The following is a 144,179-nucleotide window of genomic DNA, read 5'->3' as shown; positions in this document are numbered from 1 at the left end:
TATTCGTGTTTAAACGTGTTTAAACTGGATGGAGAGTGCGCTTTGTTTGATATGACATGACCTTCAATGCGCAATGGCACTACTGCGCATTTTAAGAGCAGTAGTTAATCACGAAACGATTAACGATCGCACCGAAATATCTGTGTGTGAATGATGTCGTATGTACAGATGATTAGTTTAAAGCCCTTAAAACTAATCATGTTTATAGAATTTTAGCTGTGTGTGAAAAGGCTGATGGAGGGATACAGATACATTGTACATGTAGTTTTTGCCTGCAGTGTATAGGTACATTTTCAATTCAATTTCTTGTGGGCCTACATAAAGTTTTTATTCATTCTGCATACAATTGTTAACATAGAAATTAGAAAGACTTGTATAAAGGTGTACTGTACGTACATGTATACAGCTAGAACTACATGTACATTGTACATGTAGTGTATAATAGCCTACACCCACAAACAAATCATATTTAATGCTTTACTTTAAGAGGTCACACAAATGAATAACTTGCAAATTGGCCTTTTTTTTATTTTTTATTATCAACAACTTACCCGTGTACATGTGTATGCCTATAACATATTTTTGCCAAAACATGAGTACCAGGTAGCCCAAATTTAGGTATAGGTCACTTTTGGGTCAATATTCCACTCCCCCTGTCAAATGGCTGTCAAAAAATAGAGGGGGAAATGGATGGAATTCCATAACCATTGACTGGAATAGGAATTTAATAGAAAGGTCAGTCAGGGTTAAGTTGCGGAACCTTGATTCAATTTAAGCTTTATGAGTCTGCTGCTTTTCTTTCTTTCTTTCTTTTGGATTGTAGGGGGAGAAAGAGAAAGAGAGAGAGAGAGAGAACAAGAGAGGGAGATTTATGTACTTGTTTGGAGAGAAAAAAATGTAGCCACGCACATTGTACCTTTTAAGCAATATTTACACGTACAATGTATATGTACAATGTACATGTACTTGATGATCCATTGCATTTAAGGCAAGTTCTAAAAAAAGGAAATCATAATGTAGAATTATGTACTGTACATGTAAAGATTGAAATGTTTGTTTTCTTAGAACTTCATGGAGTACAATGTACATGTATGATGAATAAACAGATATTCTTCTCGGACAAAAGAGACTTGATGAACCCTGGAAGAGATAGAATGAAGCATGTCCGTTGCCAAAGCAACATTGTTATTTTAAGACTTCATGAATTTTTGGAGTTTTCTTTTTATAGAGAACCCCCCTGAATGGTGGCAGTCATTTCCCAGGTTTCCCAAGAGGAGTCCATATTGCTTTTAATCTTTAATACAACTTAATATTTTGTTGTGAGTATTGCTTCATATGCCCCTGAAAAAAGGGCTCTTCAAATGCTCCCACATTTGAAAATGAAATATGATTTTTACCACCTAAAGGTTGTGGACCACACTTTTTTGCCACATGTTTGATCCCATCCATTATCCACATTTTTATGTACATTACATCTTACTTTTAAGAAGACTGGGTCAATTTTTCATATAATTTTGATGACTCCAAAACCTAACAGTATACACTAGTTTTTTCCACATTGTAAACACATGACTAGAACTTGACTTTATCCCAAAGTCTTTAGAAATCAATTGTTCATAAAAACAGAGAGGATAATAGAGCCATTTAACTGTAGATCTCACTCTGCTGCTAAAATACTTCAAACTTGTTTCTAAAGAAGCCATCAAGTTAATCCTATTTGTCAAGTTTAATAACTTCCTGGACAATTTCCAAACGCTTCTGTTGTGCCGATTAATAACTTCCTCTACATGTACATTACATGGTAATACAATCCGGGGTTTCCCCTCTCTCTCTCTCTTTCTGTCCAACTTAAATGTCCTTACAAGAACATTGTATAGAGGTGTCTGATGTAATGTTCTGCATTTTGCTATTAATAGAAAATCCATGTTACTATGGTAACGGTGAACTGTATAAATACCAGTCAGTACCAGGTGCACAACATGTACATGTAAAATTGGTCTGTACATTATAATACGGACCTACAAGTGTTTATTTAGGATCATGAGCGGGCTTTACAGTCTCTTGCTCTCTCTCTCTCTCTCTCTCTCTATCTCTCAAACTTCCATGTCTTCATAAGTTGAATATATTGTTTTTGAGGTGTCTGATGTAATGTTTTGCCTTTTGTTATTAATAGAAAATCCATGTTTCTATGGTAACAGTGTACTGTATAAATACCAATCAGTACCAGGTGCACGTCATGTACAATTGGCCTTTACATTCAATATTGATTCAGGATCAAGAGTAGACTAGAATGGTTGTTTGTAATGTACATTTTAATGAGCTTCTTTGTTTGAACAGTTGGAATGTCTCCATGGATCTACTGTTCATGTACATGTACATTGTCATAGTACATGATTGTAGGCAAGGACTAATTTAAGTCTGGACCCTCAACATTTTGAAGTTATAACATACGCTATGAATATGACTGACAAAGAAAGCGGACAAAATATACAGTTCCTCAGGTAGACAAAGGAACATCCCTTCACTGCTATTATGTACAAATGTGTAGAACAGGTGTCACATGCATATTCACCTTTTTACGTACATGTAATAGCAGTGAAGGGATGTTCCTTTGTCTAACTGAGGAACTGTATATTTTGTCCGCTTTCTTTGTCAGTCATGTTCATAGTGATACAACTCATGTACATACAAGCTGCAAAAAGTTAAATCCAGAATCCCTTCCAAAAAAATTTGTGAGGAGCCCTGATTTATGCCTAGCAAACTGAAATTGAAATTGATTGAATACAAAGAGTTAAACAAAATAAAAATGCCATTGCTCATTAAAAATCTTTCATAATTATTTTTGTAGTAACAGTGTTGACCAATTTTTCAAAAATGTATGACAATGGTTAATACATTTTACAAAACAATAATAATGTCCTTCTTTTATCAAAAGCAATCTTCATAAAAGTTAGATTTTCATTTGTACATGTAGTAGTTGATGTGGGAAAGATTACTATGTACATGTACATGTACTTGTCATTCAAATTTTGTGAATAAAGTGTATCTGTTTTTGGGCACATAAATGTGTAATTTTGAATATACTGTATACCTGGACATTCTGCTTTGATAAATTACAAAAATGATAATTCATTTCTAACTACATGTACATGTTCCAAGATTTTTGTAAAGTAGACTTTCTGTCTCATTTTCTAATACTGTGAATTCATAAAAGCTGAGTCACTACATTAAAGTGTCTATAAGCCTCAGTGATCAGAATTTTATCAGTGCAGGAATCAGCTCTCAGACAGGTATTACCGCAATACTCTTAGTTCTGTGTATATTTGCAGATGACCTCGATATCATATTATACATTCCAGAATCCATACTCATTACAAAAACTTGGTGTGGGTTTCTCCACAAAATATAAATGGTAATCTATTCTATACACTACTGTTCATGTACATCGTTAAAGCAATAACTGCTTTTTAGATGTGCATTTAATAGGTAATTTAACTGACTTTGGGCGATTGTGCGCAAGGTGTCCTAAACAAGATACCTGTACATGTTTTTTCCCTCCATATTTCATCAAAAAATGAACAGTATTTTGATATTACAATTACATGTACTTTTAAGTATACATGTACATGTATATTGTACATACTGTAAATGTATGTTAGTACCAAAAATACCGGTAATCATCAATCAATTGTAATGTCAATTTTTTTTATTAAAAAAAAATGAGATAAAATAAAGAAATTTCATGGAATTGCCGAATTATGTTTAAAAGCAAATTATCTGTTTTACAGTAATATATCTTCTGGGTTTGTTGTACATTACAGGTAAACTGTACAGTGTATGTGTCATTGTACTTTAATGTTTTGGGAAGTGATACTGTTGACTCTGTTGAGTGTAGACTATTACATGTAAATAAAAAAAGTATAAATATTTAGATGATATTGAGCGCGTTTATCTAGGCTTGCCACTAGATATGTACATATCGTACCCCACTATCGAACCCCACTATCATACCCCACTATACGATCGTGATTTGCGGGATGTCGCGTTTATCTACCCTTCACGATTCAAAATAAAGGCCTTGTGTCTGCCCAGCTGTTTTGACCCGGGAAGCAGACAGTTTCTCGGAGGTCAAATTCACACACATGCTTGTACACAACACCTGTGTGGTCCTATTTGTATGTGACGTTCAAAACAGCTTTGCGTTTATCGACCTCTCAGAAACGTGATTCTGGCTGTATGTCACATACAAAACGCACCTTTTTGCGTCTTTTGATATGCCCATATCTAAAGACGTTTGAAAAAGGCTTTGCGTTTATCTACTTCTAAATTTGCCTCAAAGACGTTTGAGAAACCTGATTCTAGCCAAAAATTTCCTAGATAAACGCAACCATTGTCTGTCAAGAACGAGAAGGGCATTTCTGCGCTAAATGATAAAACACCCCACTGGATGTTAAAGGAGGAGATGATTATCTAGATCATCTACTTATTCTGCTATAGACTATACTAATAGATCATGCATGATGATACCTGTTTGAGTAACAGATTCCTGTTAGGATAAAATTCTGATCATCACGCCTCAGACAACATATTGGTCCAGTGAGTCAGCCAAACGGAGACAATATTACAGTGTACTTTGGTTTTAGTCCCATTTTCAACTTCTCAAAGGGCAATCCAACCTTTGTAATACAAGTTCATGAATGTTTAAAAAGTAAAAGAAACAGAATGGCAAAATTTTGAAATAATGTAGATCGGAACAGTGATGAGAGAGTTATGAATGATTTGAGATCACTAAATCAAATCTCAAATACGCAATTTGGACAAAACCGACAATGAATCGTGACATGATGTGTCTGGCACAAAAATATCATTAATTTCTGTCTTTGGGTACTACTCAAAATATATATTTAGCATATTTAAAATACATGTACAGTACATGTACATGTACGTGTAGGTCCTCTTTAAGAAAAGACTCTCCTGAGTCATACATTTTGAAAAATTGACATTTTAAAACGGTCATTTAGTGTGTTGAAACTTGAAATAAATAGGAAGTAAAGTTAAAAAAATGTTCATATTGACAATGACATTTATACCGATTTGCTGATTCAGCCAAACTTTTTGGTCAATTTTGTTCAAACTTTCCCCAGTTTGCTTCTCTGTTTTGGGGGGCTTTTTTTCCAGAGTAGTTGTCTATCAAGGTAAGTTTGGATTTTTTCTTTTAAGCGCATCAAAACATAAAATATGAAATCATTTCCTGGTCTGTTGAAACCTGGGTCAATATTTGCAAATTATTCAGTGATATTTTGTTTGCTTATGCATGACACAATGAAATGATTGTTAGTACAGAGGTACATGTATGCATACTGTGCCAAGTTCCTGACTTGGACCAAGCTTTTATTTGCTTTCATTGATGATGAAAGAAGTTGACTGAACTTTAGTCATTTGGGTGTCGATCTGTTTTTCAATATTGCTATTTAAATGGATAAGGACATATTTGTTGGGCGATTTTTATTGATTTTCTTCTTGTTTGGACTAATTTTTCAATGCCATTGCATTTAATGTATTGGTGAAAGAATGAAGCAGGATATGTATAAAGTGTATGTGTCATAAAGTTGGAATGTATTTTCTTTTACCTCTTTTCATGAAATGATTATGACGTTATAATATACAGTACATGTATTTTTGAGAGATAAAGTTACATGTATAATCTTCAGAACTTATTGGATCAATCTAAAGATTTGTAGAGATGGAACTAGAACTGACCTTTCCCAACTTACATTTACATACTGTACATGTACACATACATTTGCAATGGTCCTTTATACAACATTCTTATCCCATGTGTATGCCCCCTTTTGTAATACAATGATCTACATGTATTTATGTTTCTTTGTACATGTACATATTTTGTTAATGTTTACTTTAGTGTACAAATGAGCTGTAACTTATATTGTTCCTGTTTTCACGAAGTGACGGTAGTGAGGAAAATCCGCACGCAAATTGTATGAGATTATCATTCACTACCGTCACTTCGTGAAAATTGGGACGATATGTAGCTTCTTCAAATTACCAGAATTCATCATACAAAATTCTTTTATAATCATTTATTTTTCCCTATTCTGAATATCGTATAAAGAAATGTAAAATAACGAAACGTTGTATGTAGACTTGTTTGATAAAGATTAAAAATCAGGGTTCCATTCTAGTCTGAAGTTTGTATCATAAGAAAAGTGTATGACCCCGTTCTCACTCACTTTGAAAGTGGTCTTAGTTAGACCGCTCCAGAGGAACGGGTCTTGAGGAACGTTTTGCGAGCGTACACACTCCGAGCAGGTTTTAATGGCTCAAACCGCTCCACAAGTCAAAGTGGTCTTGTTGCTATGGCAGCTCAGGTCAGCAGATCAATTTTTTCGCGCGCGAAATACAAACCGTATGTACCGTACTACATGTTTCGCACCGAAGGTCACTAGCTCACTTCCGTTCAAAGTACGCTTTCCGTTCACATTGCATGTTAGAGCGCTCCAAAACGCTCTTAATAAGACCCGCTCCTCAAGACCACCTCGGAAGGTGGTCTTCTGGAGCGGTCCAGAAGTCCACTTCCTGGACCACTTTGACCATTCTCACTCACCTAAGAACCGCTACTGAGGAACGGGTCTTAGTTAGAGCGCTCCAGAGCGCTCCAACGAAGTGAGTGAGAACGGGGTCTATGACTGGGAGGGGCTTTCTGTAAGCATGCACAGTTGATTGGACAGCTGTCACTGTCCGTGGACCTCTTCAAATTTAATTTCTTTGAAGATGTTTCTACCAACGTTTTTTCTATTATGAATGCTCCTTTTGCTACTCTATGATTATTTTTATTATTATACTACTTTTCCTTTATAAAGAAGTCTGAACGATCCTTTTTATCTCCAGAGTTGATTGCATGGGTTCACGAACTTCAGGGGACGGTTCAGGCATGCATTTTTTCCTTGTCAGGAAAATTATCACGTTTCTCAAGATATGTAGCCTAGAGGGTTTATGGCAGATTAGGGAAGGGTCAGCACTTTGACCTTAAATGACCTCACATGCTGCAATCACTGGCATGTTCTCTATCTGAGTGAGTGAGTGTATTTGAACTCCAATCTTTCTTTCTAGAAGTAATATTTGAAGCTCATATTTGGAATATACATGTAGTTTAGCGACATGGAACCTCTTACATCAAGAGCAAAACATGATTTGGCTGATTGGTATACCTTTAAATAAGGAAACCTTACCCCAAGAATTAACTTTACTTATTCTGAGAGATTTATTATACACTGTATTCTTGACCATTAACCTGCAAGATTCCCCACCAAAGCACAAATAAGTTGGTGCTCTTCTGGGGTGAGGTTTCCCATAAATTGAAATAGATTTGTCAACTGCTATATTTTAGTATTTTAAAACGAATTACTAACAATTGTTCCCCTGTTACAGCATTTTCACCAAATAATAATCTTCTCAGCTATGATTTTTCCTTATTGGAAAGTAAAGGTTTTGTTTAATTGATTTTAAAAGTCTTCATTGACTAGTATCTCATTTGCATTTTTGTAAGGAATATTGTACATCAAAGGGCAGGAATACATTTTTCAGAATACCTACACTGATTCTTTGAGGTGAAGTTTCTGAAGGGTTAAAGAGAAAGTTGAGTTCTGGGAAGAGGTGAAAATAATTTGTGAGCGTTATCATTTTTATTATGCAAGTGTGGAAGAACATCAGATAAGACATGTTCCCTGAAAAGCATGGCTCTTCAAATGCCTTTATATTCTAAATATGTCATGTAACTCGTAAAACTCGGGGGGTAGATTTTTTACGACACGTGTTCGTGTAGTCCCATATACATCTTTATGTGTACAGTGTTTGTAACTTTACCAAGACTTGGCCAAATTTCTTATCATTTCGATGATTCCAGAACCTTGCAGTACACACAAATACTTAAATGCTAGATGATCAACCTTTTCTGGTCGATTCCACACCGTTTCTTTCACAATGCAATCGCATGACCAGAACTCAACTTCATCTTTAATAGGGACTTTTCGATTTGCACGTTCATAAGTGGACTGCGACGTATGCGGTCATTTTTAAGCAGGGTTGACGAGGCACGCTGACTGCTGTTCGTTACCTTTTCGATTTTACACAACTACGACGCTCGCTTAGTGAGCGCAAAATTCGATCAAATAGCTAAAGATCCAACACCAAATTCGGTGCATGGGACTGTTTTAACAAATTATGCTGCAACAGATTAACGATGCATAAATAAAATGTGTTCATTTTATGAATTATTCTGCTTTTTGAGCGCGAAATTCGATAGAAAGGCTAAAGATTCAACACACCAAATTCGGTGCATGGGACTGATCTTGAAAAATAAGCTGCAACAGATTGGCGATGCATTAATAAAATGTGTTCATTTCATGAATTACTCTGCAACAATTTTGATTTAAGGGAAATTACAGACACAGAAATGTGTTAAGTAAAGAGAATTCACGCTTCCACCACTCTCCGGTTCCAGAATAAGGTCAATTGTGTCCATTTTGTGACTTCAATGTGATGTTTCGTGCCTACAAAAGATTGCTTACGAACACGTACCGTCACAGTTTGCGAACGACGGCAAAACAAGGGCAAACAAGTTCGAAAATTCTGCTACGAACGATGAGCTCGTCGATGCGCATGTGCACTGCTTCAAAAGTGACCGCATACGTTGCAGTCCACAAGTGAACGTGCAAATCGAAAAGTCCCTATTTCCCTAGTACTATAGACCCAACAACTGTAAATAATGACCCCAAAACTACCAGACATTTTCAATAATTTATTTCAGTAGGCCTGTCTTCACTATCTCGAGATTGCCAAAATATCCCGGTATTTGAACTATCCCGATGAAACTATCCACCTAATTTGCGTCTTTATTAGACCGAAGTAGCAAATTAGCTGGATAGTTGGTCAGGATAATGTCCCAAGATATCTCGCTCTAGTTTGCAAAATATCCCACTACAGTGTATTTCCCAACTAGCAGGATAGTTTGCGACCCTCTTCATTAGACCGAAGTACGGAGTCAAATATCCCGATCCCATCATGCACAACGATTTCCGATTTTCCGTGTTTACTAGTTGTACTAGCGCGCTGAGTGGTATAGATCGCATGTGCGCCGGAAATCGTTTTCCCAACTAGCGGAATATTTTGCATACTAGACCGAGATATCTTGGGATATTATCCCGACCAACTATCCAGCTAATTTGCTACTTTGGTCTTATGAAGACGCAAATTAGCTGGATAGTTTGCGATCGTGATAGCTCAAATAGCTGGATATTTGGCAATCTCGAGATAGTGAAGACAGGCCTAGTGTGTCACAATCTGAAAGGAATGTCTGGATGTTTGCAAGGCCTGTGATGAAAGACTTTGTGTCAAATGGAATGAAAAGCTTTTTGACGGTGGGCAGGGAGTTATAATAACTCTGCAGTATAGTTGTGTTGTGTAGTAGTTGTGAATTACAATAGAGCAATTGTTGACAAGTTTGGCACTCAAACTGGAGGTTGAAGCTGTACTGTGTACAGACACAGCCTCTTGAATTGAACAAATGCCTTTCAGCAGAGGTCTAGACCTATAAACACCACCAAAAAAAAAATAAAATAAATAAATACCGGTAAAAAAGATATAGATTAAATGTACATCTTTAGAATGTATGGTGTTTGTTGTATGTATATCTATAGAATGTCTGCAGCTATTAAAAGGTGTTTGCAGTTTCAGGTATCATAAGTTACATACACATGTACATGTAGATCAGATAAAAAAATGCTTAAATAGCAGAGACATGTCCCTACTTTAATACAGAATGCAGTTCAAGACTGCTTAAATTTCCCAACTCTTCCTTCAACTTTACGTCCAAATGTACCTGTGTATTCGATACGAATGTTTACTAGCATAGCCTCCTACAGGCAATGCTCAAATTCCATTTTGTTTCCTCCTTATAGTCGCACCCTCTTGTAAAATGACCCCATGATTGTCACTGCATGACTGGATGCAGGGTCGTTCTCGGGGTACAAGATCAAGATGGGTTGAATTTCACCCTTCTTGGCACATTTTTTTGGCCACTTGTCTTAAATCAGGTGTCAGGTTTTGGAGGATTTGCATGGCCAAGTTTCTCTGAAATGTCTGAAATTGTCTGATTTTAAAAAAAAGTTGAATCTTTGAACTTTTTAAAGGAATTGTATGATAATAATATTAAGTTACTCCCAAATTCTTCCCACATAATATACTTGGTGCAGAGGAAATCACCATGGGGTCTGCAAAGGTCTGATAGGGGATAAACACATAGGCCACATCTATATAGTGTTAAAGATGAAGTTGAGTTATGGTCATGCAATTGCATTGTGAAAGAAACGGTGTGGAATTGACCAGAAAAGGTTGATCATCTAGCATATAAGATTTTGTGTGTATTGCAAGGTTCTGGAATCATCAAAATGATAAGAACTTTGGCCAAGTCTTGGTAAAGTTACAAACACTGTACACAGAAAGATGTATATGGGACTACACGAACACGTGGCGTAAAAATCCTACCCCCGAGTTTTACGATGTTACATGACATATTTAGAATATGAAGGCATATGAAGAGCCATGCTTTTCAGGGAACATGTCTTATCTGATGTTCTTCCACAATTGCATAATAAGAATGATAACGCTCACAAATTATTGTTCACCTTTCCCAGAACTCAACCTTCTCTTTAACTACATTGTAATCATACATGTATTTTGTAAAGAATCTAATGCCCTTCTGGCTCTCAGCAGACTATATAATGTACATTTTTGTTTACTGACAGATGGTCTTTAATAGCCCTTGAAATATATTATGGATAAAATCCACAATCATGTCTTTAAAAAAGATACCAGTATTTTGAAAAGGTAATCCCAAACCCGAATAATGTTGACATTTACATGTATGTACAGTACAGGTACATGTATTTCCACCTGTGTACGGCAAGTACCAGTACCAATGCAATATATATTCCAAATCATACAATTATTTGGCTCCATTGTATGTGCAGAATTTGCAGAATTTTAATTAAGTGGCCCATTGTGTACAAAAGTGATTCATTCATACGAAGGTCACGCCCAAAAGCCCCAAATTGTTATTTATTAATATTCAACCTGTCTGTTCGATGTTTATTGTTTGCTCTTTTGACAGTAAAATCGTATCGGAGTGTTTGTTTTTGTTAGTTGACAATTAAATTATTCATAATTAATTCATACCCTTACCAAGTTTTGTACATTTTTATCAGTAAGTATGTTAAAAATTGATTTGTCTAGATTTATGTTTGATGAGAAGGTGACAAGCTTACATCTATAAAAGTATTCAACAAAGGCCCTAATTCAACCAGTCCACCTTTCATTCTTGAGTTACAAAATTCACCAAAAAATATCAAATTTACAAGGGGTATGTACATGTATGTTTACCTCAAATATGGGCATATACATGTACATGTACACTGTACATGGCACAAAGCAGCCTATTGGCTGAATGGAATTTATGGAAAACAGAGAATAATCATTACTGTACATTCAGATTTGACAGCTAGTCATTATAAAGTACATGTATATTGATTGGTACATTACATGTAATGTACATGTACATGTACATGCTGTCTGAAACAGTTAATGAATTATGTTCATGGAGGATATACATGTACAGTACATGTACCGTTATGTACTATGTAAATATGTACATGTATGAAATAAAGACATACATTAGTATTTCCCCCACATACACCTAGGACCCGTTTCACAAAGCCTTTTTTCAAAGACAAATGAAAAAAACTTCAGTGACAAATCTGCTGATAACCAATCAGAAGCAAGCATTTCACTAGCTTATAACAAGAACTGTCATTTGTCACTGATGACAAGTTTTGTGAAATGGGGCCTTGGGCTCCACACTACTTTTTTGGGGGAAGGGGATCCGGATTTACAGTGTAGGTTTTTAGAGTCTGTATGTACTTTTTTTTGTAGATGTATGTAAACAAAAAAGTTTTAAATTATGGGGTCCAGATCAAAGTGTTGGGGCTTCGTTAGTGTCGATCCCTGCATACATGTAAAAATGTCTACTTTGAAAGTACTTTCCTAAATTTGTTGAATTTATTCACACTAGTATAAAGTGTCCACCACTACAGGGAAATGCTGTCAACCGTGGACCAAGTTTAGTACTTGTGTGTGTGTGCGTAGGTAATCACCAGCAATCGCGGACCACTCCATAGAAAACTACATCAAACCGCGGACGTACCTCCTATGGGATGATCCAGGTAGCGAGGGCCTCTCCCGCGCAGTCAAAAGGGGGCGCTGTGACATTTCGCGATACACATCGGACTGATCCAGTCGATGTTGCCTACACGCTATGACATCTAATATTCAAACGCCCCCTACGTCGTAAATTTGATACGGCGGAACCGGTATCGCAACCGTGGATGGTCCCCCATTGCAGGTACGTCCGCGGTTTGAGGTAGTTTTCTATGGAGTGGTCCGTGGTTGCTGGCATTTTCCTACGCATGCACACATAAAGTGTACAAGCCACACTTTCTCAACCTTGACAGTGGTACATTATGTCAAAGTGACAGTCAAACGAAATATAAGGATGTGTGTTTTGTTTGTACAAGGGTGCAATTTGTTATTTCAATAGCATACATGTACGCGTACATACCATCATGTTATTTTCTTTTTACTCTAGCATTTGAATATGACCATAATTCCTCTCAGGTTCCCTAAGAAAGTTCCTCTTGACTACATACATGTATGTAATGTGTACAATATGTACATGTATGTACACATGTATTTAGTTATTTGTGTAAGATGTTCATGAGTCCACTTGTCTGCTTTAGAAACGATATTTTGACTGTAAAATATTAACATATATTTTGTTTGTCTTTATTCTCATCTATACCATAGGGCTGGTGCTTCATACAGTCCTATCACAGACTGAAGGACCACAGAACCTAGTCTTCTTCAACGGCACAGCGACCGTCGAAACCAACACAATATTTTCTGCTCAAGGACAGATAACATTACAATTCAGGACTTGCACTGGCGGCGAGCTTTTCTCGCAGACTAACGGTGATCAGACGATCGCAGTGAGCATAAACGAAACGGGCTCCATCCGCATCCGCTGGAACAGTGGTTCGGGCGTGATGGAGACTGCCGTAGGTGAAGGGTTCAACGACAACCTCTGGACGATCGTTGATTTTGTGTATGTTGGGGAGTCTGTGGTGCTGAGGGTGCGGGATGAGGCCATCGAGCTGGCGACGTTCATCAAGAACCCAACGCTTCTGGATCTGGCTTTGTCTCCGGTGATGGTCCTTGGGACGGGCTTTACAGGATGCATGGAGGAGATAGTGGGGATCGATTTTGCCAACGCAGTGTCCTGGTCGAACGCGGGATGGGGAGTCTGCCCTCTTGATCAAGACATCGGATGTGGTAAGTGCCAGAGTACCAGTTTACCAGGTACTGATAGAATAAAAAACCAAATGGACAAATTCAAAATTGTACAGTAGGTTTACGGTTGCACCATGTGAGAGGGGGGGGGGGGAGGGGGGAGGGGGGAGGATTGGGAGGATTGGGGAGTCCTGAAAAGAACTGTCGGTAATCTTTCTTTCTTGAGTGTGTGTGAAGTCTGGAAAAAGACTAGGTATCTTTCGTGAGCTTACAGTTCTAAGGAGAACTATAGCTTTTGGTTAGAGAGAATGGGTAGTAGGAGTGGCTCGACAGTTCAAACAGGTTGACTATCCATCGTCAGGAGACAAAAATTGTGTTAACCATCACCAAATTTGCAGCAAGAAAATTTTACAGATTGACCCCCCAAAAAAAATATTTGGGGTTAAAACAAAAATAAGGAAGTTTTGTGCCCCCCCCCAAAAAAAAAACACCTACTATACTGTACAACACTCTCCATTGCCCTTTTTGCTGCACGCCTGGATGTCTCCCCTATTAAAGTGGGCTGGGACAATAAAACGGTACCGGTATATCAGCCTCCCCAATGAAAAAAAATGGTATTGAATGTGCAGCGTTTGACTTATACTAGAATGAAATATTTGCTTCCAATCTTTGAAGGACCTCAAGACCCTTGTGCCAGTCAGCCGTGTCTAAACAATGGATTATGTAGCAGTGATGGTATCGGATTCACCTGCCAGTGCACCTCAAGATTCAACGGCACCACATGTGAAAATGATCTAGGTAAGTCACCATGCTGTCCAAAGAGCCTCGCGTATCGAGAGGTACGTGCTGAATCCGAATGAATGACTGGTGGTGGTACAGTGCTTGCTGAGGATTAGCAGACACATACCTGACTCAGTCACTGTGTAAGGTACATTGCATGAACTGTCCGGTCTGGAGACTTCATTAACTGACATAGACACCCTGTACTATTTCTCCAGATATTCTTGACCATTGGTGTGGGCAAGTCCAAGGTATTTGGTCATGTGGTGTTCCGTGCATCACCAAGTATTGTAGAGTTCTGAACATAAATTGACTATAAGGCCTAAAACAAAAACTTGTTGTATTGCCCTTTGGGTGCCAAAACATGGGTCGGTCGGTCGGAAATACAAAAGAGATTATTGGGAGAAGAGGCCATGAAATGAAGATTAGCAAATCCTGTTTAAGGTTTCCTTTTATGAGAGGCATTGCTTTCACTCTTCTCGTAGGTGAACTTTGCAGCAACCCATCATTCGCTCTGGACTGCGTCAACGGTGCCTGCATGGGGGATGGGGAGTCCAACACCACCTTCTGCAGGTGCAACCCGGGGTACGGAGGACTGGCATGTAACACCAGCTCCACCCTGTGTGACAGTAACCCCTGTGGTGACAGCGGCGAGTGCCAGACCAACGCCGCTGTGGATGGAATCATATGCCATTGTTCAGCAGGTAGGCAATCCAACATTTCCTCAGGGGACATATCGACGGCCGGCTAGCAGAAGGGCATCAGCGCGCAAGCGACTCAAAAACTAATTTTTAAATTATTCGCATATAAAGATTTGTTTTATATTTAAACTGCTTTCTGTCCTGAAAATTGGTTTAAAACTTAAAAGACTGATAGAAATGTTATAGTAGAACACGACCACAATTTCTTTCTCGGAAATACGGGTAAGTCAGTTTTATAAAAGCTTGAGGCGATTTAGTGCTAACGCCCCTCTGCTTAACGCTTCATTTTTTACCTGAAATTTGAGCAAACGCCCTTCTGCCAGCCAGGCGACGATTTGCTCCAGGCTCTGTCTCAATGAAAGTATAGGGGTAGCAGACCTCCCAACCCTCCTGATATTGGCGGAATATTTCAATTTTCACTTTATTTCAGCCTTTCTGATTTTGCCCTTCAAATTTCTGCCAAATCGCAATTTGTATATGCCTATATTAGCAACTTGAAAAACTTGAGGGAGCACAATTTATTTGACTGACATAAAATTATCTATGGAAACTGGGTACCAAAGACATGACAAGATGAAAATTATTTACCGGTAGAGTAAAAAAATTGTCTACCAATCTTTGACAATGTTAGAACTGAAATATATGAATGTCATCTGTTGCTATTTATACTTTTATTTAAATGAACAAATGATATTAAGTATCTTTTCTTTAACATCCTTACCTCCTGTTTGTGTATTGTGATTAGGTTATGCAGGCACTCTGTGTACCTTAGAAATCAATGACTGTGAGGTGAATCCATGCTTGAACGGGGGAACCTGCCAGGACGGCATCAACTCCTTCACATGTGATTGCACCGGTACAGGTTACTCAGGAACCCGCTGCGAAACCAACGAAAACGAGTGCCAGAACAGCCCTTGCCAGAACGGAGCAGGCTGCTCCGACACCAACGGTGGGTACTACTGCACCTGCACGGCGGGGAACATCGGGCCCAACTGCGCCGACAACCTCTGCTCGTTGACTCCATGCGAGAACGGTGCCACGTGCTCTGTCAACGAAGGGAATATCACTTGCACGTGTGCTGGAGGATTTGAGGGGGATCGCTGCCAAACGGACATTAACGAATGTGATTCGGACCCATGCCAAAACACCGGCATATGCCAAGATAAGCCTAATGGGTTTGAGTGTTTCTGCCCTCAGGGCTACATTGGGACTACGTGCGAGACAGAGTTAGATGAGTGTGGTCAGCAGGATGTCAATTCATGTCTGAACGGCGCAACTTGCATGGATCTACCCGTAGGCCACAATTGCACTTGCGTTCCGGGCTTCACTGATGCCGACTGCGGGACAAATATTGACGAGTGTGCGAGTTCTCCGTGCTCCAACAACGCTACTTGTGTGGATGAGGTCAACCAATTCAGATGCGAGTGCGCACCAGGCTTCAGCGGGATCAAGTGCGAGATGAACATCGATGAGTGCGCATCAAACCCTTGCCTAAATGGTGGAGTCTGCACGGACGAAGTGAATGGGTGAGAAAACAACCTTTAAACCAACTATACAGAATTGAATAGTATATATTTACTTTGTGTGAATTAGCAATCTTCTGTACAAAACCATTCCTTAATTCTCCTTACTCGTGTTTAAAAGCAATGCATAGTTTGGGCAAAGATGTTCATAAAAAGCCTTGTAGTATTAAAGAATTTTTTACTCAAATTAGAGCATGCAGAGGCCACATGTATGTATCTGTACCAAATACTTATTACACCGAGTCATCAGTCATCCTACATGTAGAATAGGCAAACACTTTTTGTAGAAAGTTGTGTCTCTGCATATTGCTCAGACAAAAAGTTTATCATTATTGAATTAGCTTAACTTCTACAAAAAGGGGCTCCTAAGGGAACCGCAAATTAAGTTGAAATTACGCAGCAAATGTGCTCCAAATTAATTTTTTTTTTTTTTTAAATCAAACTATGCCGTGCCTTTAAGCTATATATGTTATGTATGTGGGGTTGCATGTGGGTATTTCTACTTGGTGATCTGGTAATTTCATATCTTTTCATTTACTGAGGGTTATTTCTCAAGCATTACACCAGATTCAACTTCTTCTTTTTTATACTGCACCGCCTACCCTTACTCAATAAACACTCAATAAATATACCTTCTAATCCGTATAATATAGATATCTGAATTAAATTGCAGACACGTAACTTTCACTCATTTTAAATTCTTTCATATTTTATATCAATGTTATATACATCCGATATAAGTTTTTCATAAATTACAATTTTTCAAGTTATACTTGATATGATTCTCTACAAATTTTTCCCTTTTTGACAACTCACAGTCACAAACAAGTCATTTTCTGTCATTGGCAATCATTTCCCCTAATGCGAAATAAGACCAGTCATTATCATACAATTAAAGAGTTTATCTTTAGAAAGTAATATTTATGTATTGAGACATTTCACATCATATTCATGTCATTTTTATGGGGTAATACCATTTTCCCTTTCCCCCATGTTTGCACAAAAGAAGAAGAAAAAAACGGAACAAAAAAAATAACAATTTTTTTTGCCAAGTTAAGTGATTAGTCAGAATTCATGATTTTTTTCCTCCCTAGGATCCATTTAGCACAATTGCTCCATCTCCCCTTTAAAAGTAAACTTTGTTTATTGTTTTTATCTCTTCGGATCTTAGTATTTTTTTCTTCTTCTACCCATTAGATGTATACAGATTATTTCGGTATACAATTTTCCTTATACTCTAGTCTCTAGTCAGGCACATCTCGGTCTTTACGTTCATTGGGTTCTAGCATTTTCACTACAATTTAAAAAATAAGTATCTCTTTGTGATTTAGTGTGGTGTTTTTTCTGCATTACCTACCTACCTATCTACATCTGCATCTACACTGTACATCTTTTTCATTGATCTTTCATTTTATCGCTGGTGTATGCGTTTCATTTTCTTGCCTCGATCACTTTCATGCAGCAATTTTCAACCAGGGTAAGTTCACACTTTCGAATCTCTGCGCCTCCTTTCCTGTCCCCTTCATAGTGAACCAATGATTGGCCAATCTCCAGACAATGTTTTGCTCTTGTATGTGATTGGTTCCATTCTTATTCCATCCTGTAATCAGAATGTGAGCTTCAAATATTGCTTCTATGACAAGATAATGCATACATACATGTATACATGTTCAAATACACTCCCCAAAAGCACTCCTAAAAAAAGCACTAGAGCACAAAGTAGACTAGTCAAAGCACCTGTACATGCTTGCAGAATAGTAGGGTGCGCACTGAGCCCAAGTCCGACTTGGGCTCTGTGTGTGCCCTATTTTTGTAACTACCAAAAAGTGTACATGTATTTGACCTCTGGTTCCTTAAAAATATTTTGTAACGCTTCTGTTTAGTTCCTAATTAATTCCACATGCACCTTGAGGTATCCACAGATTTACATTTATTATTAGTATCCCTAATTTCTTCATTCTTCTTAACATTAAACCATGGAATGCCAGGTTCATTTTATTTTTTGCAGTTGATTTTTACACAGTCAATGTACATTCAAGCTGTACACATTCTTGAGCAACTCATGAGCAGACTAGTTGATGAGTTTTAGGGTGGCACTTCACACTTTTGCTTGTGGCTATTGCTTTTCTCCTGTCTTCTGCGAAGTATAAAGTGCCTGGACTGCTTCCGTGTTTTGTATCCAATCAGCTGAGAAACTAACACACCCTCAACGCTAAAACAGAGATAGTCCTTTTTTACCTTACCTTTGCAAGCGATGGGTGTATTTTTGGGTATCGTGCGGTCAGTGGAGATATCGCGCTGTGTGGGATGGGTGTATAAAGGGAGAAGGATAAAGAGTACCGGTATTGAAGAATACAAAATCTTAAAATGACATAATCTGGACTAGCCATTTGGTTGAAGAGCATTGCAATCATTTTTCCTCCAGTTTGAAATTCCGGCTATGTTATAGCTTTTTGTAGCACAATACAAAGGTGAAAAAAAAAGTACTGTGTGTTGGCGGCCTTTACAGCCTACTAATTAATTATATGGATCTATTTTTGTGACCTTTATAATAAAAATAACCACTTCAAATAAAAATTGTTTTGGCTGTATGAATTTGTGAAATAACCGAAGCTTGTGGCTTTAAAGCACATTTTCGTATTTGTTTGTAATTTTAAATTGTGCTGTGTTACACGCATGTTTTTAATTCAATTTGAAATATTAACACAATTTGATGAAACTATCATGTTTGCTTACAGTAGGTGTAGTTTCGCACGATTGCATAATACAGTGTATGTCGTATTCAACATGTATTTGCATGTATTATGATCCCTTTGCTACCATTATGGATCTATGCATGTGATGCGTACCGGTATCTAGTAACGTACATTGCTTCTTTGTGAGAAAGGCTTTACAAGTTTTATTTTTTATAGCATCATGAAGACATATGTTAATAACATTGAGCTTTACTTGTAAATGTATATACACTGTACTGTTAATTCAAAGGAATGCTGTATTATCTAATATTTTGGAATGAGATAACTTTCCTTGAAAACTGCATGGTAGTCCTGTGCCCTGTTGCATACAACTTATTATTAATATCAAATGCTAAATATCTATGACAAATTTACTCTCAGCCAAAGACCCAATCATATGCCACAATTTCAGAAGCTTACATGTAGTTTATTGATAGATAGTTTTAGGAAACAGGGCCACACCTATGAAATATCCCTTGAAAGAAAGTTTCACTCCTAGAGCGTTAACACTAATATTCCACTATACATGTATTACCAGATATTGAAATGTCATACATGTACATGTATGTTCTTCACAATCAGTGCTTTGTTCCCATTTTCCATTGCTTTCATTTTACTCGATGTTATTCTGCTACTTTACCAATCCAACCCCTCATTTCAAAAGGAACTTGTCATTGACAGTGTACATTTGTTTTCTGTTCTTGTGCAGGTACGTATGTGATTGCTCTGACACTGGGTTTGATGGTCCTGAGTGCAACAACAACATTGATGACTGCGCCTCCAACCCCTGCCAAAATGAAGGGACCTGCATGGACGGTATCAAGTTCTACAACTGTTCCTGTTACATTGGCTATGAAGGCATTGATTGTAGGATTGACATCAATGAATGCTCGCCGTCCCCTTGCCAAAATGGGGCCACTTGTCTTCAGTTGTCCGATCAGACTCTTTATGAGCCAGGAAACCAGTATAGTGATTACGTTCCGGATGTCTTCAGTTACGCCAATGCCAGTGGTTATGTCTGCGTCTGTCTAGATGGGTTTGAAGGGGTGGACTGTGAGGTGGACATTGATGAATGTGCTTCAGGTCCTTGCGCCAATGGTGCAACCTGTAACGATGGGGTGAACCGCTTTGACTGTGCATGCGTGAATGGTTACGATGGAGACTTTTGTGGAAACGACATCGATGAATGTGCATCCAGCCCCTGCGCCAATGGAGCGACTTGTCAAGATTCTGTCGGTGCGTTTTTTTGTCGCTGTCCGGAAGGGTACGGGGATACAAGGTGTGATGTGGTGCTGACCGCCTGCATTGACAATACAGAGTGCCTGAATGGGGCAACGTGCAACCCGTTTTTCAGAGAAGGAGCTCATGGTTTCTCCTGCACCTGCCCACCAGGATATGCAGGACAGTTCTGCGCTGAGGACACATCAGCTAGCTTCTATGGCACTGAAGAATATCTTGAGTATGCTTTTCTATCAGATCTCCCTTTTCAGTTCTCCTTCTCATTTTCCACTACTATCCCCAGTGGGCACTTGCTGCAATCCTTCTCCCAGGGCGACTCGTTGACAGTTGAAATGGTGGACGGTTCTCTCTCTGTGACTTCCCGTGAGGGTACATCTGGGGAATCTGTTACAATAACAGGTCTTGGTTCTGATCTTGATGATGGAGAGTGGCATGACTTTGAAATAAATCTCATCAACTCTGAACCAGGCTTCATGGAGGCCAATGTAACATCAGACAGCTGTCAGAACAACATCTGCAGCGAAACAGGCACCTTTAACTCCCAACTCTCTGACTTCGGCCTTGTCTATTTTGGTCATGTGCCTACAAATTATGCAGGACCTATTACCAACAACGCCTACACTGGATGCATGAGGGACGTAAAGCAGACGTCATCAGACGATTTCATCATGGCCACAAATCCTACTGAACACGCGGAGAGTGGCTGTTCCAGGACATTACAGTGCGACCCCGACCCTTGCAATGGACAAGGAGAATGCACAGATCTCTGGTGGACTTATACTTGCCAATGTCGGCTTGGATACACTGGTCCCAGTTGTGAAACAAGTGAGTACATATCCCACATTATGATGAACATAGGAAATGGACAAGCCTATCAGATAAATGGTGAAGCATGGTAAGAATGACCTTGTGTTACTGGTAACGAGTCATTTTTAGACCTTTTTATGTTTGTGTGGCAAAATATGAACACAGGGACATATTTTCTACAGGCAGTTGCCATGTTTCATTCTGCTTGGTCATTTACTATTAAGGGTTACAGTATTTCAGCCTGTAGGATGCGTATCAATGTATAGATTAACACTTTGGGGATACCAATCTATTAGAATGGGACTCTTTGAATTTTCATGTAGGTTTTAAATGTCAATGGCTCATTTAATTTGTTGCACATTCATGCATATATATTAAACAATAAGAAATATTCCTTTATGATTGCAGTTATTTTCTAGTTTTTACAACTGACTGATCAAGAAAAAGACATTTTTGAATATTAGTTCACAAACTACATGTAACGTAGAATCTTTCTTTCTCCTTTGCTTTCATCCAGAATGTTTTGCAGAATCGTAAGACAAATATTTGTTTGTTCCCTTACCTGCAAATCATCCTGTGAAATCAATCCTTAAGTAAGATATGTTTAAGTCAACAGTGTGCAATTTCCTTGATGAATAAACAAATAACGAGCCAAACTTGTTTTTCTTCTTTTCTGCATAAAGAATAGTAGCACACCCTACCCTGTCTGTTTGGGATATGTGAAAGTATTTATCGAGAATAAGTCAAGAAGTAGCTAGTTTTTATACTGGAATGGAGGATATCATGATGGAAGGAGATAATCTTGGGTTTTATTTTGTTTTCAACCTAGGCTTTGTGCAGGGAACTTTCAGCTTTGAGGAGACTACAAGCTACGCCATGTTTGAGACCTCAGGATATCCCCTCTCCGAATCAGAGAACACCATCAGACTAATATTCCGCACCAGAGAACAGGATGGACTTCTCCTTTACACGGGTTCAGGACAGGACTTCATCGTACTTGCGATAGACAACAGCTCTGTTATTGCTGACGTGTCCTTTGGCGGTACCACTGGAAGCCTCAGGGTATCTGATTCTGTCTCTGATGGGAGGTACCATTCTCTAGAGTTCAGCCGACAATCAACCAACATGAGCCTCACTCTGGACTCATCCTTGCCTCAGACGGAAGTGCTTGCAGGCAGCAGTGAGCCCTCTTTTGACCAGATGTTTGTAGGAGGTGTAGCGGATTTCAACGCTGTTGGCCTACCTGCAGCAGTTTCGGGCTCCATGTACTTCAAGGGATGTCTCTGGGATGTCAAATACAACAACTACTCCTTGGAGTTCTTCCCCCTGGACATTGTAGACTTTCAGATCGACTCCATTCCTGTTGCCACCAACTCCAATGTGATCAGTATGTGCAACAGTGACAATACTTGTGATCCTGAACCCTGCGAAAGTGAAGGGATCTGCAGCATCACCTGGAATGACTTTGAATGTGATTGCCCCAACGGTTATGGAGGGAAGAACTGCTCGGAGGAAACTATCTGCTCCGTGAACCCATGTCCAGGGGGTGCAGACTGTCTTGACAGAGATGAAGGATATGAATGTAAGTTCTATGACCTTAGATGATATTTTATACTGTAATTTGATTTGATCTTCATTTTGGTTCTTTCCCTTAAAGTAGATGAGTTTACTTCAGTTCCTGCTGCCTATTCATACTGAGATAGAAGTCATTATCCAAGATGACAATGAAGCTACTGAGTTCATCAGATTTAAAAAAACAAAAAAACAAGTAAGGTTCTGTTGTTTGAAAACACAAAGAAAAACAATGTATACATGTATATGAACAAAACCCATAAAAGTGACCCCCGAGAAATAACATATAAAGTGTACCAATCGCCAAAATATGTTTTGATCTTGATGTAAAGGCTTCCATGTCACTAAATTGTATTCAAAATATGAGCTTCAAATATTACTTCTACAAAGAGATATTTCACTTTAAATATATTCTCAATGGTATTCTAGTTAAGGCATGCATACGCTCTTGTATAGGATAGGGCTCACACAGAACCCCAGTTCTACTTAGGTTTTGTGTGGGCCCTATATGCGGGGTTCAATGTTATCTTTTATTTTTCTTCATACTCTTCAACCCTTTACCCTTTACCTTTGCCAGGTAAAGTTTTTTTTAGATTGATTTTATGCATTTCTAGCTATACACAAATTATTTGTCAGGTAATTGGTACACTTTAAGATGTTGAAGAAAAAGTTATATTCTTTATACCATTTAGGAAAGTATTCTCTGCATTGCAGTAATATTCATTGTCTTTTCTCACTTCTTAAAGGCCTTACACCAGCTACATTCAGTGGTTCTGGAAGCATGATAAAGTACAACAATAGCCTTAACACTACCAGGGAACTCAGCACCATCACCTTCCGACTACAGACACGTAGAGATGTGGGCTTAATACTGCATTCCTCCAACGACGTCCTAGGGTACTTCATCACCATAGACATCCAGGATTCCAAACTATCCATCAGGTTCTTCTTTGGTACACAAGCTCGCAGTCTGGGCACCGTCTATGAAATCGTGCCTGATTATTCCGTCTCGGATGGTGTTTATCATGACGTGAGGATTACCTTTGCATCTCCGGAGGTCACAGTTGCGATTGATAACTTCAATGTCACGGAACAAATCACCTTCCAGGGTGGACTGAGCGACGTGGTTAATGATGGCAGCAGTGGGATAGTATACCTTGGAGGCACAGATATCGCCAACAACGATTACTTTGACGTCTACACTTCATACGAAGGGAATCTAGAGGATGTGCGCATCGGAACCTTCTTGTTGCCGTTCTTTAACCAGTCCGTCTACAACGCGACCAACGAGGAACAGTTCTATGCCATTGACATCACCGATGTCACTATTGGTGATGCCGGTCGCGACGTTTGCGCATCATCCCCTTGTCAGAATGGCGGCAATTGCACTGATCAATGGAACGCTTTTATTTGCATCTGCCTTCCAGGATTTACCGGGGACTACTGCGAGACGAACATCGACGAGTGTGACCCTGATCCATGTCAGTTCAGTTCAACATGTTTTGATTTGGTGAACGGATACAACTGTTCCTGTGCACCTGGTTATGAAGGCACCAACTGCGGCGTGGATATCGATGAGTGCGCGTCGGATCCCTGCCAGAATGAAGGGGCGTGCACAAATGGCACTGCTGAATTTACTTGCGATTGTCCTGCAGAGTTCACAGGGAGAATGTGTGAATTTAATGTAAGTTCAGGCAGTGTATCGATCAGCTCTTCTCTTGAATCTCTACCTCAATGCCATGAATAGAAATATCACAATTAAGGAGAAGTTACCTTTGCTTCAATTTTTATTTTATCTTCCTATGAATCTCTACCTCAATTCCGTGAAGAGAAAAATACACTTAACAAAAATTTACTTGTTGATGCAAATTTTGGAAAGATTTTGGATGATTGCTTTCCATGTCTCTTCAGTACCAAACCCAGTTAAAAAAATTATGTTTTATATTGGAAACACTGTTTTCTGCTACAAGTTTAGAAACAAATAAGATGTATCTTCATTTTTTTTCTTGCAGATATCTGCAACGTGCGACAACGACCCATGCTTAAACGGTGGGACATGTTCTGATGTTCCCAATCCTCCTGCTGGCTCTGACAGCTTCACGTGTGCCTGCGTCCCAGGCTACGAGGGTGCACGTTGCGCATATGAGACTGACTACTGCGCTTCCGTCCCGTGCCAGAACGGAGCTACGTGTGTTTCGGACAGAACGTTGTTGGCCTATGATTGTCAGTGCGTAACTGGCTACACTGGTAACGATTGTCAAACAAATATTGATGACTGCCAGCCTGATTCTTGTCTCAATGGAGCACCATGCGTGGATGGTGTGAATGAGTTCATGTGTGATTGCTTAGCAGGTAAACATTTTTTAACGTTCCTCTCTCTGCCTCTCTCTGTCATTCTCTCTTTCATTCTCACTCTTTCTCACTTTCTCCATCCCCTATCTTTCTCAAAGATAGATAGATAGAATGATAGATAGATAGATGCGTAATGTACATACATACATACATAGAAATACAGTGCAATGCAAAACCAAAAACTTTCATGTGGATGAAACAATTGTGAAAAATGGCGAGTGGTGTTGAAGTCCAGTGGATAAGTTTCAAGACTGTGAACCGCATAGTACGGGGTTCAAATCCCTGCCGTGGTACAACCATACTTGCTGAGACATTTATCTGAATCTTCCATACAAGAAGCAGGTACCTTGTAGTAAGATTTACCCTTGAAAGCTGGGGAGGTCCTCTGGAAGCACATAGAGATGTGATATCAAATGTGATATGTGCTATACAACTACAAATTACTAGTATGTTATTGTCATCAAATAAAGTAAATTTCTAATTCAATGACTACACATCGAGGGTTCAGTGACACCAAGACGTACATATATGTCCATATTTTGCTAAAATGAGTATTTAATTTCAAAATGTTCAGAAAAATGTGGTCTTTCCAGGAAACACAAAGACTTAACTCCACCCAATACCTCATTAAAGTCAATGGCTAGTGAAACATAAGACTCGTTAAGGCCAAAGTGCTCAGTTTAATACACATAAACCACTTTTTCTCAAAATGGCCAAGATAGAGTTACGTCTTTGTGTCACTGACCCCTCGACATGTTCTGGTTTATTTCACCCACATATTTTTCTCTCCTTTATATTTATCTAGGCTACACAGGTCAATCTTGTGATATCAATATCGACGAATGCTTATCGAACCCATGCTATGCTGGGACGTGTGATGATCTGATTGACAGTTACACATGCGCCTGTCCCGACAATTACGAAGGTAAGTTTAAGATTCCATATCTTCGAATGACTTTTTTTTTTCTTTCTCCATATAATCTTCAGTTCTTGTTATGAAATTACAAGTCTAGACTAAATGTCTAGATCCTGAATTGTTAATCAGGGGGTGCATTGGTTGTTCAGACAAGCAAATTTAAATAAAAATTACTCTGGCCCACTAAAAGTTATGTGAGTTTCAAAAGACCAACATAAATTTACATATATGGGAATGCATATTGATTGACAGCTCAACCAATAAAATGCCTTCTTCTTTTGCTTGTTGTAATTTTTCTCTCCAATTTGTTTGATGGGATTTATTTCATAATCTTTGACAATTTTCATTATCCTCTTAAATTATTTATGAATATTTTTTCATCATGAGAACTCAAAATAAACTTACATTTAATAGCAAGTTTTTCTGACTAACTTTGAGCCAATTCTTGAGCCTGTAATAGCAAGCCCTAGCCCAGTGACATTTTATCTTCAATGCATAGACGTAAGGTTATATTCCATCGCCTCTTTTAAGTGGATATCATTGTTTTATTCTATAATCAAAAAGTCAGTTGAAAGGAAATATTACTTGAAGAAAATGTTCGGCCTACTTAAAACCACAATTACCTTATGTGTGTTTTAATAATTTCTTTATATTATACCTTAATTGTATATTCTATTTTACATTGAAACTGATTAATCCTGATTTACATTTTGTTTAATTCTATTGCTGGTAATTAATTGAATGTACATATTAATAATAAACTAAACAGAAATTTGTGGTCTTATGTACGTGTAGGCTTTAATACTTCCAACGTACAGTTCCAATTACATCAGAACTTTAATTACAAGTGCTGAATTTGTCATGAAGTTTTATGTTTTGCACGATATGATGCCTCCACATAGAATGATAATTAATATGCATGCAAAAAGAATGACCCAATTAACAATAACTCTCACTGCATGAAGGTGGCCGCCAGCGAAACGCTTAATTTGACTAATTTTGCACGTTCTTTTTAATAAAAATCAATGTCGTGTTTGACATCGTAACTATAACTGGAGAGATATTGCCGTGTTTGTAGTGACAATCTACCTTGATATTATTAAGTTGGTTTTTAATAATAGCAGACAAATTGGAGAAACAGATCAGTGACAATTTGAATGAAAATCTTATAACAGATAAGAAACTACATGTAGTTATGAAATTTCAAAGGGTAATCTATTAATGCTAGTTGGCAACTTTGTGATGCCTTTCGAGCACCGCTCCAAATTTAATTTTGTACAAGAGTCTTCATAAATTTCCATTTCTCTGTAATAGGAGAGGTTGTTTAAAAATTAGCAATCATTGTATTAAGGATGCATGTGAATGTCTGGAATATTTTCCATTTTGTGCATAGGACTAGGAGTTACTTACTGATTATGCTGCTGATGAGAGATCATTATTGTTTCTGTTTTTGTTTTTGTGTTTGTGTCTTTGTTGTTGTGCTTCTTCAATAACTGTCTTTTCCTCTCTCTACTTGATAATTTCTTTATACTCAATCTACTAATCAGTAAGCCGAAATAACAAAATAAATTACATCCATCACCTTAACCTTAAAACATTGCTTCTTTTCTAATCCTATAATCATATATTTACATTCTTCTAAGTCATTATTTCATATTTTTGTGAATGCGTGTGAACACAGAATTTGTGTTCGCTGCAGAATTTGCCATACATATTTACACCAGTTTAAACCATTTAATATCATTCCTTTCAAACACTGAAGATATTCCATGAACATATCAACTATAATCAACTATATCAATTTTGTAATCGATGGCATATTCATTATTATAATCATCATCACTGTCATCATTTTTGTCATCACATCATTATGGTCATTATTATCATCATCATCATCACCATCATCATCATCATTATTACACATCACTTTTATCAGGAAAACAATAGTAATTTGTTTTTGCTGTTTATTAGTCTGATATTAAATTTAAATAAAAAAAGGTTCTCCACATTTTTCTTCATTTTAAAATTCATAACAATCACACCCTTCTAACCAAATATTAAGGCCAACGCACTGCGCATTGCTCTCTCATGTTCTATAAAGCCTCGCTTTTAGCTAACCCTGCGATGTTCCCTACTCCGAGACCACTAACACACTCATACATGTACATGTAAGTGTACACGTACATGAAGGAAAGGCATGCCCCATGTGAATGTGAGCCTCCCCCCCCCCCGATCTGTTGGTCAAAAACTAACCCCAGTTGTTGTTTTCATTCAATTTTTGCATGGATTTGGATCGAAAATGAAAATATTTCATTAAACAGAAATCAAACATTGATTCTATTCAATTGAAATTGCATAAAGCATATTTGAATATTTTTTCCTTTTAAATTCTTCCTCCCCTCTCCCCTTTATCTCGCTGCCCTTGGTTTATATTTCAAATGGAACCTTCATTTTTAACTTCAAAATTACCTTATTTATTTGAGAAACATATTACCCCTACCCCTCCAAAATATCAAATTTGTGATTCTCATTCAATTCATACAAAATTAAATTTGTGAATACTGCCCTCTCATGTTTTCTGGCCCTTTGCACCAAAACGTGCATTAATGATGTATACCAAATAATCAAATGTATTCCACAGGCGTGCATTGTGACGTAGATGTCAATGAATGCATGACCCTTGACCCTTGCCAAAATGGAGGCAACTGTTCTAACACTGAGGGCAACTATACCTGCACTTGCCCCGAGGGTGTCTTTGGTCGAAACTGCGAAATTGCCCCGTGCAGTCCCAATCCCTGCCAGCACGACGGTCAATGCTCCGTTGAGTCCCCCGATAGTGTCCTTTGCAATTGCACCCTGGGATATGTAGGGGACGTGTGCGAAGTGGCCGATTGTTCGGCTGTCGTCTGCCAGAACGGCGGGCTTTGTAGTGTGGACTGGGGAACAAGCTCCTGGTGGTGCATCTGTATAGAGTTTAACGAAGGTACTATCTTTCTCCTGGAAATTTCTCTGGGCTTTTCCACTTTCGTTGGCTGCATGGGAGAAGGGCGTATGGACCTGGGAAAGTTTTTTAAAAATCCTTATATATATATTGAATTAAATGCTACTTAAAGCTATGTGATGCTTTTTAGCATTAATGCTGCTGAAACAGCATGCCTGATTGCAATTATTAGTTTATATTGTAACCTGCTTTATAATATCTACAGGGGCTGCGAGCAGTATGCATTAAGCTTAACCATAAAAGGGGAACCAACTTTTTTGAAAGGTTATATTACTTCAAGGCTTTATGATTTTAAATCCATCTTCTGACAAATATCTTTCAGAGTTTGTGGATATTTGAAATGGAAATGTACATGACGTGAAAAGAATGCCTTACGGTTACCGTCTGTATACGATATTGACAAGGATATTTGAGAAAGTATTAACATACAACTTTCTTCCTTTCTAGAGATGTTTACTTGCAATTTAAGAAATTTAAAAAAAAATTAAAAAAATCACGTTTGTGTGTATTACTTACTTGTTGATTCTTTTTCGTATTTATTCCTGTGGTCTATAATTAGATTTTAGCCTATAATGCGAATGCCCGCAAACTCACATTTTGAAATTGTTTCACTTTACCCTCGACCTTAAATTTTCCTGTTTTCTCAAATAATTATAATCTAAACATCATTACCTTATAGCAAAATTTAGTTTGAGAGTGTAAAGGATGTTAAATTGGTTAACCATGTAGTAGGTCCATGGTTGAACACTCTGCAAAATGCTACACTAGTGGAGCTAACATCCTTCTGGCTCTCAGCAGACTTGTTAGATATTCTCTTTTTACTATCCATGGTCTATACTTCCTTTCTCTCATGCAGCGGACACATCTTTGTATTGTCTTTGTGTTACAGTCTAGAAACGATCATTATGTTCTTTATTCTGTTGTGAATGTCACTGCCACTCTGATTTGTTTCATGTAGAGTACGCCGACACAAAATCAGCAAAGCTATGTACACAATGTAGCTCATATATAACAAAGTCTCTTGCCCATGTACATTTTTTAATAACGATGTTCTACAGTAATGTACGTGCGCATCTTAGCTGCCCTGATCAAATTTTACTATGCACTACATGTATATCAAGAACTCCAGACATTGTGCATTGTGAAAACATAACCAGCTAGGTCAGAGCAGCTCTGACATTACTGTGGAACACCTTTAAAGTGAGCGAAGAGGGTTTAATTTGGCCTTGTGATTTTTTTTTTCCCCCTCAAAATTTGGTTCTGGTTGTCTGGAAAAGAAAGTTGTAAGCTGACATTTAGGTACCGGATAGATGAAAAATTTACATTTTGTACGCCGCCTTTGAATATTTGCATGCAGATTCAGTTTCCGAACAATACTAACTTTTCCTTGGGAAAGAATATGTACTATATACCGAATAATTCTTGTCAAGCGTACATGAAACAAATCTAATGTGAATGCAGTGTGAATCGTTGTATTTTACTAATATCTCTTTTTGAAATTCTTGTTTCAAAATGTATCTTTGTTTGTCAAAACTCTAATATTATGTCTTTAGTACTACAGTTACATTTAGTTCTGAAATATATTTCATTCTTATGTAGTATAATGTGTAGTTGGTTGAAAAGTACCATGTAAACAGCTAGACAAAATTGTAGCCTGCTTTAAAGGAACTAATGGGTAGTGGTGAACTAATTCCTCTTCTTTCAACTAAAAATGAACAAATTTCTTTTACAGTCTATCACATTATTACAATCTAGAAATAATTTTGAACTCGCATCTCACCTCAATCTGGCTCATCATTACTTCATATTCTACACTGTACAAGTATAATTATATAAGTTGTACTTAAAAAAAGAAGAAGTTATTTTGGCATTGAAAATTCCACAACAAATGAGCATGCATATATTCAACTAAAATGAACAGACACAAGTACACTGTACTATCCAATAGTTGATGGAATCCAGGAGAATAAGGAAAAACAGACTAAGGAAAAAACAAATAAATAAACAAAAGCAAAAACAAACAAAAATATTATTGAGAATCAATTTTTGAATGTACAGTACCGCTACATTTTGTTGGATGTTATTTTAATAGTTCCATGCTGTAACCAAAACTTGTATGGTAACTTGCAAATAATAGAATACAATGATGTGACTGTTTTCATATTTTTTCTGTAACTTTTTTAAAATAATTTTAAATTTTTGTATTAATTCATTATTATTATTCTTTAAACAAGTATTAATTAGCATTATAATGATTATTATTATTGCTATTTTTTTTGTTTGTGTGTGTGTGGGGGGGGGGGGTATGTTTATCTTAATGTAAAATACATCATGTGTATTACATCACAATGCAGATATTTTATTGCATACAGTGTACATGTAAATGTATGATAAATATGCATAGAAAACTATCTTATACATTTCTATATACATGTACTCGTATTTCATGACATACATGTACATGTATACATACATCATAGCTAGTCAAAACACTGAATGAATTCTCACATTTCCAGAGACTTTAATTCATGAGTCACTCAGTTCTTGTAGGTAATGTCATAACATGAACAGAAAGAACCTCCTACATTATCTAAAAATTCAATCATACAAAACAATCATTATTTATACTATCAATGTCCCCAATCTCCAAACATACAATATATTTCTAATAACATCTACATGTAGTTTCCATTGTCATACGATCAGCTGTTCAACAACTGAAGGCCAGCTTTAATCAGATAGCACCTCGTTTTCTATTCAACACATCACGATACTCTTGTCATTCTGAGTGAGGTCTGTAATAAGTATCTCTGTCTCTCTCCCTTTTACTCACTCACTCACTCACTCTCTTGCACTCTCACTCTGTCTGAGTCTCTCTCTCATTCACTCTCTCTCTCTCTCTACCTCTTTCTCTCTCAGTCTCTCTCACCCCCCCCCCCTATGTTTTTTTCTCTCTCTCTAAATCTATATTTTACTTGCTGTGTTTGTGTTAAACACTCTGTGTTGTGTCGTATTTTGTACTGTATATGTACAGTTTATGTTCCTGTTTGTTTGTGGGTGAGTTTTGAATACTGATTGTTTTGAAATCTTTGATAGTTTATATATTTGATAGTAATATTATTAAAAAAAGACATTTATTATAGCAGAAGACTTGAATACACATTGATGTTAAAGAGAAGGTTGAGTTCTGGGAAGAGGTGAAAAATAATTTGTGAGCATTACTCATTCTCATTATGCAAGTGTGGAAGAACATCAGATAAGACATGTTCCCTGAAAAGCATGGCTCTTCAAATGCCTTCACATTCTAAATATGCATGTAACATCGTAAAAGTCGGGGGTCGGCTTTTTACGCCACGTGTTCGTGTAGTCCCATATACATCTGTCTGTGTACAGTGTTTGTTACTTTACCAAATTTCTTATCAATTTGATGATTCCAGAACCTTGCAATACACACAAATTCTTATATGCTAAATGATCAACCTTTTCTGGTCGGTTCCACACCGTTTCTTTCACAATGCAATCGCATGACCAGAACTCAACTTCATCTTTAAATTGCTATTTGAGAGTACACTGTAAATATGTAATTTTGTGGCACATGTACAGTGTACATACACATGTACATGTACAGTACATGATACATTCATTCAACAAGTTTTTTTATGTGTGTGTTATAATTTGTGTTATTTTTGTTGTTGTTGTACTGTTTGTCTTGAAAGTGAGCAAGCATTTTTTTTCTTGTTTGCATTGCTGTTAATGTTTATTTGCTTGTCCCAGTGTTTGTATGACTTTTGTACTGTATGTTGTTCTGCGTTTTCTGTCTGTTGTATGTTTGTTTTAAAGTTCACCACTACTCGTTATATTGATATGGAAATGATCAACTTGCATGTGAAATTAGAGTAATGACAGAACCTAAAATTTGAGACTTGTCAGAGAGAAATGGTCTCATCAAACTATAGAACAGATCATGTTTATAAAAAACACTGGCATTTGTAGAGAGATATTTTGGTTTAATTGCCTATACACAATAGTGAGTCATGGTGCTTTACAATATTTGTTTGCCTTTATACAGTAATTTTTCTGCTCATTAATCTTCTTTGTACAATTATTTTAATTACGGTTGGGAACGAAATAGAAAGAAGAAAAAAAACAGATTATCAAGGTATGTAATACTGTATGTACACTGTACTATGTCACAAAAATGTAAAAACAAATTTTATTTTCTCAGAAGCATATTTGTCATAATTCCTACATAAAAGAAGCAGAGCTGAAATAATATAATTCTGCCACATATATTCACAATGATTTAATTTCTTTAGGCATAAGAGGTTTATTGGAGACTGATTTTATCTCTCCCTTTCTACAATGTTAATGTCGTAGTTTGTTGGGAATTATAAGTTCATGTATCAGTGATTATTATTTCCAATAATTCAAATATATATATGTGACAAAAATGCCACAAATTTTGACAAACTGTAGCAATAAGAATGATATAGTCTTGCCAAAATTTAAGATATGAATCACATAATGCTTTAATTACATTGATGAATACAGGCAAATCTCCGAAAGTAAATTGTGTACATATGAAATGAATTTCTCACATATTGTTAAAACTAGATGTTCTTAAGGATTTTTAATTTGACTGGAGTGAGAGTACATGTATCTTTGGGGTTAGGAAATATAGGAGGTCAAAAATTCATTTCAAAATATCTCTTAATCTATAGAAATTAGGATCCCCCCCCCCATCTTCATTTGCCTCTGTACATGTTTGCATACAGTTAGGTTGATATATTGTGTCAAAGGTTGTGATAATGATAATACAACATTTCATAAACCAAGCTTGATGAAGTCGTACCTGCTGTAGCAAACACCTGTATAGAAAGAACACTTCTATTAAGACCACATTTTTTGTCTCCCTTGAACATCGATTTACATTGACACATGCATTAAAAGGAACCTGAACATTAAGACCTGCTGCCTATAGAGACAGATTCTTGTCTCCCTTTGGTGGTCTTTATATACAGGTTTCACTGTACTTTTTTTCTTTGTAGGGAAAAAAGTGCCAATAGTTTTATGAGTTTAAACATTTCCCCCCTTTCCCCGACACGCAGGTACGCGTTGCCAATTTGCGGGCCCCTGCATCAATCCCCCTTGCCAGAACGAAGGCACGTGCTCCCAGACGCTGGACCCCGCCGACGACTCGTTCACGTACCAGTGTTCCTGCCTGACGGGTTTCAACGACACGAACTGCCAGAACGAGATTGACTGGTGCGACAGCAACCCTTGTCAGCAAGAGGGAAGTAACTGTACGTCCGACAGGGTGACTTTCACCTGCACGTGTGCGCCGGGTTACAGTGGTAAGTGAGCTCGTTAGGAATGATTAACGAGTGTCATAGTTACATGTCTACGAACATGTACTAACACCGTACATGTACATTGTGTAAGGATTCTTTTGCTTGTTAGATGAGTTGTGATCTTGAATCTTGTGATTGCAGTTTGGAAATGACTCTTTTTATAGTAAAGATCAGAGATCTGTTTCATAAAACTTGTTATCAATAAAAAGAGTGATAATCGTTATTAGCCACTGAAATCCTTGCATTTGATTGGCTAGGTTGTGATCATATTATGCTAGAATTCATCAAAAGTCCATCAAATTTAAATCGTAGCTCCTTTTTATGTGTTGGATACATGTACATTGTTTGAATAACATACATGTACATGTACTGTATATTTTGGAACTGTGCATTACAACTCATGTCATTTTTTAAACCAAGTGGTAGTCTGCGGCACCAACTTTTGTGAAAACGGGCCTAGCTACCATACTCATCATCACTTCCATCTCCTCCTGTACTTTATACGTTTTTAGATAGAGTTTGTGAATTCAAACTGCCAAACTATGCCAGCAACTTTTGTGAAAACTGGGTTAGCTGCACAAACTTGCCCTATCTTCTCCCTCCTCATCACTTTCATTTTTTACACTATACCTATCTAGGTAGAGTTTATGAGATCAAGCTAGCAACTTTTATGTACGTGAAAACTGGGCCGACTGCACAAGCTTGTCCTAAAACCACACTCATCATCCCTTTTATCCCTTGATATATATTCAGGTATAGTTTGTGAAATCAAACTGCCCGACTGCGCCAGCAACCTGTGTCTAAACGAGGCCACCTGCACAGACCTGCCTTACGACTATGAGTGCACCTGCGTAGCGGGATATACCGACAAGAACTGCGGAACCAACATTGATGAATGCGTCGATAACCTGTGCGTCAATGGGGCAACCTGCACAGATCTTGTCAATGGCTACGAATGTAACTGTGAAGGAACAGGTACAGTACACAGTATTTCTTTCAGATTTTAAATTTTTTCCTGTGACTGGAACAAGTCAATATATATTTCAGATTTTACACCTTTCTTGTGTTTGTGACTGATATTTGTAACACTACATTATATAAATTTCTAGAAACAAATGTTAAATTTTTTCAAATTTCCTATTTTTATAATACTCTATCATTTTGATTTTAATACATATGTATTTTTATATGTAGTTTTCTTGTCAGTATTAATGACTGTATGATAATAAAGTAGCAGGACATGTAGGAGTAGTGAATTTTTTTAATTTTTTTTTTTTTGGGGGGGGGGGTAGTAGAAGTAGTCATGGTTATATTAGAAGTTTTAGGAAATGGTAGTTGGTCAAAATACATGGTGTAGTTAATAATAATAATAATAATAATAAATTGATATAGCGCAGCTTTTATACAAAATATATTCAGCTGCGCTGGTCCAGAGCCTCTTTTTACTAAATTCTACAAAATAGAATCTCTCAATTGAACAAACATATGCCTTCAAATAGTTAAAGGTACATTTGTATACCGCTCAAATAAAGGGGGAAAAGAAAATTTATGGCATTTTCTTTTTGTCAATCAAAAGTCATCAAATCAGATATAGTTTAATAGTTGTCCATTCATTTCATGATTCAGTGAATCCATACAATCCTGACCCTATGTTGACCCAGCATACAGAATAGAAAGAAAAACATTTGTTCCTACATATTTGTTTTCAAGTCATAAAGCATAGCCTTGTCTTTTGCATCAAATATTTTACCATTCTGTCTTGAGGCTGACAAACAGAGCAGTAAAAATGGTATTATTCTTTTTGGTGAACAGTGTGACTCTTTTAGCTCTACAGGTCATGTGAAGAATGAAACTTTTGTAGGCTTTTGTTGGCTCGATATTTGTGGCTGTAAACACAATACATACATATGTATATACATGTATGTATGATCAAAGAAATTTCAGATTTTGTATCATATAGAATCTGACCAAAATAGATAATCGTCTGTTTGTGTCAAGATATTAGATTTGTTACAATCTTTATAAAAGTGCATATAATTTCAAATGCCTGTGGCTCTGACAAGGTTTATTAGTAATTTGTACCCCCCCCCCCCCAAAAAAAGGGGGGGGGGAAGTGGGTAGGAAGGAGGGGGGAGATGAAAAGAGGGAACCTTATTTTATCATGATGGTTACACTAATTGTAGGCAGACATGCATAAGCAGACAGAGTCGGATGCAACTATTAACAAAGGCAGAATCCTAGCTATTCCAAACATGTTATAATTTACAATTCCGCAAATATTTTGGCTGTTATGACTTATTGTCACCATAAAAGTAATTTGACTGTGCTGGGATGTGGAGCAAGGACTTTGGTCCATGTTAATTCATTGTTTGAGAGCTTAGGAGGGTTCACTAGAGAGATTTATTTTAGTCAACAAGGAAGGAAAAATAAATGTTGCGTTGAACAAGAAGTACTGTGCATGTACCATTAGAGGAATTCATGCTATATTTACATACATGCACAACCTTATATCTGGTAATGTATCCTTTCAAGTATTACTTTCTGTAAATTTATATCAGTTGAAATAGCATACATTTACCGGTATGCTAGAATGTGATAGCAACATGTAGATGTTTAATTAGTTCATGATGATTTGCTTTTAAAACCTGACTGCTACATACCGGTAATGTATTATAGGAAGCATATGCTTGTAAAGACGCAACTAGAATTCTGACAGTTTAGCATTTTCTCTGCGGGACTTGGTTATGATGATTAATGCCTTACCAAATGGCATTAGAGCGTCAAATTAGTTTTGAGCCCGGGACCTTGTGGTAACAAGATTATCGCTCTACTACTATAGTGCTATTGTTATATTCCATTGTGATAGTCACTGATCAAATCACCTTGGTATTTTATATAATATTTTGGAGTGATAGGTAAATGTAAATGTATAAGAAGTGAGTGTTGCCTATGGAATTTTAATGAGTATCTGCTTATAAGTGCTTACAGGAAAATCCCTTTAGAGAGAGAGAGAGAGAGAGAGAGAGAGAGCGCGACGGACAGCATTCTGAACATGAATTTACAAGACCTTCAAATGGCCAAGAATCAGTTGATTTGGGGTTGGTTTAGCATTCCTAACCTGCAGAGTCTGGCAGCTCAGCAATGGCTCAGTCCAATTTAGCCTGGAAGTATGAATGAGGCACGGAACTGCGATACAGGTATACAGGCATCGCATTCCTGACTGCTTGGTGGTACATGTATTTGGTACAGATTAAAAGCATTGATATGGTTAGGCTTAGTGCTGTAGTCAAACGTTTAACCGTCCGGTATCCGACCGCCCATGGCGGATTCCGTTTTCAATTGGACGGTTTCGTTTTCCCGTTTTTTAAAGTTTCGATTTATGCCCCTCCACCTGGCACTATGCCTGGCAATGTCTCCCAGCTCAGTAATCGGTGTGATGACTTACCACTTGGAAACTAGAACAACACTCCAATTTGTCTGTCATCTTGGTTTGAAAGTAATCTTTGTAATAGATCTCAATATATATTCATCCAAGTTTAACACATGGTGTACCACAAGGTTCTATCCTAGGTCCTCTACTGTTTTTAATTTACATTAATGATCTTACACATTATTCTAAAACGACATTGTTACTATTATTTGTGACTAGTTCACAAGCACAAATCGGCGCCTTCAGTTAAATCACCTCGCAGTCCTTCTCGCTTTTTCACAAGGCCAATATTATTATTTTTTTTAATAAATCGTTTAACCGAAAACCGTCCGGTTTTGACTGGCTGTTAAACGGAATTGGAGATATCCGTGATGTTACAGCACTAGTTTAGGCTGAAAGAATGAAAAAAGCATGAGTCCTGTACTTCCATGTATGTACAGTGTATAGGAAGAATGATAAAATCTGGGTCCTGTCAGATGCAGATAAAGTGATCAAGTGCACCTTTGTAATGGCTAATTTGAAGTATGAACAGGGCAAAAGACTTTCCGGGTTTGATCACATCTCCTATGTCTGCTTTGCAAGGCTACAAGGATCATTCTAGTATAAACGTAGTCTGCAAGTGATCTTAAGCAGAGACTCCTAAATGTAACAGATTAATCTGTGATCCTTCACATTAAGACGTTCAGAATGAGACAATAATACTTTGGTTAATCAAACAGTTGATATTCCTCTACTCGTAGACAAGGAATTTTGAAGATCAAGGTTAAAAGGTTGCTCTATTTCTTCCTCTCAATCTCTCTTTCTCTCTCTCCTCCTCCCTCTTCTCCCTCCCTCTTCTCCCTCCCTCTTCTCCCTCCCTCTTCTCCCTCCCCCTCTTTCTCTCTGCCTCACTCTTTCTTGTTTCTCCCAATTTTTGTGCTGTACCATTGCAGTATGATAGTTTGTCTGTATGATGGGATTTGATATTTGTAGCATCAGTAAAGGACTCAATGTCTCTTTGAAAGTAATCTTCAGCTAGTTGAGACTTGAGAAGTACTAGATGTACATGCACATCGGAGTGCTGGAGGAGGCTGTTCACACACAGTCACAATATGGGAGTACTTCAGAGGGCTGTTCACATGCTCATTTTTGTAATGATGCTATCTCTTCCTGATGAAACAGTTTTTTGTCTTTGCAAATTTTGTTGGATGACCCTAATTAATTAGTCTATCAAGATTCACTGAGTAAACCTTTCTTGGAATTACATGTTTAGAAACAAAAGTCTATGAACTGTTTGTGGATAGTGCAAACGCTACAGTCTGTGATACCAATAGCCCATGAAACTGACATTATCGGTCTAGGGAACCATCTGGAAAGTTTTCAGAAGGCCCACTGGACCGACAATGTTTAATAGTCTCGCAAACCTTCTGACAAGTCGCCAGAAGGACCACAAAATAGACGGCCCAGGAGATCGCAAGCCCACAAGGCCAACAAGTTGGTCTCATGTTCCTTCTGACAACTTTTTTTTGTAGGGGTCACCAGACGAACATTATCAGTGTATACTGGGATGTCCCAAATATTAATTCCCCTTCCCAAATCAGGAGATAAAATAGTTAGGTGTGTATTCCTCCACATGTTTGTGACATGGAAAAATTGTGTTATCTCGCAAGGTGTGTTTCCCCTCCGGCATGTTTTTCCCCCACTCTGTTGAGTGATGTAAAACACATTCCACAGTGAAATCTACACTGAGCTGCCAAAAAGAACATCCAACTATTTCCTAATTACATAACCTCAAATTTCCTGAGCCGCTAACGAAGTAGACACCATGTGCGCGTTCTCTCTCTCATTGAGGCTAAAGGTGTTTATTAAAGTGCTGCTGTCTATTTACTTGTAGCTTGTCTGTGTCTCATTTTAAAGGCAAAGCTGAAATCAAACAAGCATACGTAGCAGTTACTTACGAACATGCCTTCCAACTTCAAGACAAACTTGGGACTAATAATTTTTCAACAAATGATATGGAGTAATAATTTGTTTAAATCCATGTAGGAATATGGGGATCAATAAAGTGAAATTTCAATCTTACAGCCCCTCTAAAGTGTTGGGAGCTCCAAAAATTTGATGGCAAAATTTTACTCAAATTGTATTATAATGTGGAAAAAGATGTCATTTGAGACACATTTCTGCATGGATTTTCAAAAATAAATGTGTTTCAAATCAAATATTGATGAAAAAATACAAAATTTAGGTTTTCTGCATACAACAGAAAATTTAAATTATGTACCTATACTCTTTTATCAATTTTTGTCTTCAAACACATTTTTTTGGGGGGGAAATCTTTGCAGAAGTGTTCCTTTAAAGACATCCCGTTTCACATTATGTTACAATTTAAGTGAAATTTTGCCTTCAAATTTGGGGCTCCCAACACTTTAGAGGGGCTGTAATTCTTTGAAAAATGTATGTGAATGTGCTGATTGTTGAAAGAAACCTGTATCTCTTATAACAATGCGTACTCCTAAAAATAACAAAAAACCCTATCTTCTGATTCGGAGAAGGTCATGGAGAGTACATGTACAATACACTTTGTGTGTTTGATATCTCTGAGGCTGTTCACACCGCAATGAGATAGCGCGGTCTATCGTAGCACCCCTATTTTTCTAGCGCGCGCTAGACCGCGCTATCTCTGGTTGACCACCCCCAAGAGGTGCTCCAGTGGCACGCCGTTTTGGCTCGCCGTGGCTAGCTGTTGGGCGGACCGAAACGACGTTGTACCTTCCAAACCGCAGAGATAGCGCGGTCTAGCGCACGCTATCTCTGCCGGTGTGAACAGCCTCTTTGACTGATCATGACACTGGAATTGGTGGTCTGTGACTCAGTAAGCATTTACCACAAAGTCAAACCAGCTTTTATCACGTGTTTGAGGGGAGACATAGGTTCATGGAAAGAAGTACATGTACCATGTTAACAATCACCTACCGGTAAATGATTTTATTTTCTAAATTGTAATGTACCATTATGATATATTATCTGTTTGACATATACGTAGGAATATTGCTTTGGATAGGATTGGAGCCATAGGTCCCATAGGACATATTTGACGGGCTCTGGGACTTTTGAGTGCTCGTCTTTAGCAAGAGTTAAAACATTTCCTCCTTTTTTAATGTTCACATCATTGTGTTTTGAGAGTGATACTTGGGAGTTGTGATGCACATTTTGTTTCCCTTTTTGCAAATGAAACGTGTACTAGGGCAACCTGTCTATAAAGACCACCTGCTTGTAAAGACTGTTTTGCTTGTCTCCCTTAAGCGGTCTTTATAAAAAGGTTTCTCTGTATTATGTCATTAATAGGAGTGAGATACTTATCATCATCATAATTCATCTCTTCTAGGTTTCCAAGGAACTTACTGTGAGGAAGACATCCTGGAGTGCAACGCGACCGTCAACCCTTGTAGCAACGGAGGGACATGTAAGGAGGAACCCGGCAGCTACAAGTGCGAGTGTGTAGAAGGGTACCTGGGACCGCAGTGCCTTATTATGGACCCCTGCTTCACGGAAGGTATCTGCCAGAACGGAGGAACGTGTGTTCTCTTGGACGCGACGCCGACCTATGAGTGTGAATGTGCGGACGGCTACTCAGGCGACAACTGCGAAAATGTAAGTAAAACTGTTTAAGGCCCCACTGCACTACTTATACTTGCGCCCTCTGTATAGCAAATAATGCCTAATCGGTGCCTGTTGGTCCCACATGATCCCCTTTTTCTTATGTTAATTGACAGCTGATTTGATCAGATAGCCACCTGTTAGTGACCACCCTAGGTGGTCTAATCCCTCCTGGCCAAACTAGTACAGACAGGCCTTAAGAGGTTGAAGTTCAGTGTGAATGCTAATATTCATTTTTGATATGTAACACTTTCATGTAGAATCATGCTTTGAAAGCATCGTCAGAAGTGGTTTTTTGTTGTTGTGTGTGCTGGTTCATCACAATTTCAAATGGTGAAAGTTGAACATAGGGGCCCGAAAAGCGTTGGGATTGTGGTAAGCTCATGTGGCTGGTACAACTGAAATATAAAAATCTGATATTGAGAAGGAGATTCAATAAAAAAAGCAGCAATTTTAGAAATATTCCTTACAAAAGGATATTCATGAATACTTTGCATTTACTTTATGGAATGATAGATATGCAATAATTTTATCTCCTTTTTAAAACATTTGCTTAATATTGTAAGATGTGATTAAAGTTACACATGTAATAAAGTTTGTTCATCTTTCTGTGTGCAACTTTTGAAGTCTTCATTTTCCTTTGGAACTTCTAAAAGATAGTTTTTCTTCAATTTCTCTCATATCAATCTGAAATCTGATTTTAATATAATAAATCAATTTCTCTTGTGTTTAAATTAGCCCACGACCAAGTCCTCACTATTTAGCCATTCACTTTTCTTGCTTCCTTGCAGACGGCAACTAACATTAATTGGATCATCATCGGAGCGTCGCTTGCCGCGGCAGTCGTGCTTATCATCGTCATCATCTTACTCTCCTTCTTCGTATGTTCGGTCAGGAAAAAGAGGGCGACACAGGGATCGTACAGCCCCAGCCGGCAGGAGATGACCGGCTCGTTCGTCGAGATGGACAACGTCCTGAAAATGCCTCCAGAGGAGCGACTCATATGATAGGGTGCCAGAATCATGGACAATTTTTGTGTGGAATAGAACACAGATCAGTGCCTTCCATCTTCGATAGATGATATATATATATATTAAAGCAGAGCCTTCGCAGAGAGATAGTGCGTGAAGTTTACACCCGTGCATTCCAATTTGAATTAAAGTGTGTTGCAAACTAGACGTGTGGATGTTGTTGCAGGTAGCACCATTATAGTCGACATTGGATAGATAGTAGCAAAATTGAATGGACGCAGTAATTGACTATTGCCAACAGTACGTCTCCAAAGCTTTTTTACGATGTACTACAGTTTACGTTTAGGCCTTTCACCTTGAGGGAGAATAACCTGTCATGTGATTCGGTGGGATTCCAAACTCTGCATTCCTAGCTTGTAGAAAGAATGGATATATTTTTAGCGAACTTAGTGAGCGTAGCATAGCAGTGATAGTACTCATGTACTACTTCAAGCTTCACGATGCTTTAGAACGTCACTTATCATCTAAATTGATTGATTCACTTGATGATAGGATTCGAAGGAGATCACAGAAGCAGATGAGGTCTATAATCCACTCACATTAAGCTGTTTAATATTTGAAGTCCGGCAAGGATCACAATTGAAGGGACCTCCATCCACTACCACTTGCCTGGGAACATGCAGTGTACATGCACATACACCATGATAGAAGGAAGAGAGAATCAGTGGAAGCACCTCTTTTAATCCATGATTCTTTTTTAGGAGCTTCAAAAACTTCTTTCGCAAATATGTTAATTGTTTAAAGAAATGCTGTTTGGAGGATTGAAATCATCTGCAATAAAGTTTATTTGAAATGAGGATGGTTATGTGGATTATTCAGAACATGATGGAAAAATTTTGCAACCAAAGATTTTTTTGAGAAGACCTGAAGTTTGGCCAATAAAGCTTGAAGAAAATGTTTGCTATTTATGTAGCTGTCTCTGATGGATAAGAAGCTCAAGGCAAAATAGAATTAGTGATTATTCTACTGTAGGTGCCAGCAAGTAAGCACATGTTCATGTCATGAAGAAACTAGGGGACCTACAGCTGTGAGTCTTATCCAAAGGATAAGATAAATCCCTATACTGTAGAGCATTGGTGCAGGCTCATAGATTCTAAAATTGATGTCATGCTTTAAAAGAAGGAGGGGGAAAAATGCGTTGATAATCACCGGGTTATAGTAATAATAAGAATCTTGAGCATTTGAGTTCTTGTATAAATCTATGTCCGTCAAACTTGAGACTCCTGGGTGCCCTGTTTCATAAAACTAGATATCAATAACAAATGCTAAAGTTCCATGACCAATTTGCTCTCAGCCAATCAAATGGCTTGTTTTCAATAGCTTATAACAGTTACTGTAACTTGTCATTGACGACAAGTTTTGTGAAACAGGGCCCAGGGCCCGTATTCAATTCAATACTTAAGTACAACATTTAAACTTTTTACTTAGTATTTGGCTTACATAAAATACTTAGCCAATTTTGGTATTCAATTCACACTTTTGTGTAAGTATTTTACTTTCAATCTAAGCCAACTGCATACCAGACTTAAGCCAATTATTTGGTGGCCTTGATTGGCAGGCATATGGTTTTCTTACGCAGTATTGTATCCCGCGCACAATTATATCAGCGCGCATTTATTGCAATGCATCAATTGCGCATTACTTTTGATTGACCGTGTGACGTCACAATGCTTATCAGTAAGTATTTTACTTAAATTTTGTCTTACGTAAGTATAAGTCTAAAATGCGATTTGAATACGAGATAAGTCAATTACTTAACTTTAATAGCCATTTACTTAGTAAATTTCTTACTTATGCTAAGTATTGAATTGAATACCGGCCCAGGTTCCCCACCAGTGCCTATATTAATAGCTCACTCTTTGCACATCTCATCTTTATTTTTGCATCGTGTATCGCGTGTCACCTTTGAACTCAGTCGCCTGTCGTTATCACCTTGCGAATTGCTACGTCACTCACCAAAGATGATCCCTGCTGCTTGTGCAGTGTGCCTGACTACCTGAAAGTTTGGATTTACTGATAACATGTAATTAAAAGCCTGTGTGTTAAATGAAGCAATGAGATTGCTACAGGTAAGAGACTATCATATAAACATCTATCGATTGTATATGTTGAATTTGTATTCCTATGTACTTAGTGTGCCAATCGTAAAGGGAGATGTCATCTGTTGAAAGCCAGAAGCGATGGAACAGTGGAGATTTAAATCTACCATCCCCAAAACAGATGTGCTCCAAAGACCTTTGCATAAACCCACAAAAGAATTTCAAAAGTTCAGACCGAAGGATATCGCTAGTTATCTCATGAAATATCTTCATGAAGTGAAATCGTTAGTCGTTGAAGTAGAGGCGTTAGTCGTTGAAGTTGAGTAGTTAGGAGATTTATACTGGTGCTTTGTTGTATTAAAGTTATACGCATATTAGATAGGACATAAAGTTGAAAATACTTGTATTTGTAAATTATTCACATTATTTATATATTCTTATCTGTACTAACCTGATATAAAATGTACATATAGATTTGTACATATATTCTGTTAGCAAAAATTATAACCTATGTGAGCTCTTTTATATTCACTTGAAACAGATCAATTGGACATTCTGTAGAGTCTAGTTTAGACATTTCACATGCATTTTGCTTGAATGCAGTGAGACTTGTGCGATTGCAATGAATTATAATTATGATGTGATTATTTTTTAGAATGATTGCCATATTCTTCCATAACTTAATCCTCGATGCTGGGCTTCATTTTTTGTTAAAAATCAGGTTTAACAAAAGAAGTGCTACTCTATGGAAATCAAGTATTAGACCGTTAAAAACAAACACCCCTAGAAAATGAATTAAAATCAAAATTTATGAATTGAATTTTCAAAGATTTTATTCAAACGTTACTGTATAGCCTGTATAATACTGTATAATGCATATATGGTTTTAATGTATCGCATGGATTGCATAATTTCCTGATAATGATATTGTACAACTCAAAATGTGTATTCCAAGGCATTTTCAACTTAAATGAAATGTATTCATGAAATTTGTTTTGCCACGTGTTACATGTATTCAGAAGAATATTAATAGAATATTAAGTTTGTATTCTGAATTTCCCCCGCATGGTTGTATTCAAAACTTATACATGTATAAAATTTACCTTTTCGATAGATATATTATTCCAAGGTCTAAAACTACTATGAATCAGAGACAAAGTGTACTTAAGTATTAAATTAGTATTGAGATGATGACATTTTACAAGAAAAGGTTTTGCAAAATAAAGTTTCATTTGTAAGACATTAGTTTTCATTGCACATTCAAGTAAAAAAAAAAAAAGTGCATTAATGTGCTATTATTCCCACTCCTCTTTAAAAAACAAAAACAAAAAAATATGAGAATGAGCATGAGATTTTCATTATCAAATGCATGGGAATTTGGGAAAACTTAGATATGAAATTTTATAGTCAAGTCTATCATTGGCTATATTGATTTTGTGCGTGTAGTTTTTTCCTTGATTTAAATTGTTTATATAAAAGCAAAATGAACTTTTCAGAATTTAGATACAGTTTGATAAAAATATTCTTTTCACAAATAAACGCTATGAATATTTTGGAAATTGCCTGCATATAAAACTGACCACTAATGAATTCATTGTGAGATACATGTACATGCAGTAGACATTACTATGAAGTGCTTCAAATATTTTTGGCTAGAGCAAATACAGCAAATTCACCTAGTGCTTTTTTGTCTCTATATTGTGAATTTTTTTTAAAGACACTTCTGTATGTTAAAGCACTCATTTGAAGAATACTTATATATATATGTACATGTAGATTCCTAGTGCCTTTCCAGGGTGCCATTTTCGAGATCAAAAACTTGAACTAATTATATTGATCTCTGAAATTCGGGTTAAGAGTTATTTTATTATGCCAGCCTCTCTATTTTGTACTTAAAAATGAAGTTGAGTTCTGGTCATGCGATTGCATTGTGAAAGAAACGGTGTGGAATCGACCAGAAAAGGTTGATCATCAAGCATATAAGAACTTGTGTGTACTACAAGGTTCTGGAATCATCAAAATGATAAGAAATTTGGCCAAGTCTTGGTAAAGTTACAAACACTGTACACAGAAAGATGTATATGGGACTACACGAATACGTGGCGTAAAAATCCTACCCCCCGAGTTTTACGATGTTATTGACATATTTGGAATATGAAGGCGTTTGAAGAGCCATGCTTTTCAGGGAACATGTCTTATCTGATTTTCTTCCACACTTGCATAATAAGAATGATAACGCTCACAAATTATTTTTCACCTCTTCCCAGAACTCAACCTTCTCTTTAAACCATAGAGTCACATTTACACCAATGACCAACTGTAGTATTTTTGGTACTTTTTGTTGTATTTTGTTTTTAGTTTTCAAATAAAAAGAGAAGGTATCATTTCATAAAATTGAGGGTTATATTTAAGATGGGAAGAATATTTACATTAGATATATTATCCATTAATGAGTTGTACATGTAATTACAAGAAAACATTTTTTTCCAGAATGGTCTTCATCTGTATGTTTGAATGGATCACTTTCAGCCTTATACATTAGAAAACCAAACAACTCTTCATTGAAAAAGTCATACTCTTAGAAATACCATAACAACTGTGGGAGGAGTTTGGCCCAAATTTGTTGACATTGTGATCAGCATGTGATATTTTATGTATATATTAACTTGCCTCAGCTTGCTACGCACTTTGTGACAATATTTTTGTCAAAATGCACGTCTGTCAAAATGAACTCCTTCCAGATGAGAATAATTATAAAAGTGTCTTTTTTTAATAGTAAGTGAACTTTTTTACAAAGTAACTTGTGCAAGTCATGTTGCTATTTGCCAAGTTAAATATAAATTGTATTGATGTATGATTAACAGTAAATGAAATACTAATTCATCACTTAATTTGCTTTTGGATTTGAACTGTGCTATAATGAATTTATTAAAAAATATGTTGTAATTTTGTTTTTTAAGAATAAAATGATTTTTTGTAGGTGTTCATTTATTCAATGTAATTTGCAAGAAATTTGAAAAGAATACTGAATCAGCTTTGTGTATTTAGAAGTACATATACATGCATTGGTAGGGTTTTCAGGAAAGAATTTGTGAAATTTTGCTGTGTTTTGTATTCAAATTTGGGGATTTTGTTTGAGGGCTTTTAAGGGTAATTCAATAGTTTGAATGGCTTCGACATCAAAGTAAGCAATAATGTAAGTTATGGGATATTGATTAATTTGGAATTGTTTAGGAAAAGAAAAAGAACAGGTAAGTATCAGCTTGATGATTGATTTGCAGTTGTGTGGACCTTCATGTATGCTGTGCATCAGTATTTTGCCTTTTGATGTAGAAGAAGGGATAATATATTTATAAAATTGAGATTATAGTATTGTTTGACCATTATTCATGTATTGTTGAATTAAGCAATTTGTCATTTGGAAATGTTCAGTTCTTTGTTGATTTGATAATGTCTGTTGTGGTTCATGTAATGTACATGTACATTGTAGATGGTCATTCAGACTGAGGAAGAAAAAAAAACTTGGTGAAAACAATATTTTGACGATGTAAATGATGAAGTCTTTACACACATCGGATTCCATCATGTGTATTGTAAGAGTATTGCTTTCAGCAAGTTTCTTTGTTTTGTTTTCCTCATCTGAAGTCTGAATAATCCCATTAAGTATTCTTTAATTATTGCTATGTGATCAAAAATCTATACTCCAATTAAATGATTTTATTAAAAATTTGTTTCATTATTGCAAACCCTATCACATATAACAACAAAATAACATTGGGAGATCAAGCATTTACCTGTGGAATAACTCACCGTTACAAATGAGGAAATCACCATCATACATTTAAATTAAAACTGAAAGTACATCTTTTCATTTAACGTTATGTTGTAGATTTTAACCACATCAAGAGCTCTCGCAGTGCAGTAGAATATATTTGCATAGTGTCTGTGTTTCATTAATGTAACTTATCATTACAATTATTATTATTACAAGAACTCAAGATAGCATGTGTATGAACAGTCAAACCTGCTTTAATGACCACCTGTATAGAAAGACCACTGTCTACAAAGACCACATTTTTGTTTCCCTTGATAATTGTTTCCCATTGAAACCTGTACTAAAGGAACCTGTACATAAAGACCACCTGCCTCTAAAGACCACTTTTCTTGTCTCCCTTGGGTGCTCTTTATAGACAGGTTTCACTGTACCTGTATTCCATTCATTCCATTAAAACTATGATTCCCTTTTGTGACCTGCATGTAAATGTATTGCTATTCCGAAATTGTATTCCCTTTAGGGAAGGCAACTTTATTATCACTCGCGTTCGTCCGGGTTCAGGACGATCGCGTCCCCTCCTTTGTTAGCAGAACGCGACTGTCCTTAACGCGTAAGGTATGGGGGATTAAAACCTTCTCCATTCATCGCGTACCCTCCTTTGTTTAGAGAACGCGAGCGTCCCAAACGGGTCCCCAATGAAAGGGGCAAGAATGGGGGGATTATCTTACATAATATTACATAATTCTTGAGAGGAATAGGGTTTCTATTTGTCGCGCTAAGAGGGGCAAGAACTCGTTTAATCACCTTGCCAGTAAAATTCCTTCCTTCCAGCGATCGGAAGGCTTTCCCCATTTTAAATGAAATGTAAATGAAATGAAAACTGTGTGAATCGCGATCAATGCAGAGGTCCGTTGTTTGAGGTTGAGAGAGAGAGAGGGAGAGAGAGGTAGAGGGACGTAGACATGCATGTTTTGTTCTTTGAAATATTTACTCTACGAGACTGTTATGTATTTTTTATATGTCATCTATTTTGGAGGTTTGGTCTTATGAAAACTGATTTTGAATGAGTGATACGTAGGCCGTGGCCGCCTTGTAGTTGTAGCGACCAGCAGCGCTAGAACAATTTATAATTTGCATACCCTGTGCCGCCCATTGAACCCTGGGAAGGGTAATAGACATTCTGACATTTCTATCGATCTTTTCGTGGGTACAATGAATAGGCACAAATGAAGTACTAGAAAGTTGGATTGATAACCGTATCTTGGAAATGTTGTAATCAACACCCAAGTTCAGACAGACCGCGATATTTACGATTGTCAGCCTACGCCTTTGTTCTGAGAGCGCCGACTTGTGGCGGGAATGTCATAATAAATCTGTCATTATTTGTATTTCGTTGTTGCGACTGGACAATGGTGAGGGGAATTTTTGTTATGATAACAAAAACAGATCCAACAATACTCCTTTTTAATTCGGGTAATACATCTGTATCTCAAATCAACACAATTTCCTTTCTTGTCTGTTATCTTTCTCTCCAGGCCCTCTCTACGCCCCCCTTTTTTTGTTAGCCCTCTTACTCTCTCTCTCTCTCTCATCCAGTCACCTTTCTAATCTCTCTCTACCACTATCTCTCTACCACGTACTATCTCTCTTTCTTTAATCAACACTTTCTTTAGCTAGTGCGTCCCATGAGAAAAAGAAACGGAGAATTATCGATGTTTTATGATAACTTGATCAAAATTATAATGAATAAATGACACATATTTGTACAGGAATAACAAAGTTCCGTTTGTTTAAATAAATGCTTGCATTTCCATTATTTCCATAACTCTGTTTGTTGCTACGGCAGGCAGCCAGTGAAAACGAATTCGTTTAATCAAATTATGGAAGTGCTAGCATTACTTTAAACAAACAGAAATTTGTTATTCCTGGCTCATTTTTTCTGATTGAGCCGAGGTTTAATTTATGAAAGGGCAGAAAGTGAATTTTCTAGAAATTCAGATACCGTTCGCCAAATGACTTTTTGATACCCTGTGGTGGTGGTTATTTTACCTGACTGCTAAGAAAGCAACCAGACGGCCGACGGCTTTAGGTTCTCTCCGAGGGACCTGGTAATGAAGATTAATGCCTTACCATAGGACCCTGCATGTCTTCAAATTGTTTTTTAATCGCTCATTCGTGAAATATGCATAAGAGTTGCATCACTGAAGAGGATCTAAGCTTTACCAATATGTGTCATTTATTAATTATAACTATGATTGAGTTATGATAAAACATCGACAATTCTCGGCTTCGTGTTTTCTGAGGCGCAGTGTATAGGTCGATTGCTTATCTGAAATGAGGCGAGTCATGTCAATCAACACCAAAGTTCCAAAACATCGCGTATATTAAACATCGTTACGCGCCTTCGTAATGCACACCCTCCCCAATTTAAATGCAATTCCGAGAAAAAAAATATATGATAAAATTAAGTTTGTATTTTAATAATTGAAGAAAAAAAAAGAAGAAAAAAAAATATTTTAAAGAGGTGGAATTACAAAATTAGAGGGGGCAGATAAAGTAGGTGAAGAAAAAAAAATTAAGTTTCAAGATAGAGAAATTGGGAGATGTATTGAAGAATGAATTCGCAGTTTTGAACACAATTCAAATTTCTAATTTCAATGAAAGTCTGAAAAAACGATATAATAACGTTATCATATTAATCATTGAAAAAAAATCTAAGAGATGGAATTGCAAAATTAGATGAAGTAAGTGATGAACAGGGGCGTACGCAGGATTTTTTCGCAGGGGGGGGGGGGGGTAAGAGCACATTTTTTTTTTGTGTGTCCAGGATTTGATGTTTTTTTGGTCACCCATAAGCACACACAAAAAACAAATGAGGGGGGGGGTTCCCCCTCCCCTCACTGCGTACGCGCCTGGTGATGAAGATATAAATAAAGAAATATTAGAGTTCAACAAGAAAGAAAGGATCGGGAGACGGAAAGATGGCAGCCGCAGGTAAAAAGGGCGACTAAATAAATACGAAAATGCATTGAAAAGGGAAAAGTAAAACCAACGTGAAGGCAAAGATAGATCCACAACTTCACTTCACTCATTCTGGACATTTCATTACTATCTGTTATTTATTTGAGAAACCAACTACAACTACCAACTACGAGTGAGCCATCACTCATCACGTGGCCTTGGTCGATGATACATAATGCGGACATAATCCAATCTTATCAAAATGCTAATGTCTCCCCATTGTTCAGCTCCGATCCCTTCTTGGCGGCCAAGCCCTTTCATGTTTGCGCGCTCTCCATCAGACATTCCCCTCTCTTTCTCTCTCTCTCTATTGCGCTGTCTGTTTCGTGAAGTTATCCCCTCCCCCCCCCCCCCCCCCCCCCCCCCCTGAAAAGATAAGCGTGGGAAAACCTCTCTCTCGCTCTCTTCTCTGTCACATTCACTTGAGGTCATTCACTCGGCCCATAAATGGCTTTGTTTTTGTTTACATTAGCTCAGAGGCGGCTTCACAAGTCATGAATGAACTGACTAGTATGTCTGGTTACTAAGCAACTATGCAGTCAATCAAAATTTTCAAATTCATTTGTGGCTGCATTTTCATATCGGGCAATAAAAAAAACTCAAAATTATGATATTTAACAATCATTTTTAACATAAGTATGAAATAGTGAGATCCTACTCAAACTCGTGAATTTCTCATTTTTAAAGAACAATTTCCAGCAAATTACAAATATGAACTGGCCATGTTAATGACGCGGGCGTACAAACACGTCGACAGCTCTTCAGACTTTCTATCAATTGCTTTGGTGTCTCGAAGTCGACGGGTGTATATGTCATTTTGAGACAGAGAATTTATTTTACTCCAATATAAAGTAAAAGACGAAGAAATTTGAGTACTGCAATTTTTGTGAAAATAAGAAAATGCAATATTGTTTTTAATATAAGGAAAATAATTACAGCTTTAAATACATGACTTGGTCTAGCTCGATAAAAATCCAAACAACTATGATCATATACATTTTTTTTTCTTCGTAACATTGGATAACAAATTTCACAAATTCCAACATACTATAAATATTGATTATTTAGTGCAAGGGTAAATATGACAATGACTCGGAACATAATACAGGGATAACAATTAATCAAATTACTCTTAATACTTGTAAACGTTTTTTTAATTATTTTTTATAATTTTTTTTTCTTCAGGGGGGCGGGGTCAAATTTTCCCTCGTGTCGCGCCACGCCTTTTTAATTTCTTGGCGAGAGGCCTGATTATGCATAGAATAAAAAAAATCAACAAAAGGGAAAAGTAAAACAGGGGGGCAAAGTTACATATCTACATCTTCACTTGTAAGGTAGACTACATGCATGCAATGTAAATCCTTATTTTTATTTCTATATTTATTTTGTAAAAACACTGAATTTTCTGCTGTGACTTTAGATAAAACTCAGACTTCACAGAGCTGCCAAGCAGAACGTTTTTAACGTTTTAAGGGAAAATACGTATTTGTTTTGCTGTGCTAAAATTGTAAGTTCTGAGTATGGCTATGCGAACGTGGCTACAGGTTGGCTGTGAGAACGAGCGTATGCATAGTATGCATACACACAACACAGGGGATGTACACCACTCAAAGACGTGCGCATTACCCCAGGCCATGCATACACACATGCATCCGATCGTGATATCAAACCAGCATCCACAACACACGCAAATTACATATCAGTGCACTGCACTACACACAGCGTCACTCACTAGTACAAGGAAATCCCGATGTCACTTCCAAAAACCACCCCAAAAGCCAAATTTTGCTGTCACAAGTGCGGAATCGGAGCCATATTTCCAAAGCACGCGGTGGCTTAGCCAAGTTTTAAAAAACGGCTTCGCCAAAAAAAGCGCTTAAAATAAAAAAATCAGAGATTTTGTAACGAGCTTTTTCGCTTATCGCAAGCGCCCTTCGAGGCAGGCCTGCTTCGAGGGCCTTCGAGTGTGGTGGTATCTTTACCAGCGCTGTAGGGTTTAGATCACGTGACCGCATTTTAGGTCACGTGACCGCTATCCACATGTTTTGATTTGCGCGAATTGCTGATACACGCAATGCAGTACTGATTAATAGGTTGGGGGAATACAGACACTACTAAATATGATTTATATATTTGCAGTGTCGCACAAGAAGCTTTTATTCATATGCGGCTGTATGTAGAAAGACTTGAGGCGTTGCTGGTTACGTTTATTATTTTAGCGCGCGACACATTTTTTAGACAAATTATTATCAATCAACACGGGAGGATTGCAGCTCTAGCTCTGCTTTCAAGACTGAAAATTCATCTATGAAAATTTACTATCTTGTATTTTAAACACGAGCTAGACGGGTGCAACTTTATTGTCAGGGAACACCAGATTAACGCGTTCTAGACGGGTCAGCTATTGTCAGGGGACGCCAGATTAGTAAGGATTAGAGAGGGGCTGGATAGCGGTGAGGTTCATTGACAGCGGTCCTAGCGGACGGGATGGCTTCTTTTCTGGCTGCCTGCTCTATTGTCCAACAGACAACAATAGACGCGAGCAAGGGACGCCAAGGGACCGCCAGCGTACAATACGCGTCCGGGAACGGGGGATTAAGAGATAAGTAGGCGTCCCGAACCCGGACGAACGCGAGTGATAATAAAGTTGCCTTCCCTTATACATGTAGATAGAAAAAATGTGTGCCTTTGAATGATATGTAAATTAGACAAAAATGTGATGAACTATATATATATTCGTATTGACATCAGTACTACTAATGATGTGTTCAGCTCTAGTTCATAAGAGCATTAGTATTCTCGTTCCATTCAGAAATATAATTACATGTATTCAATACTTAATGTAATAGGCATTTGGTAGGTATGTGATGTATTCAAAGTTCAATTCATTCACGACAGCTTTTACACAGATTTGCATCCCCAAAATTCATTATTCTAGATCTACATCTATTTTGTATACTGCAGTTCCGAGACCAAAAATGTATGTATTTTAACTCGATTCAGATTTGTGTTTCATTTGTGAAAAGTTGATCACCTAGATGTAAGGATATATTATCTTTCTTTTTTCTAGTGTCTTACTCATTGTTATTGTATTCATTCCTTGTTGATAAATTTGATTATGTACATAGCTATCAATATTTACGTCATGAACAGAGACATAGTTCGTTTCAGTACATCGTTGTCCCTGTTGTTGTTATTAATGTTTTTCAATTAGTGAAAAAGAGAAAGTTTTGAAGTGCAGGAGTACAGGAAGAATTGGATAGGGGGTAGAGATAAACATGTAGAGAGGGAGAGGAATAAAGAGAGGGAGAAAGGGTAAGGGAGTGAAATAGAGAAAGGAAGAGGGAGAGAGAGAAGGGGAGGAACATGGCAAGTTATGAACAGAGTAGGGGGAGAATTGGATAAGGGGAAGAGATAAACATGTAGAGAGGGAGAGGAATAAAGAGATGGAGAGGAGAAAGAGGGAGAGGGTGAATGAGAGAAAGGGAGAGGAAGAGAGGAAGAGAGAGAGAGCAGAGAAGAAAGAGAAAGAGAGAGGGGAATATAAAACGTTATGAACAGAGTAGGGGGAGAATTGGATAAGGGGAAGAGATAAACACGTAGAGAGGGAGAGGAATAAAGAGATGGAGAGGAGAAAGGGGGGAGAGGGTGAAAGGGAGAGAGGAAGAGAGAGAGAAGGGGAGGAAGAGAAAGAGGGGAATATAAAACGTTATGAACAGAGTAGGGGGAGAATTAGATTAAGGGAAGAGATATACACGTAGAGTCGTAGAGAGGGAGAGGAATAAAGAGATAGAGAGAAGGAGAAAGAGTAAGAGGAAGAGAGAGAGAAGGGGAGGAAGAGAAAGAGAGGGGAATATAAAATGTTATGAACAGAGTAGGGGGAGAATTAGATAAAGGGAAGAGATATACACGTAGAGAGGGAGAGGAATAAAGAGATAGGGAGAAGGAGAAAGAGTAAGAGGGTGAATGAGAGAGAGGAAGAGAGAGAGAAGGGGAGGAAGAGAAAGAGAGAGGGGAATATAAAACGTTATGAACAGAGTAGGGGGAGAATTAGATAAAGGGAAGAGATATACATGTAGAGAGGGAGAGGAATAAAGAGATAGAGAGAAGGAGAAAGAGTAAGAGGGTGAATGAGAGAAAGGGAGGAGAGAGAGAGAGAGAGAGAGAGAGGGGAATATAAAAAGGGGAAAGAAGAATGCATGTATATACAAAACATGCAAGGTCAAGAGAAAAAAAATAAAAGAGAAATACAAAAATTGATGGCTGAAGAGTGAGAGAAAAATATGAAGAGAAATGAAGAGAGAGAGAAGACAGAAAGCATGAGTGAAAGAAAAGAAGAACAAAATGCTACCTGTTACAACAGATACCTGCACAAATAAAAATGATACCAAATAGATGCAAATTTTGTTGGCATTAGCAACGTTTAATGAATCTGCACATACAAGTATATCGGTGAGAATATTAGAACAGTCAAGATTAATAAGTTTTAGTGCACGAGCCTGTAACAGTAATAACCATTCAACCAAATCATTCCATATCCTATTCATACTTGTTCAGAAATATTTCAGTTGGCATATGTTCCAAGTATATATTATTCATAATATTACTAGACAAGAATCTAGCATATTGCCAAACTGACGTTTAAATCTAAGCACTAACAATAATACAGATTTAATTTGAATTTAAAATGCTAATAGTGAGTGGTGTTCAAACTGGCAACCACAAATTGGCAACCAATTAAAGTGTCTCGCCCAAAATACTGATCACACACAAGCAATAACCTGTCGAGAAATAAAGACTAAATCTAAGAATACTCTATATACATGCATGTGGAATGATTTACTACAAATAAGATTAGATTTCAACATTAAAATGCATGATTCAATATCATATGTTTGAAAGCAATAATGCTTTTCAACAATCACATCTACAAAATTTGAAAGAGAAGGAGAGAAAAAAAGACGGAAAGATAGACAAATACTGTGAGGGACATAGAAAGCTATAAACCTGGACAATAAGTAACATAAACCCGTAGAATACAAAGCCAGACATAAACATTGTATATCTTGAATGCTTAATATTAAAGTGCCTTATAATCATTGTTTTTAAATTACCTTTTCTCTCCCGAAAAATCAGATAATCTACTTTTACTTGCGTGTTTGCACAAACACGAAACAGAACACCCATGGCTTGAGTAAAAACAAGCCCGTATTTGCAGAAAAGATGTGAAAGAAGCCAAACTCAAATGAAAATAGACCCAAATCGAAATTTTGATTTTGTTTTCTGTCAACTCAAAACTATTCTATTCAATTCCTCTTTTTGTATGATTGTATATGTCTATTTGTGTATTCATATACCATGTAAAAAACACAAATTTCCATTGTGAAATGGACAATAAATATGAACCTCATGACCCTTATTGCAAGTACCGTTACCCATTTTGGGCCACCTAGCACATACAGAGCAGGAGCCGTGATTAAAACAGTCCTGGAACTAGCTAGAGGTATCTTGTCAACTCTGTTCGGAGCCAGAAGGGCATTAAGTAATATCCTTTACACAGAGTTACCGTAACGCCCTTCTTGCTGTAAACAAACATACATCTCCACTTTATAATAGACTATTTTACTAACATGTTTAAATTTATGGATGTCTCTTTCCTGGGGACCTAGTGAAGAGGTATTCCATTAATGAATGAACCACAATACTTGGAATACAGTCTGCATAGTACTTGTTGCGATGTCAGGCAAGGCCGGGGTAAGCTTACCGGTTGTAAAGAACAACCTTACTTTAAAGGGAGTCACTCGTCAGTTTCCATGTGCAGAAGGCCATAATTCGCCGACACCAGACTTGGTGGATAAAAATCATTAACGTGTGTACAGGTATTAGGTCTACACATAGCGGACCCGTAGGCCATTTGAGGAATACCCCCTCGTCTCTCGGAGTTCTCCAGGTGAGGGAAAAGTGAGATAATGACTTTACCATGTGGGGGAATGGGTGGAAAACTACCGAGTGTCTTTAAGATATATGTATAGAATTTGGATATGTCAGTAAAGTGGTCTATTAGACATCGATTAACATGTATCCCATACAGCGTACCCTGAATTGTGAATGAATACAGCAGAAAAAAAATCAAAGCTAATTAATCAAGCTCTAAGAAACTTAAAGACCTAATGAATATTGGTGACCATCACCAACCTTTCTTTCTCCTTTTAAATATGTAAACCACTCCAATCCGACAAACTGATTCTAAATCTTGAGACATTAAGACATCATTTACACTACACTAATTTTCACTATTTCCTAATCACCCTATGTCAAAGAGTCATTGTCTAAAATTGTCTTCCGTTGGCAAGGCAAATAAATATGTAGATTGATGCATGAGAAAATTATCAATCATTTTTTTTGGTCTGAAATTCTAATATCACTCATAGATATGACAAATATTACCGTATATTGCGCAATACAGGGCTGTAAACCACACCGACAGAGTGACCTTGCTATCATATCAGTTTTTAGCAAGATTTTCTGCCAAACTGTAAGTTGCTTTTTAGGAATGAATTTCAGATCTTCATTTCAATTTGATTCAAACACAGAAGTGCAGACATAAAGCTCCCTATAGAAAGTATAAATATGTTTCTAACACAGATATTTAGAAAATTAAATTGACTTTAAAATTGAACAACATCACGTTGAGCATATTTAAAAAAAGTGGATCTAGTAATTTATCATCATCATCTAAGGATGGATAATGCAATGGCATAGAGTCAAACTTGTTTTAGCAATCACCTGTATAGAAAGATCAGTTTTGTTTCCGCTCAATAGAATTTTTCATTGAAACCTGTATCGAAGGAACCTGCACATAAAGACCACTATAAAAGGAAGACCACATATCTAAACAAATCTGCACATAACGATCACCTGCTCATAAATACCTCTTTCCTTTTCTCCCTTAAGTGGTCTTTATATACAGGTCCCCTGTACTTGATTTTAAAATGTGATCAAATGATGGTTGAATTTGTCAAGTACAAAAGTATCACCACAAAGAATTTCCCTAAAATTTCACAATAGATGTTATCTATCAAATCATATCAAATCAATTCATATATATTTGCTATTTGCTATTTGAGTTTTGACATTCACTTGTTGCATATGAAAATATCTTTGCATTGCTTCACGACATCACCAATATCCACACAGTGAATAATTTGAGGCCCTACAGTCTGTGTAGTCCCAGCCATAACAATACATGACAGTTTTATGATGCAGGATTAATGTGCTCCTCTTAATTTCGCTGCTCCCAAAAGGAATTGGAGGGTCCTGTCAATGATGAATGCAGAAACCATGTCTCCTACTAGAACCTGGAACACCAGCAAACGGTACTGGAGAAGAAAAGAGAAAACAGGAGTAATAAAACCTGTACTTTAGCCATACCATTGACAAACACACTGAACAGACAATTATTCAGCAACAGACTACTAAAGATTTAAAAAACCCTAACCATTTGATAGTTATAAATGTCTAATTAAATTCACCCAGCATCTTATTGTAAGTGATAGAGAAGAAAGATTTTGTGTTAAAGTAGGGCTGAGCATGAATTTTTCTTGCACATCTATGGCCACAAGAGAAATCCTGAATTAAAAGTTTTATTGAATTTTTTTCCCTCTAAAAGTGTTGTACATTGTCTTACGCACGTTAATATCCATTTCTTATGCCAAACGGCATTTGGCATTTCCATACCATTTCTTTGTAATGCTCCAGAAATGTAAATCTGGAATGTTTTTTCATCATATTTCTGGTTCCACAACTGGCCTCTCTTGAATAATGAGCTTTATTTTATAAACACAGCTTTCAAAATATTATCCTAACTACATTTTTAAACAATCAGGATCTCGCATTTAGAACTTGTGATTGATTTTTGGAGTTAATAATGATAATAATAATATTCTGTGTTTATATAGCGCTTAATACATCGACGATGTCTTCAAGTGCTTTACAGATACATTTTGTTACCCCGATCATCGGCTTGCCTGCACATAATGTATGCACATTCTCCACTCCCAAGGGGAGGGGCATTCTAGCCAAGCGCCACTTTACAGACGCTCACAATGCTAAGCAAGCGACATCAATGTTCGCATCCTACCGGGTACACATTTAACACCTGGGTGGAGAGTGGCAGATGTAACTCAACGTCTTGCCAAAAGGATATTAGTGCTGGGCTGGGATTTGAACCCTGTACCTTGTGATCTGCATTCCAGTGACTTATCCACTAGACCACAATTGGATTTAAACGCAACTTTTATGCAAGAGATTCCAAACAGCATGGACCCAATAAAAAATAGAGTTGGTATAGAATGAACTTAACTTACATCGGCCGTGAATTCTACGATTTCAAACTGGTCGGAGATGTCAGGGAGGACTCCAGAGATGAGGATGAAAACGGATATGGTAGAGAATGCAAGACTGTATAGGAGTGGCTTGTTGTCCCTCAACGACTCCATGAATGGATGACCCTAGAGGGGTTGGAAAACAAGATATATAGGTTAGGATGCAAGAGAGAGAGAGAGAGAGAGACACCCACACACGCACACACACACACACACACACACATACAGACAGAGAGAGGGAAGAGAGATAGATAGAGTAGAGAATGCAAGACTGTATAGGAGAGGCTTGTTGTCCCTCAATGATTCCATGAATGGATGACCCTAGGGGGGTGGAAAACAAGGTATACATTAGAGAGAGAGGGAGAGAGAGAGGGGGAGGGAGGGAGGGAGTGAGAGAGAGAGAGAGAGAGAGACCGACAGACAGACGGACAAACAGACAGAGAGGGGGGAGGGGGTGGGGAAGAGAGAGAGAGAGAGAGAGAGAGAGACAGACAGCCAGACAGTGGGAAGAGAGAGAGAGAGAGAGAGAGAGAGATACAGACAGAGATGGGGGAGAAAGAGAGAATGAGAGATTGACAGCTAGACAGAGGGAAGAGAGAGAGGACTCTAAGATTGTAGTAGAAGTAGTAAGCTTACCTTGTAGTTTACGGCAAATGTGCTTATCTGTAGCATCATAGAGAGAATATATACTGTGCTGTTGACCAGGTTGGGTTCAAACTTCTTCTCTAGATCGGGAAACTCTGACTCCCTGCAAAACATTTAGAATGGAAATCAAATCAATCAATAACCAGGACCTGCTGGCCCCTCCCCCTCCTCTGCCCAGGACAATCATCCAACAGAGAGCTAGCCCCAAGAAACAAGTTTACCCCCTAGGACAACCATTCTAAAGTACTAACCCCCTATAAGTACAACAACTGCATGTATCGTTATGAGAGATGCCCCTTAGGCAAATACCTGTTAGGACAACAACTGTCCAAAAACTCCTCATTGCAGTGTTTCAAACATCCTTCATCAAAGATGATTTTGCTCGTTCCACAGAGTTAAAGCCATAAAGTAGTCAGTGTTCATGTGTATTGCATCATAATACGCCGACACAGATTTGTTTGAATTACAAACGAATGTGACTGTGTGTGCAAAGGTCTCTGAAGCAGGGAACCCGTGGTCCCACTGAGAAATACTCCCAACTTGCCTGTATCTCGAGGGCCAGGAAAATTTGATATATATGATGACAATTCTACATGGTATTAGGCTAGGGCACAGTGCATTACAAAAGACCTGTTTGTTGTAAAAGTGAAGTCCACTCTTGGTGTCTGACAACACCTGTTATTGGGTAAACACCAGAATGGTGTTAAAATCCCTACAAAAATCCACTACTTTGCGTCTTTCATGTCTTAGTTTAAAGTTGTCCAAACAGGAGTTGTGAGAACCTCATCCTGCTCAAACTAATTATGCCCTGAATTTTTGTCATCGGTTTTAATTACTGACCTGGGAGGCGACCTTTCTTTTGCCTCCCGTACGAGGTACATCATGACCATAAAATGGACAGCAAACTGAGAAATGACCGTCAGGACGGTATACACATTGAAGATGTTTGGTAGAGGGCGACTCCTTGATAAAACCTTCAATGGCTGTCAGTAACGATACAAGTGAGAAAAAACAAAACATAAATTACTTTATTAACTGATGAAATCTATAAAGCAATTTCATAGCAATTGAATAGGGTTGAAAACATAATATCTGGTCCCATGTGTACAAATCAGTGTAAGTGTTTATCATATTGATATCTTGTCCCTGTGTGTCTTTCAGTGTTAAAGGTTTTCAGAGTTCAGGTGACTTGGGTAACCTAAGTGTTGAAACCACCCAAAATTTATGTTGATTCGATGGCTGTCAGCATTTCAGGTGAGAAAAACTGAAAACGATTAACATATGATATAGAATCCTTTTTTTCTTGTCAAAGTAACATTTATTTTCTTCTGGTAATTTTTTATACACTATATATAGTGTATATACATATTCATATAAAATAATACACAGTACACACAAGCTCAATTCAATAGCAAGGTAATGTTATGTGTAGGTTTGTGTGTTATGTATATTTTTGTGGTACGATAAAATTAGATAGGATATGCATCATAGCTGAGAAATTAGCAAAAGCTCAAACAAAATACATGAAGTAAATTGGGTCTTATTTACCCAGGGTATAGCCACATAAGTAGTATTAGTGCTATTCCTCCAAGCTCTGCAATTATTATTACCCCAGCAATTGCCAGGTACCCATTTACACCCGGGTGGAGAGTGGCAAATGTGGATTAATGTCTTGCCAAAGGTTATTAGGGCCAGGCTGGGATTCAAACTTTCTGGGATTCTAAACTTTCATTCAGATATGTCAAAAAAGAACGTATAATTTACAAATGTCTCTCACTAAATATGTATTTTAAATGTTTGTGCCTCTATATTTCACTAAGTAACCTAGTTACTTGAAAATAGAAAGGTGATTGAAAAAGTTATTTTCATTATCAATATCTCTATCGATTTCATTATCATAACTGACCTTTGACCTAGATATAAAGAGGAAACAACCAGCCAATAGGAGGCCTTGCAGCGTGGCCTGGGCGTCGCTGAACTTGATGCCGTCCAGATAGAGGACGCTCTGACTGTACGCTAGGATGAGGGCGTTGAGCGCTAGAATCTTGAACATTTGAAGAGTGGTGACCAACGTACAGCGGCCTTGCTTAATGATGTGACATACTGTGGATAGATGGAGAAAGGAACTCAGTCTTCTTTCATTGCAATAGCCAACATGAAATAAATAATAATATGGTTATTTATGTAGCACCGGTAGCATCAGGTACCCATTTACGCCTGGGTGGAGAGTGGCAAATGTAGATTAACGTCTTGCCAAAGGACATTAGTGCCGCAGTGGGACTTGAACCCCGTACCTTGTGATCTGCACTTGGGTGACTTATCCACTAGTCCACAACACCTCTACTTAACATCAGACAGATGAGAAAAATTATATTAAGACTCGGTCTGCTTTTATTTCTCCCCTTCTTAAGACTAACAACAGACATCGTGTACTTGTCATAACAAATCCTGCCCATCCTGCTTTTCCACAGATAAAATACATGTACGGCTAGCTTTTACCCTAGTTTGAAAGCTTATTTCTCATTATCGAGAAGATAATCAGAACGTCAGCATTATGGCTGAATGGATCATTCGTCAAACTGTACAAGCACAGAAAAGGTATAGAGATTGATTTTAAAAAAATAAAAAAAATAGATAGAAGATCAAACATGTTTTAGAAATACAAACTGACTTTATCTTGAAAGTAAAACATTTAAGAGAGATAACTGTGTTCAGAATAGCACACATAACAGTTTTAGATAAAGTTTAACATGAAAAATCATATTTCTGAGGGGTCTCTGGACTCATGATCAACACGAATATTCAAGTTCAAGTTCAAGTTCAAATAAGGTTTTATTCATTACTTGTCAACAAGTCCGAAGACTAAAAATGCAAGTTTACATCAATATAAAAAGCATTCAAAAACATAAAGATAACATAGCAAATGAGGACAAATATATAACAATGAATACATTTTTTAGTTAAAACATTAACGTAGTAACAAAACAAAAAAACAAAAAAAAGATTTTAAAAAAAATACAAGATATGAAACATTGCTAGCAAAAACTAATAAATGTTGACATATAAACAAATAAAATGTATACAGATACTTGAATTCAATCAACTGTAACATTGGAAAAATTGTAATTAAGTATTGAGTATTGAGTATTGAGTATTGAGTATTGAGTATTGAGTATTAAAAAGTATTAACAATTAGAATTAGAATATGAGAGCTAATATAAAAAGGAACTCACCACATTGCACTGATGATAGCTTAGAGGTGAAAGGTGATGCTATACTTGCATCTCCTAACTTGACTACTTGAGCTTGATCCTGCTCCTCTATCTCCTTCATCATGGTATTCAACTTTTTCTGTTGAAGGTAAAAGAAAGATTTTCTGATTAATAAATTGTTGTACAGTCAAACCTGTCTACAGCAACTGCCCAAGGGAAACAAATATGTGCTTGTTGTAGACAGGTGGTCTTTGTAGACAGGTTCCTTTAGTACATGTTTCAATGAGAAACCATTTTCAAGGGAAACAAAAAATGTGCTTGTTGTAGACAGGTGGTCACTAAAGCAGGTTTGACTGTATCTGACATTAAAGAGATTTGATGGATCCAAATTAAAAATTGCTCTTCCTGTCAATCCCAAACTTACAATCTCTAATCTTGCACAAAACATTAAACATCGATTGATGGAAGTATTGCTCTGTGTATAAACAACATGGCTTTTCAAAAATACTGATTTCCGGTCGTGATTAGCTCCATGACAACCCTTTTAACACTGGTATAGATTAATTTTACACTAGGAACAGTTAAATAATCTTGAAACCTTTAGAATTGTCCCACAATAAATACAATATCGCTAAGGGTCATGATTACGTTCATCACAACCCTTTTTTCAAACCCGTATAGATTCATCTTGCACTGGGAACGGTAAACAACCTTGAAGCCTTTGATATATCTACTCCATGATAAATACAATATGGTTGTTGTGATTGCCTTCATGACAACCATTTTAACACCGGTATAGATCGATTTTGCACTAGGAATCGTTAAACAATCTTGAAGCCTTTGGGATATCTATCCCATGATAACTACAATATCAGATGATGGACCACATCTTGCAGTGCAGCGGAACGGGTTGCACAGGCGAAGACCTGGCCCTTGTGAATGAGACAGCCATAGCAGCCATCAGGCGATGGAAGAAATTAATTTAATTTAATTTAATTTAGGAACTTTACATTAATCTTGATCTAAGGAGACAGAACGAACTAATACAATATTGCACAGGGAGATGATTTGTATTGTATAAAAAGAGCAAACCCATTGCCCCCTGGAACCGGGTGGTACCTGTATTAAACCTATGGAGAATATGACAATTTGGTAGTCGATGGCTTAATACCTCAGGATGACTATCAACAGCCAATCAGTACATACGTACCCTAGTGAGGTCTTCTCCCTTAGCGAAGGCCCTCTGCCTGGCTGCTCGCCCCCCTCCGCCCCCATGCCGGCCCCCGCTGTGATGGGGGGCGGAGGGTATCCTCTCTGGGCCAGAAGAATTCTTGAGTTGTTTGTTCTCCCCACTGGTCTCCCCTGTCTGAGGTTCAAAAAAGAAAAAAAAGAAGAATATTTAGGCAGAATTTTGCCACATGTCTTGGCTTTGTTATCACTCTCCATATTCCTAACCAATGTTTGATGATGTTAATTTTGATTCGTTACCCGCCTGCTATCAAAGAAAGCATGTATATGCTTATGCTTGTAAATAAACAACCAGAGGACCGACGGCTTTAAGTCCTCTATGAGGGACTTGGTTATGAGAATTAATGCCTTATCAAACGGCACTAGCGTTTCGACTTGGTTTTGAACCCGGAACCTCCAGGTTATGAGACCACTGCCCTACCACTGAGCCATTGCGTAGTACACAGGACATTTTGGCTTTCGTTAAGGAACTCAATGCCACTAATAACAACACAATGTGTCTTCTATCTTTTGGTGTAATAAGGTTATTCCCAATGTACCTTTAGATTGTGATAATCAATGTGGCTACTGATGAAATTCACTGTAATACTGCTCATGTGAATGTTATCAAGGATGAGCTTTATGTATTAGTTTAATACATAAATATGCTACAAAGACACTAAATTTGCAGTATTGAAGAAATGAATAATCTGGTTCGATGGCGTTGCAATTGGTTCATTTCTTACATCAATACCCAGTAAATTTACTGCAGAAAATAGAGGTTTAAGATTCAGTAACAAAACTTTAACATAGGGCTCGGATTTGAAACCATGTACTGACTGCAATGGTCATTCTCCTAGACCACTTAATATACTGTACATGTTATATTCTAACCAATTGGCAATTGATAGTGGTTTCTTCAAATTCATTTTCATCATTCTTTATTAATTCTTCTTTAATTCCTTTACCTCTTCTTTGGGCCTTTTCTTATCTCGTAAAAACCTCTCGGGAACATTTGAAAGAAGAGCAACACCTGAAATAAAGAAAAGGATAGAGAAAAAAGTTTTGAGTGCATGATATGATAAATGACGATTCTGTTTCAGTTCAACTTTAAACATAAACTTGAGTTCTGGTAAATATAGAAAACAAATTCTCACAGAATCTAACAAAATTTACACTAAATGTTCAAGATTACAATAAATGACATGTGCCAAACAATTTCGGTATAAAATGTATAATGGCTGAGTAATAAGCATAGAAATATAAGGAAATCCGGGTAATAGGCCTGACACCATGTGCTTAACGCAGGTCACTATGTGCAAGTGGGAGTTGTGGTTTTTATCGAAGATGATGCCAAGCAAGTTTTGTGCGTTTGTTTTATTTCACTGGTTTGAACAACCAATCTACTGCAGGATAAACAATCCAGAATAAATCATAGCAATTTTCTCTAAAAATATGACTCCCATACCATAGCTCCAGATTAGTTTTAATTCAGAATGTCATGCCAAAAGTCCACAGTGATTACTACATAAATGTATGAACATGTAGGTACAGCTTTAATACTATATACCAGCTAATGACCATTAAGAATTGCAAGGGTCTAATGATTTCAAGTTTTCTGTATTTAAACAGGAAAAAGGCTGTTCGATTTGTATGCCTTTATGTCATTAACTTGATCAAACTCACCAACATGTGCATGCTTTAGAGCTCCCACGTCATTGGTACCGTCTCCGCACATAAGAGTCGTATATCCAAGACTTTTCAATGTGGTAATCACATACTCCTGTAAAAAAAAAAAATTAACAATAAAAATCATAATAATAAAAATGATAAAGACATTTATAATGCACAACATATCCACAGAGAGGTGCTTACAACTCGAGGCGCTTACAATGAGCTACATATAAACTATATTTAGAAATAATTATGCTTTCATTACATTATGCATGGTAAAAAAAGATGATATTAGTTAAAGTTGGCCATTAGAAAGTTTCAGACTGGCCTTGAAATTATCTACTGATCTACAGGCTTCAGTGTGTTAGGAAGGCCGACTCATTAAATGTAATAAATAAAAGATACACAAAACTATGGCAACTGATAATGCTCATTCTCATACCTGCCAACCTTTCAAATTTAAAATGAGGAATCCCTCAAGGTAAAATTAGGAATACCGTCATTTTGTATACTCTTCACACAGAAGTTTTCAGAAAAAGAAAGGAATCTAGGATCCATAACATTAGTTTGAGGGCCAAAAAGTAGAAATCAGTCCTCTAAAATAGAAATGGTTGGCAGCTATGCATTCTCATGAACTCAAACAACAAAGCCATGGCGAACATGGACAATCGAACAGAATGAAAGTATATACAGAACACAGAAACACTTTTATGTACTGCAATTTTAAACAACAGAAGTTGGAGCAATTTCACATTTTGACTTGGAAAACAGTGTTATGGTATTTCATAAAAACAGCCACACATTTTCAATGATTCTATCAAAACTTGATGAGAATAATCACGGATTTGAGAATTGAAATATAAATATAGAGATGTATGTTTTCTAAATTCACGATAAAAAAGTAGATTCAATCAATTTTGATTAAAAAAATCCATTTAGGGATTCACAGCACAATTAAAATAGGTAAACCTCACCTTTTGTTTTGGTGCTACTCGAGCGAACACTTTTACTTTGGGTAAGATTCTGTTCAGAAAAGGTAAATTGGTGGTTTGTAGATGGGTGATGGCCTGAAACGAAAGAGAGAGAAGAAATTTATACCACCATAATTAATAACAAAAATATTTTGTGTTTGTAATGTACATTCAGGTAATATATCACGATCTCACGCAAGCTTTGACCATGCTTCGTCTGTCTCGAGATCCAGCAGAAGTTATTTGTGCATAGCACAACCAATATAAAACAGAATCCTATCAAGGTACAGACTCCTATTCTGTCCACAATCTCAGAACTGTCTATACCTTACGTCCCATCAACATGTCTACAATAATCTTCACAACACCTTCTTACCATCAATCCCTGAGCAACTATTAAAGTCCTATGGCGACAGAGCACTGGCATGTGAAGGCCCAAAACTTTGGAAAGCTCTCCCAGACGTAGAAGTCTTCACAAAAATTGTTCCAAACTTATCTTTTTGATTAGTGTTACCATTGATTGTAAATTTCATTGGGACTGAAATGCGCTGAAGAAGAAATTAACCAAGTGACAAATATGGATAATGCAAATACAAATATGTACAGATAATACTTGCATCAGAATTAAAACTATACGTACCTTAATATAAAGTGTGAAGGGAAGTAAACAACTGTTTATAACATGTGGTCACCAGAAGATCAATTACTAATAACCTTTATTTCCCATACACTCTCTAAAAAAAAAAAACAGTACTTTTATCTTTTCATCTAATAAAATTACAACCTTGATAGAAATTGGAAGATGATGATGATACTGCAAGGAAGACTTTCTAGAAAGATTGTTTAGAGGTGTCATCAACAAAAAATATTTGTCGTCGTTAAAGATAGTGAAACAATCCTACCTCTCCGGTGAGACAGAGATCTTTGGCCAATAGGAGGCGCTCTTCCTCCCGAGAGGGGATCATGGGATACGTCACGGTGTCGTCGATAGACTGCCAATGCCATTCATCAGATTCTGAAGAAAGGTGAAAATAAATCATCAGAGAAGGCATGCATAAATACATGTATGCATGGACCTCTTATTACTAAACTGACTTCATATTCAATGAAAGCTTTCTCAATGGCAAATGGATAAAGTTCAAAAATGGAGAATTGGACTAAGTTTCTTTTACTGTATAAACAGTATTTTTCGTTGGGTTTTATTTTTGCAATTTGTGTGAATCACTCATTGGTCAAAAATTCAACAACATTTGGGTGTTAACCCCAATAGCAGGTGTTGTCAATCACCAGGATCAGCTTTCATTTTTATGACCAACAGGCCTTATGTAATACTCTGCATTTTTCACCCATCCCCCAATATAGTAAAGTCATTATCCTACATTGCCCTTACCTGAAGACTCTCCAAGAGACTACAGGGGGGAGGGGGAATTTCTTGACGGGACCACCGGTTTGCTGAGTGCTGAAACTTGTACAACCATTAATGGTTTTTCCACCAAGTCTGGTGTAAGCAAATCATGGCCTTCTGCGCATGAAAACTGAAGACCATCCCTTTCAACTTAAAATGACATAACCCTAAAATGTACATTACATACAATAACAATACTGTAAACAATGTTATTTTCGGGTGATTAATTTTTCACACTGAGCGACCCAAAAACATAATTGCAGGTTCTTAAATTCGTGCTGCACGCAATTCAGCACGAAATCCGTGAAAAATTAATGTACCGCTAATATTTCTGCGATTACAGTAATACACGTAGTGAATTCATGAAAGGGAAAGATAGATGAATTACATGATATCCACCAGGGCAGCTGAAACTTTGAGCACTTACCATTTTCAACGGGTGGCTTGAGGATGAGGGTGTGTGGTTTCTTGGTGAAGTGAAGTTCCTTGGCGACATGACAGGCAGTCAGAGGGTTGTCACCGGTAATCATGGTTGTCTGTTGGTGTTCCACAAGAAAGGAATTTAACAGGATTAGTCCATGTTATGGAGGTACTGGCATGAAGCTAAAACCAATCCAAAATATTATGACTGACAAGATTTCCTGAAAAAACATATTTAAAGCAAATACCACCCTGTGTTTTTATTAAGAGCATTACTTGAGAGGGTTGTCTTCGGTAATCAAGGTTTTATGTTGGTGTTTCACAAGAAAGGAATATAACAGGAATTATTCCATACTGTGGAGGTACTGGCATAAAGCAAAACCAATCCGAAATGTTACGACTAACAAAATTTCCTAAATAAACATAAATGCCAAAAAAAATAGCAAATACCACCATGTTTTTGACAAAGTACATGTATCTGCCAAACAGATTATGATTTTAAAAAAATTATCAGAGAAAGAAAGTTATATACTTTTTACGATGATAATATTAACTTAAACTTTCTTAGGGATCTGTCACAATTTCAACCTGTTGGAGGCGTTTTAATATCGGTTTAGCACTGACTTTTCCTTGACTCCATCCCAAGTTTTCTTAGGGAGTAGCATTCAATGGGCTAAAAGACATTTAGACACAATTCAACCACAGGATAAGACTTTTTAATCTACTTTTTTATCCCGTAACATGAGAGTAATTTTAATAGTTTCATACTATTAATTAAATGTATTGTTAACTGTAACTGTATAATTGTTTTAAATGGGGGCACGCTACAAGAGTCCTATCTCGCACCCCGGGGCAACGTGTCTGACACGGCCGGTTGTAGCAACTACTCTGAAGATCAAGATTACAGTAATCTTGATCTAAGGAGACACGAACGAACGAAATCTACTACATATCATCTTTGACCCAGCAAATACAATGTCTGAGTTTACTATGGATTGGCCCATTGGAAAATGTGCCAAATAAAAAAGGTGCGGTACCAAACATGTTAAGAGAATAAAGATTACCAATGATTAAAGGCATCGTTTAACAATGTTAAATCTAAAATGAAAACGAAAAATTTTATTTCGATTTCCAATCTTAAAAGACAGGCAATCGGTTTGTAAAAGTCATGGGATTCCTGACTGACCTAAAGGTTTATAATGATTGTAGCATGAGCTAAATCCAGGATTTTGTTTTAGAATCTAAGACAAAGTTACCGGATCCCTTTAATGCTTACATAGTGAGATGCATGCTGGATCTCTTTGATGGCTGCTTTCGAATCAAATTTTAGAGGACAGGAAATGATGACAAAACCAACGAAACTGAGGTCTTTTTCGACGTCATCACGAGACAAGTCACGCAGCTATGGACAGAAAGGAAAGAAGTTGGAAAAGATTATATGATATTTTAAGTTTACAACTGGGTACACCGGAACTGGGCAAACTGATTTCTAGCATACTGTACAGAATGCAAAGTGAGTGAGTCACAATTCCACCTATTGAAAACTAGATTTGTGCGTTTAGGGCTGAAATCGGTCAAAAACATTTTTTACTAATCATATTAGGATATGGTTATTAAATTACATGTATATAGAATACATAAGCATATGTATTATAGGTCTATTCATCTTTTCTGGTCAGAACGGAATTGTTTGTTTGGGTCGATCCTAATGGGACGGCCTCAGTTTAGAAATTCAGGTTTGCAGCCACAGGGCATTAGCTAAGTTTCTAGCTAAGAGCAATTCCACTAACAGACATTAAGATAATCACACAAGCATAATAGGGGTTTCATGTCTGAAATTCAGGGGCAATGTGGCGATGACAGCTGCAACGAGAAGAGCGACTTCATCCAGGTTCTAAGGCCTCACCTGTTGTGAAGTCATGTGTCCAAGCTTCCTGTGTCCTAGGGCAAGAACCCTGGCACCTTGTCTGGACATCTGAGAGTGAACCTCGTCATAGTTATCAGGCACAACGGTGAACTAGAAAGTGTGATCAAGAAAAAATGTATATCATTGAGGTATAGGGTTAACACACAAGGTTTTTGAACATGGTCATTACCATGTAACATGATTGAATTATACATAAAATTCCTTTGACAGTGTTTATGATAAATTAATTTAATATAGGTATTGGTTTGGTTGGTCCTGTGATGAATGACATCCTGTGACCTCAACAGATGAGTGAGGGATCATCCAGTAAGGTCTTTGACTTTATATATAAACTTCACTGTATCTTTTCCTTGTCCTCTTCTTCTAGATCCTTCTAATTCACTATAATAAGAAAGTATTTCATACTTTTCATGTCTACTAAAAGGAATCAATCTTGATAAGAACTCATGGGAATGTGATCATGGTGTTATCATCTGCTGAGATCCTGGAGGGTGTTGGCTCGTTTCCTTTCAGAAATAGATTGAATGCCCTTCAGGCTCTGAGCAGACAATATAACTTAAATGCACAGAGCACCTGATATGCCTCCTCTGCTAAAGCTGAGGTAACTTCTGATACCATGAAGCCTGTAATGTGCAGATTTATTATTATAATCATTAAGTACTTGGCGTCACCTGTGCCTGGAGGGTGAAAGTGAACTGAATCACTGTAACCCTCGGGTCTCTCCTTTCGGTATAACTGATTGGGGCTGTACAGGTGGACCACTACACCCCGGGGTTTCCCCCTACTCTTATACAAATATTGCAATAAAACATGTCCATAGTATTCACATTCACATCATAAACCAGGGGGGGGGGGTGTTTCACAAACTTCCTAAGTCGAACTTAACTCTAAGTTAGACTTAAACATTATGGAGAGCCATTTGTAGCCTTAAAATAAGATATATTCAGAAGCAAAAAGTATTTTAGACTTTTCATAAATTCCACATCAAGAACATGAAATCTCCTTGATAAAAGAAAATATGAATGATTTGAATCAACGTTTTATGCCTTTAAAAATAACTTTACATAGCTTTCCATAATTGTTAAGTCCAAATTATAGTTAAGTTTGACTTAGGATCTATGTGAAACACCCCCCAGGGGTCAGATAAGTCCTTCCACCGTTCCCTTACCATGGCTCGAAGGGTCTCTGGTGCCCCCTTGACCGAGGCCAGATAGGTGCAGTCCACCGAGCCTTCCCAGTCGGGGGTCTGGAGGGACGCGATGACCGCCATCCTCTTGAGGGCACTAGAGAAGTGAAACCGCTGGACAATCTTCAGCGGCCGACTCTGGATGCGATTGGGGATCACGACGTCACCTACAGAGAGAAGTTATAAGAAGGAGTTACTGTAATGAGAAGTACAGTCAAACCTGCTTTAGCGACCACCTGTCTAAAACAACCACATTTTTTGTTTCCCTTGAAAATGGTTTCTCATTGAAACATGTACTAAAGGAACCTCTCTACAAAGACCATCTGTCTACGAAGACTACTTTTTGTGTATTCCTTTGGCGGTCACCTTAGACAGGTTTGACTGTATAACAACGGCACAAACTTTCTTCTTGCGGACAGCGGATGATATGACTTTCGGGTATAATAAAAGATGGCTAAGCTCAAAGAAACCTTGTAACCTATATCACAAAGTGGTAGTTCTTATTTATCTTAAACATACCCTCAGAGTATGATTATGTATTACCATCAACCACTGATAAGATGTGTACTTGGAAGAAGGGTTCAAACGCAAATTTCTATCAAATTTCTTAGATTTAAAAACAGACAAGTTTATAGAATGCCATGGGGGTCTTTCACAAAGACTAAGATCAACTTAAGTTGGACTTGAGCTTTGGCAGGCCCTTAAAAAATCTTGAACCAGATGTAAAATTAGTGGGAAAAAACCTTAGAAATTATGATCTTTAGATTAAAAAAATGTCAATATAAATAAAAATGTGAATTCTGTAGATTTGTGACGTTCCATGAGAGACCAATGATGAGGGCAATCAGTGGCATGAATGTCCTGCCATAGTTAAGTACAAATTAGAGTTGATCTTAGTCTTTGTGAAACACTCCCAGGTCTAGTAATTTATCCTATACCTATACACAAATTGCATTTTCAAGTGATTGGTACATTTCATCAGAGTCTTACCTTTGGTCAGTGTCCAGTCCACAGCGGTCAGTGTGGCCTTCTCCAGTGGATCGCCCACCAGGGTGTCGTCCAGCTTGGCCAGAGAGTGACAGGTAGCAAGCACCTGGGCAGTGTCCAGGGGTACGTCGGTAATGGAACAGAGCTTCTCTTTACCCCTGTCAGGTACGAAAAACATAAATTTTAAAAAGCGTTAGGTTTTACTTATACATAAAAATCTAGAGGTACCTGTAAAGCTCCGTTCAGATATGAAGCAGCAAAACCGTGGCGTTTTAAAAATTTGTTTATAATGATGTAAAGTGTAATACACTCCATGTTTTGTATCTTATAACACAGAGCTTGGTGAATACGTGTTGGAACTCTGCTGTGCATATTTATTTTTGCAATTCTTTTACACGTTAGCAAAAACTGTCACATTTTTTTGTTTGCATCAGTTTTAAACATGCCAGATCTGAACGAACCAAGGCATCATCTTGTACCATGTTTATTGATTAAAACAGAAATCTTCAAGTACACTGGAGTAATACTTGGAGAATAAAAACCCCACTGCGCCAAAACGTTGCATCCACACTGCATATGTTTTGTATATTTTTCAAACCCACCAATATCAAACGGACAGATTTCATATTGAATGCATAAGAAAGCAAAATGTCAGAGTAGTGCGAACAATAAAAGTATCCATCTTTTAGATTTTCACAGAATGCCTTTTCCCCCAAAGTAAGCTAAATCAACTATGTTAAATGTAAACCAACATATTGCAAGAGACACCCTACTGAAAATCCATAAGCAGAAAATAACTACCCTTAATTTGATACAAAAAGGTATTTTTTATGCATAATAGTGACATTTCTGATGGAAGGCAAACTAATTAACAAGAAGAAGAATAAAATGCATTCTATTAGTAGAAAAGCTATAAAATCTAATGTCTGAAGAAAAAATAATTGATCAACAGAGAGAAGATTTGAAATACTTACGGGAGACCCGCGACGCCCTCTACCACCAGGTTATCACTGGTCAGTGTTCCAGTCTTGTCAAAGCAACAGATATCGACCTTGCCGGCAAACGGGATACGGAACGGCTCTGTGCAGTACACACCTGTTTAAGAGGCAGAAAGGACATGACATTTAAAGATAAAGTTGAGTTCTGGTCATGCGAGTGCATTGTGAAAGAAACGGTGTGGAATCGATCAGAAAAAGTTGACCATGTAGCATATAAGAATAAGTATAAGTATTGGTGTGTACTGCAAGGTTCTGGAGTCATCAAAATGATAAGATATTTGGCCCAGTCTTGTTATTAAAAGTAACAACACTGTACACAGAAAGATGTTTATGGGACTACACAAACATGTGGCATACAAATCTTGTCATATTTAGAGAACCATGCTTTTCAGAAACTTTTTTTCTCTGATGTTCCTCCCCACTTGCACAATAACAATGATAACGCTAACAAATTATTTTTCACCTCTCCCCAGAACTCAACCATCTCTTTAAATCTAAACAATAAAAACTCTGCCTTATTAATTACTAGCATGAAAATTTGCACATCGATAAACATTTGAATACAGTACACAACTCTAGACAAAAAGGATTTTATATTTCACTTTCAGCACTTTCGATTTTTGCACAAAACAACTGACAAACTTTCTTTTTCAATGATTAAACCAACTAGATGCCTTGGAGAAGTTTTCCTTTAAGGAACTTACCTAGTCTTGTGAGTGCCAGAAGCGATGAGTTGACGGCCAGGGAGAGCTCAATGGGGAGCTCCGGGGGTACGACAGAAGTGAGGATCAGGGTGCACTCCAGGAAGAGCTTGTACTTGTTACGATCGGGATCCTTGGTGCCTGCAGGATAGATGGAGATAGAGGGACGAGGAAGAAGAAGAAATGAGTTACGGACAGCTCCTGTAGTCCACACTTGTACAAGCATTGCTTTTTAGTGGCACCTCTGTTTCCAATATGTATTCCTAAATTGTTGTAAATGTTTATAATTGATTTGTAATGTTTTGTTGAAAACCTAAATAAATCAAAATTGAAATTAGATGCCATCGTATGAATGTATTCATGTGAAATCTCATGGAGACACCTTTGATCCATTGACTCTACAATGCTAACATACACTTCAATCTAATGTAATGATGTTTCTTTGTGCCTACTTTTGATAAATTTCTTACAACTATTCTCAAATTATTTGGTAAGATAAATCATATATGGTGACAAGAAGGAAAGGCTAATTTGTAACAATATGAAAATCAAACTATTTTTTCAGAATGGTTGTTGTTATTTTTTAACTTCACTCTATTTCTATAGTCACCCCACAATCAAACATTCAGCATATAACATGAACATACACAAATATGAGACTCAAACGAAATCCGAGTTTCAATCAGAATCAAGTCCAGTCAAACCTGCTTTAGTGGCCACCTCTCTATAAAGGCCATCTGTCTATAGTGGTAACTTATATTATCTCTCTCTCTAGATGGAAATGTGTTGCAAACCTGTCTAGAAAGGCAACCTGTCTTTGGTATCCACTTTATGTGTTTCCTTTGAAAATGGTTTCTCATTGAAACATCTGCCAAAGAAACCTGTACATAAAGACCACCTGCCTATAAAGACCACTTTCCTTGTATCCCTTAAGTGGTCTTTACATGTTGTACGTTTCCCTGTATCTCTTTAATTTCACCTTCTTGGGTGTATACCGAATCACAAATTGAAAAGGCCCCATCTTGAGTCTATTAAAGCCCGTCTGTACTAGTTTGGCCAGGAGGGATTAGACCTCCCTGCATGGTCACTGACAGGTGGTTATCTCATTAAATCAGCTCTCAATTAACATAAGAAAAAGGGGATCATGGGGGACCAACAGGCAACGATTGTTGGCCATATAGAGGGCGCAAGTGACTACAAGTAGTACAGTAGGGCTTTAAGGTGTAGTTACAGGAGTATTTTCTGACCTTCTATCCAGACGTATGAAGCAGCAGCAATGGCGAAGATGAGAAGGAAGAGGATGAAGAGGAATGTTTCTAGATTATTGGCCGTCACCCGCTTCACTCCATACAGGATGGTGCTCAGCAATTTACCCTTGGGAGAAAAATCAATAATATTTACTGAATTTACAATATCATACTAACAAGTTTAATATAATACAACAACAAAGACAGAAGAAGAAAAGAAAAAATAATGACAATAGAAATTATAATCATAGTAACAATAATACTAATACTAATACTAATACTACTACTACTACTACTACTACTACTACTAATAATAATAATAACAATACTATACTACTACTACTACTACTACTACTACTACTAAAAAAAATAATAATAATAAAAGAAAAGGCCCATTTACATAGCCCAAAGACCATTTTGAGAAACCATTGTTTTTCTTTCGGACTGCCATTTACACTACTTCAAAAAACCACCTTCCAGTAGTGGGTTTTGTGATTTAAGTTTTTTGTTGTTTACTGGTAGTTGCTTAGCAATGAAACACCAAAATGTGAGAAAACTCAACAAGTTTTGCTTGCAGTGTAAATGCAGCTTCTGTGTAGGGTTCTGGCATGGGCAATACAAGTGGTTACAACTATTGTCATCTACAGTTCAATTACATGATTCTGAACCGTTAAAGGTAAAGACCAGTTATGGTCATGCGATTGCATTGTGAAAGAAACGTTGTGAAATCGATCAGAAAAGGTTGATCATCTAGCATCTAGCATCTGCAAGGTTCTGGAATCATCAAAATGATTAGAAATTTGGCCCATTCTTCGTAAAGTTACAAGCACTATACACAGAAAGATGTATATGGGACTACCCTATATCTCTCACAGACCATGAGAGAAACAAATTTACCAAATATATGAATTAGTAGGCGGTTTCCCGGCAAATTTTTTATCATCATGTATTAGTCAAAACATATTCTTTCACATGATTGGTAATGAGAGCTTCCATTTCATTTTTTGAAATTGGGGCGTTTCCAACACTGGTCTTTACCTTTAAGGGCTTTCAAAGGCATTCCTCTTAGAACTTAAAAACTATTATAGATGTAACAAAGGTCTCTCAAAACCCATGGTTCATACTCCCAGTAGAATAAAATTGGCCAGCTTTGAATAAACATTTCCTTTCTTTTAAACGATTATTCCATTTCTGATCAAAAATATTGAAACAGACAAGAATCGTATATTCATGTCATATGCCCTCACGTAAATATTCATGACTTCTGCTGAACTGCCAAAATACACACATATTCTGTACACATACAACACTGTTTGACTTACTTGTGAGGTGTTAAAGCCAGTTCTCAATACGTATGCTATGCAGCCATTATCAGTAGCTGGAATGGAAAGATAAATAAACAAAATAGATTCTATTGAAGATGGGGATTAGCAATCTCTCTAAATCCTTCTTATCAGACTCCTTATCAACAAGAATTATACTGTAATTCTCTTCACATACAATCACTATACCAAACTCAACATTGTACACTAAATACTAAAACAGTGAACATAAGAAGTTAAAAATGCTATACTGTTAATTTGTTATGCAATCTCATTAGCAATTGAGATTGTTGATGTTTTGTAAGTGTTTGGATAATAAATACACATTAAAAAGATTAAAAATGCCTTCTTTATCTCCATTTGATATATCTGATTTGTATGTAACATCTTTTGCTTCTAATGAATGGATTCATATGAAATTATCCCTGAGTTCACTTACTTTAACAAAATAATATCTATAAGTTTTTTTTCTCAGTCATCACATTCAAATTAACAGAAATGTGAACACTTCTGTCAACTACAGTGCACAAATAGTCAAAAAACTATATCAATTATACAATTGTATTATAGTTCTGTTTGTAATTTTGATTTCAAATTTATTCTATGTACCCAAACAGTGATTTGTGTTCAAAGGTACAAGGCTCGATTAGCATTCGTGCTATTTTCTGGTTCTTTTTATGTTATTATATAAAACTGTTCACACTTATTGTTATTTCATATATTATTGGATAAGAAATTTCATGTTCAAGTACAAGTTCATATGAACAGGTAGAAACTAGATGTAGATGTCATCACCCCCCCCTCCCCCCCCCTCCCCCCCCCCCCAATAAAAAGGGGGGGGGTGAGGGGCTAATGAAATCGCTTAGAGTTCACATCCCATTTCATTGGGGTTGCAGATTTCATACCTTTGAGTCCTGGACCTGATTTGTTGGGAGGGGTGTGCTGTACGACCTTTGTACCTCCTGATAGAACGTGGAGCTTGGTGTCAAACTGAAGGTCCAGGATGTGATCCCCTTCTAGACCCTCTACTGGCTCCTGTCGGGGGAATGAAAAAAATACATAGTTTAAGAGGGAGGTAGGGGCATTATTTTGCATCCACAGCTTTGATATTGTGGAAAATCTTCTGTTTCCAATTCTATCCACTGAAACTCTAAAGAAACTTGTGAAGATTCAACTATATAAGTTAATTATCAACTATATAAGTTAATTATCTCCCTAGCCCCCTTCCTAGAGAAAGAATATTGAGATAAAAAAGACTATTTTGATGTGATGTACCTTCATTTGTGGGACAGACTCTCCAGTCAACATGGACTCGTCCACGATGCAGGGACCCCTGAGAAGAAGAAGGTCGCAAGGGACAGGGTTGTCGTTCTGAGACCGGGTGATGGAGCAGATGTCCCCTGGGACCAGGTCACTGCTGAAGATGGGGCGCCACTTGCGGTTACGATACACCTGGGGGCGGGGGTGGGGTAAGAAAGAAAAGTGGTGGATCAGCAAAGGTGCAACAGATATGATGTAGAACACAAGTTTTCCATTGATATCTCAAAAATGTACCTACTGACAATGCACATATTTTAGGCTCAGTCAAACATGTGGCAGTAGACTAAATAGAAACTACCGTAATTAAAGGTGTATTACCACTCGGAAACTAGAATAACACTCAAATTTGTATGTCATCTTGGTTTGAAAGTAATCTTTCTGATAGATCTCAATATGTAGTTTATAAAAAATAATTCCTACACACGGCATACTACAAGGTTCTATCCTAGGTGCTCTACTGTTTTTTAATTTACACTAATGATCTTACACATTCAACTGCACCTCGAAGTTAAATGAAAGGCCTTCCCGCGTGGGTTTTTTAACACGGACCTAACTGGCTTGCTGCCAACAGAGTAGGCAAAAAAACAAAACAAAAAACAAATAATACACGAGGGCGGTTTATACAATGTTAATTACGGTAGTATTTAGAAGCAAGCATTTGCTGCTGCAGGTTTTGAAGGAGTTCACAGCATCATGTCTGAATAGGGATTTGATTCTTGTTTTGGATCTCACTTTTGCATTATCTATAATACTCTATGTTCACATTATTAGAAATATATTACATGCTGAATATCTTACCTGTATCATGTAAGGCTTGTTTCCCATTTTCCTGATTTCTGTCAGGTTGCGGAGCTGTTGATGAACCAGAGTTGCCTCAAAGGTCACCAGCATGAACAACGTGAAGACACTAGAAAAAAAAAACATGTTTTTCAAAAATATGCTTTTCCAACAAAAATAACTAGTTACAAAGAATCAAGATCACAAAACTTCTCATCTTGTGAATAGGAGGGAGTAAGGGTAAAAAGATACATTAAAATTGAGGTAAAAGGAATGCAGAGGTACAGATAAGATGGAAAGAATAATAGATTAGATGAAGAAGGGGTGTCAGAACTGCAGTTAGCTGTATCAAATTGGTACGTTTTCACATTGAGATGAGGGAAGGAGGAAGGGTAGGCATGTAGTAGAGATGGAAAAACAGAAACGATTTACGATGGAACAGGGAATGTACAGACATAACATTATAGAGAGAGAGAGAGAAAGAGAGAGAGACAGAGAGACAGAGAGATAAAGAGAAAGAGAAATAAAGAGACAAAGAGAGACAGAGAAGGGGGGATGGGGAGAAGGGAGCTGGGAGCTGGGAGAAAAGGAAAATAAGAGGACTAAATACAGACAACAAGGGAGAGAAAAGAGAGAAATTAAAAGAAAGTCAAAGACTGAGACAGAAAAAGGATAAAAAGATAGAGAGAAACAAGAGAGAGGGAGGATAGAGAGAGAGAGAGAGAGAGAGAGAGTGATGGGAAAAGAGAGTGAGAAAGATAAAGAGAACAAAGAGAAAAGAGGGGAGAGAGAGAGAGAGAAAGGGAGAGAGAGAGGGGGAAATATGTACAGACAGAGTGATAGAAAGAACAAGGGACAACTTTATTTTAGCTTACCTGTAATACCAATATTCATCAAGGCACCAGAGGGCCACACAGAAAACTTGAAATACAAAGAAAGGTGCTGTGGCTCTCTCCAAGAAAAGTTCTTTGAACTCTGGAGGGTCCATTGCCACCCTGTATATGAACGAGACACATTATTTTGTTACTTTACATTAAATAATATTACATTGATTAAATCAATCAGTGGATATACAATGTACATGTCAAGGGATGTTTAATATTAACCGTACTCATATTGTGTTTTATACAATGCCTACTAAGATTCTTGCAACCTCATTGGTCAATTCTTGATCACATGACATGCGCTAAAAGTACCATTGAACGGCATCATTCTCCAGCCGTGCAATTCCGTTTGATCCTTTCGCACCATTGCACTCTGACGTCACTAACGACGTACAAAGTATATTGTGAGCTAAGTGACGTCAGAGTGCAATGGTGCGAAAGGATCAAATGAAATTGCACTCCGCGGCAAAATAAACATAAATCTTTGTACGCGCGGCACCATGCGCATGGTTTGCCGCCTGCTTAATAGTGCGCGCTCACTATCGGCAATTTCATGAATTAAAAACAAACAAAAAAAATCACTGAGATTTAGGCCCAGAAAAACTGTTTTAAGCCCATTAACGTCCGAGGTGTTGTATAACACAAATAGTGAATGGCCTTTATTCGTGCAATGGAACAAGATTTTGCATTCGGTGAAAGATGAGACGCTCTATTCAAGGAGTGGAGCACATAGCACAAATAAACCTAGGACCTCTTGTATGAGTGTTATAGGCCTTTGAATTGTATAGAGCAGTTGACAAGACATTATTTTTTTGTTAATAGCTCAACAAATGCTTGACAATGAATTTATTTTGTCCACATACATCATTCTCCCACAATAATAAATCTTAAGTGACAACAAACATAACTGCACCATTTTCCATTTACGTATTTTCCTTCTGAAACATTATATCAATCAAATCACTCACTGATTGTCTCCAAACTTCTTCTTCGTCTCGGCAACCTCGCTGTCATCCTGGTATCCCTTCCACGACTGGTACGTCTTCAGGGCGTGGCTGACCGGGAACTCCACCGCCTGGAACCGCTTCTTCTCCTCCGCATCGTAGACGTACTTGGCCTTTTGGAACATGAACCACAGATTTCGCTTCTCTGTACTTGGGATCTGTGGATAGACCAACGGGTAAAGTAGTTCAAGAAGAATGAAAACTTCTGAATGTAAATTTACTTTTCGTGACGTTTCAAGTTTTGATCTACGTTGTACTGCTTTCTTGTAATCATTTATGATTACTTGTAAATATTGTGAATCTGTTTGATTCTGTTTGGAAGGCTTGTTTGAATGTTTGAGGAGAACTAAACCCTTCTGTGACACAAATTCTTCGACAGTTGTCATAAATTGAACACATTTTGATTAAACAGGGATTTGAGTAAATTTCACTTTACAACCACAGATCTCGCTTCTCAGTGGTCGGGTGCTACGGGAAGACCAACGGGGGAGGTGGTTCAAGAGGAATGCAAAGAGAATGTTTTGCAGGCTAGTTTCAATATATGAAATCTAGTCCATCAATTAATGTTTGTAAAAGGAGATATAAATCATTTCTTATCCAATAATATAAATAAAGATTGATTCTGTGCATGGTCAGGTTCACCCTTTTCTGGTTTATAGTGAAGATCTTGCATACACAGGACTATGCAGCATTGAGTGCACTTGACCTTGAGGCCAGGGGTCAGGGGTCATCAGAATTACTTACAATCTCCGTGTGGAGCTGGACCAGTTCCGGATAGCCATTGTTGGCTGTAGGGACAACCTTTACCCAGTCTGCGTCAAAGGGATTGGATTCCTGCAGGAAAAGAAGAAAAAAGAATAGAATTGAAAGGTCATTCATTAATTAATGTTAAAGAGTACCAGAGTTATCTTGCAGAAAAGTGTGTTGTTAAAAAAAATGGTCTAAAATCAGACTACATTCCTATATCAAATGGGAAAATACATATTTTATCACTGTGCAGCATAAAAATCTCACAATTGTTACATGCATCTGCAATTTTATGTGCAGTTCCAAAAATATTTGAATACATTCATTCCATTTCATTAAATCATGTTTGGTCCCCTGCGACAAAATGAAAACAAATATAACGTTAAGTTGAAATGTTTCCTAAAAAGTAAAATCTTTCTTCCAAAGTTGCAATGATTAAAATCAACATTTAAAATTACAAAAAAAGACAATGAATTAAAGACAAAGATCATCATCAGGCCTTAAATTTCATCATTTTTAGGGCAAGGCCAGTTTGGCCTTAAAGTACCTCATATTTTTAAGGGCACCAAGGCCACTACAAAGGGCACCAAGGCCAAAATATTTTTACAAAAAGGGCATCGAGGCCAAAAAAAAATTGATTCTATTTTTGTTAGATGTCATGTATATTTTATTATGAAACTTGTGCGGGATCAATTTCCCATGACTTTTAGCACCAGCTTCTTCACAGAATGTATAGAGGTCTACGGTACATACAAACAACGGCGGCAGCCCCCGCAAGCCTTAGATTAAGCAGCCAGGAGCAAGGGGCAATTATTTTTCTAAAGTTGCCCCTTGCCCACGCGAATTTACCAGAGCAAGGGGCAATTTTCCAAAAACAGATAGACTAGGCCCCTGATCTAATTATAAGTTCAAAGATACAATGTTAATTTCATAATGTGAATAGAACGATCAATTTAATAACTTTTTAAGCTCAACAAAATCAACAGGAAAGATTAATTAAGAACATCAAACTTGCATATTTTAAGGTAACTAAAAATATTGATGAGCAAATGAATAAATAAATTGTAAATTTCACAAACATCGAACCGAGTCAGAAGGACTTGGCAAGTTTACCGGGTATCCCGAATCAAAATCGCACCTCACACACAAACCTTCCGCCACACTCTCGGTAGCTGGTAGTAGGAGCAAATTTGAAGAAATTATCTTTTTGATTGTTGTGTTAACCAACCCAGGGAAAAAAATAAGTTTTTCATTTCGGGGGCTCCATTTCAAATTTTTGGAAATTTTCTGGGGCTACTTTTTCAACTTTCGGGGGCTCTTTTTTCTGGGGCTACTTTTTCATTAATTCATAAAAGGATAAACCTAGGGGGTCTACAGTTTGTCGGGATTTGTTTAGTAGGCCAAGGTTTCGGGCTTCCTGCTTCATAAATTTGCCTATTAAAAAAGAAACCCCTTTTTCTAGTTCAATAACTAAGTTTTCATGCATTGATTTGATGCAAGAACTATGACATAATAGCTAGACCCTAGATTGTGATTATTTCTGGCCATGAATTTCGATAATCATTTTTCAAAGTAAAATTTTCACAAGAAAATCAGACATTCGTTTAAAAACTTAGACATTAGTAATACTTTTACTAATTCTAAGCTCAGGTTTCGTACATCTATTCATGAAACTATATTGAAATCGCGGCAATGATGATGCAAACCAACAATTTCAAAGTGCCAAAACTCTTTGATTCGAGCTCAGCTACATGTAGGTCAGCTCAACTCACACACTGCACAGCGCACAGCGTAACTCCAGGAAGCTCCAACACCGGCGGCGCCACAGGCGTGCGCCTGCGGTGCCGGTGGTGGAGCCTCCTGGAGTTAACTGCAGCGCAGCGTCAGTCACGGTGATTTTGTCTGATTTTCTTTACTTTAAAGAAATGATTATCAAAATTACGTAAACATGGCGATGTTGGAAAATAATCACAAAATAGGCTTTAATTTCATACCTCTATCATGGAAACTTTATAAAATTGCGGCAATCATGATGGAAATTGATTTCAGTTTCGCTATTACTGGTCTGGGTTCAGCTAATATGATATGATCCACCAAAACAAAATCGACCGCGAAAAACTCGACCCCTACTCGATCTCGCAACTGTGAAAATGTACGTGTTTTGGCATACTTGCGTGCGACATGGCCAGGTAAGGTATGGAATATGGTTCAATTTTTTTTTTACAACCAATTTTTTGTGTACACAATTTTACACGGAGATTGGGCAGCAAACTGTTCGTGATTTCTTCTAATAATTTATGGGCGCATTTTCACGGAAAACACTTGCGCCTTGCCGTCTAGTTTTAGATGATTATGGGCGCAATTGGTAGTTTTATGAGCGCAAATTTCGAAAAAGGGGCACGTCCAGTTGGATAAAAAGGCACGTCGGCCAGTTTGAAAAAAAGGGCACGGCCTTTTTGGCCGTGAATTTATCTTTTTTAGGGAGGGCACCACGGCCAGTCATAGGGGCATCGACGGCCTGGCCGTCGATGGCCGTCGATTAATTTAAGGCCTGCATCATTCAAATAAACAGTAGGGGCGCTGCTCCGAGCATAGAGTAAAGTACCCGGTTTTCGGCCACTTAAGACAAAATCCTATTTATTGGACTCTTTACTTCCTATTTATTATCATTTCTTGTTCAAATCATGAAGCAAATATTATTATTATTTAAACAAAAAAAGAATCCCCAAAAAAAATCACGAATTGCCATGACAATATTCATTTCAATTTTCACTGTTTTGGAGCCGGTTATCGGCCGAGCGTTTCAGTTTACGGCCGCATGTACAAAGTCAATCGGAAGCGCTCGCGCGCGCCGTGCGTTTCTGCGCTGATGTATAGCACACGCGGGCGGAGCAGGTATCCCACGCCGGAGCTCCCGGGTGCTCGCCTGACCGAATACAGGCACAGCGGTGATCGGAAGTTGGAATCTGAATTAGACGGACATATCGTGTGTGCGTCGCGGTGTGCGGCTGCATTGATTTAATACATGCGATGAGATACTTTTGAGCTTGCGACCAGCACAAAATCGGGCTCTATATCTGAAAAATACTTGAAATAAAGCTCATTTTATGGTACCCATATTTCTTACATACACGCGTAAGAAACTCGATTTTTCAGATTTGGGTAGCGGGACCGCCGATTACATCGCTAAAATGTGATATTTTAGGATATATTTTTCATTGCAAATGTGGTTCTTCAGTGACACTGGCATGGTATGGTATGTGTGGGATATGTGTTATGCTATTATGCGATGTATTTTAAAGTGATTTTACCATGTATCCAACCAATTGGCCGAAAACCGGAGCTGACCGATTACCGGGTACTTTACTCTACTTGATCGTTGCATTGGCGATGCAAAAAACGTATTCCACTGTGATTTTCTTGATGCATTTTAGTTTTTACATCGACTATGTACAGACTAGCCTTAAGGGCTCCCTCAAAATGTTTTTTATGATATTATTCGAGGGAGCCTTAAACGGCACCCATAGGGTCCCACGGAGAGGTAGGTAAACAACAACCAAAATGTGTCCAAAATCACACTTTCCCGCACCCGACCAATATTGGACAGTGGCTTTGATAAATTTTGTTGTAATTGTAGTCCTAATTACCTCCTGAATTTAAAAATCGGAGGTAGGCTATTTGAGGATGCATTTTGTCCGCGTTTACGAGGATATCCTCATTTTGGAGGAAGATCCTCGTTCTTGGACCAGTGCCCCTACTGATAAAAATAATCAAAATCAAATTATTGTTTCACACGCAACTCAAAGTGACAAGGTCAAGGTCAGAGGCCGAGACAGAAAAAAAGTCTGTTAACTTTTAACTCATCAAAACAAGATAAGACGCAGGCTCAATGTCGCATATCTGTGTTGTTATCTTCCTCTGTCTCCCCTCAACCCCTCCCCACCCATCCCCTCCCCACCATCCAATCCCACCCCATCCCATCAACGGGCCCGATCCCCGGCCCCGCGTCCCCGTCAACTCACCTTCCTGCAAGTGAGTGAACATCTCACGTGTATTGACCAATGGCAGAACAAGCAGACCAAAATTTGGACACATCCTATGGCTGCTAAAACAATCAATCCCGCTTCCAAGTAATCATTGACACCATAGACAATCACTAACAGGTACAACCAAGCGATGTATATGAATACAAACGGGAATATATATCCATGGAGGACTAAAGGCCGCAAATTATAAGAGGTGACACTCTCAATTTGCTCTTCCATGGAAGGTGCCATATTGGATAAAATGAATTAGAAACATTTTTATTGACGATATAATTAAAAAGTCTTTCTTATATCATATAGGTAATACCTATTGCAATTTGTAAAAATATTTTAGTGCATCAAATATTATCAGTTAACTAATAACTAATGGTATATATGAAGTCATACATATATTTTAAACATATTGTTTAATTTAATTGAGCGAGCCACAATTTCGAATTGTGTGAAAATGGCAAAGTGCACTTCTATCAACTTTGCTTGGGATATTGCCACGAAATGTCTCTCAGACAACACTTTCCAAAAGGTGAGACCAATAATATTTTGTTTTATCGTAGATTATTAAATGAAATTTACTCTTGAAGTGTTAATTAGCGATTATCTATGTGTGGTAACTTATGATTTGTGATCAAACAATGGCTTAAAATTCGTCTCATTAGCTCCGCACCGGCATATATGGTACAAGGGACACGACTGTACTTCCCGCGCCCTTGCCTTCGGGGAGGTGGCCCGTGCTGGGAATGGTAAGGTCTGTTGAGTGTTAATTGTGGGGATGGACTTGAAAAACTTGAACGTTGACAAAAAAACCGATGAATGATCATCATCATCATCATCATCATCATGATACGAGGAGAGGTAGATCCTGTAATCCTCGGTCACTTCTTCAGGGTTGGTTATGTTCTAGAGGTTAACTCATGAGTCATTGCACATGCGCAAATATGATCAAATATGATTTTGTGTCTTCCAATTTTGAAGAGAAATGATAAATTTTAATAGTAGAAGAGCAAATTTGACATTTCGGACAATAAATCATTCAAATTTCAATCATTGTTGTGCGAATTTAAAAGAAACAAGTTTGGACTTTGGGTTTTGTTTTGTTTTGTTTAGACTAGGTCTAGGTTGGTTAGCAGAAAAAATTAATGGAAAATGAAGAATTGGAATCCGGGAAGTGATTTTCAATATTGACACTAATTTTTACTTTTAATTAACTTTTTTGATGTAGAATCATAGTCGAACATTTCATCATCATAATGTGAATTAAGTCCATTTCCTTGTAGGAATATTTGTTGTTGAACTTGTTGTTATCTGTTGACTTGAATATCATAATTGCTACGTATTTCTCCAAAAATAGGAAGACAAAAATGCATTTACCACATTCTTTTCTTGTCTTCTATAAGTTCTGACGAGAAATAAAAGACTATTAAAAACCTGATGAGTGAAAATTTGGTAAACCTATACTGACAAGAACTTTTGTTTCATATACAGGAGCAGCATATTGACAGATTAACAAGGTTCAAGCCTGCAGTCGAGTATCTGCTCGAGCAGGGTTTGGAGATCCTAGTTACAGAATGGTTTATGGAGACTTTCCAGCAAGACCTGCAGAGCAGGATCGCGCCAAATTTCTGGTCCACCTTCAAGATTGACGACACATCATCGTCAACGATATGCCTGGATTGCCTCACCCGTGGAATAAACATCCTCCACTCCTCAATCGTTCCGTATGCTAACAGCCTCAGTCTGCTTGCCAGCGTCCTCCCCAATGGGGGCCGGTCACTCGAGGAGCGCTTTGATGTCCTCGTGAAGGCCCTTCTCTTCTATCGCACTCCGATGCACTTTTCTGAAGTCGTTAAGACGGTGTACTCGTCTGTCTTTAAAGCATTTAGCGATGGTGATGACAAAAAGGAACGAATCAGAACGAGCGATGACAGTGAGATGGACATGGATGAGAGTACGGACATCGAGAAGGATGATGATGATGGTGACGATGATGAGGGAGGAGACACAGAACATATATCGGCCCCCTCTAACTCGGATACCCTGACAGCTTTTCACCAAATAAATGCACAGTTGTAAGGATTTCTTCATGGTTCTCTTTTAATTTAATTTATTATTGGGTGGTATTCCGGTAGCGCGTACTAACTAAGCACGTACTAAGTTAGTCCACACTTTTATGGAGTGCCTGTTGCCAACTCATTTACCCTGTACAGATTATTTTAATCCTGCAATGAGAAAGTGTCCAAAGAATTAATTTTGCAATGAAATACGAAGAAAAAGATAATATGAGTGTGAACTGAATTTTAACAAAGTCTTTGTTAGATTATCTTGTCATGAATATTGAAGGAGGAAGATGACACCTAGCATGAACTATAATTCTTGTTTAGTCTGGACTTAGTCCCTGATTAACTTATGAGAAGTCACCCATTATCATTATTGTTGTTGTTGTCGTTGTCGTTGTCGTCGTCGTCATTATTATCATTATTATTATTACAATGTGAGGGTATTACACAAATAATCTCAAATTTGGACTCATTTTGCAGGTATTCCCTGGGCTTGCTTGAGAGGGTGTGTGGTGAGCCTGTCACATCTATTATCCATCAGAAGATCAAACATCACGTAGACCAGCAGTGTGCTGGAGAGTTTGAGAAGTCGTTCATTTCGTCGCTAGAAAGCGTGAGTGATTCTCTAGCTTGTTACACATTTTCGCCCCCAAATCTGCTCATCCATACAGTGTCTTTGCTTGCTAGGTGCCTTGTCTGTTCCGGGCATTGGGGATTAATCGTAAAATGTGTTTGACATGCTTCAAAATGTGGATCAGGGACCCGTTTCACAAAACCTTTTTTCAATGACAAATGACAAAAATCAGTGACAAATCTGCTGATAACCACCCGGACGCAAGGATTTCACTAGCTAATATTAAACAAAAAATATCATATGTCACTGATGACAAGTTTTGTGAAATGGGGCCCAGCATTTTCATCAACTATATAACTGTATTGGGGTAGGAGGGGGACAGTTTGATTGGCTAAATAATACCCAGTAAAGGATGGTATTTGAACTATTAATAAAATATATGTATGTACAGTAAGCATGTATTTTGTCAAGTGAAATTAAGTGGAGTTGCTGAAACAGAGCAATGCATCAAAGATATTTTCTGTTATTCTTGTCTCACTTTCAGTGGTTAGACAACAAAGTGATGGGATGGCTACATTTGGTCTTCTTTGGCAAGAATGCAGAGCGCCCCCAAAGTCCTGTAATGTCACAGTCCCTGCAGCAGTGGAAAGAGAGGCTTCAATACTACTTGTATCAGACATTAGCTGAATTGAGAATTCAGGTAATATCATCCTTTTTTCCCCTTTAGTATCCCATTTCCTACGTTAATCAGAGAGTCCATGTGTTCAGCGTTTGGGAATGAGAAAATTCAGTCATCAATGGGTTCATTGTACAGGTTTAATAAATTTGAGTTGCCAAAACTACTCAAATATATTCTGGGAATTTATGAAATAAAAAAATTCAAATTAAAAAAAAATCTTATTTATTTGTCTGATCCATGCTCGTGTAGGGATAGCAAATTCATAATTGATACAATCAAAATCTATGCAATGCACAACTAGAGGAAACATCATATAATCGTACTATTGAAATACAATTAGTTTATGCATCTGATTAATACTTAAAAAAAAACATCAAAAACTTTAATTTTAAGTGTGAACTGGTCCATTGATTGTTGTAGGAGCTGTTTAACATCATCGTCGAGTTCCCTGAATCGATGAGTGCTCTGAACGACCTCAAGAGCTGCTTGGAGAAGACCGACCTGAGAACCAAGCTGGTCCAGTCTCTACGGAGTGCCTTCGAGAACAGACTTCTTCATCCAGGTAAGTTTTGATTGATTTATTCAGGCCTGATAATTACCCAATTTAAATCAACTTATATGTTGTTATTGTTTGTGGTATTGTAACAGGTGGTCAACTTTGGCAAAGTTACATGCCACTTTCTCAAGTTTAGCTCATTGATGACTAACAGATGATGTCACAAGGGGAAAGAGATCTGGAGGTTTTAGGAGTGGAGCTTAGCAAGTTTGAAAAACAAATATTTCAAAAAATATTTAAAAATCTATGAAACAAATTCAGAAGTTTACATATCAAAATATGAGATGTATGCAGGACTCCACAACAACAGGAATACACTTGTATTTTGATGTCATGGCCCTTTAAGTTGATCTTTGTCTTTGTGAGAAAAAAACCCCAGCTCTCCTAAGTGTGAATAAGACTGTATCTTTATAATATTTTTTCCACTTTTTTTCCCCATTTTCATCCAGGTGTGAACACAACTGATATCTTAACCCAATACATATCTTCCATAAGAGCATTACGGGTGCTGGATCCCTCTGGAATCGTCTTAGAGCTTGTGTGCGAACCCATCCGCAAGTACCTCAGGTAGGGCATAAAAAATATAAAGCAGGAGAAAATCGTTCTTGTCGGTGTTCAAGAACCCATTCAGGCATAATGTTGGATTCCTGATTGATATCTTTGAGCTTTCAAACTACTCAATGAGAATGTTCAATAAAGGTGGTTCTCTTTTAGATATCATTGACCAATTTATATCACTATACGTACTTGATGTGGTTTGACCAAGCTGAAATATCACCATCTCTAGATTTCATTCTACATCAATCAACCACATCAACAGTTGTAAGATTGCATCTGAAACTAATCAGAAAGATAAAAGATTCTCAAAGTCAACCCCTAACCTCCCCCTGCAAAAAAAAAATAATAATAATATTATTATATGTATTCTTCTCCAAATTTCTCTTATTAACGTTATTTTGAATTATTTAAGTTACCTGTATTCATTTATTTAATTTATTTGAATTCATCATTATTTTCCTGGAGCAGAACAAGAGAGGACACCGTCCGCTGTATTGTATCCAGTCTGACCGACGATAGTTCCAATGAGTTGGCTGACGAACTGGTCAAAGCTCAACCGGTCAACGTGGAGGAGGGAGCAGCGACAGGAACAGAGGAAGCTAACCCGTTTGACTGGCAGCCAGACCCCATTGATGCTGACCCAAGTATGACCTCCTCATGACCTTTATCCTCTGAGAGACAATTAGTTTGAACTGTGAACATGATCAGCAGGGCTTAACCGTAACCGGTACCGTAACCTATTTTTGATGACAGAAGGGTTTGTAAGCTAGGAAAGCCAAGTGAATGAATTGTTACGTAAGCGTTGTCTGGCAGTAATGCCTTGCAGGATTTGGATACTTCATAAACTTCTACTATGAGAAAATAAAAATTACATCCTGCTGCCTTAGGGTTCAAAACTTTACAGGCTTTTAAATCAATTAAGTATTTTGAATTGTTCATTGAAAATTCCTTTTGGTCATTATGGTTTTAGAATATACTGTATGATATTTAGTCAATATTGTCCATGTAAATTGATATCCTTTATGACAATGGGAGCGAATTACTGTAAAATTGCCTTTGAAAGTTTGTACAAGCCATTTTGATTCAAAGAGCTCTTGATATTTAAAATCGAAGAGCTGTTACTTAATATGACAATGACTTTAGTCGTAGTTCAAGACTTCAATGTGTTCAAATAAAATTTGGAAATTATTTCAGCGGTTCAAAATTCTTTTTAACAATTTCTCACCAAGGTCAAACTTCCAAAAGCAGGAGAACATCAGACATCATCAGCACGTTGGTCAACATCTACGGGAGCCGTGAGCTGTTTGTCAACGAGTACCGTAACCTGCTCGCGGACCGCATCCTCTCCAGCTTCAGCTACGATACGGCGAGGGAGCTGCGTAACCTGGAGCTTCTCAAGCTTCGGTTCGGAGAGACGCAGCTCCACCAGTGCGAGGTGATGCTGAAAGATGTGGCCGACTCCAAGAGGTGAAGACTTTTCCATAACAGAAGATTTCTTTTTGCTGCTTTTCCCGTTCAGGACAGGATTTATTTTTAGGGCTGAATTAGTCACATATTGTTCTTCAAATTGGCAACAATGATATCTTTCACACATTGCTATAATGTTAAAATAAAATGGAATGTCTCTGAAAATAATGTATATGGGCAAGAATGTTGTCAAAAAGGTGGACATGCGAATGTAAGTTTTGAACATTAATTATCTGTTCAAGTACATGTATGCCACCTTTTCTGATACTGTAATTTATTGAGTTACGTGTAGTTGCATTGTCTATGTTGATCAGTGAATACACAACTTGCTAATCATTCATAATTTTAGTAACTTTGTAAGTAACTGAAATAAAGATAGAAATATTGTAGTTTATACAAGTAGGTGGTATTGTGTGGTGTTTTGAAGGAACATATCAATTTTTTTCTCCATAGAACAGTTACAACTCTAAAGTTGCATTACAATTGTAAAGGATGTACTAAATTTTGGTAAGTATTGTGTTTAAGAATTCCAAATTGCTTTCTCTTAAGCCAGTCCCTAGACTAAGATGACATTTTTGCAAAGGATGCACCCACTTTTGTTAGGTTCTATACAATTTCATACTTTGTATTTCTTTATTGTTTTACTGTGTAAGCAATCTCGCTTTAGTCCTCTGATCGAATATGAAATGTGTTCAATGAAACCTTCTGTATACACTACAGGTGCAATACCCATGTTTTGAGTGAGAAGGAGAAGAAGAGGAAAGAGGAGGAGAAAAAGAAGGAGGAGGAGGAGAAGAAGAAGGAGGCAGGAGAGGAGGCAGGAGAGGAAGAGGAAGAAGGAGGAGCAGCAAAGGGAGGTGGGAATGTGGAAGATGGAGGGAAGGAAGAGAAAGATGGAGAACAAGCAGAGGATGCTATCGATGGAGGGGAGGATAAAGAAAATGAAGAAGTGACTACTCCCACTCATCCAAGTCCAGAGATGGTATCAAATCCAGAGGGAGCGCCAATTCCAGAGGAGGTAATGTTCTACAAGCTTTAATAACCTAAAAAAAGGGGCTATTTTGGAGGTTTTGAAAACTTGGGCGGAGTCATTGAATGGGATCTTTAAATGTTATGGACAGCCTAATTGCTGGAGGTATATATATGCAAATTAGATATCAAAAGATGTGTAAGACTCTTTTACGGGAAGAGATCTTTGAAAGTCTGAAAGTAAAGATGCAATACTCTCCACCCTGGGTTAAAAATAAATTGAGATAATTAGAATGGCAATTCAAGTTATGAGTACTTGGGCATTTGTAGGGAGTGATGATTGGGTCAAAAATAGAAGAAAAAAACTATTTAAATCTACGTACTGTACATTCATTATTGTCTGTCATTGTTTATATTATGTGAAAAGAAATGAAAAATAAATTTGCTCTGTACAGAACGACTACTACTACAACAAGGGATAGTGGCTATGACCCAAACAAATCTTTTTGTGGTAATAGCACAAGCGAGAAATGTTAGATGAAGTCATGAGGTGGAACAATTAAAAATCAGGGCGTCGTTTCATGAAACAAGATTGCCAACATCCCACTGAAACATGTTAGTTTTAATACACTTGTGGTAACACTGCCCAATACTTTATATTGAAAAGAGTCATGTAATTCGATATTGATTGATACACTATCAGATGATACTCTTTGTTTAAATCAATGAATGGCTTTCTCTCTTTTCCAGATGGACTTCAACACAATGATACTCTCAGCCCAGTTCTGGCCTAACCTGAAGGAGGAGAAGCTTGAGGTACCACAGGAAATCAAACAGTGGATGGAAACCTACACCAAGTCCTACGAGGTTAGCAGATGAAAGCGATATCTCTTTATGTGGTTGCATTTCTGTGCAAGTTTGAATTGTAGTGTTCTGTTTTGTGTTGACCCTCTTTAAAAAAATTCTTCTGTTATGTCTGGAACTTACTTTTAAATTTCAGAAAAACAGCCATGTTTTACTTTGTCCAAAAGTATTAGATGTACATACAGTCAAAAACTAAGTTATTCATACCCTCACCAAGATTTGTAAAAAAAAATTGATTTGTTATAAATTTATTTGTTTAGATATATGTTTCTTGAGAATGTGGCATATTTACATCTGAAAGTATTCAACAAAGACCCTAATTTAATAATTCCACTTTTAATTCTTGAGTTACGAAAAAACAATAACTCTAATTTACAAGGGGTATGAATAATTCAGTTGTTAACTCTAGGTTATGGGCAGGTTAAACTGCCTCTGGCAATGGAAGGTTTTATTTGATTAACCTGTCCAAATTTTCTGTGTTCTACCAACAGGTATTGAAAGGGATGAGGACATTGAACTGGAAGACCAATCTAGGACAAGTGACCCTTGACATCGAGCTACGAGATAGGACAGTGACCCTGACGGTCTCTCCAATACAGGCCACCATCATTATGCACTTCCAAGAAAGAGGTAGGTTGGAATAAGATATGGTTAAAAATAAAAGACAACAGAACTGTATTAGTGAACCAGTAGTCGATTGGGTGTGGGGGAGGGGAGCGGGGAGCACACAGGGGTGTACTTGACCCTTGACATTGAGCTAAGACATAGGGCAGTGACATTGGTGATCTAGACTTCTATAAATGACACCATTATCATGCAATTTCAGGACAGAGGTAGGTTGTAATAAGATTTGATATTGGGTCTATCACACACAGAGAAAGACAAGCAAACTTTATTAGTGAACCAGTAGTGGATTTGGGACTGGGAGGGGGCGGGGCAGACAGGGGGTGTGTGTGACTGTTGTCATTGAACTACGAGATAAGACAGTGACACTGATGATCTTTCCAGAACAGGCCACCATCATCATACATTTCCAAGACAAATGTTAATATACATATACACCCACAGAATACTAGTATTGAATCTCAAACATATAGAGCAAAAGATAAATTATGAGGATTTTTTTTACCTTTAACAGAAAAGTTTAATTTTGCATTCCACAGAGAGATGGACCATCCAGGAACTGAGCGAGAAGATGCAGGTGCCTGGGGGCGCTGTTCGTCGCAAGATAGCGTACTGGCAGAGCCAGGGCCTGCTGAAGGAGGAGTCACATGACACCTTTGTCTTGGTGGAAGAAAAACAAGGCTCCACCCAGAATCAGGAGATGGTGATGATTGACAGCGACGAGGAGGCGGAGTCAGCGACTGCGTCCGTGGAGGACCAGAAAGAGGAGAATCTTCAGGTAACTAGACAAGAGGGGGTGTTTCACAAAGATCCTAAGTCGAACTTATCTCTAAGTTGGACTTGAAAATTATGGAAAGCCGTTAGCAACCTTGAAAATATTTTGTAACAGTTATTTTAAAAGGCATGAGATGTTAATTCAAATCATTCATATTTTCTATTATCAAGGAGATTTCATGTTCTTGATGTGGAATTTATGAAAATTCTAAAATACTTGATTTTGCTTTTGAATATATTTTATTTTAAGGATACAAATGGCTCTCCTTAATTTTTAAGTCCAACTTAGAGTTAAGTTAGACTTAGGATATTTGTGAAACACCCCCCTGTTAGTTTAATTTAATCTTTAGAGCAAGTTGGTTTGAAGGAAATCAGACTGAGCAGAGAAACAGAGTCTTGGTAATCCAATAAAGAATATGAAGTGATGCATTTTTTAAGGGTAATATCACTGCATACATAGGAATTTCATTTCCTATTGGTTGTGTCACTGTGATTCATTGTTGGACAAATCTCCTTTTGCTCTTAAACACAGATGGAATGAAATCAGGGATGCCAGTTTTCAGGCCCCGACTCCTTTCCACATCAGGCTTTATCAGGCTTCATATTGTACCTAACATATGAGGCTCCAGCATGTCTGGGTCTCTTTTCAGGCTCATCTGGAGAAACCAACTGGTATCCCTGTAAAATGTAATTTTTCAAAAAGTGATTGTAAATTGGGCAAATGCTATCCAAGTGAAAGAACCCTGGTGCATAAAACCAAGGGGTCTTTATTACACAATTTAAGCTAACAACCAACTGCTCATGGATTTTGATTTTTCTTAAACCTTCAGTGCTGATTTGAGATATTATTATTTTCCCTTACAGATGTACTGGTCATTTATCACTGGCATGCTGATGAACCTTGAGAGCCTTCCGTTGGAGCGAATCCACTCCATGCTCAAGATGTTTGCCATCCAGGGCCCTTCCACGACGGAGTTCACCGAGAACGAGCTCCGACATCTTCTAGAGACAAAGGTCAGGGAACAGCAGCTTGTCTACTCGGCAGGGACCTATCGCCTACCACAACAAAGGTAGAACAGGTCTCTGAAGGACTTTGAAGACAGGTTTGATGTTCCAAGGGCTTTCCCGGAGAGAGTTTACAGAGAAACAGCTCCAAAATCTTCTAGAGACCAAGGTTAGGGAACAGCAGCTTATTTACTCGGCGGGGACCTATCGCCTACCAAAACAAAGGTAGAATAGGTCTCTGAAGAACTTTAGAGAAAGTTTTGATGTTCCAAGGGCTTTCCCGGATAGAGTGTGCAGAGAATGAGCTCCAACATCTTGTAGATTGGGTTTAGGAAACGACAGCTTCTTCTTCTAGAGACCAAGGTTAGAGAACAGCAGCTTATCTACTCGGCAGGGACCAATCGCCTTCCTCAGCAAAGATAGAACAGCTCTCTAAAGGCCTTTGGAGAAAGGCTGGATGTTCCAGGGGCTTTCTCGGACAGAGTTTACTGAGAACGAGTTCCGACATCTTCTAGAGACAAAGGTCAGGGAACAGCATGCTTATCTAATCGGCAGGGACCTATCGCCTACCACAACAAAGGTAGAATTGGTTTTGAAGGACTTTGCAGACAGTTTCGATGTTCGATAGGGCTTTCCCAGATATACAGAGAATAAGTTCCAACATCTTGTAGACCGTGCTTAGGAAACACCAGCTTATTCTTCTAGAGACAAGGTTAGGGAACAGCAGCGTATTTACTCTGCAGGGACCTATCGCCTTCCTCAGCAAAGGTAGAGTAGGTCTCTGAAGGATTTCGAAGATGTTTGCCATCCAGGGCCCTTCCACGACAGAGTTCACCGAGAATAAGCTCCAACATCTTGGAGACTGGGTTTAGGAAACAGCAGCTTGTTTCCTCGAATGGGACCTATTGCCTTCCTCAGCAAAGGTAGAACCGGTTTCTGAAGGACTTTGAAGAAGTTTTGATGTTCCAAGGGCTTCCCCAGATATTATTGACAGAGAATGAGCTCCACCATCTTGTGAACTGGGTTTCAGAAACAGCAGCTAATTGACTCAGTTGGGACCTATCGCATTCCTCAACAAAGGAAGAACAGGTCTGTGTAGAAGATGTATCCAGTACTAATTGGTTTGTAACAAAGACAAGCTAAAGCATATCTAAGACACTACAGTCCGAGAACTGCAGCCCTTCTGCTTGACTGGGACCTAGTGCTTCAATCAAGACAGAACTGATATTTCAAGGAATATAGGTAATTTCTCAAATTCATTTCATTGGCCTAAGGCCATTTCATTCTGCCCTTGTCTGCAGTACCAAACATAGGACACTCATAAGAACTATGCCTTCACTTTGACGACCACCAGCAAAATGAGGACGCCCCTGGTCCGAGAACTCTGTAAATACACCCTTTCACGGTTACAAGAGTACGCATGCGCTGACATGGGCGCCATTTCTAATTACGAGTAATTAACAAATACTCGTAATTAAAAATGGCGCCCATGTCAATATGATATCATCGCACAGCACAGGCAGTGACGCAATAATACATGCGCATCTGAAAACAATGATGACGCAATGATTACGCGCATATTAAAATGGCGGCCTTAACCGTGAAAGGGTGCATAGTTTAAAATTTGATGCACTTTCACATAGGGGTACCGGTAGGTTTATTTAGGTGTTCCATTTGGATGGAGAAAGTAGGTCCTCGGTTTATATGCAGTGAATTTCCAGATCGTCCTCGGGATGTTTTAATGCCTTCAAACATTTGGCTTTGAATATCTAATAACGCACACCCCATCGCAGCTCTAACTATTTGGACTTCATTTGTCGCCATTGTAATAGAAACTGTAATAAGGTGTATATATTGAATAAAATTATACATATGAACTTTGTAGATTACTTGTCAGTTAGTCTTTTATCATGGACTGAATTTCCTTATGTTAGATTTCTTGTCAAGATGGCAGTACAGTACTCTGGATTCAAACCCCATACCTAGTGGTTCATAATCCGGAGACTTATCCACCGGACCACATCATCTTTACTAGTCTATGTGCAAGTTTTATGCATTCATTTCAAACACAACACAGCTTGTCAATAGATGGATATAATGAATTTATTTTATAATAGCCAAGTATGCGAGATTGAAGGAAATACATGTACTATAGATGCAAAATATAACTCTACAAAAGGATTTCATTGAGAAGTAGATTTCATCTGTTGAGTAAGAGCCAGAAAGGTGTTAACTCATATACTGTAATACAGAGTTAATGCCTTCCTGGCACTTCGCCCTTTCAGGATAGGATTTATTAACAAGGCTAAATTTATCACATATTCTTCAAATTGGCAACAATAATATTTTTTCTTCTATTGCTACATGTACATCGTTAAAATAAGGTTTAATCTCTCTGAAAACAATATACATGGGCTAGGATGTTGTCGAAAAGTTAAAAATATGCGTACATGTAATTTTGATTGAAAAACAATCATTTCTAATCGCTAAAGGCATTGCCAATTTAAGGATTTCAAACTTTATTTTCCTTTTGAAAATTCTTGACAAGAATGCAAGATATTCATGAAACAAAAATGGATGCAGTATGTGCACAAAATTTTGCCTTTTCTACTCGTGCATTTGGCATATTTTTGAAGGCTCTGATTCAAAAGTTATTGAGCCAAACCACAACATGTGGCATGATTGTAAAAACAGTAACAAATGCCTTTTGAAGAATTAAAAAAAAAAAATAGAGTTGATGGTTTGATAGATCTAAGTGAAAACTACATGAATGTATCATGTTAACTGTATGTACAATACATGTACATGTAAGGCCTAAAAAAAAAATGTTATATTGCCCTTACGGTGCCAAAACATGGGTCGGTCGGTCAGATCTTTTTTCTTCCCTCCCTCTTTGGGCTGGTATTTCTCAATTTTGAATATATTTATCTCTTTAAAAAAACGGTTAAAAAAAAACTGTTTTAAAAAGCCGACCGTAGATTTCAAGATTTTTGGGCCAGTCACAAAGGGCAATACAACATCTTTTTTTTAGGCCTTATTGTATGAAAGACTTCTATCACAATTTTATTAAATATGAAAATATACATCATTTGCAAACTCTTTTTGGAAAAAAAGAGAGAATGGTCTCACCTTAAAAATCAAAATTAAATCGAGGCACCTTGTGAGTTGATTCCAGTAACTTATGTCGTTCCCAAAGGAGGAGTAACCGGCTGGTAAAGTCGCATTGGACTACTACCAGTATGTTCAAGTGTAGTTCACATCTCTTTAAAATCACAAAGAATATATGACTTTTGGTCTACAGTATATACAAAATGTCATTGAAAAAATTACAGATTACATAAAATACATGTATCTTAAATTGTAAATGTAGGCCATAAATTATGACCTTGCATTATTTTGTGCATTTGCAGCTTTCTTAAAAAACAATTGGAAACCTGAAGTACTTTTTAATATCAAAACAAGCAATGTCAGACCTTTCTGTGGCAAGATCAATTTTTAATTTTAAATGATTTCCTTTTCTTTCCTCTTTCAAAATTTATATAAAAAGTATGATTTCCATCTTTGATTTCAGGCTCCATCATTATTATTTTCATAATGTCAATTTCATCAAGTCAAAATTCTAATAATTTCACTGTTTATAAAAAATGCAGCACAATTTAAGAACATTATTAAAAATAAAGGAAATTAAAAAAATAGGGAAATTTTCTTCAATCTTGGAGTATGCCAATCTGTAAATGCATATAAGTTTACACGTATGAATACAAAACTGAGACTTCCACAATGCTCAATAAGTCTGACAACATTGAATACGAAATGCCAATTTATGATTTTATGATCAAAAATATTAATTGAATCAAATGCATCTTTTAACGAGATTGCTCAGCGAGGCTTTTCAGAGACATTCCCAAATTGCAACACCATATGTAGGCATATACTTCAATCAGATTTTATTTAAAAAATCAAAGAAACATAAATATAACTGATTGAAATATATACTAAATGTTATATTTATGTGATTAATACAGTTATTTTCATCTAAAAAACTCTGTCAAATATAATTTATTAGCCCTTTTACATGAGCAAGTGAAAATCAGAATTAAAAATAAAATCTATACAATCTTCAACTTTGACTGGCTGTATTTGATAGCTTGAATTGTTTCATAATGTTATATCAAAACCAACTTGTTTTAACAAATGTTGCCCAGTAGGCATCAAAACAAGTATATACGGTATGTTAATTGATTTCACTGGTGAAAATAAGTCGATTGGAACTATGCTCTTGAAGATTTGTTCACATTCAGTTCTATAAGGTTAAAAAACGGGAAGTACAAATGTGATTTTCTTTACAATATTTCACTGTTATCGGCACGGCTGGTAAATTTGAGAGATCTTGATCAGGGATTTATACCCTTTTACTATGCTCTTGAAGATTTGTTCACATTTAGTTCTATTAAAGTATAAAACAGGGAGTACAAATGAGATTTTCTATGAGTATCGCATGCTGGAGAACGATGCTCTAGGGTGGTGGTCGGTTCAGCTGTCGCACCCACCCGTTCCTCTGGCGTACGTTCTCGATGGCGTCAGGATCGCGGCACTCGCACCCCTCGCCGCAGTTTTCAGGGAAGGTGATGACCTCGCCTGTCGGGGCTGTAGAGGGGCAACAAGCCCCGCTATCCCAAAGACAGTAGGCTCTGTTGTTCCTCCACTCGCATTCGTCATCACCGATGAAATACTAGGGAGATGAGGAAATGGGAAGGGTAACTTTGTTACTTTGTTTCAGTTGAATCAAAATCTTTTGGATTATTACTCTCTGTGAAGCGTCATTGACATAGGAATAATTGCATATACATGCAGTGAAACCAAAGACCATTCACTGGAGACAAGAAAATGGGTAGTAATAGGCAGGTTGTCTTTATGTACATGATCTTTTGGCAAAAAATGTGGTCTTTATGGACAGATGGCCTTTGTAAACAAGTGGTCGCTATTAAATCAGGTTTGACTGTATATCAGTTCATTACTTAAGCTGAATATTCTGCAGTAGCATACGCTATCCAGAAGTTTAACGAATGAAGGTTTGTAGTTTCCCAGGGCAGCGGCAGATCCATATCGTCGCTGTTTTCATGAAGTGACGGTAGTGAAAAAAAAATTGCATTCACTTTGCGTTACGATTTTCCTCACTACCGTCACTTCGTGAAAACAAGGACGATATGATGTTGTATTCACCAGTCTGCGACTCTGATGTTTCTTTTTTCTTTCATAGTAGTTGTTTATACAAGTTGGATTTCCTTGAATTGGTGTGTATATGACACATACTGTTTATACTATGTTCATATCTCAGGAAGATAGGAAACAAACTTCTAAGGATCAAAATAGGAACACTATCCTATGAACATGCTGTATTAATTGATCTGTATTCTCTCTCTCTCTCTCTCTCTCTTTCTCTCTCTCTCTCTCTCTCTCTCTCTCTCTCTCTCTCTCTCTCTCTCTCTCTCTCTCTCTCGAAGACGACTTCAAAGGCCATTAGTTTTATTTTCAGTTAAAGGTCAGAGACAAAAAGTAAGATAATTTGTTATTGCTAATGGACTAGTCAATAAGGATAATAATGACCAATGACACAATAGTGATGTCAGATAGAGAGTGAGGCAGGAAATAGAGGAGAAGAAACAGAATAGTAAGTGGAGTGAGAGGCAGTAATTGGAACAGAGAGAAAAGAGAGAGAGAGAAGATAGAAAGAGAGAGGGAGAAAGAGAGGAAGAGAGAGAGAAAGAAATGGGGAGGTAATCTACATGTATGACCTAAACAGTGGAGGTCACCCTAATGTACTATATTTCACAAGTGACCTTCATACAAAGCTTTGACGGTAGCAGATTCACAGTATCTCGCTCTCTCTCTCTAAGTGCCATATCGATTGACTTTGGCGATCATGCTGTTCCCAAACCCTCGGCTCTTAGCCTTCTCTAATAAAATCACTCCCAGTTCTTTCACTCCTCTCTCTTCTAACAATTTCTGCAGACTGTCAATCCAAAGTATCCTCCTTTTTCCCCTGCTCCTCCTTCCCAAAATTTCCCTGTCAAAGCAAGACTCTCTAGGCCTTCTTTACGTGTATCTCACCTCCAAGCACTTTTCATGGCATACTATCTGGTCTAGGTTGGGGTACCAGACACCCCCTGCAGTGCACAGGATGACCTCATGCCTTCCCAGCAGCCCCCGCTCTCTGTAGGTAGCACCCTCCAGGGCAATCTGGTATGACCGACCCAAACGACATTTAGCCTTGCAGATAGCCCCTGTGAAGAATTGATAAGATCATGAGGTAGAAATTGAGTTATAGAGAGAGAGAGAGAATGCACGTCAATTAATATACAAATAATACACAGCAGTGAGGGCATTAGTAAGAATTACCCACACAAGGTACCTTTGGAATAGGCGATAGCCAAGGGCGTTTGGACTGTTTTAAAGGTACTGAGTGTCCGATCAAAATGATGTGTATTATTTGTTTTATAACACCATCAGGTAGAAATTGAGTTATAGGGGGAGAGAAAGAGAGAGATAATGCACATCAATTAATGCAGAATATTTTATATGCATTTAAACCTGCCATGATGTGACATTTTCCATTTGGTAAGTTCACATCTAAGGTAGAAGTACTGAAATAAGTGAAAGAGAACAAATGGGAATATGCTTGTGTTAACTCACAAATCATGTGAATGAAGAACGAATGGATTTGTGGCATACATTTGCAAAGATTATTTATTGAGTCATGAGGGATGCAATTTAGATCATCCCACAATCTAAAAATTGATCGTCATGCTGGTCTATGGCAATTATATTTGACGGTGATCGTTTCCCGCTTCTTGGAGTGGGTTGAGAACAATCCCAGGAGAAATAAAACAGTGCCTAAAGATACTAAATAAAAAAATGGCAGTGTAGACAGAGCAGAGAAGCAAAAGACAAGAGAAATGAAAATATACAAGGAATGAGAAAAAGGAGAAAGCCTGTATATCTGTTTTTTGATTACCTGCGCCGTGCCCTTGTGGACAGTCAACGATGACATCAGAGGGTGGTAGTGGTTCAGGGCAGGTGATCGATGGATCACACGGGGTGAACTCTTGGTCCCACTCACCGTCTTTGGTGCAGGTTATGGTGCTCGGAACCTGATAATTACAAGTAACAATTGACAATAGCGGTGGTATTACTACACAGAGGTGTTGTGGTCTATTGGATACGTCACCAGCATGTGGATAATAAAGTAATAATAGAGTAATAAACTACTTTGTAGGAACCTTGGAGTTGGACATCATCTGGGGTGCACATTGCAAATGTTGGGATAGGAATAATTGCAGGGTAAACAAAAACTATTATTATCACTATTAAAATCATTGTAAATATAATATTTTATCTTCTTCTTTTTCTTCTTCTTCTTCTTTTTCTTCTTCTTCTTCTTCTTCTTCTTCTTCCTCTTCCTCTTCCTCTTCCTCTTCTTCTCACTATAGTTATTGCTAAAGCAGGTTAAGTATGTATATTACTCTAGAAAGAATAGTTAAGAATGTAAGAGGTATAGGTCTATATACTAGCAAGATAGCCTGCTTTCTTACCACACATTTCTATCAAATATTTACCACATTTTCACCGGGGCAGTACAGTGTACATTGGCTCTTGTAGTTGAAATCGTTGGTGCAGTTGAAGAGTCCGTAGTGGAGCAGGCTAAGTGGCGGGCAGGTCACCTGTTCACATCCGTGCCCAATCCACGTCGCATTCTCGCTGCACTGGTAGCGAGCAACCCGTGATGGTCTACAGTGGTTGGGATAGGATGAGTGAAAAATTAAACTTTTAAAGGAAAGGTATTCTACCGACACTTTTTCAGATTAATGTATTCTGCCATTTACTCGTCGATGAGAGAGCATAAATCAACTTGAAACCAGAAAAGTACATTGGAAAATCATGCTCTCGACTGTGAAACATAACATACTGACGGAAAAGTTCAAAATACATGAATAAAAACGCGCCAATGTTTTGAAAGCTACATCCATAGAACAGCTATATATTTTGTCCTGAGTGGGTTCGTACAGAATACGAACCTTAATGAAATCGTAAGATGGTAAATACAAGCAAACATAATCTGTGAAGTGTTTCAATCTTGTGTGTATCTTAATTTTGCTTTCTAATATTCAACCAGAAAAAGTAGGCACCTTAAATCTAGAGATTCTTAAACTATCTCAAGGCCCTTTAAATAGGAGCTTTATCATGAACAAGCCTTGCTTTTCATTTTGGTTCCTCGCTTTTTGCATTTAATTGAATATGATTGCCTGTCGTATCTCCACTTCTTTCGAAATATTTTATTTAACATTTATCGTACTATAGCCCACTTATGTAAGTTCTGTATCCGTATTGTTTTACTAACCCCTCAATTTTTATGATTCAGAATCTAGATTTTTTTAAATGTAAATGTGGAGCAAATATACTTCAAACTCCAAACTTCCAATACTTAAACTGCATCTATCAAGAATAAATCATATTATCACAATCATTTCCTGGAAAGAAGATAGAAAAAATATTGCAACTTTAGGGGCAACGGTGCAAGTTATATAATTGATAGTTTTCATATTGCTCATCACTCAAGTTCACATATATTTCATATATTTTCCTTAAACAGCCTATAAGTCTTTCATATATTCCATATTTCTTCCTTCTATATTATTTAAGCTATATAAGGTTTTGCTTTTGTATACTTAGTATGAAATTAATATATTGATTTTATTTACTTCACATATTTCATTCAACATTTTTCATAATTATGTATCAAATTTTATAACCGTATACTGTGATTAACTATAAGTTATTTTTGTGTTTATTGATTTTTATATTTTCATTATGCTTCATTGTGGAGCGCCAGGGCTGTCAAATCTGACATATTATACTAGAACCCACAATTTTCACCATTTTCATAATGTCCATATGTCCCTGTGTAACATATCTATATATATAGTTCACACAACTAAGCATTATACAATTTCTATTCATAGGCCATATATGATGATGATTAATCATAGCATTTATACAGCGCCATATATCTGGGTTTTTATAAACAAACGTTCCAAGGCGCAGCTCTTCCGATGAAGTCAATATGTTCACATGGAAGGGTTTTGAGGCATGGTCTGAAGTTAGTGTCCTATAGTATAGAGATATCGACTGCTTTGAGACGCCTTTAGTAAAGCAGTCGATATGTCTTTTATATGCCGAATTTAAACAAAAGTCTTCCAAGAATTCTTTCCTTATTATTTTTTTCAGTAAAGATTGGTTAAAAAATCACAGAAAATCTGAGACACTGTCTTTTAATCTTCGCTGGAAAAATGACTGAAAGTTTCAATCATTTGGAAATCGCAGAAAAAAGCACTATATGGGCATAGGCGGGTATGAGGGCACTTTTCAAAAGACTATTGGCTGGTATATAGGCGGGCATGGCTAAAATCACGACTACAATTTCGACCAATCAGATGGCTAGATTTCTAATGTGAGGTATATAAATTGGCAATACCAGTCTTCTAGAGCTTTTTCTTGCAATAAAATTGAAAGATGAAAATATATACAGAACAACAGTATGACTTACCGGCCCTTCTTATAGACAGACGTGAATCCAGCCTTGCACCTGAATTTACAGGTGCTACCGACATTGTGGCCGTCGCTTCTGCAGTCTTGACTCTGCAGCATGGCGTGGGGCGGGGTGGGAGGGGCATCACACAATACCTGACAAAACGACTGGGCGAGCGAGAATAAGCCGTCTTCCTCACATCGTAGGGTGTTATCCGTGCCTGATTAAAAAGGTGCCATAATATTTCGGTTTTTAAATGATAAGGGGCAGCTGGTATAAAGTGGATAAAATTATCCAGGTTAATTGGCTCAGTTTGTAAAGCATCTGCCTGTCGAACCCAAGATCGTGGGTTCGAATCTAACCAAGGCCTATGCCTGCATTGTGTGTTAACGTACCCCTCCCCCGTTACATAGGCGTCTCCGCTCCCAAATTATGGAATAGCCTACCTCCCATTATCCAAAAGGCTCCATCCCTACACATTTTTAAAAATATATATTATATATAAATTATATTATAAACCAACCTAATCAAATCCTCTAAGCAATTAACATTTTTATGTCTTTGAATTCATTTTGTAGTAATTATATTCCTGTTCGTATTCTTATTATATATTACGAAATATTTTAATTTTGGTGCTGTTGTCCTAGTAGCTCTATTGGGTATAGAAGTTTAACAAAAGGTTGCAAGGACAACAGCACCATGACACCTAGAAACATAGTATTAGGCGCATTACAAATTATCTTATCATAATTATTAGTATGATTATTATACAGGCATGAACCACAAATATTACCTTGTAATTTTGCAGGCGGAATGCATTTAAAGGTGCATTCGCTACCATACCGTGTCCCAGTCGGGCAGGCGGCCGTAGCCAGACTAGGGTCGAGCTGAGGCATCCCACAATCCACCGCCTTACACATAATCGGAGGTCCTTCCCAACTACCGGCAATATTCTGAAGCTTTATTTTTCAGTAAAATTCAATGGAAAAAAAAATAAGTCATTGATATTCAAGTATGAGGAGACGCGATGGCTCAGTGGTTGAGCAGTATTCTTGTAACCGGAAGGTCCCAGGTTCGAAGCCTAGTCGATGGGCTACTTTAATTTGGTAAGACATTAATCCTCATTATAAAGTCTCTCGGAAAAAAATTAAAGCCATCAATTCCCTGGCTACTTAATTTCAATCGTACACCTTTGCTTTCTTAGCCGTCAGGTAAAACAAACTACCAAACTAAACCAAACAAGGTTTTTTTTCAAGATATCCCCTAATGTATGTCCATGGGCCTGGATTTGAGGCCTCATTTCAGAATGTTATTTAAAACGGATTTGAAAAGAGAAATTATCCCGCCTGATATTTTGGGTCTAGCTAGCATTTCCAGTGCACCCTTTTCATAAGAAATTATAATTAAAACTTATATACCTATAAACAGTCTTTATGCATGACACGGAAAGTGCTTTTAAAGGATATATGCCATTATAATTATATTTATCAAAGAGATGTTTATTGCTACGAATAGATTAAAAGTAAAACTTTGAAAAAAGAAGAGACAGTACACTGATATGAGTAAATCAAAACAAGAGATTTATTTAAGCTTTTTAGAAGTTATTTAAGCTTTGCCCCTGACTTTTGAAAACCATTAATGTTGTGTGGGTATGATTTTATTTTTATAAAGGCCAGTATATATATTGCTTTAGGAATATGAGAAAAAAACTTTTCTTACCACAATCGGTTTAGTCGGTCTGTATCCTGACATGCATTGCACCTTACAGGTGTCGCCATCTGCGAGTCCACGGCAAGTCACATTTGCGTTCCGAATACTCGGTTTCTCCGCAACCAGTCTGTTGCATTGATAGTTCATGCACTGCCCCAATTTCGGATTGAAAACCTGATTTCCCTGACACATTGATAACGCTATCGGTTTCAGATAATCAAACGACCGAAGCCGGATACCTGAAATGGCGATTTGCGGTGTGGATAACCATATCTTGATGAATTGTGTGTATGCAAACGGTTTGCTTAGGTCATGACTGATGTCGAAGGAAATCTGGTTCGGATCACAAGTGACCGGGACGTAGTCGGTTCGTTGAATGCGAGATAGTCCTGTCGGATCGAGAAGTTCAACGGATATCCGAGGATGTGATTGGTCAAAATCGAAAGAGCTGACTCCTGCGATGTGGACTATGATGGATGTTGCAATAACCGGATTCTGAAATCCGAGCTAGATATTGGGAGATTTTAAAAAATTGGTAGAATTCATCAAAACTATTATCCGCAACCAAAATTGTCATGTATGCATTTTGAAACAAAAATTCAGTGATATGTCACTATAGTCTGACTTATCAAATCCCTTTTATTCCTTTTTTAAAATAAATAAATCGGATTTTATTTTATACTACAACTAGGCTCCTATGTCGTATCCTGTGCTCAAAAGTAATAATATGAACAATTTCCGCTTGTCAAAGGTCCGTTCGTTTATATACAAACATCTTTTTTTATTATTAACAAACTTTGGATATTAATATTTCTGAATCGTTTTGACTGGATTGCAGTCATGATCATAATAATCCATGTATCTGAATAAGACAAATCATTACAAAAATTCACTTGATTATTTACTCCATCTCATAAAATTGAATGAATATGGAGCAATCTAACCACGTATGCAGTACGTTAATTAAACAGGCGAACAATGCAGCTGAGTTATACAGATTATTATATATTTGAAAACATCACGTTATTGTATTATTCATTCATCTTTATACATTTTTTTTATTTGTAGTCGTTACCTTCAGCCAATATTCTGTTGAATTTTCGCGCCCTTCTCCACACGGATACCATGCATCATCTGACGTTAACTGTTTGATGCACTCCTGAAAAAGAAATCGATAAGATGAGTTTCGTTACTTTGTATCATCTGCTATCGACGGAATACTACTAATACTAGTCTAAATAATGGTAACAATAATAATGATGATGATGTTGATGATGATGATGATAATAATAAACTGTTCTCGTATAGTGCATCACATTAAGATATAACGTCTCTATGTGCTTCCGAAGAAGTTTGGATATTATTATCCAGCTTTATCTCCCAAAGACGTAATCAGCGCACACTGCATTTCAAAAGAATAAATCTTGTCAGGTACTAACACCTGGGTGGAGAGTGGCAGATGTTGATTTCTCCTACTGGAAGGCACACAATGTCCCGCGATTGGAGTCGTATATTAACATGAATACAGTCATATTTTCCTTGGTGGCCACCTCTCTATAAAGACAACCTGTCTACAGTGGTCATCGATATCGACTACCTCTTGAAGGAAACATGTGTTAAAGAACATGTCTAGATAGGCCACCAGAATACAGTGGCCATTTTGTGTGTGTTTTCCGTGATTGGCCTTAAAAGACAGGTTTGACTGTATTCGCAAATTCAAGTAGAAATGCTTTCACATCTACCGCTGATTAAACTTTTTGAAAAATCTGAGTAGAGACGAAATGTGAAGGTTATTATAAAAGCTTAAAGGGATAGTTGAGTTCTGTTGCAGAGGGCGCTACACAAAATAATTTTTTGTGAGATAATGAAAAAGTGAGTGTCAAATTTGAAAGAACATACAATATAAATGACAAAATCATCTTTGTTTGATCAAAATCAATTTGGAGACGGCTGAAATATCCATTAATATAACGAATTCCAATACTTGTATACCACCACAAATATTAAATAATTTGAAAAAGCCGTTGAAAAAACAAAATTGGCATTTTCGTGTTGGTTATATTACGCACAACCAGCCGGCCCATGTATTGTTGTTTTCAATTAAATAATTAATTAACGGTCACCGTATTTTTTTTAAAGTGGAGCTGAATTGGTATGATCGGTCTAAAATTACCTTCATACCAATTTTAGGTTCTAAAAGGGCACTAGAAATGTCATAGATAAGAATAAGAGCAATAACCATGCAGTTTGAAGGCATTTGCGGTCTGAAAACAGAAATCAACTATCCCTTTAAGTTTAACTCACCCTGCCTTCTCTTGGTTGCCCGAGTAGTGGTGTCACGGGGCAATCGGGAGTCTGGTAAATCGGGTTAGCTTTGGCGCTAGTAGCCCACTGGTCCGTGTACCCGAGAGGGGTATGGAACCCACAATCTAACTCACTGGTGGTCCGCTCGAACTCCTCGCACACGCCGTCTCCGAGGTAGCGACGACATCGGCTTGGTTCACCTTCGAGAGAGAAAAAAGATTACCATGAAAATCAATCTATTAATGTCCTATAGCAGTTTCAGAAAATTCCTCAAAACGAGAAATAATGTTTATACACCGAGTTTTTCGATAATTTGAAATGAAGAATAACTCCTCTGATATAGTGAAATGACCTTTTTAAACTAGTCATTCAAAACATCTGAAATGACACAAGCATATTTTTAGGGCTTCCCCTTCTCTAACATAATCTGAAACCTGTATTTTTTTTAAAACATAAATCGAAAGAAATAATTGTTTTCTTTAAAATGAAATCTACTTATAGTCGATCTCCTATAAGTGTTTACAGATCAGGCATTGAAAGTGTAAATTGGCAGGACAATGCTCTGTTTCAATAGGTAATATTGATTGATTAATTCCGTAGACAAAGGAGACCAACTTTAACGGCGCACCCAGACAGAAGCATTCGGCGGCACCACTTTCGTTTTGATGATGTGGATTTGCATCCCACCGCTGCCACCGTTATAAGGAAATAAAGTACAAAAGTGCTAATGTCACATTCGCTCGGCGTCCGGGTTACTGGTTCTAAACAGCAGAGCCTATGCGTGAGGTTCATAGCGAAACCATTTAAGCAATGGGCTGGAGCACGGGCAAAGTCAATGTTTGGCCGATGGTGTGATCACCACGCCATTAATTGTTTAGCACAAACATTGTTTGGAACCAGCAACCTCGACAGCTTTACCAGTATGACGTCACAATTCGGTACTCTATAACAATTTACATGTTGATTCACATATAAAAGTGGCTTTACTACGGTGGCGGTATCATAATACATACCAAATAAATGTTACATCTGGCAAGTTCAGCAAAGAGGATAATTGGACAGAGTAGGACATTATATGGTGCATTTTAATATTTTTATTATAATAATTTAGTTATTTCTTCTCTTTGGGAGTTAAAATGTTCAAGCCAATTACTGTATTATTCTACCTCACATGAAACAATAATGTATGATTTCAAAATGATTAATGCTGACGGAAAGGCCTACCCATTCTTTGAACTCAAAACGTCAAATGGCTAAATTCCAGAAGACCCTCGATAGGTCACTTGTACTCAATGTTACAGCTGAACATGGCTCTCCATTTGCGTATTTACCCAATTGTTATGTTGTTTTTAAAAGAAAATATGTAAATGAATAATTCAAATGGCTCAATTTCCTACCTTCACAAATGAAATGCCTTTCCAGATGGCAGAGTTTGTCGCAACCATCACCATCAATATGGTTGCCATCATCACATTCCTCGCTACTATCCGGAAACCTGCAAAAAGGATTAAAAGATCAATTCTCTGACTTAATCATGTTAATTTTCTCACTTGTTAACCCCCTTTTTTCTCCAAGATGACGGCCTCTTCAAACTACCTAGCTGCTCCGTTATCAGTACTTCCGGTATCGACAATACCAATATACCAGCAAATATATTGGTGGTTTGTTTTTAAATGCAAAAGCATGTGCATGCTCGTATACGCAACCAGAGGACCAACAGCTTTAATTCCTCTCCAAGGGACTTGGTAACAAGGATTACTGCATTACCAAAGGGCACGAGCGCATCGACTTGGTTTCGATCCCGAGACCTCCCGGTTACGAGACCACTGCTTTACCACAGAGCCATCACGTCACACCTCCTCGTGTACATATTCATATGTTGAGAACCATAATGTCGTTCATTCATACCATTTTAAATTAACGTGTGGGCTAACATGTTGTATGTAGCGATTTAACTGCCACAACACTAACCTATTTTGGCTAGACGTTAATCTATATCTGCCGCACTCCACCCAGGTGAGGTAAATGGCTCTTTGGAAGCGTATAGAGACGTTAACGCATGATGTGTTATGCGCTATATAAGAACAGAATATTAATACCTCTCTGTTCTTCCATTGCCGCAGAACGGCTCTCCTCTCTGGTACCTAGCCGGTGGTGACGGGAGACCGCTCAAGGCTCCTGATATGGCATGGATCCGGTACGAATAGTCAACTTCATCTGCTATCCATCTACAGAAAGGATAAGATACAGAATATTTCTTAATCGACTGGTTTGATATAAATTAACGATTTAAAGATATTTGTATTGGAAATAGCTTGTATTTGGTGCCTATTATCGCCGAATACAGTTTTTTTTAAAGAAAAAAATTGGATTCATTACTTTTAAAACTTGGTCGAACGCATATTGCGTGTTGGCATTATTATAACCACGTATTGGGGTCATAGTTATTTTGGAGCATTACTGAGGTTATTAATTCTTTATCAGTAAACATGATAATTTTCAGTTGAAAATATGTTGTCGCGACTTTTTTATGAACATTATGCATCAAAAGTCTTACCCCCAAAAGCTAAGTAAATTAGATATTGTACAGATATATTTTCGCGCAAAATGACATCATCTAAACGAACCTGTCTTCGAACCACGTGTTCTCAACAAAATCATCAACGTCATCGTCGCTTTCGAAGGGAGGGTCCCTAATGACACGATAGCGATGGGGCGTGCACGCTTGGCAGGCGGGTGCGTGCGGGGCGGAGACGACCTGGACGGCGTCGATGATGGTGTATAAGCCGCTGACATCGATCGTGATGCCGACCAGGCGTTTGTCGGTGAAGAGCCGGGACGTGAAAGGGATGTCGCAGTCGACGGAGACGGGGCCGAGCGATTCTTGGGTATTGTCTGGATTTATGAGATGAAACAACAAAAGTCGTAAATTAGAGATATCATTTTCATAAAACAGCATTCGATATTATTCCCTGTATTTCGGCTTGTTTAAAATGGTATAGAATATCATTCGATTTGATCGGTTAGGATAAATGTATCATTATGCTTAATAATCTCCTTACAATGACAGTCCTTTTTCCGCAAATAATTTCATAATATTTGAGGAAATTTAGTATTTATGACAGTTTCGTTTTTTCGTTTTTTAGATAACAATTGTATTTGCTTATTTATGATTCATTGTCAGAAAAATACTTATTGTACATTATATTATTATTGTTATCGAAAAACTGTGTACTTACAATGTACATAAATGCATAGGAAAAATCACATCAAGTGAAATAGAATTATCAAGTTTTCTGTTGACATCTTGCACTTTTTACTTACCATCATACCGAAGTATGACGTCACGGATTGCGTCACGAGAGCGGTGGACATAGCTGACCCAGATGGAGAGTCGAGCTGGAACGACACGGTGCTCGAACTCGAGATCGAGGTGGCAATCGCTGCAAACAGCGCTACCCGACGTGAACGCCATCCAGCCTTGCTGGTTTACATCACATTGCTTTGCATCAGGTGGGCCTGGTGGAAATTGATACAATTAAAAAAATTGTTTACATCTAATTGTGATTCAGATTCAGATTTGGATTATTGATTGATTCGTATTTCACAGACGCAGGAAAATTGCCTCCACTGGCATGACAGACGATATAAAATAACAAATACTATCAATATAACATACATACCTCATATAAAATAATAATAATTACAATTAGATTAATTTATATAGCGCAGCTACATTATACTCTACAGTGCTGTGATGAAAAACAACAGTGCTTATTTACAGACACACAAATAAAAATGATTAAAGATAAATACTCTAAATTACAGAAAGCGAATGAAAAAGGTGAGGGAAGATAAGATCATAAGAGAGAATATAGGGACTCACCATTCTCATGAAACTGGTCATATTATTTAGATACAAAATAGTTAGCTTGAATTTTTCTTTAGAAGGAGTATAAGAAGGTGTATAAATACCTGTCGCTTGCGTCAACCTCCCTTTCTTAGCGGACGTCGCCCTGGACGCGTACTGGACGAAGGCGTTCTCCGCCGTGCACTCGGAGCATCGTGACTCGTTCTCGCCATGGTATCCGCTTAAGGGCGGCAACCAGGCGATCGTCACCCCGCCCTCTGGACCCTCCTCCATGACCCTGGGAGGGAGGGGTACGGTGCCGGGGGTTGGGGAGGGGTCCCAGGAGGGGTACATCAGGTCGATGTAGCAGTGCATGCGGGCAGCCTGCTGAGGGGTGAAGTGACTGGTACATGAGGAATCTAAAAAGGGGGTACAAAATAAAGTAGTGGTAGAAAAGGGGTGCAAAATAAAGGAGTGGTCGAAAACAAGAACTTAATACCATAAAGCTGTCATGTATCATAAAGCAGACAAATCTCGAGAAAATTATATGCGTCTCCACCAAAAACTACTCATAATACATGTCTATTAAGTGGTACCATTTTGTGATTTGGGACTTTTTTAAATTTCTCGATGCAAACCCACCTTTTTGTGTTATGTTTTTCAATTGTATTCCGATTATTTGTGCATCATGTAAAGTGTATTTTGAGAAATGTCTGCAAGTCATACATGTTTAAAGTTAGTCGTTGTTTTAATCATTTTGTAGACGAATCGTATCAACAATAATGGACATCTCTTCGTTTTCGTTTTCTTATATCACTCGTCTTGTCTTTTTTGAAATCACATATATAATTTAAACTGGAAACACATGAAAAATATGAAATTTGTATATGATTTTTTAAACCTGAATAGCTCATGTAATTCCTAAATGGTGTATCAATAAACGCCCTCCATTGTTCGTCGTCTCCGCACGTCCCATCTCGACTCTCCGCCGAAGTAGGATCTCGACAGTGATGGTTTGTCGGCGTCGGGTTGGTGTCCTCGACGAGATCGCCGCTCTCCAGTGAGGCGGCGAGCTCGTAGCACTCGTCGGTGCAGCTCATCTCCGAGACGCCGTGGTGAACGTGGAGCAAGCCGAGCGCGTGGCCCATCTCGTGGATGAGAGAGTTGTTGGTAAGACGATCACCGCCTTGGATGACGACGCCGCCTGGAGAGATTCAAAACAGATTCATTAGCTTGAATTAAATGCGGATAAATTAAGCTCTCCGTAAACTGAACGAGGCTCCTGCGTCCGATTTTCGAAAGGAATGGTAATTATATCATTATATGGAAATCAAAACAAACATCATCTTTCTGATTTAGCTTTTAATACAAGTAAGAATAGACTTACTAACAACCAGAATGCATTTAACTTCCCTAGTCAGAGTAAAAGCCAAATCGGCTCGAAATCGAAGACAATCGCACAACTGGTTTGACATCACTACGATGCTCAGCCGATTCGGCTTTCCTTCTCCAAGGATGCATGAAATCGCTTGAAAATTTAGATTTGAGCAAACATATAATTATGCCGATTCAAATGTTGTATCATTAGTATTTTACATTTCGGACCGCAGTTAGATCGTAGTCAGATCGTAGCAGTGTCGTAGCACAGACCCAGAATTAGAGGGGGCATTGGTTTTAAGGAAGAGGGGAAACGGGTCTCGTTTGTAGCGTATTTTTTTCCATGTTCATTTTCTTAGCTAATCATTTCTCTTTTATACGGGCATACGCCTCCGTAACTAAGCCACTGCATCTAGATTTGTACTTGTAGAAGTTTTTTAAAAATCGTAATCACTGTCAGTTTAATTGTAAGATCAAAACCCGTTCTTCCCTGCTCTGCAAATCTAAAATCTGAAAACAATTTGTTTTGTTTACTTGTTTAATTTGTTTTTGGCAACGAATCACTTGGTTTGACAACATCAAGCAGTGCATGGACTGGACTTTTTTATGAACAGGTCAGAGCAAACTCTCATGATCAAAGATGACGGATGCCAAAAGCTGCCAACCCTATAGCATAGGACGACACCAGATGGATGAATTAATCAGTAATTTTAGTTTGGTCGGTTTATTTGTTTTACCTGACTGCTAAGCAACCATGTGTATGCTTGTAAGTGAGCAACCAGTAGGCCGACGGCTTTAAGTCCTTTCCGAGGGACTAGATAAAGAGAATTAATGCTTTACCAAAAGGCACTAATGCATCGAATTTGTTTCGAAACTGGGCCCTCCCGGTTACTATTTTCTGGTCCGAACATGCTTTAAACATGTTAGTGACAGCCATGTTTGCACACCGTACTGTCTACAACCTCTTACCTTTGACCGAATGAGCGGTGACCTCCCACGGCATCGTCGCAAACCCTTCGATGTCAACGTCGACGAAGTCCACAAAGAAGACATTGAGGGCGTCAGAGTTGTTGAGATGAACGACTGCTTTGAGCTCTTCTGCAGAAATGTAGGACCTGAATGTCACAAAATTACATTAATTTCATTTCCTTAAAAAAAAATGATTGATCGTGGTACAGGGGGTTTCTTGGAATTCATTCGTAAAGCCCTTTTATCCCTCTCAATAAAGGTATTACCGACTAACAAAATATAGTTCAGAGTAATTATAATGCCATATTTCATAAAACTTATTCTTGTATAAGGTGTATAAGAAAAAGCAGTCACAGTAAAAAGAGTGGAGAACAAAATGGGTTAGAGTGGGAATGAAAGGAAGAAAGAGTAGTGAATGTGAGAATGAAAAAGGACGAAGGCGACGGAGGAAGCAAGTCGGGGAGAGGACCCATAGTAATATGCTATCTGTTTTATATTACGAGTACTGCCCCAAGGGAATCGGTTGTGCACGAAAAATGTTACGGAACAGTTGTCTGTGACTATACGTCACAATCTATTTACCAAATTACCAATTTAAGACTCGCATAGATTAAGTGATCTCATCTTTCAAACATTCATAACTCTTTTCTTATAAGTCCGATTTATTTCAAACTTTCGCCAACACGTTCCATTTATGTTTCCGATTTTATGCAAATCAACTTTTTACAAAGGAGGTTTGCCCGACATGTAACCATTACCTGTACGGCGAGGTGGGGTCGGCACAGGAGGGTGAATACGTGGTGTTAATAGGGGTACAACAGTCCCCCTCATCCCAGTCGTGGTATGCCTTGTTACATTCAGGTTGGCACACTCCGTCACCTTTCAGATCATCAGGACATTCGGTTTGCACCTCGTCACAATCGCCACCGTCATAACTGAAAATATAATTGATTATTAAAGGTAAAGACTGGTAGTGGTAAAATTGCGGTTCAAGGGTTTTGGGTGCAAAATATTCATTCAATATTGCTTTCAGAGGTTTAGATGGCAATAATTCAGCCTAAATTCGCAAAAAACAGAAATATATGCCCAAAATAATGTTCAATGTTGAAGTGCATTCGCGATATCCATCCAGGCCGGATCGATAAGATAATTTACCAAATACATCAATTAGTAGGCAGTTTCCCGGAAAAAATTGCATCATCACGTATCAGTCAAAACATATTCTTTCACATAATTGGTAATAAAAGCTTCCATTTCATTTTTTGAGAGAGGGCGTTTCCAAAACTGGTATACCTCAACGCACACTGTACGTTCCTCCCGCGATCCGGTTTTCGAAGAAATGGCAGTTATTTTAGATCTGGAAATCTAAACCAACGCCATCTTTTTTTTAATTCAGGTTCTAAATAATTATAGGAATACTAAAAACAGGAATGTTAGAGCATTTAAGCCTTTAGTCTTAAAAAGAGCCGAATCGGCTTCACATCGTATAGACAATCGTACTACTAGTGTGACGTCACTACGATTATGAGCCGATTTAGCGTTTCCTCCTCCAAGAAAGCTTGAAATCCATTGAAATTTAGATTTTACAAATCATAATATGACTATCCAGATCCTAGTTCATTAACATTATAGAAATTTGAATATTCACATCAAATGTTATAGCAAATTATTCCAAAATCGAATCGTAGTCAGATCGTATAGTTTGCGGTGTCTGGGCTTAAGTATCAGTTATCATCTCTATAACAAAGTGCTTATCAAAGCAGTTTTTATATAGTTTTGGGACTTATACATTAGCGGACTCTGTGTTTGGGACAGGGTCGTTCTATTTTTCATTTAAGATTATTCTAACCATTAAATTTGTAATTGATTATTGTTCACTGTTAGTTTGATATTAAGCCAAAATATGTAATGACGACAAGATTCATGCTCCCTTGGTCGTGTCTCCTGCATATCTTTTATCCTTGACAGCATTTATTTCTATCTAAATTATTATTGCGGGTAATGAAAACGCTTTGCAAAGAATCTATCAACACAGGGAATGTCGCAGAGCATAATAATGCTCTAGATTTTGATCACAGTTTCGAGTCAGTTTGTGTGTTAAATGAGATACAAGAAGACATTTGGAAAGCCCAAATTTGTCAAGATGATCTGATAATTTACCCTGTAATGTGATAGTTGCAGCCCAAGTCGCATCTTCTGTTACCAATCTTATTGTCGCATCCCGCTATGACGAGCCGACTGCGTAACGACGAATTCCTCACTACCGTTATCCCGACGTCACGCCACGTAATGTTATGGGCCCCGTATGCCGCAGACAGAAGCCGATGCTGCATCAGAAGATCAGCCGAACTGACTGTCGGATTGGAGCCGTCGTCTTCGGCTAACACGATCGGACGGAATCGGAGGATCACCGGGCTTCGAAGTTGCGGGTTGTTGATGTAGCTTCGCGCAATTTCGGGGTTATCACAAACGGTGACACCACACTTCGGGGCGGTCACGTGAGGGTAAGATGGATGCCTCTGTATATCAGAGACCACTGTCTCCGGTTCCCTCATCTCGCTTGGACTCCAGTTGACGAGTTCTGAATCAAAGTCTTCGGAGATGACGAACCCAGGTCCTGCGTCTGTTCCGAGAAGCGATGCAGACGTTTTGATGTCTGGGTGCGATCTTATCTCGTCCGAAATCCGAAGATGTCCGATTGCTCCCCGAAACGGCGCCCAGTGCACTCGGCTCCCTCCGAGGCTGAAATCTTTACATCGCTGTGACGCCATGCTGAAAACGTCACCCCGCTGTCCAATGGCAGCACCAACCATGGCGCCATCCAGGTATAGCCTCATCATCCAGCCGTCATAAGACACAGTGACGTGCACCCACGTGTTGGGCTGATAGGGTCGGTGAGATCTGACGGTGGTGTTTTCGATGGAACGATCAGTCTGGAGGCTAAATTTAAACTCGGCTCCACCCATGTTCCACGGAGAAGGAACATCAATGTACAGAGACCATCCCCAGACAATATTGGATGCTTTGCATTTATCCGAAAGTTCTAAAAAGATATACAAAATGAAAGACAGGACAAAAACGTTTAATCTAAAACGAGTTTTTTTTTATGTGAATAAGTGATAACATTTTTAAGAAATCATTTTTTCAATTGGAAATTCAGTCCATTGAGAAATGATTCAATGAAAATTATACATTTATGTTCTGTATTGAGAAATGTTTTAAGATAAAATAATAACAAAATGACGCGCGAATTTAAATTGGTTGGAAAACAGCAATCGACAATTCAGTAAGAAAGATAGTAAAAGACTTATTCACACATTTATCTCACATATACATGTAACAAATAACATCAACAAAACTTAAAACACCAAAACCTCATTAATCTTCTTCATCATTATGCTGATCCTGAACGAAACTGCAGAATCTAGAATCTAAAGGAGCTTGTTAAGAAGACGTTATTCATTAAATAATATTGAATATATCTATAAATCAAGTTTTCATAAACTACTACGGAGGGAGCGTCTAGCCTTTGAGGGGGGCATTTGTGTCATTTGAGGGAGTGGGAAGGGTGCACCGAACGTGCTACGTGAACAAAATGCGAGAGATTTGGTATGTGAATTATTGAGTAATTAAAGTAATATTCAACAGCGTCACGACTATTAAATTCTTTTCACCAAAATGAATCAAGGGAAGGTATGGGAGTGGGTCCTATAGGCTTATTTTCATTAAACTTCACCTTTTCCTTTTTCGTTATACATGTATCTTTCTTTCTTTCTTTTTCCCTTTCTTTATATTTCGTCATTCGTTTCGTTAAATGTGACTATTGAGGTACAACTATTCATAACAGGGGAATGAAATCATTTGTAACATGGCACCCAACAAAGATTTATGCATTAAATTCGATTAAACTACCAAAATGGTCTATTACTGGATTGATTTATTGCAAGTCATCAGCGATGGAAAAAAATGCCTTGCTCGATAACACAATGCTCGTTAGAGATGTAGATTATTAGACGATTAAAGATGAAGTTGAGTTCTGGTCATGCGATTGCATTGTGAAAGAAACGGTGTGGAATCGACCAGAAAAGGTTGATCATCTAGCATATAAGAATTTGGGTGTATTGCAAGGTTCTGGAATCATCAAAATGATAAGAAATTTGGCCAAGTCTTGGTAAAGTTACAAACACTGTACACAGAAAGATGTATATGGGACAACACGAACACGTGGCGTAAAAATCCTACCCCGGATTTTTACGATGTTACATGACATATTTAGAATATGAAGGCATTTGAAGAGCCATGCTTTTCAGGGAACATGTCTTATCTGATGTTCTTCCACACTTGCATAATAAGAATGATAACGCTCACAAATTATTTTTCACCTCTTCCCAGAACTCAACCTTCTCTTTAATTCAGTCGTGCGCGAAAGCTATCAGGCCTTACAGGGCCTTACGAGTTTGGGAAATGGACCAATTTGAGGGGTGAAATATCTCTACTCCGGTGTGACGAAAGAGAATGGGTGGCATTATTGTTGAACTGATTTAACTTAAACCACAATCTTTGTCACACTTAAAGCCATGTGAAACAGAGTGTGGGAAAGCTGCATTAGACCGCCATGCATGGTTAATAGGATACGAAGGGCCAAGTAACCAATAGTCCTCATAGACACTTGTATAGGTAAATCATCGACCATTCAATTAAAAATATTTCCTTTTCTTTTAATTAAAACAACGATAAGGCGAGACCGGTTCTACATTTGATTTATTCTCATTGATTGAAAAAAACCCTCTTAATTGTTAGTGATTTGAAATATTTTGAACTGATATGTGTATCTCCGGAACGAATTTATTTTGAGCTTTTAAGTCACATTTAACAAAAGTTCGCCAGGAGGGCAAGTGAGCCTCGTATATAATCATTCAGATATGAAATTATATATTTTTATTGTTTACTTTGTGAGTTTAACAGAAATAACGAACAATAGAGACTGGCGAATCCAATTACTATGAAGGTGACTTTCTCGTACATTGTTAAAGAAACGAAACGATTTAATATACATTTTTTTCAATTATTTTGAAGGTGACTTTCTCGTTAATTGTTGTCAAAGAACCGAAACGATATAATAAACATTTTTTTTCTTCAAAACTGAAATTATTTTGAAGGTGACTTTCTCGTAAATTTTTAAAAAATCGAAACGATATAATATTTTTTTTCTTCAAATACTGAAATCATTTTGAAGGTGGCTTTCTCGTTCATTGTTGTAGAAGAATCGAAACGATATAATATACATTTTTTGCTACAAAACTAAAATTAAGTTGAAGGTGACTTTCTCGTACATTGTTGTAAAAGAAACGAAACGATACATATATTTTCCTTTTCTTCAATACTGTTGAAGGTGACCTTGTTATACAGATGCCAGAAAAGTGATCTATGAGAGGAGATTGGAATATGTCAATCGTAACGCTTTCAACGTCCATGAAATTGAGTGATTTGTCATCAATCAAGTTGCCTTACACAAATAATTAATACATATACATTTTATATCCCATTCGCCGTTCCTGAAATTCCGTTATAATTAAATGTATTTTTATTCAATCAAATGGATCTACAAGTATTCAACAGAGTAATAATTCAACCACTCCACATTTCATTCCCTAGTTACGAAAAACACAAAAATATCAAATTTACAAGGGGTTCATGAATAATAATTGAGTATAAGTTTGTATGTAAGCAATCATGGGGACCTATGGCTTTAAGTCATATGGGGGAATTTAGTAATAAGTGTTCGTGTCTTCCGAAAGGGAATTAGTTATTGTTTCGGCTAGGTTTGAAAATTTGGTTTATACTTGCGCCCTATTACTCAGCCGCTGGGGAATAGTCGAGCAGTTATGAAGTTTATGATTTGTTTTTGTAAGAAGATATATATGCAGGAAATGTTTTCATTTCTTTTTGAAAAGATAGACAAGATGAATGAAATGCGAATAAGCAAGGCCATCGACTGTGTGTGTGTGCGTGCGTGTGTGTGTGTGGTGTCGTATATCGTAATGTGGTATAGTGGTTCATTCACTTGACTTTCAATCCGAGGAATAAGGGTTCGAATCCCAGTCATGCACTAACGATCTTTGGCAAGACATTAATCCACATTTACCTCTCTAAACCCAGGTGTAAATGGGTATCTGGCAATTGCTGTAGTAATGATAATTGCAGAGCCCTCAGGAAATAACATAATTGTATTATTTTCATTGTTATTATTATTATTATTATCATTGTCGTTTATGTTGTCGGTATTACATTATCTTCTTTCTTTTCAGGTTGACTCCCCTTCCTCCCCTCCTCCCCGCTCTCTCTCTCTCTCTCTCTCTCTCTCGCTTTCTCTCTCTAGTTTTTCTTCCTTTTTCGCCGATTGCCGCCCCCACATATAGATACTCCACTGTTTCCGAGTAAAACACAATGTCTTGGGAAACATGAGAAGAAAAAAAGGTCGAGTGAAAGTTCATCGCACTTTAGGTTAAAAGAAACAAAACTTTATCCCGCTTCGTTCCCAATGCACCACAACTTCAAGGTCAGCGCACTTTTTACCAGTCTCCCTGAAGGTCGTGCTGCTGTCATGTGTTATTGACTTGGATGTCACCGAAGTTGAAATGATAACATAAATAAACCACCTTTTTGCTTTCATTTCTATTTTCATCGTCATGATACATAGTGACAAATGAGACATAATACCAAGAGCGCATGTCATAGGCTATTACGTTTTTAAAGGGAAACCCTACCCTAGTAGAAAATTGCTCTGTATGAAAGCCGATGTTGAAATAAAAACATAAATAAAGCACCACTTTGCTTTCATTTCTATTTTCATCGACATGATACATACATGATTGTAGTGACAAATGAGACATAATACCAAGTGCGCGTGTCATATTATGTTTTTAAAGGGAAACCCTACCCTAGTAGCAAATTGCTCTGTATGAAAGCAGACACATTATAACGAAGCAGCCGGGTGACAGTTTGAATGAAATCGGGGAAAAAAGAAGAAGCTATGAGTGACTGTTTAAGTTGTTATTACTGAAAGCATTGGCCGAATCGGTAATGACAACGTTTCCCTTTGTTCCAACACAAGAAATGACTATATCATGTTGAAAAGTATGACGCAGTCTTTCCTTTTTGTAGAGAACCTATAATAATTATGCTTCTATAATATGCTTCTACACTGTATAATATATTTTGAGTAGTGCCTTAAAGTGACTTGGTAACATTTTCTCAGATTCTGAAACAATATCCTTGATTTAGCACATGCTGCAAATTGCTGATAATTATAAACCTTTAGGTCAGTCAGGATCCCCATGACTTTTACGAGCCGATCGCTTGTCTGATTATCAAGATATTTATGATGAGAACCATTTCTGCCCCATTTCGTGCAGACGGACGATAGAAACAAAAAAGGGATTTTTCTTCCATGCCGTCAATTTTTCACAAAGCTTGACTTCTCCTTGAACTAGATCTGACGATGGACAATACAATTCATAACTAGCAAGGCTAGCGTGCTGTCGCCACAGTAAGTCCTTGGCTGCCATGTTGCCAGGCATAGCGGCATTCAAGTTCAACGCACGGCAGGGAAGCCGGCGACGGCGTTCGGGGTTTTTACCTATTTTTCCTCCAGCGCGCACGTCACGATAACACGTACATTGTTATGATTACAGCTTTAAGAGGGTCCCGCCTGTCTCTTTCCGATTAACCCGCCGCGCTGGTGTCATCTAAAAGGCGTAGCCGACAAAGGTAATCAAGGTGGAATTCGGTGGTGTATTTCGTACCATTTTTGTTTTTCTTGGCATCGCCTATCGGGTTGTGGGCCTTTGTGATGCTACGTGCACCGCCGTTTGCAAAGTGTAAGATGTATTTATTAAAAAAACATAAAAGCATATTTCGTACAATTCAATGAATACTGATCTCGCCCAAAGGGCGTACCTAACGTAAATCTTGGAAGTCCAGGGCCCCCGTTCCATTGAATCTTATGATTGACGCGTGTGGATTAATAACATGCATTGTTCTCCATTCACTCGCAAAATTAGTTATACGATTCACTAAATTTGGCTCTATACATTATTTTGGATCCACTGGACGAAACAGAACCCCACCCCTTGCCATTGAGAAAAGTAGGGAAAGGTGACGAATGATGGCTCATTTTAAACGTCTCAAATACTCTTAAGTCGCAGGGGCGCAAGTCTTGTTAAAAAACTTTCCTAATAATGGCTCCATGTTTTAATAAATTTGTTAGAGGTATATATTTTAAAGTTGTTCAAAAGCACTGAATGCTTTTCTATACAAAAAAAAGAAGAAGAAAAGATTATCCCAACTGGTCTTTTTGTAAAACAGGGCCAGGAGCTTTTTAAGTAAATTTGATTGACTGTGGCATAATAAAACCAGTTTGGAATCTAATTAGATCGATGCTATATCAACATTAACAAAATAGAAATATAACCACAGATCCCACATTACCTTTGATAGTATAATTGAATATGCAGATTAAAACATGTGAGTTACTTGTTTCTTATTTTGAGGTATACTGTGAAATATTTACATTTGTCAATTCAGAGTAAATCCCCCAATTTTCAAAGTTTTTAAGCTAAAATGAGTTCTAACAAGAAAATTGAGTACCAAGTGGCAAAATGAATGATATAGATCTACTAAACATTTTCGTAAATAGAAATTTTACTTGTTATAAACTCATACTTGAAACTGCTTTACTTTCCATAATTATGTATCCATGTTATATGCTGAATTTTAATACGTTTTAGATATCTTGTTATTTGTTAACATTTTTTTCTGACATTCTATCTTGATTCTGATTTTAATCAATAAAAACTGGAAAAAGTATAATTATATTTCTATGAGAGAGACCAAAAATTGAGGTAAATACTGAGGTGGCTATGCATCCTGCCCCTCTGCTACCCCCGTGAAAATGATATTTATGAACCAGTGTTGACATTCCATCTCAGCTATCAAGCTGGCATCAATATTGTGAATGACTGGTAAAAACACTGTCTCCTGAAAATGCGTCATATTAAAGCACCGAACGAGTCAAGGATATTTCAAAGGAGTGAAATTACCTATATTTTTGTTTAATCTAACTTCAGGGCTATTATACGGTATAATACCATTGCTAGACATTCGGCCTGGAATAACGTACTGCATTACCAAAAAAATCAGATGTTTAGTGCTGGATGTATGTGATTAGTAAAAGGAAAATACCTTGAAGTCAATCCTGTATATTAAGGTCACCCAAGGGAAACAGAAAAAGTGGCCACTGTAAGACAGTGGGACTTTTTAGACAGCTTTTATATACTACAAACATTTCACTCTCTCTCTCCCTCTGTCTCTTGGGGTAACAAAATAAATGGCTACTATGAACAGCCTTATAGCGGTCACTGTTAAAAATATAAAGAAAATAAATAAATAAACGTTGCTTATAAAGCGCTTACACAGGTGGACTTTATAGACGATGGCCACTGTGACAGGTTTGACTGTATTTAAAAAAAAAAGAAACAGTTACCATCCGGTCGGACAGATAGTCGCCCTCTTATCATGAACTTTAAAGTTAATTGAAAAGATAAATGACATGGATTTGGTCTTAGATCGGCTTGATGTACTCCCAAAACAAGACAAAGGAGGGAAAAAAACAACATATTCAACCAATTCATGACATTTAAAGTTAATTGAAAAGATAAATGACATGGATTTGGTCTTAGATCGGCTTGATGTACCCCAAAACAAGACAAAGGAGGGAAAAACAACATATTCAACCAATTCATGACATTTAAAGTTAATTGAAAAGATAAATGACATGGATTTGGTCTTAGATCGGCTTGATGTACCCCAAAACAAGACAAAGGAGGGAAAAAACAACATATTCAACCAATTCATGACATTGATCACCAACTCCATCCTTCAGCTGTCATGTTTATCTTTTAGTTTTTTTTTAGATTGTCTTTACTTTTTCCCAACCACGGCTCGATAACCTATGATGTATTTACTGTTTCCTTTCTAAAAGTGAAATTAAAACATGGATAAAAATGTTTTGACTGACATTTCGCTTCGTCTGTGCATATCACATTCCAATTAAAATAGACTTTAACTTTCAAGATAAGGGGGTAGGGTGTGAAGGAGGGGGGGGGGGTCGTAAATGGACAAAAAGACGAGTAACATTGAAATGTTGCACATACCTGCAATAACAGCGGGGCTGGACTGTCCCCCTTCTGGTTTTACCCACAGCTCCATCGTGAAGCGTTGCCTTGGAAACGTGAAGCCAGCATCACTGATCCTCTTATAGAGGAGCAGATCCGATTCTGCGGTGAAGTAAAGCGCTCTACCCAAACCCCCGCCTTCTTCGTATTGAGGGGCGGCGCCGGTGTCCATCCCCCGGGCGTGGCGGGGGTAGCGAGAGTGATCCTCCCGTTGGAGTTTTTCGCTACTGTGGCAGCGGTTCGCGACAGCATCCCTATGTCTCCTCTCATGAGCATCCCCCAAGGACCCGACGTCGTCCTCGACATCGAAGAAGACACGCTCGGGAGCACGACCACCGGTCGCTCCACTAGATGGGTTGACATTGTAAATCAACACAGCGGAAAACATTAATAGATGATACATCGCTATGGAATGCCTTTGGGTAATCCGACTGCCAGCAACCATGGTTTACGGCTATCGTGACCGGTTGGTTATCTTTGTTTATATCTTTCTCTCTCCTTTTCTCTCTCTCTCTCTCTCTACCCATCTAGCTACCTGTATCCCACTGTCTACACCCTTCAACAGGCCCTGCCGCAACAAATCTGCGGTTACAAGACCCAAACGATTAGTGACAAAGGCCCTAGTTAGGAAACAAAAGAACAGTCAATAGCTCCTGGGTTTGAGATAATACCCCCACTTCCGTTTTGTTTGCACCGCTTCTAATGAATAAGTTAGACGAGCTCTCACGTTTTTCTTACTGGATGAACACGGCTAGAGGGGCGTTATGAACCACTGCGCAAGCTACTCATGCTGACTGAGCTTGGCCCGACCCCCTGTGGTGAGTCTTCCTGGTCAAACCCCTCTACCACACCTTAGGGGTGCAAGTATACACCCCTCCACCATGGATAGGAACTCAACAGTATCTAATTCAATATTTACTATGTCTCTTTATAAGAAAAGACTTAAAAGCAGCCGGCTAGCAATTTGGCGAAATATCAAATTCGAAATGGGAAGGTCCCATTATAACGAAATATATATTAAGAGATTCCATGCGAAACATTTTTAAGATGACCAAAGGCGAAGGGTGAATATCAATTATTTGGGCAGGTCTTTGTATATACAAGTTTGTTTCCCAAAACATTAACTCTAACTGGTTTAATTAAAAATGGGAATGCCCTTGAACGATTCCTAATTCGGATCAAAATGTATATTATTGAGAAACAATTCTATATTTTTCCAACACACATTTCAATGATATCATTCAGAATTTCGGTTATGGTCTCAGGGGATGATATTAATAGTCTTGAACTCTCCATTGCATTTTCTTAAGGACATAAAACTTGTAAACAAGTCGTAAACCGTTTTTTTTTTCTTTCTTCAAACCATAAAGCAGCTGTGTTTGTTGGCATGGTCTGCCACTTTTATTTTCTTTTCCCATGGAAAAAATAACTAACTTTACTCATATTTTGATAAGTGTCATGAGCATTTCTAGATTACTTATTCTTTTCTAGGTTTAATGATCAGAAATGTGATAAATGATAAACCGCATTTCTAGAAATATTATTTTTCACTTCAGTTATAAAGGTTTTAACTTTCCCCTCTTTTTACAAATTGTCCTTCACAACATAAAACAAGTATATTTTTATTCGTGGTCTGCTAATTTAGTTTGCAGTGAATCAAAATGCACTTTCAGGCTAATCATAATACTATTTATGTGTGATGTCATGTTTCTGTTGTTATTTCACAGAGAACTAAAATGTTCCAAACTGTTATTGTCATAAATTAACCAATCACCTTATCTCAAAAAAAGAATCATGTAAATTTTGAGCAAAATTAATCGGAAAGGTTCATGATTATTTTGACAAAAACTTCATAAGACATATCTTTCGTAGTATTATGTTTTGAATGCATTTCATTTATTTAACTCTGTTCTCACTTTCAGTATTTCAATATTTTCCAAATTCATATTCCTTTATTTTTAATAACATTTCCTTTTTGCCGATTTTCATTTCCCTTTTAGTTCATTTGCATATTGTGTGTCATTATAAAGGGGGACTGATATATTATTAAAAAAAGAGAGATACATAATTTATAGATAAAACAGAGACAGAGAGAGAGAGAGAGAGAGAGAGAAAGGGGGAGAGAGAGAGAGAGAGAGAGAAAGGGGGAGAGAGAGAGAGAGAGAGAGAGAGAGAGAGAGACAGAGACAGAGACAGACAGAGGGGGATGTATGTTATAGTAAATTACCAAAGAACGTAAGTAAAACCAATCCTTATCCTTTATCAAGGTTAATAGACCAATATAGGCCCTTTTCTGGCTCGGCTCCCAAAAACTTCCAAAGCGCCAAAAAAGACACGTTTTCGCGATGCCAAACTCATAAATCAATGAAGTAGTACAGCTATACTTTCAAAAGAATAGCAGAGATATATAAATAAGAACAGGTTAAATGGGCGTGACATAAGTTGTACCCTTGGAAAAGTCTTCACCCTTTTACAAGAGGTGAACGCACTTTCCGCCCAATGTTTAATAGTAGGGGAGGTTGGCAGATGTAAAACTTTGATGGAAACGGATTCCCATATGACTTGTCTAGTCTGAATGGTTGTCGCTTCACTGAAAACTTTCATCTCGAAGGGCTGGAGAAGTAAATCAAATACACAAAATTTGGGGGAGAGTCAGATCATAGACTTAGAAGAGAGAGGGTCGGTTAAAGAATAAAAGGAAATCAAATGAATACGGTTTAGCTTTTTCTAAGAAAAACATAAACAAAATATGATAAATTCACGAACTCGTATATAAGCTATACATAAGCATTATGAAATGAAGAGAGAGCAAGAGAGTGGGAGAGGGGGAGCGGGAAGATGAGAAAACGAAAGAGAGAGAGAGAGAGAGAGAGGAAAAAAAAAGGGAACGGAAAAAACCTTGTATAATACCGATGCCCCCAATGATGTCAGTGCCCCCTAAAAGTCTAAACCCACCCTACGCCAAAGTGGGCGGGTACGGTTTGTGTTTCTTTTGTACAGTAGTATTACAACTAACATAACAAAAGTTTGTGCTACCATTACTACCGAATTCATTCATACAATACACGAAAGAAACAAAGAAACACCACGACTCTTTCAATGAAGTTTCCTCTTAGTTTCAACTAAACACCTGTTTCAATGAATAGAACACTACTGGCAAATAAAACGCCCACTCCCTTTTCAAAAATCTAATCAAACACAAGACGATGCGATCCGCACGAACTACTACGACTGCTATGCACCCGTGGGAAAATACTCAGCTTCTATCAATGGATCATTTCCGAGTATATACCCTAGTAGTGGCTATTGTACTTTCTGAAGTTTGTTTACTTCAAAGTGGGCTAGTGTTCTTATATGACGTATAGTATTGCAACCTTACAAATTCATGCAAACCTTGTGTTGTGACTAAATTGTCTGGGTGATTCGAGTAGCCATTCCTTGACGCAGTCTTTGGATTAAGAAGAGGAAGAGAGAGAGAGAGAGAGAGAGAGAGAGAGAGGGGGGGAGAGCGAGAGAGAGAGAGAGGGGGGGGGGGAGAGAGAGCGAGGATGGGGGAAGGATTGATAATAGCGGTTCTATAGAGGATTTCGAAGGGGCTCAACACCTTTCATCCGGGGGGGGGTCTCAAGAAGGAAGGGCGAGAGAAGAGACAACAGAAATTAATGGAGAAGGAGGGAGAGAGAGAGAGAGAGAGAGGGGGAGAGGAGAGAGAGAATTAGAGAGAGAGAGAAAGAGAGACTGAGGGAAGAATTAGAAAGAGAGGGAAGAAGAAAGAAAGAAAGAAAAAAAAGGAGAGAGAAACATAGAAAGAAGGGAGAAGTGATAGAGAGAGAGAGAGAGAGAGAGAGAGAGAGAGGGGAGAGAGAAGGGGTGGGGAAAGAAGGGGCGGGGGAGAGGCAGACCGATCAGACTAGACAAACAGACGGAGACAGGATAGAGCCGAGACAGACAGAGAGAAAGATTGAGATAGAACAAATTAGGAGGGAGGAATAAAACGGACATGACAGGGGGCGAATGGTGCTGCTAAACCCACACCCCTAACAAAGGCTTTAAGTAAAACGATGAGCTTAAAATATAAGGATGAAGACATAATAATATTAGTATGCAAAATAACTGCATGATAAATTTTGGAGAGAGCGATCTCGAACGGGACCCTATTTGTGGATGGTTTTTGGAGCTAAAAGGAGATTTATCTGGTAAAAAATAAACGAACGTTCATTCAACTCAATCTACTAAGTATTAACAAGTTTTTTTAATCACCTTTTACTTTTAGGCTTTCCAAAAATATCTCCTTTTTAAACTCCAGTTTGTTTCTTCTTTTAAAAAAGACGGAGTCAATCAGGATAAGTTTCGCTACCTCGAGATTCGTTCAAATTATAGGTTAATGGAAAATCTAAAGATTAAAGGTAAAGACCAGTATTGGAAACGCCCCAATTTAAAAAAATGAAATGGAAGCTCTTATTACCAATCATGTGAAAGAATATGTTTTGAATATTACATAACGATAACAATTTTGACGGGAAACCGCCTTCTAATTGACATATTTGGTAAATTAGTATATCTATATACTGTTGAGAGATACAAATGCACGTGTCGCGCACGTGTGTGTAGTCCCATATACATCTTTCTGTGTACAGTGCTTCTAACATTATGAAGACTTGGCCAAATTTCTTATAATTTTGATGATTCCAGAACCTCGCAGTATATCTATGATTCTATGCTAGATGATCAACCTTTCCTGATCGGTTTCACAACGTTTCTTTCACTATGCAATTGCATGACCATAACTCGTCTTTAGCTTTAAGGTTTAAATATTTTACTTGGAAATGTTCCAAGAAAATCAACCGGCACAGCTTTTGACCGATTTGTTGCGGATTTTGTTGTATCATAGTTTTAGTATTAGGATCTATAGAATTGACGTTACAGAGTGCAAGATTCGGAGAACCACTTCCTTTTGCTTTAATAGGGCTTCTTCTCACATCTCATATAGTATGATAGGCATGTATTAAATGGAAGGGAGGATCAGTCTCCCATGCATGACAAAATAGGATGAGGGTTCATTAGAGTGGAGAGGGGGTTCATGCCGGGGGGGGGGGGGGTACTCCATATTATGACATATGGGGGTGTACCGCTCTAATGGGTGACTTTTTCACAAAAAGTCCCTAAACATGGGTCCCACTTTTAACAAAAATATCATTAGAAATGGGTCAATTTTTACCAAAATTTCACAACTTTGCATAGTAAACACCCGAAAAACACCCGAAAATTGTGGAAAATAGGTCCTTTTTTCAAGAAAAGTACCCCATAATATATTATACTACCTATAGGTAGGGGTTCCGAGGCTTGAACGGCACACGCACACCTCTGTCCAAACCAAATCTGAGTATCCCCCCCCCCCCCCCTCATGTCTGTCTGGGGGTACAAACTTATTTCTATTGGCTTACTTCGAATCATCGGATTATCGTGTCGGGTCGGGTAGTCGCATCACCAATCCTTTTGTGAAAGTGACCCCTTATTCACGAAATGTCATGGATAATGTTTGTGAAATAAACCCATGTCATCTAAATATGGTCTGGTCCGATTTACCCGACACTTTGTGAAATCCCTGCTGCAAACTACAAAAGGTCGCATGAACTTCCGTTTTCGTAACGCGACTACTCGACCGGACGCGATGATCCAATGGTTTGCAGTAAACCTTTCTTTTTTTACACTCGGCTTTTCTTTGGGCATTCATTCTTTGGCAGCTCTGGAAACTGTCGCCTTGGGCAAGTTGGGGGCGCAATGTATTTCTGACTAGAGTTTCTGCCACTATGGATCCACATGAGTTCTGAGAAATAGGCCCATACATCAAGCGGATCCAGGATTTCTTAGGGGTGGGGGCCCAAATTTGAAATCAATTTGAAATTTAGTGTGCTGAAATATGAAAGTCGTACCGGCCGGAAAAAAAAGGGGGAGGGGGGGGGGGGGGGGGAGGGGGTTAGTGAGCACTAATTTTGTTTTGGTTTTTGCTCCCAAAAATTTGAAAATTCGCTCGGGGGGGGGGGGGGGTAGTGAGCTAAAAACAAAAAAAAATGGCTCTCGAAAATTTGAAAAATTGCACCCCCCCCCCCTTAAGTGCCAAGTGCGGGGGCCCATCTAAAAAAAAAAGAGTAAAATTTACGTTAAAAAATTACACATTTCTTTTTCGCAGGGGGGGGGGCGGATCCGCCACTGCCATACATTAATGCATTAAGTATCCATTGAAAGCCTTGGGGAAGAAAGAAAGGTGGCTTGACTTCCCCATTGACCTGTCTAACTCAGGCCTTCTCAACTGGCGGCGCGCGCGCCACGAGAGTGGCGCGCGGCTGTTTAAAAAAAATAATAAAAATTAAAAATTTAAATTTAAAGAAAGAACAACATTAAGAAATTATATTTTAAAATAAAAAAACTCAGAAAAATCAAAAAGTCGCAGTCGAAGTTGAGCCCAAAATGTAAGCAAGCCATTTTGTTTGTTTGATTTTCACTTTATTTTGACATTTTCCGTGTTTATTGCACCAAAATAACTACATATATATCAACTTCCAGTGTAGATTTTAGCCAGGAATTGTACTATTTATTTCACATCAATATGAAATTATGATTGATGTTTTATGGAACAAAAAGGTGTTAAAATGCCACATCTGGGCCTCAAAAAAGTACTAAAATCCACTAGCTTCCGGTATCGGCTCGGTCGCTACGCTCCCTCGTAACACAGTCACCAAACATACAGGTTGGCACTTCAACTTTAATTCATTTTTGTTTTGGCGCTTCTAATAAACTAGTTGAGAAGGCCTGGTCTAACTATTCTTTAGACTGGTTTGATTGAAAAGTGAAATATGCCATTTTTTGGCATCCTATAACTCCTGAAAAAGAGAGATAAATGTTAGAATCTAAGGAAACGGTATTGCTCTAATATCATACTTAAACAAAATATGTTTCAATAACATTTGACGTACATCAAAAACCACACTATAGGCTTTTGTAAATTGTATAGTCTAGGCCTTTAATTTTTGTAAATATTATGATACAGAATGTGGTAAATGGTATGGGCCTACACGCAGGGGCGTCGTTAGACCTTTTTCAGTTTTTTTTTGGGGGGGGGGGTGTAGAGGCCAACGATTACCGACAAAACTAGCCACCAATTACCGACAAAATTAAATGTCCTAATATCTACAAATTTAATCCTACAAATCCGGGGCCGAAGGCTAAACTGTTTCTCCTATGAACTATCTATAATACTTGCAAATATGCGCAAATGGTAATTTTCCTCGACGACATAAATATACGAATTATTTCGTCAACTTAGTCAGCATCATAGCTATATATTTTAATGCAGGCGCGTAGCTAGGATCTTATTTTAGGGAGGGGTGGAAGTGAGCAAGCGAATCACTTAAAGGGGCCGGTGGGTGAAAGGCCTCCCGCGCGAAGCGCGGAAGCTTTACGTTTCATTTGATTATTATAGAAAGAAGACGATTTGTTGTACCGTTCTTTAGTCTTAACCCTAATTTTTTTAATTCAGTTTCTCCCCCTCCCGCGCTAAGCGCGGAAGCTTTGACGTTTCATTAAATTATTAGAGTAAGAAGACGATTCGTCGTACCGTTCTCGACTCTTAATCCTGGTCTGAATTCAGTTTCCCCCTTCCCGGGCGAAGCGCGGAAGCTTTGACAATACATTTTATTAATATAGAAAGAAGCCGACTCGTTGTACCGTTCGCGACTCTTAACCCTAATTCTCTGAATTCAGTTTCCACCCTCCCGCGAGAAGCGCGGAAGCTTTGACGTTTCCTTAAATTATGAGAGAAAGCAGACGATTCGTTGCACCGTTCTCAACTCTCAATCATTGTCTAAATGAGCTTTCCCCCGTGGGACGTTTAATGATGAGAGGAAAGGGGGACACTTATCGAAGGGATAAGACACTTATTAGAAAATAAAAGGAGCACGTGTCAAAGTACAAAGGGTTATTATCAGAGGTGAAAATGGGGCACTCACCAGGGATGAAAAATGTACTTATGAGAATGGAAATTGGTGCATTTGTCGACGGAAAAGAGGCAACCATCAGATTTTGATAGGGGCATTAATGAATAAGGGATAGGTTCCTCATAAGAAAGGAAAAGGGGCACGTATCATTGTTAAAAAAAGGTTAATTATCAGAGGTGAAAAGGGGTACTTATCGTACCTGAAAAGGGGCAAACACCATATGAAAGAGGCACTTATGAGAATGAAAAAGGGGCACTAATAATAAAGGGAAATGTGCATTTGTTTAAAGAAAAGGAGCACCGATCAGATATTGATAGGGGCATTTATTGAAGGTGAAAGGGGGCTTTTATGAGAAGCGGAAATTATGAAAGAAAAAGAGCATTTATTAGGAAGGAAAAGGGGGCACTTGTCAAAATAAAACGATTGTCTCTCAGAATTGAATAGGGTCATTTACCAGACATGAAAAGGATCACTAGTAGGAGAATGAAAAAGGACTATTTTCATAGGTGAAAAGGGGCATTTATGAAAAGGCGAAGGGCTCTTTGTTAAATGGGGGCACTTATCATAAGGAAAAGGGGCACTTATTAGAAAGGAAAGGGGGCACATGTGAAAATATAAGGTGCGCTTATCCGAGTTAAAAAGAGGTAGTTATTAAAAGGGAAAGTGGCACTTTTTACAAAGGAAAAGGGGCAATTGTCAAAGTAAAAAGGGGCAACTCTAAGATTTGAATAGGGCAATTATCAGAGGTGAAGGAGGCGCTTACCAAGAGTGAAAAGGGGCGCTTCTCGTATCCGAAAAGAGGCACTTACTTTAGATTAAAAAGGGCACTTATGAGAATGGAAAATAGACACTTATTGCAAAGGAAACTGGGAACTTGCTTGGGAAAAGAGGTACGTGTCAAAATAAAAGGGGCACATATCAGAGGTGGAAAGGAGAGGGGGCACTTTTAAAAATTAACAGGGGCACATATCAAAGTAATTTGGACACTTTTTATGTAAAAAGGGGCGCTTCTTACAAAGTTAAAGGGGCACTTTTTGGTGGGGGGGGGGGTCACTGTGCCCCCCTGCCCCCGGGTCCGCCGCCTCTGCCTCCTCTCACAGGCTCTTACCTCCCCCTTTATCTCCTCTCCTTTTTTTTCTTTTTTTTTTCTTTCTTTCTTTCTTTTCTTTTTTCCTTTCTTTCCTCTCCTCCCTCTTTTTTTCTCTTTCTTTCTTCTTTTTTCTTTCCTTTCTTTTCCTTTCTTTCCTTTCTTTTTCTTTTATTTTTTTCTTTTCTTTCCCTTCCCTCTCTTTTTCCCTCCCCCTTTCTCTTTTTTTCCCGACGGCAGCGCAATTTTACCGACAATATCCTGACAGGTGTGTGGGGGGGGGGGGGGTGTCGCACCGACATGTTCTCTGATAAAACCTATGCGTGCGGAAGGTAGATCTACTTATAAGATAAATAAATCGTCTATTTACTTCATTACAACTTTTGTCCATGAATCCAAGTGCCGCAGTGCGGGAACTTATTTATTCAATTGACGGGAACGGGAGCACTAAAGACGTTTTAACTACCAGTAATACATTTGTTAGCACTTGTAGAATTCGTTTCAAGGCACATCATCGATGCTAGTGCGGAACGGACAGTAAATTATAATTGCACTTCCCATGATCGCATGCTAATTTCTGAACGTAAACACACTCTGGGAAAATTCACGAACTCCAGCAATAACTAAGATTTTGTCATCTCATTGTAGTAGATTTGAAAAGACAATCTACTGTGGTGCTGGTGTCAGCTAGTTCTACCAATCTGAAAGAGAAACCGGAGTCAGAAATGCCTCGTAAGAAGCCATTTAGTGGCAAACAAAAGAAGCATCAGTTGCAGGAGAAACGAGATCGCAAGCGGCCAGATAGGCCAGATGGACACCATCGCCCGCCGCACGGGCCCCATGCAGGTATGACATGTTCCCGTTGGAATGTAAGAAGCCGCTGACAGAGTGGCTATAGCTAGCTATGGCCTAGATGCAACATGAATGATGAATGCATTGCATTGCATACCGTTGTGTATGCGTCATGAAACTTGAATGTGGTCTAAAGCGTTATCAACTTGTTTTCCACTTTCCAGCAAGACATGATTATAATCATTGATAGGCCTAATTTAATTATAGGCATAACTTTATTGTGTGCAAGAAAAAAGAAAAGGGAAATGTAGAGTCTAGAGTCTAGAGTAAAAAAGGAGCCAGTTTTCGGCCACTTAAGACAAAATCCTATTTTTGGGACCCTTTACTTCCTATTTATTATCATTTTTTGTTCAAATCATGAAGCAAATATTATTATTATTTAAACAAAACAAGAATCCCAGAAAAAAAATCACGAATTGCCATGACAATATATTCATTTCAATTTTCACTGTTTCGGAGTCAGTTTTCGGCATAGCATACCAGTTTTCGGCCGCATGTACAAAGTCAATAGGAAGCGCGCGCACACGCCGTGCGTTTCCACGCTGATCTATAGCACTAGCGGGCGGAGCAGATATCCCACGCCGGAGCTCCCCGGAGCTCGCCAGGCCGAAAACTAGTACTGCGGTGATCGGATATTGGAATCTGAATTAGACAGAGATATCGTGTGTGCGTTGCGGTGTGCGGCTGCATTGATTTAATACATGCGATGAGATACTTTTGAGCTTGCGACTAGCACAAAATCGGGCTCTAAATCTGAAAAATACTTGAAATAAAGCTCATTTTATGGTACCAATATTTCTTACAGACACGCGTAAGATACTCGATTTTTCAGATTCGGGTAGCGGGACCGCCGATTACATTGCTAAAATGTGATATTTTAGGATATATTTTTCATTGCAAATGTGGTTCTTCATTGACACTGGCACGGTATGGTATGTGTGGGATATGTGTTATGCTATTATGCGATGTATTTTAGAGGGATTTTACATTGCATCCAACTAATCGGCCGAAAACTGGAGCTGGCCGATGACCGGCTCCTTTACTCTAGACCCTTATTGAACTTGAAGTAAAATTCAAGCCTCAAGGAGGAGGAGGAGGAGGAGAAGATGAAGAAGAAGAAGAAGAAGAAGGAGGAGGAGGAGGAGGAGGAGGAGGAGGAGGAGGAGGAGGAGGAGGAGGAGGAGGAGGACTTTTAATTTTTTTTTTTTTATATGGGACTGGATTATGATTTAACACTTTGCAATCATGAGGAATGGTGACACAAGTTGATTATAATGGAGAATAGAGCTTAGCATTTATTAAAATGATATTACATGGAGATGCAAATTATGCAATAGAACAATCATAATGAGTTGAAATCTATATATGATGTGAAGCAACTCTGATGGTGGCTATGAAGTATTCTGACTGGAGTCCAAAGCAAACTCCTTTAATAAAGGGTAAACCCTCTATTGGGAGTTGGTTAACCTTGAGTGCTTGACTAAATAACCTAGAGTATGTCATAACTTTTACTCAGCAGTAGGGACCTGGAGTGGGTCTAATACTGGAAGAAGTGATGTTGTGATTAAGAAGATCATGAAGTTACCAGTGCGTCATGGACTTTATTTACTTGGAAGTTGTATGAGTCATAGTTTTGAAGAAAGTGTAAAGTTTGTAAACTACACTGACACTGTAGTAAACTTCCTATTTATTTCTTGTAGAGGTATTGATAAGGTATTGATAAATCGTTGATGAATATGGATGTCGGTCATATCATCACATGATAATAATAATAATGGGTCCATTATTTAGCGTAGATGCAAGATGAATACACTCCTCTGCGATTAATACAAAGTATTATGTTATTACCTCGGCTGTAGCTGAGCTGCCATAATAAGGCGCTTAGACATTCAAGGAATTTTTTCCTACCGGTTACCCATTTACCTCGCCTGGGTGGAGAGTGGCAAAAGTAGATTAATGTCTCGCCAAAAGACATTAGTGCCGAGGCGGGACTCAAACCATGAACCATGTGATCCACAGTCCATAATAATGAGTGGAGAAAGAAATCTAGAGTATCTTTAAAGGGATTGGGTATCTTTGTCTCAGATTCTAAACAAAATCCTGGATTTAGCTCATGCTGCGATCATAATTATAAACCTTTAAGTCAGTCAGGAATCCCATGACTTTTACAAGCTTATCGCCTGTCTGATTATCAAGATTTTTATGACTGGAAATCAACATTTCAAAAACTGTTTTCCTAACGTTTTTTTTAACACTACAGTCTATTGGGGGAAATGAGGTATGGGAAAACCGGTCACTCAAAGATTTATTTTCTTTTTTGAGGCACTTCATGATCATTTTGAAGCGCAATTTTTTAGGGGTTCAATATTACACCATATCACAGACACTAATACCATGTAGGGCCGTGCATCTCAGATTTAACATTGTTAAACAATGCCTTTGAATTAATATGTTGTTCTTGATTTGTATGAACAGGAATGGGTCACAGATCTCGGCAGCAGTCCCAAGAGCTCCTGAGCAGTGAGGATCGGAACTCCACCTCGGAAGGGGAGATGCCCGAGGTCAACGCACTGAACCAGCAACCTAATCAGGGAATGGGATTGGACTCGCAGTATGACCCTAACAGGTACGACATTAGGTCGCAAGTATACCACAAAGACTAAGATCAACTTTAAGTTGACTCAACTATGGCAGGCCATTCATGCCACTAGTTGCCCCTGCCATTATGAATTTATGATCTTTAGAAAATATATTTTCCTTTAATAATGAATTATCAAAAAATGTAAATTCTGTGGATATGCGACTATGACTTGTACTTCCCTTGAGAAACCAAATGCCAGTAAATGGTGAAAGCAAACTGGCATGAACGGCCTGCCGTAGTAAGTCCCAACTTAAAGTCGATCTTAGTCTTTGTGAAACACCCCTCAGTCAGTGTTGTCGGTGATATGACTAGGAATTGAAAATAAGAAGAAATGTCAAAGTTATTTGGTCCCACGCTGTCTTTTATGTGTTACCAAGAAGATTGGAAACTCTGAACAGCAGATGACATAGATGTCTTTTCCCTTGATATATGATCTGATTCAAACTGAAGTAGGGCTTTGGACTGGACATAATTTTCTGAATTTCTAGAATTGTATGTAGGTGGTGACATATATGGAACAAATTACTTTGTACATATGTATGCCCAAGTACATTTAAGACTAAATTAGCGCCACACATGAGGAACGGGAAAGTGGCCGTTGTAGACCGGGGGTATTCTACACATTTTGAAGTGTTGGAAAAATAATGCGATTAAGAAATATCTTTTAAAATCTTATTATTGTAAAAACTTATGTGTCAAACTTGGTTTGAGTCTTTGAAAGCTTAGATACTAATGATACACTCATACAGTTAACAGACCATGTGTAATCGAGTCAAAAGGGATAGTGGAGTGGGACTACTATTACTTGTTTACCAACATTTTTTTTATTCAGAGCTAATATTTCCCATAATGTGAGGGAAATGCTTCATCATAGAAATTGAGGAAGGGAATCATTAGTACTCATACGCCCTTAAAACCCTGTACATCAAGAGCAAAACATTTTTTGGTAATCGGTGCACCTTAAAATTTTCCATCTTTCTTTTCCCTACAGGTATCATCTTCACTTTCAAAAGGATTCTAAATCTGAGTTGGCATCACGTAAGAAACGGGCCATGCAGCCCTATGACCCGTTACCAGAGGTAAATAAATTCCATAAAAAGTTTTATTTAAATATTCCTTATTAGTCTGTTGAAAACCGCTGCATATAAATGGCATTCTGGAATTGAAAAAGCAGCTGTACACAACAATGGTCCTACCAAACTTTTTAGTCATCTGTGTGTTATAAGATACGAAAAAAGTTAATTCCAGTAATTTGGTTTATCATGTAGATGAATGCAAGCCTGTACAGTGCCATTCTGCTTTAACTGTATGCCCTTACCAGGACAAAAGCTCTGCTTTGTATCGCTATAAGCCTTACCTCATTGTAGTTATTCAAAAGTATTTAAAATTAAATCTTGTTGATCAATAACAAATTTGCACATTGTATTAAAAGTGATGTTTCGTTCGGACAATGCAAATTTGTAAGTAATTATCTATTTTTTTTACAACACTATTGTACAGTCAAAGAATGTAAACAATTACTCTTGAGTGCAGGTATGGTCATGTCCACAAAATGCATAGCTGGCAACCATTCCTATTTTTGTGGTCTTCAAGATATTTATGTGAACCCTACACTCTCATTTCCTGAAATATTCTGTGTGAAAAGTATACAAAGTAAAGTGTTTTCCTAATTTTGCGTCAAGATGATTCTAATCTTTGCTGTGAAAATGTTCAATAGACCTGTCCTCATCAGCTCAAGTTTGCCGAATAACCCGCTATTTTAACTATACTGATCGCAAATTAACTGTCGTCATCAGCCTGCAGTTGCAATTAGCCTGATATTCGGTCGTGAAAATATCCCGAGAAATCTTGATCTTTTTTCAAATATCCTGCTATTTGGGAAAAAGCGGGCTGATTTGCCGCTGTCCAAGCTAGTTTGTGATGAGCATATCGGTCTGGTGAAGACGCAATTTCAAACTTCGGGATAATACCCAGAGTCTGAAAATAGCGGGTTATTTGGCAAACTCAAGCTGATGAAGAACTTGAGCTGATGAAAACAGGCCTAATGTTAGCATAATCCGATTGATTGCTATAGAGTGCCCTGGAAGTGGATATCGATGACATCTACCAGCCAGGTTCGGTCCTGGACATGCCTAAGAGACCCTCCTGGGACTATAACGTTGGCAAGGACAAGCTGGAACACAGAGAGGAGCAGGAATTCAGAAACTACCTCCAGACAATCTACGAGAAGTTCCCTTCAAAGAAACTCAGCTATTTCGAGATAAATCTAGAGGTATGTACTTTTTCTGCTGATAATTTTCTGTGTCAATTGCAAGCAGGTGTTAAATTGATCATGGGTGTGCCCAGATAAAGAGATGTCCTTAGAAACAGAATTGTGCTTTATCTTAAAATGAGCTGCATATACAAATTTACAATCGAGTAACCTTAATAGCTTATTCTTCCAAAGGCTATAGTAATTAGTATGTGGCAATGTTGAAAGGGAACAGACCTATTTTATTTCATTGGACATACAAATGTTTTGAACGCTGGCCAAGTTATGAGGACTGTCTGTTTTCACAATATCAATTACTTTAATCTAATTCTGTTCAAAGCAAGTTGTGATCAAGGATTGTTTCCATCTTTTTCAGGAAATTGATGTTGCAAAATATCAACTTACATTGTCAAACAACGAAGAGTTATGCGTAGCAAAAAGACATGAAAAGTAAATGTACATGTCAAGAAGTGGGGTCCACTCGTGAATACAGTAATACATATAAAAATTCAAACGAACGTTGTTCAGGTTTCTTTGTTTTCATTCATGAAAAGTTCCTTTTCTTTCCTCCGGAACTACTTCGTGTTATGAGCATGGTCCATGCCTCGGCGGTCTCCGTCTTTTGTGTTTACATTCCCCCTTACAGTATTTGGAGCGCGGTGCGGTGGATCCTTGATAATAATAATAATAAAAATGTTACTTATAAAGCGCTTACCACCGAAGTCTCTAAGCGATATAACACACAAAATAGACTAATATACAATTACATCTTAAACAAAACTAAAAATGCATATAAACCCACAAATTACAATACATATGGAATACACATCAAAGTGAACAGAGTTAATTAATCATCGGATGCAATTTTGAATAAATGTGTCTTAAGACTAGTTTTGAATAGGTTTACGATTTGACAGTTACATTGTGTCTACCGGGGCTGCGCTCTCTGCACGGGTGTGGCAGGCAGAGGTGGTTCGGGCAGTGGACTAATTTAATTAATATAAGCCCCGAAAATAAAATATTGATTTCCTGTGTTATATTTCACAAGATGTAATAGAATGCTTTTATAATATTGTTTTTATTAATCATGTCACAACTCTGTATTATATTATATCATATTATATTGTTTTGATTGCCAGACAAAATATCACTTGAAAAACAAAAACTTTTTTTGAACAGACCTGGAGACAGCTTTGGAGGGTGCTCGAAATGTCCGACATCGTGCTCCTGATCACCGACATCAGGCACCCGGCCCTCCACTTCTCGCCCGCCCTCTACGACTACGTCACGCGGGATCTCAAGAAACACCTCATCCTCGTCCTCAACAAGATCGACCTGGCCCCGCCCTCCGTGGTGGTGGCGTGGAGGTCGTACCTCAAGGAGAAGTTCCCCCAACTGCAGGTGATCTGCTTCACGTCTTTCCCCAGGGAGTCACAGACCCCTGAGGGCGGTATATCAGGTGTATCAGGTAACCATAGCTGCCAATCAGTCCTCTATAGGCCTGTCTTCATCAGCTCGAGTTTCCCAAATAACCCACTTTTTTAACTATCCCGATCACAAATTAGCAAGTTAATTTGCGTCCTCATCAGCCCGCAGTTGCAATTAACGGGATATTTGGTCGAGAAAATATCCCAAGAAATCTTGGTCTTGTTTCCAAAGTATCCCGCTATTTGGGAAATAGAGGGCTAATTTGCGCCCGTCCGAGCTAGTTTGTGATGAGCGTATGGGTCTGGTGAAGACGCAATTTTGAGCTTTGGGAAAATATTCTGAGTCTGAAAATGGCGGGTTATTTGGCAAACTCAAGCTGCTGTAGACAGTGTTTGAGGAATGATTTCTAAATTCACCTTTCATGCTGACATTATGAACCCTTGATACCTTTCACTTTCTGAATTAAAAAAATATATAACGGTGTACACATTTCAGTGTATTCCTCCTGATTTTGCTTTAATAAAGGCATCCTAATTTTTTTCTGAGGAAGTTTGGCAGGTAGGCGCAGCAAATATGAAAGATGCTACTTAATTTGGGTCCATCTATTAGGTATCACAGCTAAAGTTTGAAAGTATCTACATTTCATTTCCCCTGCCAATTTCATTTTAGAGCACATGGAAAGAGGAGTTTTGATACCTCATTTGTCAAATTTGAATAAGTACTTTTGAAAATACGGCCACTTACTGTACATAAGAGACGAAATGGTCAAATTTTGCGTAATTAGGCTGTAACTGACAATTAGCCATTTTCAAGGTGACATAATTTTGTAATTAATTGATGAATCACCTTTCTTTTCAAGAAATCTGTTCTCTGTATGGATTTCTACATGCCTATTTTTTTCTAGGTTCTTTAGACAAATATTTTTTTTTGTGGAATTTTTCAAATAATTAAATGAAGCCCATTTTGATGCGTGTGACAAAATGGCTATTTTTGCGTCGCCGGAACAAGTTTTCATGGGTTTTGAAACATGGCTAGATTTAAGAGTGTCTATGAAGTGGGGCTGAATTTCAGCATATCTGGGGTATGTATATAGCTTAATCATTTCTGTAAGTTTGGACTATCAAATCCATTTAAATTAATTTTAATGGCATTTGAAAAAGGCTCTTAACTCTTAAAACTTCATATTTTAAAGCACCCTTAAGCTTTTTTTTGTGTTTTCAAGTCTGCCTAAATTGAAAACCATTAATGGTAGGGGAATGAATTTTGGCACATCAATATAAAGTATGGCAGTGGCAGATCCAGGGGGGGTGGGGGGGCACAGGGGGCACATACCCCCCCCCCCCCACCGGCCAAAAAAAT

At 37.9% G+C, this 144,179-nt stretch overlaps 5 protein-coding genes across 7 annotated transcripts in view; 3 read left to right on the top strand and 2 right to left on the bottom strand.

Moving 5' to 3' along the window:
* The window catches only part of LOC755030 (protein crumbs homolog 1), a 52,494-nt gene extending 8,673 nt beyond the window's left edge, over window positions 1-43,821 (top strand). The window contains exons 2-16 of one of the 3 annotated variants that reach the window (XM_030998094.1): window positions 12,937-13,461; window positions 14,095-14,217; window positions 14,685-14,903; window positions 15,646-16,426; window positions 17,886-17,900; window positions 19,868-21,222; window positions 22,034-22,786; window positions 23,523-24,460; window positions 24,789-25,128; window positions 25,934-26,053; window positions 28,686-29,027; window positions 34,154-34,399; window positions 35,150-35,371; window positions 41,191-41,456; window positions 42,254-43,821. In XM_030998094.1, the coding sequence (XP_030853954.1) occupies window positions 12,937-13,461; window positions 14,095-14,217; window positions 14,685-14,903; window positions 15,646-16,426; window positions 17,886-17,900; window positions 19,868-21,222; window positions 22,034-22,786; window positions 23,523-24,460; window positions 24,789-25,128; window positions 25,934-26,053; window positions 28,686-29,027; window positions 34,154-34,399; window positions 35,150-35,371; window positions 41,191-41,456; window positions 42,254-42,469 (6,461 nt within the window). In that variant the 3' untranslated portion in view covers window positions 42,470-43,821. The remainder of the gene's footprint in view (window positions 1-12,936; window positions 13,462-14,094; window positions 14,218-14,684; window positions 14,904-15,645; window positions 16,427-17,885; window positions 17,901-19,867; window positions 21,223-22,033; window positions 22,787-23,522; window positions 24,461-24,788; window positions 25,129-25,933; window positions 26,054-28,685; window positions 29,028-34,153; window positions 34,400-35,149; window positions 35,372-41,190; window positions 41,457-42,253) is intronic. The other 2 variants (XM_030998096.1, XM_030998097.1) reach the window with 2 other exon arrangements.
* An 11,909-nt stretch (window positions 43,822-55,730) lies between these two features.
* LOC581395 (manganese-transporting ATPase 13A1) lies at window positions 55,731-86,649 on the bottom strand. Its single transcript, XM_030997556.1, has 27 exons — window positions 86,389-86,649; window positions 82,364-82,453; window positions 81,584-81,777; window positions 80,607-80,726; window positions 79,753-79,861; window positions 78,910-79,086; window positions 78,540-78,669; window positions 77,635-77,690; window positions 76,313-76,439; window positions 75,069-75,206; window positions 74,341-74,461; window positions 73,370-73,524; window positions 72,362-72,546; window positions 71,173-71,283; window positions 70,543-70,668; window positions 69,274-69,382; window positions 68,344-68,456; window positions 67,445-67,537; window positions 66,483-66,579; window positions 65,765-65,829; window positions 64,780-64,935; window positions 63,591-63,708; window positions 62,264-62,460; window positions 61,198-61,340; window positions 60,349-60,460; window positions 59,695-59,838; window positions 55,731-58,707 (listed from the first exon to the last, which is right to left on the bottom strand). Exons 1-27 carry the CDS (start codon window positions 86,641-86,643, stop codon window positions 58,597-58,599), a joined length of 3,552 nt encoding a protein of 1,183 aa, XP_030853416.1. The 5' UTR covers window positions 86,644-86,649; the 3' UTR covers window positions 55,731-58,596.
* A 201-nt stretch (window positions 86,650-86,850) lies between these two features.
* Window positions 86,851-98,420, top strand: LOC754949 (anaphase-promoting complex subunit 2). The gene is made up of 13 exons (XM_030997722.1): window positions 86,851-86,935; window positions 87,895-88,478; window positions 88,947-89,079; window positions 89,585-89,740; window positions 90,140-90,281; window positions 90,725-90,842; window positions 91,302-91,477; window positions 92,063-92,300; window positions 93,021-93,318; window positions 94,020-94,136; window positions 94,625-94,763; window positions 95,297-95,535; window positions 96,396-98,420. The coding sequence occupies exons 1-13, from the start codon at window positions 86,861-86,863 to the stop codon at window positions 96,603-96,605; spliced, it is 2,625 nt and encodes an 874-aa protein (XP_030853582.1). The 5' UTR covers window positions 86,851-86,860; the 3' UTR covers window positions 96,606-98,420.
* Window positions 98,421-101,052: 2,632 nt separating this feature from the next.
* LOC577902 (pappalysin-1) lies at window positions 101,053-127,078 on the bottom strand. The gene is made up of 17 exons (XM_030998037.1): window positions 126,547-127,078; window positions 118,493-119,375; window positions 117,091-117,267; window positions 116,333-116,478; window positions 114,888-115,190; window positions 114,112-114,405; window positions 113,461-113,655; window positions 112,764-113,031; window positions 112,236-112,364; window positions 111,534-111,631; window positions 110,137-110,336; window positions 106,916-107,081; window positions 106,141-106,342; window positions 104,153-104,324; window positions 103,552-103,687; window positions 102,648-102,820; window positions 101,053-101,268 (listed from the first exon to the last, which is right to left on the bottom strand). Exons 1-17 carry the CDS (start codon window positions 127,010-127,012, stop codon window positions 101,053-101,055), a joined length of 4,224 nt encoding a protein of 1,407 aa, XP_030853897.1. The 5' UTR covers window positions 127,013-127,078.
* Window positions 127,079-136,216: 9,138 nt separating this feature from the next.
* LOC105437593 (guanine nucleotide-binding protein-like 1) overlaps window positions 136,217-144,179 on the top strand; it is a 16,922-nt gene continuing 8,959 nt past the window's right edge. Inside the window, exons 1-5 of the mRNA XM_030997859.1 lie at window positions 136,217-136,494; window positions 138,976-139,126; window positions 140,133-140,220; window positions 141,216-141,413; window positions 142,572-142,860. Coding sequence (XP_030853719.1) covers window positions 136,374-136,494; window positions 138,976-139,126; window positions 140,133-140,220; window positions 141,216-141,413; window positions 142,572-142,860 — 847 coding nt within the window. The 5' untranslated portion in view covers window positions 136,217-136,373. The remainder of the gene's footprint in view (window positions 136,495-138,975; window positions 139,127-140,132; window positions 140,221-141,215; window positions 141,414-142,571; window positions 142,861-144,179) is intronic.

The sequence above is a fragment of the Strongylocentrotus purpuratus genome, unplaced genomic scaffold (assembly GCF_000002235.5).
Source record: "Strongylocentrotus purpuratus isolate Spur 01 unplaced genomic scaffold, Spur_5.0 spur5_scaffold_4, whole genome shotgun sequence".
Lineage (NCBI taxonomy): Eukaryota > Metazoa > Echinodermata > Echinoidea > Camarodonta > Strongylocentrotidae > Strongylocentrotus > Strongylocentrotus purpuratus.
Note: the sequence above shows the minus strand (reverse complement) of the source record. Positions and strands in the feature narration are given on the sequence as shown.

Coding starts and splice junctions, on each gene's coding strand:
- LOC577902 (XM_030998037.1), bottom strand. CDS start 127,012: ATGGTTGCTGGCAGTCGGATTACCCAAAGGCATTCCATAGCGATGTAT. Junction 106,343..106,915: donor TCCGCCTGCAAAATTACAAG/GTAATATTTGTG, acceptor CTTTTTAATCAG/GCACGGATAACACCCTACGA. Junction 102,821..103,551: donor TCCACAAGGGCACGGCGCAG/GTAATCAAAAAA, acceptor AATTCTTCACAG/GGGCTATCTGCAAGGCTAAA.
- LOC581395 (XM_030997556.1), bottom strand. CDS start 86,643: ATGGCACCTTCCATGGAAGAGCAAATTGAGAGTGTCACCTCTTATAAT. Junction 81,778..82,363: donor TCCAGCTCCACACGGAGATT/GTAAGTAATTCT, acceptor GTCTATCCACAG/ATCCCAAGTACAGAGAAGCG. Junction 76,440..77,634: donor CTGGCTTTAACACCTCACAA/GTAAGTCAAACA, acceptor TTTTCTCCCAAG/GGTAAATTGCTGAGCACCAT.
- LOC754949 (XM_030997722.1), top strand. CDS start 86,861: ATGGCAAAGTGCACTTCTATCAACTTTGCTTGGGATATTGCCACGAAA. Junction 89,080..89,584: donor TCATTTCGTCGCTAGAAAGC/GTGAGTGATTCT, acceptor TCTCACTTTCAG/TGGTTAGACAACAAAGTGAT. Junction 93,319..94,019: donor GAGCGCCAATTCCAGAGGAG/GTAATGTTCTAC, acceptor TCTCTTTTCCAG/ATGGACTTCAACACAATGAT.